This window comes from Centruroides vittatus, unplaced genomic scaffold (genome assembly GCF_030686945.1).
Source record: "Centruroides vittatus isolate TY-2023 unplaced genomic scaffold, ASM3068694v2 contig_3175, whole genome shotgun sequence".
NCBI classification, from domain to species: domain Eukaryota; kingdom Metazoa; phylum Arthropoda; class Arachnida; order Scorpiones; family Buthidae; genus Centruroides; species Centruroides vittatus.
This window is the reverse complement of record NW_027122041.1, coordinates 541,452-679,999: the sequence shown is the minus strand read 5'-3', so window position 1 is coordinate 679,999 and position 138,548 is coordinate 541,452. Positions and strand designations below refer to the sequence as shown.

Genomic DNA, 138,548 nt, shown 5'->3' with positions numbered 1-138,548 from the left:
TCGGTGATAGAAAAATTATCATGCCATGCTCCTTCTGGAGGTTGACTAAGTAGTGAGGTGTTGTTGAGTATTTAGCAGATAATGAGGTATCTGAGATTTGGGTGTGTATTTTTTACAAAATGAGCAAAAATGGGCAATTATCTGGGGTCTCCACTAACAGGCCTCAAATCAATCTTTTATAAGAAAATATTTTCCTCAAAAAATTCTCCCAAAAAAAAAAAAATGTCTGAAGTCAACACTGTACTGTACATGGGGCCCACTAATTCAAATTCCCCTGGGCCTTGTGAAGCTATAATATGCCACTGTCAGTAACTTATTTCAATTTTTTAATTTTGTTTTATGATTCTTTCAAGTTATCAAAATTAATAAGATTTACATATTAAGATTACATATTAAAATTAATATAACTGTACAATATAAGATCATAGTACTTTTTAAAAGAAAACCATAAACTTAATGTATTTGACACATGTGATAATATACTGTATTATGATAGACTCACATTAGCATCATTACTTTTGGGACTGTAAGTGTTTACGTTAACCAATAGTTGACTTAAACCCATAGCATGTAATTTTTGTTCTCAAAGAAAGTTATACTCCATACCAATTGTTAAATTTCATTATATAGTTCATTTTAAGACTACAGTTTCTATTTTCTGATAATTTTTGTGAATGTTATTCACCATAATCCTGGAAATAATGTTATGTTAATAAATCATTTTGCTGATTCAGTAAAAACAATTTATAAACCTCAATCTTGTGCTTTATGGCTGATTAAGAATATAAAAAAGCATTGGAATTTATAATTCTCTTTTGCTTGATAGCCAAAAGAATACTTATTAGTTTAGGTTTTGGCATTTTAAAAACCAAATTCCTTAAAAATTAATGTAACTGCACAATATAAGATCATAGTACTTTTTATAATTTATGCATGTAAACCTTGAAAAATCCTGAAATTTTGAATACGTAAAACAGCTAAACTCTCTATCTTTTGTTCAAACTTTGTGAAAACGATAATAATAATTCTGACAGTTAAGTGAAGGGACATCACCATTAACTAATATTATTTAGTATAATGTGTATACTTTGAACTAGAAAAAAGATTAATTGTAGTCATTAACAGAGCCATAACTAGGGTATGGCCAATATGGCCCTCGCCATAGGTGCTGATTTAATAAAGGCATCAACGAGAAGGTTTCAGAATAATATGTATTCGAAATTAATAACACAAAAAAATTTTATATTTATATTTATATAGTATTTTGAATGTCATTAGATAATTTTTTACAATAGCATTTTTTTAGAATTAAATTATTATTTTTTTAATAATGAAAATTAAAAAGGCAGCCATTTTTATTCTTGGCCATAGGTGTCCAAAATCCTAGTTACGGCTCTGGTCATTAACTTGATTTTCCTATACCAGGGATGGAGAACCTGTGACATTTTGTGGTTTCTAAAGCTACCAGATAAAATATAGTGTAATAAAATTAAACTTGTTATGAAAATATATTTTTCTTTCTCTTTTCCAATAAAAAATGTAATTAAGTTTAGTTTATGTATATTATTGGTGCATGCATACTAAATTTATATAACTATGTAACCTGCAATATGTTGTATAGGTGCCTAAGTCTTTTTGATGTAGGATGATCCTTTTAGTTAAAAAAACATTCCTCATCTCTGCCCTGCAGTCAAGTATAAGTTTCTGCTGAGACATCAAAAATCTGATATTAACCAATAGTTAATGTTAATGATAGTCCACTGTGTTTAAATTAAGGGGGTTTCTTTTAAGTATGAAAGAAATTATGGCTATAGAAGGGAAACAGTAAAACATATTTTCCACACACAAGTTTTATAGCAATCAAACACATTTGGCAATTATTAATTTGACAATTAGGTATTTGTATATTATTATTTTGGATTAAAATGAACAACTTGAAGTTTATATTACCTTGCATATTACCTTTTATTACTTTTATTGTGTTCTAATAATTTAGTTCTTAACATGTGGCATAGCACCAATATAAACTAACTGTTTGTTATACAATAAAGATACTGATAAAGATTTTAACAGTTCTAAATATATCCACTGGACCATATCTGAAACTGTGATTCTTAATGCTGATAAGAAGTTACTTTGTGTTTGATAGACAAATATCTGATTAGACAGAGTAACTTAGAAATTTGCATTATTTGAAAAATAAATGATTTGGAGAATATTTTTAATACTGGATCAGAGTTAATGTATCTGGAAATATGGAATGCTGGACTTTTCTCAGAACCTTATAGAAAGTTATTAATTAATATCTTGTTACAAATAAAGATGTTTTACATACTGTATTGAACTGTACTTTCAGGGATTACCCAGTGGTAAAGAAACATTCTTATGATAGAGAGAATGACAACTAATAAAAAAGTTCTATATTCGAAGACTAGCAAGACAGAAAAGGATAAGGTGATTTTCAGTAAACTCCAAACTGAAAGGTAGGTAGTTTTATGACAACTTATCAAATCCAAGAAACTCATCTTGGTCATGTTATTTCCAGTTGTAATCTTAGCTTTTTAGCTGATTTTGAATATATAAAGTCTGTTCAAATTAATCAAATTCAGAATAATTATCTGGCCAACTGATTATCTAATTATTGAAACTGTCATTTTTCATAAGGCTTGACTACTCCAAGCACTTGGTGTATGAATAGTATAACCTTTCAGCATTTCCTTTGCCAAATTTTGTGTTGTCTGTCTGTATATGATCATCTGTAAATTTCTGAACATTTACACTTGTTGCACTTCTCTATTGATATGATAGATTCCTTACATATTTCTACAGTGTTGACCAATTTACCAAAACAATGGACATACAACACATGACTTGCCCTCTCTTTCTTGACATTATTCAAATCTGTCCTTACTTCCACCCCTGATTTTGTCTTATTTAGCCTGTACAGTGTGAATTATTCCAAGATCAACTGTAGAACAGCAGTACAAAGCATCTGACTTGCACGTTTTCCAGATGGGACTCAAATCACTTTGCTTCGAAAATGCTTTGCATCATCCAGGCTTGGCAATTTGCAGTGTGTAGTTGTGTTGTCACATAGAACAGAGTACACATTGTTCTTACATGTTCTTGTTGATTTTGCAATGATTAAGGGTCTCATCTTCTCCATACAGTGGATATCAATAAGTGATTATTCTTCATCTTCATCACATCATTTGTAAGTTAAAAGGGATGAAAGTGTAATATATTGTGAAATCATTTCTTACTTGAGGCATTGCAACAAAACATGGGAGTTAATTGCTATTTAGAATTTTTGCTTCCTCTGCAGTCACCCAAAATGGTCAGAGTCCAATGCTGCAGAAAGTGCTTATGTCATCAGGATTGGAAATGCCATCTGTGCTGTATTTGAATATTGCATCTTGCCTGTAGGCCATGTACATGCTATGTGCAATAAAATGTGAATTTTTTCTCTGCATATAGCTTTTGAGATAATTTCATAATCATAATTTGAGATACTTTTACAAATTCCCATAAAAAGAAGGAACTGCTCATGAGACCGTGGTGTGCTTGGACATCTTGAAACCAGATGAAAATAACTTTCTATACATCCTCAAACTGTGTGCTATGCATTTTCTTCTTGCTGGCCCCAACATTGCATCTTTTTAAATTTTTTTTAATGTTGGATGATCTTTTAAAATCATTGACAGAATGAAAAAGGTGATGCCAAACTCCCTTGCAACATCTACTTTTTTTACTCAGGATCAACTTCTTGTAGGAAAAGCAGATTTTCGAACAATGAAAATTGGTTGTATTTTTTTCCCCCTTTAGCATATTTTACTTTATTGTCTAACAAAATACTCTCAGTGACTGCAGTGACCATAACTGCATTTAAGTAGCATAGTAAAGTACTGTACATTATCCATTTAATACTAAAGTAGTGTAAGAGTTCATCGAATATAAAACTCTTCTTTGTTTCCTCCTTCTTGTAACTTCCAAGTATCATCCCTGTAGTAATCTTCTGGTGTTGTGAAATTTCTGTCCTGTGGTCTGAGAAGTCCTGTTACTGATGACATCCATTCTTTTATACTTTGTTCTTCTGGGTACTTCCAGAATATTCTAATATGGGTAACAAAGAATCCAGTCCACCCATCACACCAGCCTTGACTTAAGGCATCTTCTATGCCCCTTTTGTACAGTCATCTATGGAACTTCATAATTCTTTTTAAAACTATATTGTTTCATTTTAAACAAGTATAAAAAATATTTTTTGGATCTGTTGTACCATACTGAACAATAATGAAAAAAGGAAAGGTTCCAAAAAATGCAATAAATATTAAATTTAGTTTGTTGTCATAGCAATCACAATCACATTAAATTACAAATACTATAAATTACAAGTATTAATTCTTACAGATATAGTGAAATATAAAAATTTAAACAGAGTGATTCTTTATTTATTTAAAATATAATTTTACAATAATTCATAATTAATAATCTGTTTTTACAGTGATCTCTATTACATTAAATATGATAAAGAAAATTTAAACCTAAGTTTATTGTGGTTAATTAAAATAGGGATGATTAGTCCAAAATAAAATAAAGACTAAATCAAACTCTGAATGTCAGTTTGTACAAAATTTAAAATTACTTTTATATACGGCACCATTTTAAAGTAATTTACTGACCATTTATAGAAGAAAATAGTATGCTTTTTGCCATAATGGAAATGTTTGTTAAAGGATTGCAGTGACAAAGTTCAATATCAACATTTTCTAAAGGACTATTTCCCATCATCAGTTACAGATATCATAGAGTAGAAATATGAAATAAATTTTATCTGTGGAGCAAATAACCTGAACAATTAAAAAAAAAAAAATTATTTAAAATTGTAGATTCTAAAATATGAATAAACATAGTAGTGATTTAAAATAAATGTAATCACTTCAACCACTTACCATTGAGTTGATTATCCATGAAGTAATTGTCATACATAGATGATACATAGCTGTTCTAGTGGTATGTCAGAAGCCTACATGATGTCAAAGAACTCCTGGTTATAACTGCTCACAATCAGTTAAAGCTATTAAACATGTCAAAAATAAAAATGTCAGAATCATCAATGTATTCCAGAGTTACAGAGTTACATTGTTCCATCCAGAGTTACAGAGAAAAGTTGAAAAAAAAACAGCTATTTTTAATATGAAAGTAAGAGAATAAAAATTTTAGTTAAGCTTCATTTTCATCAATTTATATACATATTAATAAGAATTAAACCATTTGCTAAGAGAACTAAAACAATTTCTTTAAAAGAAATGGTTTGTTTAAAATTGTTGCATTTTCTAAAATTTAACATTGTGTTAAGCATAAATAAGAGTTAATTGTAGTTTAGAACTTCTGTTTATATAATTGGCATTCTAGATATTAATGCAAGTAAATTAAGTGTTATGGTGTGATTTAATTTGTGTAAAGCTGTGGATTCAAATATTGTATGTTGTTAACTTGTATACTTTAAGAATGAGCAATCGTATTAAATTGCCTCAATTGGAGATAATACTTAATAAGGAGGTATTACAAAAATTAGTTTTGTTTCATTAATTATTTCGGTAAATGTACAAACTGTAATAAATTAGTGATTTTTGTCGATTAACTTAAATTTTTATTTCTAACCACATTCATTATACTTGGAATAGATACACGAATGTATTAAAATAGATTTGTGGTCAGTATATATTTCTACTCAACAAATTCATTTGGATTTTCACAATTGTAAATTGCAAAATCAACAGCAAACTAAATTGATATGCATTTATACAAACATCACAGATAAAATATAGGCCTACAGTCAAGAGAAATCTTTATAGGTTAAAGCTTTATTTGTGTAGGCCTATATAAAATTGATTAGTTCTTAAAATGGGGAAGAAATTGTTTTTCATCACAATAATACGAGATAAAATTCAATTATATTTACTATACAATCACACAAAAAATTATAAATAATACATAGCATAACAACATATCATATATATATATAAAATCAGAATTCTCAATAAAATATATTTAAATTAATATTATACAAGGAATGAAAAGGTATATAAAATCAGTATAATAAAGAAACTATTGTTATTATGTTGGGTTAAGTGAGATATACTCGGTTAACACCGGTGGCTGTGTACTATGCCGGACCAAAGTCAAGGCATAGTAACCAAAACAGAAATTAAAGAAGTGTATCAGTGTGTGTGTCTGTATTCAGGAATTTTCTCACAATATGTCATGTATTCAATATAGTGGCCTTCTGTAGTGTGATGTATATGTTTCTATTCAATTGTAATGTGCCCAGGCTTTTGTGTAGTGTGTGTGGTATGACACCTGTAGAGGAGAGAACAACAGGTACAATAAGCACCCTATCCATCCTCCACAGATGCCTTATTTCCTGGGCGAGTTCTGTGTACTTGCTAATTTTTTCAGTGCATGCATTTTGTATATTGTGAGTGTTTGGAATGGATATGTCTATAATGTATGTGATTTTATTGTGTTTGTCAATGAGTGTGATGTCTGGTCTGTTGTGGTAAATTGTTTTATCTGTGATTATGGCTCTGTCGTAGTACATTTTGTGCGTGTTGTTTTCCAAAACTGTCTGTGGAATGTATTTGTAGTATGGCTCGTGGATGTCTACTAATTTGTGTTTCTTTACAAGCTCTTGGTGTATTATATTTGCTACTTGATTATGTCTGTGTAGATAATCTGTCTGTGCCAAGAGCTTGCAACCAGAAGTGATGTGTTGTATAGTTTCTGGCATGATGTGACATTTTCTGCATGTGTCATTTGTGAGTGTTGTATCTTTGAGTATGTGTTTTCTGTAGTTTTTAGTATTTTATTATTATTATTATTATTATTATTGTTGTTGTTAAATTTCCAAAAAAGTAATAAATTTAGTATGGAATTGATAAAGAAAGGTGGTTTTGATTTGGAATTAATCAATATCAATATTAAATACTTGTACACGTAAAACTGTTTAAGTGTATCTACTATTTGACTAATTGAAATAACAAGCTAAAAATGAATTTTTTAAAATAAATCCTGTTATCAATATATAGAAATTATAAATTCATTTTAAATTCTCATTGATAATTTTAGAACAAATTACATTAAGATTTAAACTCTGTGCTTATGTTTTTATTAAATGTTTATAATTTATCTCCATATCAAATAAATATAATTTATCTCCATATCAAATAAATATAATTTGAAGGACTAATTTATTCCAAATATTTTTATAAGACATGAAAAAAATCTTATTCTCATCTGATTTGTATATGCTATGGAGAGAAGGTTTTAGTGGAGGAAATCTTACAAATTTAAGTTTCCAATAGACTGTTTTTGTGGTATGTTAAACTTATTTTTCAATTTAAAAAATCTGTATCATTGAAAATTAATACATAAATTGTAAAATTTTGATTTTAATTAATAAATTATTTTCTTTCTAGTGTGTTTACCCCTGTCCGGCAGGACTGGGTAACCCGATCAACCTCCTTTCTGATAGGGATAGGGGCTTGTAATTTTTGCCCTTAAATTATTTTTTCTAATTAAAATTGGAATTTGTATTATTTTGAATGCATCAATGAATATCATTACATTTCAAGCATCATTTTACAATAATAAACTCATAGACTGAGCAATAAAGATTCTAACTTTTATATACCATTTTACTGCATCAATGTATCATGACAAATTAGAATGAAAATAAAAATGCCTTACCTTTCTGTTTTGCTTCTTGTTAATTGTTCTGAGCACAAAATGTCTCGATGTCTCTGGAAAATAGATTATAACATTTGAGAATGATACTTCTTCCTAGAATAATATAAAAATTTAATTATTAAGAATAGAAAAGATCCAGATGATTCATTAATGGGTGTACTATAGATTACTATCTATGGAATTTTGGGACTTTGAGTATATCTGAACTGAGGGGACCGAAACGAGTTCAACGGTACCCTACTTTTGGGGTATCTATAGTATCCCCATTGATTAATTAATTAATTAAAATAATTTTCTAATTCAGGATCTTTATTGTGTCATTGAAAAGAATACAAGACAATATCCAAGCGAATATTATTTATAATCTGATAAATTAATTTAATTCGATGCTAAATGGAAACAACCTTAAATATCTTTCATCGAAATTTAAATCTAAATTTAAATCTAAAACCAGAAAAATAACTCGCAATTTCCAGGAAACTTTCTATTTCAAGATGGCGGCGGAAATGGAACGAATTCGAATCAGTCGAACGTTACAATTGCGTCACGCGTTACGTCATAAGTTCTACGTCAGAATAATAGCGAGGTTGAGGCCGAAGTTTTAAACGCAAAAACGTGTACGTCGGACGTTCGGCGCCGCTTTCCTGTAAGCCTAGAAGTTTGACAATGGGGTTTGGAAAGTCAGTGGAATCATGCTCGACATTCCAAACGCTATTGTCAAACTTCTAGGCTTACAGGAAAGCGGCGCCGAACGTCCGACATATACGTTTTCGCGTTTAAAACTTCGGCTTCAACCTCGCTATTAACTGATTGCAAATGTTTTGTTTAAAATGCTAAAATAGTCCCTTTTTTGTAAAATATCGCTAAGAAATTTGTAATAAATAAAATTATAAAAACGTATCCCATATCCTTACATGTAGTAAATCTAGGTTTAAAGCGTATATAATTTAAGTTATTCAATTTTGATAAATCATTAATCGATAAATACAGTATTAAGTTATTTAAGTTACGCAAGCTTTCGTTATTAAAATTCGTACGAAAAATGTCAAAATGGAGGGAAAAATAACTCGCAAATTCCGGAAAACGTTGTTCCAAGATGGTGCCAGTAATACGAAATGGAACGAATTCGAATCAGTCGAACGATAGAATTGCGTCACGCGTTACGTCACGAGTTCTACGTCATAGATGTAATATTTCTAGTGTTTTAATTGCAATTTTTAAAGAAAAGCTTCTTTTTAACAATTTTTTTATGTCAGATTTGGCAAAATAATTGTTAAATGTAAAACTTTGTTAAAAAGAAAATTTATTCAGATAAACGTAATAAAATCACGTAGATGGTACCCAATAAAAATAATCTCTAATAAAATACGTGTCAATATTTGTTTTCTCGATTCTAATGCGCATTTCTTTTCGCGGACTTTTTTGATTTCAAAATTAGGATGCGCATTGTAGCGAGCAGAAAGTCGACTTAAATTCTTCCTTGTTGGCTGTTTGTTCCTCACTCCGCTCGGCAATTCGCATGTATTACGTCGTCATAGACCCTCCCACTAATTCGGTTTTTGTTTTGAAGCTGTTTGATGGGCTTCTGAATTATAGCAATAGGAGTGAACAATGTCCAGCAGACAGGTCCTGTACTTGTACAGTACATGGATTTGCCTGTGAAAATGTGAAGTTGGAATTCAAAAATATGAAGGACAAGTAAATTCTGTTCTGAAATTTTAAAAATGCTGTATTTAGTTAATATATCTTAAAATAATTGTTTTCGTGAATATTAACAGCTCATTCAGTAGTAAATAAAAATATTATGTACTGTATTTGACAGATTTTTACGAATGGAAAGACACAGAGGAGTTGAGAACCAACTAAAGTTAACTGTGTCATACTGTCTAAAAAATCATGGAATTTATAAATTGTACTGTGCGTCTCTGGCACATGGGATTATGACTACACTCAATTCAGAAATGTACTATAAAAAGAAAACATTCAATAACAGATTGTGTATATAAAAATGTTGAAAATGTATAATTTTCAAAAATTTTTTTTTCTTAGCTAACATTCAAATAAATCATTGCAGATCTGTTAAATGAGGCTACAAAAAGTTCACTAATATTTTACTGACGATAATTCGTTGATGAATTTAAACTACCGATTCAAAAGACTTTACTCAAATTACGCAAGATACACAACTCTTGGGATTCGCCAGGGTTGGTTTTTTAAAAATCTTGTGAAAACCAAATAAGGATGTCTATGGAGAAAATTGAGTTTTGTTTTGTGGAACATTTCAAAGATAAACGTTAATTGTAAAACAAAATATTGCAAATTTTCTAATATAAAACGTTTAAATTATTTGTAAAAAACAATGAATAATTTTATTAAATAATACAAAAGAAAACAAAAATTTCGAGTAAGAGACTGAAAATTCAGCAGAAAAATCTTGAGATTAAAAGAATTTAAGAAGGAAAGTTTACATATTCTGTAGAATAACTCTTATAATATACTGTATAATTTTAAATATTTTGATAAAAATAATGAACAATAGTCATCTTTTAAAGCTACAATATACACATTGAATATTAGACAAAAGACAAATCTTCCGTTCGAGAAACGAACAATAGCAAATTTTGTTCGTAATAAATTAATATTGACCGTAATGTATTTACACCGATTGCGTTCCATCACGCGATTCAGTGACGTCGTAGAATTTTGCTTGTCGAGCTTCTGGACGTTACAAAGTGGCGACATCTCGTGGTAAAAAACAGAACTACGGCTACGGAATCGTTCCGTAACTAGATGCCAGTTTTAAAACTGCGTGTGTGGCGCCATCTGTTATGATATTTTATTATTAAAAACATTTTAAATTTTCAATTATTATAAAATGGAAGAAAGCTTAATTTTGAAAATACGGAAAGATTTTATTTTTAAAATGTTGTAAATGCTAATCACGAGTAAAATCATCATTATGTCCTACTCTACACGAGATATGACAGATGACCCTCTTTATCTCCCCACTTCGTGAATCTTTAACCACCAAAATTTACTAGCATGAATTCCCCTAATAAACAAATCTCCGTGCAAAATTTCAGAAATTTTCGACGAAAAGCACATTAAGTTTCAAAGAGAGTGAACAAAATTGCGCTTCCCACACACACTATCATCCAGAACCCCTGAATTTTTTTGCATTTCTCAACGTTTCGAGGTCCTCTGAGTACAAAAATATTTGGAAAATCTCGGGGATTCATCCCTCTGTTATACATAACAGAGCCGCGGAAATAATAATACATTTGTATAAAAAATTATTTTTTAACACAGAAGTTTTAAATTCTAAAAATTCATAACAGGGAGCTATTGTTTAATTCTTTGAATGAGAAATGATGCATAAAAAACAAACATAATACCAAAAACAACTTTTTATTCTACACGTAATATACAAGGTCTGTCCCAAAGTTAGTGTACTGATTTTTTATTTAATGACTGTGCAGCTTAACACATCACTAATTGGTATTCTCACATTGCTAAATATCTTAGCAGCATGTCTAGACCTATTTCAGGTTGATCAGTTAAGTCAAACATGCACGATCTCTGTGTAAGATACTGTTTTAACACATCGTTACGTTTGAAATGGAGAAAAATCTAGAACAACGTTATGCTAACAAGTTTTGTGTGAAACTCAAGAAATATGCAACCGAGCATTTGCAGATTTAACCGAAGCTTATGGAGATGCCACTTTATTGAGAAACATGGTGTTTAGATGGCACAAAGATCCAGGGTAAAGACGGTAGATCTTTGTGCCATCTAAACACCATGATGCTTATCGTTTTTTCCGATAGCCGCGAAATTATGCACAAAGAATTTTTACCTTCAGGACAGACATTAATCAGGCCTTCTACAAAGATGTCTTGGAACGACTTCGAAAACGGGTCAAGCAAGTCCGCAGGGTCATTGCAGAAGATTGTGTGCTGCACCATGGTAATGTGCCTGTTCACACAGAGCTATGAATTCGAGAGATTTTGGCCAAGAAAAAATTCCCACCAAGAGTCTCCCTACGGCCCGGACCTAGCTCCGTGCGACTTCTACCTATTCCCTAAGACAAAATCCAAGTAAAGGTCATCATTTCGGGAGAGTGGAAAACATCAAAAAAGTTGAATCGACGAACTACCGGTATATAACACACCGTTGCGGAAAACGACTTTAAGTACTACTACGACTAGTGGAAAAACTTTGGCATCACTGTGTGACCGCGCAAGGGTCGTACTTTGAAGGAGATTGTTTGTAGTTTGATGTAATTCTTGTATACTTTCAAATAAAAATCAGTACATTTTTATTTGAAAAAGACCTTGTACATATTTACCTGCGCGGATTTACATCGTAAGTAGAAAAAATGGTTTTCCAACCTTTTTCAGAAAGACGATTCCCTAACAATCCTTTTCTTCGTCGCAATCTTCCACAAAAGAAATTTTTTTAAAAATATACGCCGTGAAATAAACAGTCATTTTTTAAAATTTATAATTTACTCTTCTAAGACATTGCATGTATTCGTGGTTTACTTGGTTTTTAGATATGTTAGGCGTATACTGCTCATTTTTTGTACTAAATTAGTATATTTGTAATTTTTAAAATCTTCCATTGATATACGATTCCCAAAATATTCATAGTGGCTTCTCGTCGTCACTGTTGGTCCTTCATTTTGAGGATCACGATCAGCAGATTAAGAATAACTAACATAGCAAATGATGCGTTTAAGTCCCAATAACGACGACCGAATGGCCGAATTAGTTAAGGCGTCAGCACACAGCTTTGAGAAAACTTCGGTCGAAAAACCTCAGGAAGTTTTCTTGGGATGTCTGTGTTGGACTCCATCTCTTACCATCCGATCTCTCCGTTGTGGGCCTAACCGAACCCACAATAGGCATAAAAAAGGGCCTTGTTAGTACACAAAGGGCGGAAGAGTTATTAAAAAAGTCCCATGAAAATGTGAATTGTTACACGGTTGTTCATTTTCATGTAAAAGGTGATCATAAAGCTGTCCTATCCAAAGTGCTCCGTAGCTGTAAAAATTAGCTGTAAAAATTTTGTATACAGTGTATGCAAAGGATGTGGTAAAGAATTTCAAAAAATAAAAATTTTGTGGAAACTTCTGCTAAGGGCCGTTTTACAGGAAAATAAACAAAGCAAAACACAGTAAATAACGTAAACCAACTTTAAAGTGGCATTTGTTATTTTAAACATTACGAATAAAGTCAGTGAAAACAATGACATTTATGGCACTCCAAGCAAATGAAGCAATCTGCATTTTTTTGTATCGCCTTCAAATTTTACATCTGAATAATGGCACACATTGAGCATCATAACTTATATCAGTAAAGAGCCTCTGCAGAAGTCATGTCCCTTGCGGAACGAATAAATGCGGCTTTCATTGTGTTTTTATTGTTTTGTTTCGTGTAATTTCCTTAAGCTATCCTCTAGCGGAAGTTTTTGAAATATTTGTATTTTTTGCAAAATCCTTTCCACAGCCTATGCACAGTCTTTATACAAATTTTGGTGTCGATCTGCTTATTAGTTACAACTACATATGCTCTGAATGGGAAAACTTTAATTATGGCTGCCTTGTGATTTAATAATGTATTTGTCATTGAAAAAAATATATGTAATCCAAGAAAATTTCTATAAAATTTGAAATTTTAATTTCTATTTTTATAAAAATGTATTAATTTTTTTAGTCCTTTTTAATTTTATTTTATGAAGATGACTCTGAAAGTTTTGCAACACATGAATACTACAGTATAAGGTCTGTAATAAAATATTTTTTATGTTCAGAGTACTCTCCTCTGGCTAATGCACTTATGTAGTTGCTCTTTCCAAAGATTAAAAGTATGACACTCATTTTCTGAAATGCTATCAAAATACTTTGTCACGAAAGCTTCGATTTTATCTTTCGTGTTAAATTTGCGACCCCTCGAATGCTTTTTCGAGATTAAAAAGTACCAGAAGACATATTAAACATTCTCTATATTCACTAAATTTGGCAATGATTCTGACATTAGTAGCTTGAAAGAAATCAACAGTCTGCTTGGCAGTGTGTGATGAAGCATTATCATGATGCAAAATTAGACCTCAAATTTTCAGTGACTCCAGAATTCTAGGAAGACAAACTGTAGCGTACCAATTAGCTGTTATTGTCTTCTGTTTTTCAAGCTTAATTGCTTTCACTAGACCAGTGCTATGGAACAAAATATCAAACACAATTTTTTTATTGCTCTCTAGATCATATTTATGGTTCTTTATCCAGCTTTCTTGAAGTGTGGGACAGTCATAAAATTCTATGTATATCTCATCACCTGTGATAATATTGGAAATAATCTGGTGTCCACCTTCGTTCAACATCTCCAGAGTTTTATTATAGATTCTGACATGATCTGACTTTTGGAAATCTGTCAACTGATACGGTATTTATCGAGACACTACTTTTTCAAACCATAACTCCTGATAAGGACGACGCCAGCCAATGGGCCGGGGGGCAAGATGATGTAAATTGATAAAGGATATGAATTGTATGTAGGTAAAATAAAAACGATTCATAAAGTTTTAATTATTTACTATGTACCGGAAAAGAAATATCTTAATTAAAACATTTTTTTTTAACTTAGAAGAAGCCTAAGATTATTTTAATTAAAACTTAGCATTTAAATATTTTTTTTCGAATTTCTAGGGGAGGGCAGCTGCCCCCTGCTCCCTGGCGACGCCCATGACTTCTGACGCAGAATATCTGCAATTGCAGAGGCTCCAATCGGCAGTATCTCCTGTATCATTTCAAAGATACGTCTTTGATCTTCTACAATCACACATTGGACAGAGGTTACATTTTTAAGAGTCGCTGCTGTTCATGGTCACCCTCCATGTGGTTCATCGTAGAAGGAAGTATGACCCCTCTTTTTGTACCACCTGAACACAATAGTAAAAGATGAAGCATCATCCCCAAAAGCCAATTTCAATCATTTATAACAGTTTTTTTCATTCAGTCCAACACAAAAATCATAGTAAATCATTGCATTATGTGCTTCGGTAGAAAATTTCTAATAGTAACAATAGAATGAGGTTTGTCTCCTTTAGATTAAGTGAAATTGATGAAATTTCTTTATGCATAATGTGTCATATGTAGTTTATTATTAAAAAAATAAACACTTTAATTCATAATGGATGGTTTTCTTGTATTGCAAAACTTTCAGAGTAATCCCCGTATTAACAAGAAATTAAAAGCTACTCATTGTAAAATAATATGTTTGTTAATATAATTAAAATCGAAATTAATTAATTACAAAGTGTATTTTATCTTTAACAGAAAAATCAAGAAAATGCCTTTTTTCAATTTATTAATTCTAATATTAAATAGAGCGATATATAATCTAATATATATTTAGTATTATTACATATCTTGTGCATTTTCATTAATATTTTTTCTAAAATTTTATGAATTAATATTTATTTTGTATGAGGCGAATCGTTTTCTTATATTAGAGTTTTTATAAATGAACTTAAAAATATTTAAAATTAAAAACATTTTATAAAAAAGAAAAATTAAATAGAAATTAAATAAAAATAAAAATTAAACTAAATATAAAATAAAATTAAACTAAATATAAAATAAAATTAAAATGAATTAGTCCAATATTTAAAAATGTTTATTTTTTTTTCCAGGAAAAATACATAGGCAATACAAAATTGTCAATACATTTTCTTTATCCAATGCCAAATCCATAACAAATATTCTCAAATATACCTTTATTATATATTTTTTAGTATTTCATTTTTTAAATATATTTTTTACACAGCCATTTTAATAATAATAATATTCCAGAATTGATGAATGAATAAAAATTCTGTAAAATACTCTAAGATAAACATTTTAAGTTTGTCAAATTTCTTAATAAAGATCATTTATAAAATATCACATCTTCGAGTATAATAATATATATATAGATATATATATATATTTAATGCACTTTGGGTATTTTATTTTATTGTTTTAAATTAATTCTTTATAATTTTTGATTTTTTAAAGATTAGATTTTAAAAATTGGGCGTTTATTTCAATTTTTCTTGTTTATTATTAATTTTTTATGTTTAAAATATATATATATATATATTTATAAAAAAACGTAAAACACAATGAATTAAAATAATAATAATAATAATAATAATAATAACAATAAAATAAAATTTTCTAGGAATAAACTAAATTGTTAATTTACAAAAATGACAGCATTTATTATAATTAATTTATAAAAATTATAAAAATAAATTAAAACTTAAATTAAAAACTTTAATTAAATTTTTTAAAAGATGTGCTTTAATAAAAGGTTCTCTTTATATAATTTCTCTATTCTTCCAGTTACTGTTTTAGTTAATGCATATACTGTAGCATAATTTCAAACACAATCACTAGATATTGCATCATAATTGCAATCAGACGCCATACTACTCTAAACTTATTTAACTATATCATGACGTCTTATGATTTATTATCTATATAGTTTTTTTTTATTTTTTTTTTAATCATTACATTCTTAGAATGTAGAACAGGAGGTTATATAGATAAATCAGTTCCCACAAGTTTAAATATTTTGTATATTTTGACAATAATTATTCCGTAACAAATAAGAAAAAATAATATATATATATATATATGTATATATATTAAGAAACAATGTATATATGTATATATAATTTCATTATTCACTTCCATCACCAGTTCTTAAACGTCTCTGTTTGATAATATCAGGTGAAACAGTTCTTAAATCGTATGCCAAACCTAACCATTTCATACAGTCAATAAACACTGTAGTAAAATTGATTTTCGATCCTAATTCGCTTGCAGAATAATCCCAAGGGAAAGTATGATGATAATTATGAAAACCCTCACCTAATGCCCATAAGGTGACTATTCTATTTTGTCTAGGATTAATTGATTTATCGTAAGGACGATTTCCCCACATGTGTGCTGCGCTATTCACCAACCATGTTGCATTCAGCGAGACGCAATACCTTAATAAAGTAGCCACAAAATATGAATTCCAATATGTTTCACCCCAACACCATACGGGTAACAATGTTGGTATAACGAAACACAACATAACTACTAGACGGGTATAATGCCTGAAAAAATAAATATACAATAATTTAATTATGTGAAATATTATTTATATAGAAATTAATGCTTTGTTTAAAGTAAAATCTGTTAAGCCAGAATACTATCTAAAAATTAAATAGTGAAATAAGAAATAGTTTAAGATAAATAGCATTTATTACTATTAAAAAATAACTATAAATTATATTTATCTATATTCTAATATATGTAAGAGTAGGCTATATATAACGAGCAATTATTTATTGTGACATCGTCACAATGCCAGGCTGCAATGTTCTCCACCTCAAATTAGTACTGTAGTATCTTGCTCCTGTACATAATACTTTTATGTTAGCAATGGAGTCGTGCCGATCACCTATCTAACTCCTTTCAGGGGAAATTTTTTGAATTGAAATAACATAACTTTCGGTTTTCATCGAAAGTTCATGTATAATTAAACGGGGCCTACTGCTACGATATTTTCTATATCTTATCTTGACTTTCATGTATCTTACACCATTCTTGAGATTAAGGAAAGACATACGAACGGACGGACGGACGACAGTAGTTATAGGTCTACAGTTTTTTTCAAATTGCAGCCCAATTAAAAATTAAATAAACAATCTTATATTGCTCTTCTAATCGAGATAAATGTAGACTAATGAAATTGAAAAATTTCAATTTACCTTCTTTGGAATCGTACTATAGGATCTGCCCATATATCATTTAAATCGATAGTTTTTCCTTTTTCTATAACATCTGGATGCTTTCTTACTAATAACCATCCGATGTGAGAGAAAAAGAATCCTCTTTTAGCATTGTGTGGATCGGCATCTGTTTCTGAAAATTTATGATGAACCCTGTGATCTCTCACCCATTCATATATGTCATTCTACAAAATATATTTTGAAAATTATTTGAATTAAATAATATAAAATTTGAAATTACAATAAAAATTGCTAATATTAATTGCAATTCTTAATATTATCAATTACTGTTAAATATCAAGAAAGTATTTAATTAGAAAATTATTATAATAAATGAAATTTTTCGTATTTTTTATAATCAAATATATTTAAAATCATAAGTTTAAAACCACAAAGAAAAATTTAATATAATGACATACATCACAATTAAAGTTTCGATAACATAATTACCCGATTTTAATTATCCATCTTGGTGAATTAATGGAGTTATTTAAATAATTTGGAAATAATTAAGTTAATAAATTTATTAACGTTGAAAGATATTTTATTAATCAGTTATAATATTAGAATTAAATTAAATACGCTTCTAGCCCAAAGTTAACTATACATTAAACGGTTATCCTATAATTAAAAGGGCTTATCGCATTAAGACGAGAAGGAATGCAATCACTAAATAGCCAAACTCAAAATATTCAAATATAGCATTGGTTAATATATTCGGAATAAATTTCCGGTACTCAGACTCTTCATCAGCCCGTTGAGGGTTAGACATATAGTTTTAAACACAATAAATAACTAAAGTAACAAGCACAGTTACTGACTGAAATTATTACAAATAATACAGTACACAGTGTATAAAATTACCCCACAAATTAATTAAATAAAATACCAAAATTAAAACTAATAAAAATAGTACAATACAATGGTAAATGTCGATGTCTGTAGTCCGTCAGGAACTGACAAATTATGCTATTACGATCTTTAATTATGTAAAACATAATATTGTCGCTATCAATAATAAATTATTTATTAGTTATATTTTTAATTATAGCCGTAACTAATAGACTAACCATTTAATGTATAAAATTACTACAAATAAAACAAAATTACGAATGCACAGTTAATGTTTCACTGTTGATCAAATATCCGATCAAGTTGATCTGATTTTCGCGGATTAAACGTGATCGGTGATCATAGAAGCAAAAATGGAGTCGGATAGTGTTGTCATGCTGTTCTTGGAGTATTTAGAAGCTGTATATGTGAAATCAGGTTTCTCTTTGCGACGAATAGCTTATAAAGTGACTTTCTAGCAAACAAATAGATCGTAAAAGAGGAATCGGCTGTATATCGAGGATATATTCGTCTAAAAATGAGTTTTACAAACTCAACTAATCAAATTAGAAAATAAAAATAAGCGCAGTTTTAGCAATTTTTCAATTACTACAGCAATAAATGGAAAAATGAATTCTCAGTTAATGACATAATTTCTATATTTTCACATCACAATAGCAGAAGAAATAAATAGGATAATTAATTTAAATGACATTTTATCGATACTTTTCAAGGCAGGCACACAAAACGATCTTCGTTTGAGCATAAAAATTAGTAAGTAACTTATAAAAAAGAATCTTTAACACTTAACTTATCCATAAACCTTAACGAATTTCGAATTAAAAATGAATAATTTAATTAGACTCGCGTTTCCGTCATTTTCACTTTAACATTATTTACATGTGGAATCATGAAAAAGTCAGCTAAAATGAATGCACCAGTCACGATGTCGATACATATTTCTCGATCAAATTTTTGATCTACGATCACTTGAACTTGTTTTGATGATTCTTGGATCAAATGCAACCCGACCCAAGTACATGAAGAGTTTATTATTTATTGCTAAATTTTTGCAATCTGATTTTAATGGTCAAATTATCATCTTTATTTTCAAAAATATTTCTTTGATAATTTTTACTTTATGATTCAACTTACAAAAAATATTTGTTATCAGTAAATTGAACATTTTTAATTCTTCCTTATGTTGTCTGCAGTATCTTCAAATTCTAATGTTGAATAATCTTCTATTTCTAATGTCTAAATGAATACATCTGGTAAGAGGCTATATCTCTAACTGCAATTGAATCTATCCTTTATTTATTATAATCTATTTACGGAAAACATTTGCAATAAATTACACTTTGGCCTATTTAGTTAGTTCTCATGTACAGTACTACCGTTATATTCCAGTTATTTTAGGGGTTATCACACAAAGAGAGATGAGACCATTACTTTATTGTAAAACTATCAAGTATAATATACATCATTCAACTCCGACGTCTAAAATGCATTTCGGCACTTTTTGCTGTGCCCTTTATGAAATATAACTGAAGAGGGCACAGTAAAAAGTGCCGAAATGCATTTTAGATGTCGGAGTTGAATGATGTATATTATACTTGATAGTTTTACAATAAAATAATGGTCTCATGTCTTTTTGTGTTGTCCTAAAATAACTGGAATTTAACAGTATATGAGATCTAATTAATAGAAAAAGGGGAAAAGAAGCTTGTCGGTAGACATACAGTACTTAGGCCTATATTTGGAGTTTCACAGTTATGCAACTTCGTAAAATGGAATTAAATTCCCTTCAAGCACTACTACTTTTCTAAAATTCACACCGCTTATATAGATATATCACATGCTTATTTAAAATCTAAGAAGTTGATATAAAATTTCTGGATATACTGTTTATTAATCTTTTTTCTGTTTACAGACAAGTGTTATTAATCGTATTGCGTCCAGGCCTGAATCCAATATATTCTTTATAAAACATATTTTAATTAGCATGATAATATGTTTGTCTAATTTTTATCATTCACACCTCGTATTATTATTGAAAATTTTAGTATTGATTCTGCTAGTTATTCTTCCCCATTCACAATAATTTTTGCATTTATATTATTAAATTCCTGAGAATTTTAATAACTTTTAAATAGAATTTAATCTCTTTTTTGGAAATTTTTCCTCATCCGATTTCTGTTTGATAGTTGTGTCATCTGCAATTTGTTAAATATTTCTTTGAAGTGTTTCTTGTATCTGTTTTATGATTCTGATTTTATTTTCAGTCAGTATTTCTTCTTTATTTTTAAAAATTATCATTATAAATAAAGGACTATTAAGTACAATTAACATTTGTTTGCATAATTCACTAACGATTTTTTTTAATATACTGTTAAACGTCATGTGATGACACTTTTATCAATTTCTAAATCTAGGATAAACCTACAGCTTCTTCAATTATTTATTTAGCCACTACGTATCCTTACATGCCATTGTTTCCTTTACTGATTTTATAACAGCATTCCTGCAGATTCTTTCATTGCGGAAATATTTGTCCTGGCCTCACATTTAGAGGCCCAAAGATAGGCATATTTGTTAAAAATTATTCATTTTATTGTGTGCGTATTTTGTGTGCATCAAGAGAAAAAAACATTTATTTTTGTCAAAATCTTTTATTTAAAAAATAACGGAACTGAAAAATTTCATTGTTTGATTGTTATTATATTGGAAACCTCAAAAAGTAAGTGACCTGACCTCTCTTGACCTCTGAGAGGCCCTGTATCTTTCAGTCAATTCCAAAGCGTTTCTGCGGTAATAGTTTCCTTTGGTTAGTGTTAGCGCTACTTTTTAAATCTTTCTTATATAATATATGAGTAATTTCCACTATTTTATTCACGTTTAGTTTTCCTTCTGCCTTCATTTTAATTCTCAGATAAGAGATAACAAATTTATAATCTACAAAATCTGCTGCAAATTTTCTACAGGATATAGCTTAATTTTAATTTCTGGTTGATGATTATGTAAATTATCATGTTTTTTATTTGCCAATCAGATGATATTCATGCGCTTTTGCTCTATGATTTATTCCATATTCTACATTCTAGTTAGTAATTTTACTAGAAAATTATTTTTTTACACTTTTGTAAAAGTAATATTCCGTTTATAGAAAACTAGAATTTGACTTTTTTGTTAAATATAATATCGATTAAAAAGTTTTAATAATTTATATAACTTTTTACTAAGATATTTAATTGAAATACTAATTATAATAAATTCAATTTAATCTTTCTTCGACCGTTGAGACTTTCTTTTACCTTGCGAGCAAAATAGGTCTTTTTCCATGTGAATCATGAGCTTCAAGACCGAATCCACGATGCAAATATGTCTGCCCATCCTTACGGAGACTGTTGATGATATTAGATCGGGTCTAGCTTATCACTGTTAAGGAATATCAGCGGAAATTTTTGAAGATTTGGTCTGAATGTGAATCATCTACTAGAGCGGCAGACTAATGACTATCTCCTGTCATCTGACTGTCAATTTAATTTAATTGGTTACATTAAACTTGATTGTAATTCATGATCTCATAATAATGTCCAATAATAAACAACATGTTTACTTCCCTTCATTCTTAGAAATACCAGACTGTTTTTCAAAATTTTCAACTTTTCGCCTTGCGAGCACTAAATGCCTTTTTTCCATGTACATCATGGATACGGTTTAACTTTCCAAATGTCTTCTTCGTTTCATATGTTTATTAAATGTTAAAGAGGATCGGGTGGCGTCCACCAGTGGCCAAGCGGTTCTGTTCCCTGCACACTAGGCGTTCGGTCGTGGGTTCGCGCCTCTTCCGGGAGTTTTCCGGGTTTTTCTCCACGTCTGTAACGCCTGAATAGGGGCCAGTTTACCCTTAATTAAAAGACTTCCCGGGAGGCATTATTCCCCGCTTGATGACCATCGTAAACGTATGTAAATACAATTACATGACACTTTACCACGGGGCGATATAGCCTAGAAGCTTACCTAATTAGCTGATCCGCTATGAGGTTCGGTTCAATTCTTTTGTTGGTGCTTATGTATTAAAGTTAAACTTGTCTGAAACGAACTTTTGTTGTTAGAAAAAAAAGGTCGCATGCCAGAAAATTTTACAGTTTCATACGATTATCAAATTAATGAATTATTCTCTTTTGATTTATTTAATATGGCAGATAATCAATAATACCTGCTCAGGTATTACTTACAAATAATTTTTTAAACTGACATCGCTTTTTTCTCAATCTTTGATGGCGTGTTTTTTTCAACGACGAGTCTATAATTTTACAGCTATGGCATTAATCATTACAATCATAATACTTTTCGTCCGTAAAATATTATTATTTTGAGATTCGTAGCTATTCTTCGTAAATTAATTCATATTCATATTTCTTAAAATTTAAGAATATTTCAATCATTTCTATTTCATTACAAATGAATTTCATATGCCAAATTTCCATTTTTCTATTGCAACTACTTTCAAGAAATCCTAAAAGTAAAACGAAGACATAACAAATTTAGCATTTGGTATTTTTTACTTCAAGTTTAAATAATACATTTTATAAGACCCACTTCTTTATATTTTACTGCTTTTCACATTGTATTTGAAATATAAAATAGGCATTAATTTACTTATTAATGCATCTGAAACAGTCTAGGTTCGGATTGAACGGCCAGATGTTACGATGTGGGAGACCCAGAACCGAATCGAATCCATACCATAAATCTGATTGACTCCCATAATGTTAAGTTTAGATCAGGCGTCACTCTTTTCCTCATTCATGCTAGAGACCTTTATTATAGGTTACACCACGCCCACAGTGGGCGAAAATTAAGACCAATTTCATAGTGTATAAGGTATTAATGACTTAAAAAATTGAGGAATTAAAAAATAATCACAATCGCATAAGGCTTATAGCCAGTATTTTGATTAATAATTTGGATTAATAGATAAATAATATAAATATACGTCTTACGACCACCAATTTAAAAGTGATAAGTGAATCGGAAAAAAATAAACTGTCTAAAATAAATATTACGCAGTCATTTAAAATTAATCTTTCCTAGTCAGTAGGTCGGCAATCTACAGAAAAAGGCCCGAGTGCAAATAACTTTTTGGGCCCCAAAAATATGTTCAATGATAAAAAAAAACTTAACATATTTTTCATCAAAAAATAGCAAGTAAAATAAAATAAAAAATAAACAAATTGTATTCCGGGAGACTTATTATTTTTGTAAAATTTATATTCAATACTCCGCACTCCTCGACGTTTAACCACCGAAATTTAATACCCCCAATCCCCCTAATAAACAAATCTCCCCGCAAAATTTCAGAAATTTTCGACAAAAAGCATAGGAGTTATTAAGCTTCAAACAGGGGGAACAAAATTGTGCCCTAACACAAACGCACACACTAACACATAGAGAAAAAGAAAAATCCGAATTTTTTCCATTTTTCGACGTTTCGAGGTGTCCGGACTCCAAAAATCTAAAAACCCGGGGGTCATTTTTTTGCCGGATCGCCATACTTTCAAAACTGGATGTCACTTTACTTAGTAAGTTCCAAAATGATGCTTAGCATAACATAATGTTTGTTGAAAGTAACCTGCGAGCAACATAACGCTTTATACAACACGCAGCAATTTCAAATTAATATTAATATATAGCAGTATATCCCGTATTGTTTGAGATTTACAACGGCAATCAGCTGTTGTAAAAAGCAGGCGTGTGAATAAAAAATGAAAGTATAAGCAACTGATACCGGAATGATAATGTTACTAAAAGAATAACTCTTTAAAAGCGGCACAAATTACGGTAACTACTGTAAAGGAATGTCTGGCTAATCACGGTCGCAACAGTAATCAAGTTATTTAACGGTCGAAACTGTAAATTGATAGTAATTTTTACAACTGTTATTTTATGATTAACCTGTATAATTGCCAGTCATATGCCTGTAAATTTACGCCAAAGTGTCTAACAGTGAAGAAAATAAAGCTCAGAACAGAATGATTTGTTACATAAAATATTATTACAAATCGAAAACTTATCCGACAGGAAAGGAAAGACGTTTCTGGAACTGGTTACTTAACATACTGCGAATAAAGCCTAGTTTTCCGGCTTAACAGCCGAAAAGCTTAAAATTAATGTTGTAACTTGTCAGATCGGAACTTGAGTTACGGTCTTGTTTTTTTTTTTTTTTTTTTTTTTTTTATCAAGAAGATTGAAGTTTCTATTTCTGGAAAGTATCCTTGACAATACAACATTGCCGTTTTTTCCCTCACTTTCTACAACAGTTGATTTTAATGAAAAGTATCTCTTTACAAATCAAAAAATTTTGAAGAAGGATTACTCTGGCCCCTACGGTTGCGTTTCGTTTTAAACAGGCTTTAATGCATTTAATTTATTTTTCTTTAGTTAATTTAGCTAAAAACAAATGCCGAAAAATACGTTTCTATCTTAATTTTCAATGAAGACATCTACGTAAATATAATATTAAATTGCATGCTTCAGTCCTTCTGTTTACCATTATTATTTATTTCATTACAATTATCATTTTAGGACTATAACGTCTTTCTGATTTTTATTGTAAAAATAGTTAAGTACTGTATTTTAATATTAAATAAAAACTAAAATTTAAAATTCTGTCTCCACGTATGATAAGCCGCAAAAGACGTTAAAGGATAATTGTATCAAAATAATTAATAATGTAAATATAATACTATGTATATTCATAACGTATGTATACTGAATATATATATTCAGCCAGCAATACAACATAAAGCTTCATTTATAGAAAGGCTCCTCCACCTTGATGTAGATTATATTCATCTCACATTTAACGTCGGATATTAAAATGTCTATTCGTTGCTTGTATGCGCAAATTTCTCTTGTGGTTTGTATATATTCTTAGAAACATATTTAGGATTTTTCCCTAAATATGACACTTTTGTTAGCATTAAATAAACATCAAACAAATTAACACATTAATTTAAAATTATCATCATCGAAATTATAAAAAATATACAAGGATAACGAAAAGATGTCTCTCTTAAATATATTTTTAAATAAATATAAAAAGTATTATATTAAAAATATACCTGAAATGCTATAGTTTCCCAAATAGCTAGGACTAATCTCAATGGCCATTTTGCTTTGTATGCACGATGTGACCATAGACGATGAGCTCCAGCAGTAACTCCCATAGCACTCATAGCGTATAATAAATAAGCTTAAAATATAATAATATAAAAGTATATTAATCATTATAAAGTAAAATAAGATTTAAGTTATTATAAATGTGTACTGTTTTAATGTGAAAAACAATAGAAAAGAAAGAATTTGCTAAATAATTTCATACTTTCAGTTAATTTTTAGTTTAAAATATAAAAAATTAATTAATGATTTTGTTGGTTGAAATAATTATTATATTATCTTATAGAAGTCTAAACGAAATGTCTGCTATTTCTATGTATTCAGTTTACTATAGAATGGATCGAGATATACTGGATGAGATGGCGAAAAAAATCAAAAATTAATCATCCAAAACACAAATTTAATATAAAAATGACAAAAATGATATCTTAATACTATAATATGGGCAATTCTCTAATTTTACAAATCGATTTAATATTGATTTAAGCTGAAACGGCATATTCCTGTACACGTGTAATAGGGGCGAGTATTAAATGTCTTTTCTCATACGACTTCTTAAACAAGTTCTTAAGTATTAAATAGCAGTAAACTGTGCTTTTATTGATAATTAGTTTTAAATAAAACTGTAAAGAAAATTTAATCTCCTAAGGAAGTGACGTTCATGGCCATCACCCGAGTTCTGTTGTTGAAATTACAAGTTTAAAACTAATAAAATATTTTAAAATTTTATTGTAGTAATTAGTTTTATTCCTATTAATTGATCTGCTTTGATTATTTTATTTTTCAAATATTATTTTTCGGTGAGTGCTGTCAAAATCATGGGTTTAGGTTCTTAAAAATTATTGTAATCAATAGAAAAACAAAATTGTCAATTTAGATTTTTTATATTTTAGCATAAATTTCAATTAGGAATAGGAAATTAGTATCATAAATCAGAATATTTAAAGAAAAATTATCTCAACTAATACATAATTAAACCCTTAAATCACCCTAAACGTTATTAAAAAATTGTTAAATATTTTATAAGAATATTTTCCTTTTTTACATCCAAGAAATAAGATATAAAAAAAATATATAAAGGCTATGACTTCAATAATCTCTTCCATGCTGTGTAGAATACATAGGAAATGTGCTGTACAGTACACTCCTTTATATAAATATTATATAATTTTAATAAAAAATAACATAAAATATTTATTTTAATATAATTTGTATAAATAAAGTTATAAATAGTTATAAATGATACAATTGAAGCTTCGACCCTGTCATGTTTGATGAATGGCTGAACTAAATATGTATATTGTTAAAAATAAAAAAATAAAATAAAATACTATGACGATCAATGAATAATGTCTTTATTTAAAAATTAATACTATTAAACACTTATTTTCATTCCTAATAAGTAAAATAATTCACTACACATATATACGTGTAAATATTTGCATAATTGTATTCAATGTCATTGAATTATATGTCATTCATATACATATACAGCTCATGTTATTATTTAATTATATAAAAATAACTGTATAATTTATGAGCATTTATATATATATAATAAAACATTTTATTCTTTATAAAAGTAGAATGTAGTGGTGCTTGAAAGATTCTTTTCTTTTCAATGAAGTGTCAATGCACCTTAGAAAAGAATGTCGTGTACATTGTCAGTGCTGCTGCTTTCGTTTAACTTGGTTGATTTTTAGTAATCATTATTTAAGCCCGGAAACAATCTTTTAATGACCTTTCTAATACCTTTTTTTATAACACAAAAACGAAATAAATTAAACAAAAATTCCACCCCAAAGTATATAATAATCTCCCTAAAATCTGTAACAAACAAACAAACAAAAAAAAAAAAAAAAAAAATACACACAACTTCAAAGTAAGCGTCATATATGGAGGAAAAATAATATACCTCGTTATTATATATATATATATGTATATTCATGTATATTATTTATTCTAAATTGGAAGAAGGATATATCCTGTAGAGGCTCATTATGTCTAAATCGTATGATATAAAATGTTATTTCCTTAGTGATCTATGTCAACGTTGCGTCCACAAAAGAAGACATCCGCAGAGGAGATCACATGATACTGCGGCAGTGACGTCATGGAAGTTTAACCTAACGCAGTGTCTATGTGACGTATGGTTGTCAACAAAACTGTCAAATAATTTTTTGAAAATCACAATGTTAACAATATTATCACCCTAATTAACTATCATGTTATTTTACTTTATAAAATGAGAAATATTTTAAAGAATTAATCGGTGTTATAATATACAAGAGACGAAAGGTTACATTTTCTCACCCTAAACAGTTCCAGCTTTATTTATCCAATTCATTAAGAAATTTAATTTTTATTAAATAATATGAATTTTTAAAAAAATTTTAAGCAAAATTTTAAATATAAATTAATAATTATATACAGAAATAAACAAAAAATAAGTGTAATAAATTACATTATTTATTATTAGAACATAATGAGAATGTTAAATACTATAATGATTATTTTATACATTTAATGAATCTTAATATATATTTTTATTGCCTTATTATATTACATTTACAGTTTTTACTCTCTTAAAAATCTTTGTTTCTTTAAAAATATAATGTAATATTTACTTATTATACTGAATTATATCATTACTTATTTTATATAATTATCTATAACATAAAAAACATTTTCCTATTTAAAAAAATGTAATTTCTGTAATTATTTTATACATACCTCAATACACGACATTTAGTCCTTAACATTTATTTTATTACGAATTAATAATAAAAATTAAATATACAGTAATATTTAAATTACTTTCATTACATTTTAGTAATTTTTTCGGTAAAAAGTATTTATTTTTAAGCTAAATATTTAAGTTTTAAACCCGTTTCTGTTCGTTTTGTATCGTGAATAAACATATTTTTTAAACTTTTTTAATATTTTAAAATATTTAAAATACTATTAATACAATATATGACATATTAAATTGTATTTTATATATTTAAAAATTAATTATAATATTGAATTTAATTATTAAACGTACCAAACAACGTCGTTTGCCACATAGCAGATGTGAAAATTAAGTATATTCCATAAAGAGCACTTAGATGAAGGAGGAGGAATAATATGACATTTCGCCAGACAATTTCACGCTTTTTTTCCTTTTCCGGGTCAAGCATTGTTGCCGGTGTTTGGATCGAAGCAGAGGTAATGGAAGGAGACACGTTCTCCATGAAGTAATCTTTGTAAAATCTAAAAAATATATTACTTAATAAAGACATTACTATGTGAAAATACATTGCTAACGATCTAACATACCAATATATTTAAGCTAGAAATTTATGTTAGGAGATGAAGGTATGATGAAGACTTACCCTATCGAGGATAACTCAGTACTGCAGTCAGTGCCACAATGACCAAGATGCCCGACTAATGTTATGGAAGCGACGACGATCACGCCATGACCTTACAAAATAACCTTGAAAAATGTTGCTATGGTTACTGAATAATACAAGGGGGATTGGTTCGAAATTTCTCTCGCCACACTCTTGGTAAAACTCTATGTTCATAATTAATTTGTATTGTTTATTTTAAAAATTACAAAATTTTTATTTTGTTATAAAAAAGAATTTTTTTTACGTTATGAAAAATATAATAAGTTTAATATAAAGATTTGTACTGATTTTTTTTTAAATTAATTGATATTAAGCTGAGATTATACAATAATTATTTTATTCTATTTTATTTGTTAAAAATCGATATGTTGTGATTTTATTGAGTTTTTTAATGTTAATGAAGACATTTAATGCTGTTCAATTTATTAATATCTAATATTTATTAAATAAAATAATTAATGCTGTTTAATATCGCTGCTATAATAAATTTATACGCAAAAAAATGAAAAAAAAATTATTATTATTATTATTTATTGTGAATATTTCGATATTTTTACAGGTTATTTTTGTTCATTTTAGGACTTTTTAGCCGTCTTTGAGGCATTTTAGTCGTGTATTTTGTGTGTAGTTATGTTATACAACTCTACGCCGTGCCATGATTGTCATCCTTTAATTGGCCATAAATTTATATTAATATCTCAAGGAAAGTTGGAAGCAATTTGCTAAGTAAGAAGAGAAAACTATTACCTTAATCTTATTATTTTAAATATTATAAAATTATTTCGGTTAGATGATACAATAAAGAAAGAACTATCGTAAAAAAAAATTAGAATTATTTTGTATTGTACCTTTACTGGTGATTTTTGCCAGTTTAAAAAATACTTAAATTAATTATTTAAAATATAATAATATAATTATAATTAATTGAAAAAATATAATTAATTGAATTGAACTTATTAATTCTGTCCTGCAATGTAAAGTGCTGTAAATAAAATTAAACGTCTGTTTTAATACATTTATTCTTATTCTTGAACGTTTAATTCCCATTTAATTGAGTAAGAAAGAACAGATCGGTTCAAACCAATAGTATTTTTTTTATAATACAACATATGCAATTTTGATAAATTAATTTAAAAATGCCCCAAATTTGTATATCATAAAGCGCAAGAGTCTCAAGCAAAAAAATTAAAGAGTCTTGTGTAAATAAAGGTGAGAAAATTTAATAGAACTGTGAAATTTTAAAATGTTTGACAAAAGTAGGCGAGACGAAAACAATATCCAAATAGAAAATTTCTTTAATTATTTCCATGTGATTATTGTCAATAAAAAATTTGTCTGTTTTCCTTATAAGTGGATTATAAGGAAAACAGAATGGTTATATACCATTACCAATATAAGAATTTTTGAATTGTCGCGGTTAATTTAAAGTCCATTTTCTTGCTATTATTCGTATAACTTGTTTGATTTCCTTTTCATATTAATAGAATTTTTAGCTGAAATAACGTCATCATCAACGTATTGCAACAGGTGTATATTTAAAAATTGCAGCCTGGCATTGTGACATGTCACAATAAGTATTTGCTCGTTTACTATTACTCGTTTAATTAAATTTTAGATTCTAATGACATTCTATTTGAATGGAAACTAATAAAATTAAAAGTTATTTATAAAATAACGACAAAACGAGCAATTATTTATTGCGACATCGTCAGAATGCCGGGCTACAATTTTCAATCATACTTTTAATTTATTCAATTTAAAATTTATGATCTCCATCTCAAATTAGTAGTGGCTTGCTTCTGTTCATCATACTTTTCCTTTAACAATAGAGTCGTCCTGTCATCTAACACCTTTCAGGAAAAACTTTTGATTTGAAATAACTGTTTGCATCAGAAGTTCATATATATATATATATATATATATAGTTAATCGGGATCTTTGCTTCTATGGTTTCCATATCTGGTCTTGATGTTCGTCTATCTAACTTCATTCTCAAGATTAAAGACAGACAACAGACAGACGGATGACAGTGGAAATTTATAGGTCTACAATTTTTTCAAATTTCAATCTAATAACGATGCATTTTTTGGTCCTGCATATTTTATAAAGGATGAAAGTCATCAATCTTCGGAACAGAGTTCATTTCGGGTTTGTTTGTTGCAGTTATCTCAATAGTATAACAATTTCAACAACCTGTGAGTGTAAAATCAGTGAATAGAGGTACTGAGACTCTAAAATATAGAGTCTGACAAGCTTAGAAACTCTACTTGAATATAAATCCGAGTAAAAGTTGTACCACTCGTCCAAAGAAGTGTCATTCCTTAGTCAACTCTGCTGACTAAAGAATGACAATGCAGAAAAGCCAAGTGTACCGCGTTTTAGACAACTGTGACGAGAAAGTACAGAAGTAAACTCTTTTCTTAAATTTACGTTTCAATTGTAGTTAAAACTGTATTTAAATCAGACACTGTATTTGATTGACAAAATCCTCTAACACACAACAGTTTGTTGTTTCGTAGAATGGAGGATCTCGTCAAACCATTGCCCTTCTGATTATCAGTCAATATATTACACTTATATATTTTTAACTGTCGGACGAAATGTTTTAAATAGGAAGTTAAGGATTTATAAAACGTAGAAGGATTAATCAATATGATGAGCACTATCGAAAACAAGCCCGCATATTTTACCACAATACGTGAATTAACGTCGCTTGTAATTAGAGTTTATCATATATGACCAAACATACTCTAAAAGTTCGGATGTCCTAACTTAAATATATAGGCCGTTTCATCTGTTGTGTTTATATATATAAGCACTTAATATATGTATGTATTAGGATTAGTAAAACATTTAAATTTCTTAAAAATTTAAAATTACGCATTATAACTGCAATGAACTCTGGAAACAATTAGTTCAAAACAGCCAAACTTCTTCAACAGCATCAACAAATCTCCTGAAGAATGTCCGTAAACTTTAGTACGAATAGCATCTCAATAAATGATCCAATTATCAGAAGTTAAATTTGTTAAATATACGTTGGCACCAAATCTCAACACAGCCAAATGAAAGCAAATCCAGATTTTAAAATAGCCAGTTGTCTATTTATCAGACAGATCTTAAATATATTCCAAACCACCAAAACTGCCAAAAAGGGTTTTTTTACAAGTATTGAAACCAAATATGTGTGGCATATTTTCTTTCTGGGGTGACATCCCGAGAAAAGACAAACTCAGATTAATCCGTTGTACAAAAAACGGGGGTTCAATAAGTATTTGGTTAAGCAAAGAAAATGTAATTTTTTATTATCTATTGATAAAATATCATCTCTTAAAAACATTTTTGCATCTGGTTTAACAGTTTTTACGTAAAAAGTTAATAAAGTTAAATAAAGTTTGACTAAAGCCAGATAAAATAAAACTTGAATTCCATTTTTGGATTATTGAATTACTAAGAGAATTTTCATTCACTTTTAAATGCAGGATTACGGAATTTATAGAATTATTTTTATAAAGCATAGCCGGTAATCCCAACAATAAAGAAAAACATTTTTATGTAATTTAATAAATATCTATGGGGCAATCGAGAACATGAAGCTAGACAGAAAAAATAAAATTTTGCGGAAGAAAAAGTGGTATTTTTCCTATTTTTTTCTAAAATTTATTAAGAATCAGACTGCGACACCTTATTAGACTGTATAACACAATAAATGTTTGAGGTATTCTTTTTTAGTCAGCAATTCGAGTCTTCAGTTTATTGTTTTCCTCTTCTGATTGTTAATGTAATAACTATTTACTGTTGTAACCAGCTGTTACTGCGGTTAAGTTATTATAATTAAGACTCTAACGGGAACAAACGGTTGGCAATAAATTCGACTTTGTCGGATAAATTAGAAAAAGAGGTTTTCAAAAAATTTCTCAATGATGAAAAGTCATTATCAGCTTGAATATCTTTCAATTTCTGTGGCATATGTTTCTGGCAAGGAAAAATTCTAGACGTTTTACCTTGGCATATGGTTTACGTGGCGAAAGTTTACGTCTACCCAAATCTTGAAAATCATCTTAAAAGGCGGAGTCCTGGCAATCATTTCTTAGCCTTGACTTAAGGGTGAATAATAAAATAGTAAGACAAATATACAGTAAATTATTGATTTAAAATCATTGCTAAATAATAACAATAATTTCCAGCAAGATAGAAGTAATTTTAGAGAAAAATTGTCACCAGTAGCCATGAAACTCAGTAGTGCTCTCAAAAATAATAATTATAATTTTAATGTTTTACATTTAAAAAACATTTCTTTAAATTTATTATAAGAGATTGTTTCAAATCCACATACAGTAGATTATATTAATTGATTCATTTGATTTTCTGCATGAAGAATATTACAGCAAAGAGCCTTTTCAAACGAGTATCAATTCTATAGGAAGAACATCACCATAATTTTCCAGAATTAATCTATACAGAAAGAGAATTGTATAAGAGTATTTTTCTTTCGTAAAATTATCAATACTCTATTTGAAATTAACATTATTTAATGAGTTCAATTATAGTTCAAATTTATATCGATACCTATCAATACATCAGAATCTTGAATCTAGACCCGAATGATTCATAAAGTTTCCAATTGTATTTGTATTCTAAACTCATATCAGCAGAATTTTAAATAGAATAGGTGTTAAAATATATTATTGCATTAGTTTAATTTAGAACACCTATATAGGCATCATTGTCAAGAATAAACTATATAAATATCCACCCTTTAAGCTAAAAAATATACAGATAACACGAGTATAGAATTTTGAAAGATCGCCTTCATAAGTGATTTTACAGTTATCATAAAACTCACCATATCGATATAATTCAAATAAAACAGCTTTTTCAGAATATTTACATGGAATTTATTTACAACACTAGAAAATCCTAGTTTTCACTACAAAAACGCAAAGATAATGTCGAATATAGAACTCTGAGGCTCTGTACACAATCGACTTGTTGAACACTTTTTATCGTTGACCAGTAACAATTGAAAAACGAAACATTTGCGCCGCCTCTCTCTGTGTGTTTGTGTACTTAGAATAAAGAATATTTTCCAGGAAAAGCAATATATGTTTGAGCAATTTTGCATTATGAATGTTGTAGAGACGGATGTTATTAATGCCCGTAGAACAAGAATGTACGAAATGAGCTTCAGTGTGGAAATGACTAATTTGCCAACCATTTTTAAATAATTTCCGTAAAATAGACTTTTTCCTTTTGTTTTTTTTTTTTTTTTTTCCTCCTTATTGTTACCGCCCTGTGGGTACTAAGAATGTAATAGTGCGGGCAAAAATATAGAAAAATTCTAATTTGATTATGTAATAGATATTAAATAAATTTTAAAGTTTTATAACTTAAATCTATAATTATTTAAAGCAGCAAATATGTCGTAAATGAAAAATACATGTATACGAGTATGTACCGTACACGAGTTTCCGAAGTAGAATCTTCATATATATATATATATATATATATATATATTGATTGCATATATTATGAAATTAATCAAATTTATTATAGCTAATATATCGATTAAAGCTAAATTGAATAAACGAACGATATACTATACAAGTATTCAAAATAATAAGATAGATAAATACAAAATTAGCTAAGTATAGCTGCATTTAACGAAGAAACATTCTAAGGAAAATAATATCAAGTTTACTAGGACGTCGCACGACTTTGTCGTATTGCGATAGAATTGAGGCGGAGCCGAAAAGAAAGAAGCGATCCCTGCACTTGTTAGGCACAGAAGATGTAATCCTTGTGTTGATATTTGCTTGTTGACACGGAGATGCGATCCAAGAACCAAGCAATCGCCATCGATTGTTTTGTTCTTATGTTTTATTCGTTTCTTATGTCTATTTTCTGGTAAGTGTACGCAATGCTGTTTTTATTTTTGACCCCTACGCCTAAATTTTTTAGGCGCACTCAGTTGCGTTATAAAACACGGACATTGTCTCTTTAATACCTCTGTACATCGAAAACGAAGTCATGGACTCCCATTTTTACTTTCTCTGCTGTTATATATAACAGAGAGATAGTATGGCGATCGGTCAAAAAATGACTCCAAGATTTTTACATTTTTGGACTGGGCACGTTAAAACGTCGAAAAATGCAAAAAAAAAAAGTCCTATAATTTTCTGTGTGGATGGATGTTAGTGTGTGTGCGGGGGGGCATGATTTTGTTCACCCTGTTTGAAGCTTAATAATTCCTGTAGGCTTACTTTTTGACGAAAAGTATTAGAGAGATCGATGATATTAAATTTTGATGGTTAAAAGACGAAGACGACAGGGTGGAAATATAAAGTCGTTTTTCAAGTACGGTCGAACTTAATGGCGATTTTCCTAGTTATTAGAATTTATACTTTTTTATATATATAAAACCCATCCCTACCTTCAAATTTATACTTTTTGCCATTTTATAATAATTAAAAATATAAAAAAGTTTTTTTAATGAATTTCAGGCGTCACACACGCAGTTTTAAATGTCGCCGTGAAAGATAAGCAACACGTTGCTAGATTTTTTACATTTAAATAAACCCACATCACATTTCTGGATTTCTAGTCTCAATTAATGGAAAGTGGCAAAGCTTAATCAAAATCGATCGAAAAGATTTCGAGAACGATCACAAATCTGTAAGCTTGAAGAAGCTTCGCTAACGTTCCACATCAAATATTAAATATTTCGGTTGTTTCGAGGAATTCTGAGTTACTTTTTCTAAAATCTATCTGGTGACCTCTGAGATTCTCACCGGATATGTGCTATTTACCTGCAATTTATGTATAATATTATTATTAATTATAAATTAACGAAAATATAAAACGAAAAACAAATACGCAGGAAAAATAATTTTCGAAGAATATAAATAAACTAGCAGGTAGGCCCGGCGTTGCTCGGGCAAAAGTAACGATAGCGAAGATTAAGATTATTACATTATAGTCACAAAAAAAGAGTAATTTCATCAACGAACTAAATTTTTCTAAAGAAAGGTCGAATTTGAAAATCGAATGTTCTAATATTGTTCGATTTTCACGACGTGTTCTGATTATATCGTTCGATTTTCATCGAATGTTCTAAAGAAGAAAGGTCAAGAAAAACCGAACTAATCTGTTTAAATTTGAAAATCGAATATGTTCCAACATATTACTCTTTTCTTTTTCCTTTTTTTTTTTTTTTTTTTTTCCAGCGCCCGTAAATCTTGCACATCGCTTTCTCTTGTTCTCCATTGCTACTTAACACTTCCATTGTTACTTAACACTTTGGTACTTAAATCTGGTACCCTAACTGTGCACCAAATTTCAACTTTCAACTCCTAACCGTTTTAGCGAATATTAAGATTATTACGTTATAGTCAACCTTATCCGTTTTCACAGAATGCAAGAATTGGGTCCTCCTTGTTTCCAGACTAATTACAGAATTTTTAGATAGGTCTAAAAATATGTTCGATTTCCCGCAAAAACGAAAAAAACTGCATTTGCGCCTTGCACGTCGCTTTCTCTTAACATTTCCATTGTTACGTAACACTTCCATCGTTGATGGAAGTGTTAAGACTTAATCCTGTCCCTCACCCCCGTGGGGAGGAATTTCGAAAAATCCCTTCTTAGTGTGCGTTCTCGTGACGTACCCAAACTATGTACCAAATTTCAACTTTTAACTCCTAACCGTTTGTGCTCTTAACATTTCCATTGTTACGTAACACTTTCATTGTTGACTCTTCCATTCTTAACATTTCTATTGTTGACACTTACATTGTTACTTAACATTTCCATTGTTGATGGAAGTGTTAAGACTTAATCCTGTCCCTCTTCCCCGTGGAGAGGAATTTCGAAAAATCCCTTTTTAGTGTGCATTTTCGTGACGTACCCTAACTGTGTACCAAATTTCAACTTTCAACTCCTAACCGTTTGGGCTCTGCGCTGATTATTATTATTATTATTATTATTATCAACTCGTCTCGATTATATATATAGATTATTAATTATTAATCTGTATTTTTAGCCATGTATTCCGCTTGCTTAATTAATAAATTACATCTGTTACATGACATTTTGCATATTGTACAGAAATATGTAAATCTCGGTTAATTCGAAATTCAATAATTTTTCATCCCACATGATTTGAGAAAGTCAGAAATCACCAGAATTCTGTCAAAAGGAAAACATTTTCAAAATTTCAGTAAGCTATTGTGATGTTTTCCTACTTTCAAATGACATTTGAAAATAAATGGCTATTACGAAAGCACATTGAAATTCTCACAATGGTCGATATTAAATTTAATTGTTTAATTAATAAATTGTTTTTTTTCAGAATAACCAATACTTTCTGTATTTTAATACTTTTCCTTCAAAATGTTAATGTGTTTATTTTAAATACAAGGATTTCTGAGAATTTTCAATGGCTCGCAGTTGCAAACCCCCCTTTTCTTATTATTCCATCTTACTTAATTTTAGTTTTACTCTGTTCTTTCGATATCTCTTCTTTCCCTTGCAATTGTCATCCTGGTAGTTTTTTAAAATGATTGTTATTTTCTAATGTGTGCGTATCAATTTGCATATTTTTCCGTATAACAATTTTGATTAATATTGTTAAATAATATTATTAATATCGAATTATTCGTAATGCAATAACAAGATCTCTGTTTTTTACTGTGTTGAATTACTTTAATGCTTTTGTAAGAAAGAATTTACGTATCTTTATATTCATTCTCTTAAGCGCTAGGTTTCTCAATAATTATGAAATAATAATTTTATTCCATTTGATTATTGAAATCTTTCTTTCTCTTTTTAATGTTTTATCACATATTCATTTCCTATTTAAAAAATCTATTCTTATAAAAGATATTTTCAATTTCAGGAAAAAAAACTACTCCGATTAATAGAAAATCATACCACATAAATTCCTATCAACGGAAAAATAGAAGGTGTTCACTTGAAAAACGATATTTCCAGCATTGTACGAGTATGCATAGTCTATGGTTTAGTAGTTGTACCATGATGTTTACAAGAAAATAATTTGTTCAAAAAAAGGGGAAAGGTTTACATTGCATGTAAGTTCTGCAGAGAAATGTAAATTTTTTTCAAACATAACAACAAAATGTAAATTAAAAATGCGATTTTCACAAATTACGTTACGACACACAATGCCGATTTCGCCGTGCGACTCATATAAGAGCCAACATCATCCCGTCTGCTAATTGATAGAGTATAATGATAGTGTTTTATACTCACGAACACTACTGGGGTGTACTATAGATTACCACCTATGGAATTTTAGTACTTTGATTATATATTTGAACTCAGGGGACCGAGCCGAGATCAACGGTACCCTATTTTTGGACCGGAGACGAAAAATAAAAAAGTTATCATACTTTTTAAGTTACCATACTTTTTTAATGCTCTCATGAAGACGGCACCATAGTTGCTAGTACTGCCATCTTGCGGTAAAGTCTGCAAACCATGACGTCAGACTACGGTCATCTCCAGTAGGGTTAAACACGCGATACGAGAGCGGAGAGAGCGACGCGACTTCCGATCATCGCGCGATCGCGCGATCGTTAATGTTACTTATGGCAGCGAACATGGCGGCCGTTCCCACTGTTCGTGCTCCCGCCTGACCTCCCGGAGGGGAGCCGCCGGCAGGCCGTCATGTGCTAAACGTCGCTAGTCATTGATTCACGGTAGTTCTTGAACAAAGTAAAACAAAGGGGGAAAGTCTACTAAAGGCAATTTTAACGGCAAGCGACGCGACTCCCGATCGCGATAGCGAAGCCAATTAGCGGAGAGAGCGACGCGACTCCCTATCATCGCGCGATCGCTGGAAAAAAGTATGATAACTTTATTATTTTTCGTCTCCGGTCCAAAAGTAGGGTATCGTTGAACTCGTCTCGGTCTCCTGAGTTCAGATATATACTCAAAGACCCGAAATTCCATAAGTGGTAATCTATAGTATCCCCCACTACTGTAAAAGTGTGTAAATCGTTTCTTCATACATTATGAAGAAACGATACGAAATGTACGAGCAGCAGCATTAGTTTCCACGAGCGCTTTCCAACTGCATCAAGACCAAGATGTTTTTATCGTATATTACAGCAAAATAAAACTAATTGGTTTTGTATTAATTTTAGCAATGTATGTTGGTCAACACCAACATACATTGCATTCCTTACAGTCAAAGATTCTTTGCGCCTGATATTAAATCTTAAAATGGTTTAGTTTTATTCGTACAAGGCAACGCGAAACATGAGCTCTCTGTCGAGGGGGTAATACCTCCCGATGGGTCTTTTATGGGAAACTGGTCCTTATTTTCAAGGTGTTATTAACGTGAAGAATATCCGGAAATCTCCCCTTGGCCAGCCCATTGGCCAGGCGCGAAACCTGAAACCAAAATCAATTAGTAATTTTATTCACTCGGCCACTGGTAGGCCTTAAAATTATTTCTTTCCACTATCTTGGGAGAGACAGAAAAAATTTAAATATTGCCACGGAATTACCAGGTAACGTAAACATTTTTTTGTTTTGAACGAATTAATTTATTTGATTGTAAACATCGCAGTGGAACTAATGTACCATAGACTATGCGTATACTAATGCAATGCTAAAAAGAGCTCTTTTTGTCTGGATAAATGTTAAAAGACCATGTATATTTTTTCCTTTGACAGGAAACTAGAATGGTAGGATTCTGTCTGGTAGGATTTCATAACTGACCTCACTGAAATGATAATATGACCTAATGACAATGGGTTGTTTCAAGGACAAGATTGATTTTCTCCGCAAACATTTATTATCTTACAGGAAAACTTCTTATGAAATTGGCATATAATCTCTTGCAAAAAATAAATCTAAGATAACACCTAGTTTTTTTCTAAAAAGTAATATTCATTCTCTTTCCATTTTATAAAGATATTTGATGATCTTAGACATTCTTGAAGCTATACATCTGATTTGTTTATCTGTACGTTATTAGTACATTGTATTAAAAACAGTATAACAAGGAAATATAAAAGGAAAGTAATCAATTTGAGCAGCCTAAGAGAACAAGTCAAACAATCTAATCGTGCTCAAGTTCGGACCGCGTTCAGCGGGAGTGTTCAAATTTCGTGGGAGCTAGAGTTTAAACTAGTGGGAAACTTGTCGAAGACTTGGTAACAGTACCGATAGTAGTTGATGAACTTGTTTCAGATTGTTGGAGGTTTCGAGTTAGCGAACGGCCAAATAACGGGGATAATGCTGTAATAATAATCTATATTTTTGTAGATTTTGACTAAATTATAAATGATCGTCTTTAATTCTTTAATTTAAGACAGATTTATCGTTGGAACATTACTAAATCAACTTCAAGACGGAGAATTTACCACTTATTGCAGATGTATAAATGGCTTTACAATATAAAAGAGATACTTTTTATAGTTATTTTCCAGAGCAAAAACTACTCTGTAAATATATTGTATATAGGCTTATATTTTAATTACATACGATACATATACTTTTCGTTATATTCACATCCCTAACGCAAATTTGATGTTTTCGTAATCCATCGTATTCTTCACTACATGATTACCAGGTTAAGATACAGTATAGCCACCGGCATGTACAGTACCCCTGAATAGCGCACACTTTTAAATAACGGACAAACTTCTCGGTCCCGACAATGTTCGCAATTCGCAGATTATACTGTATAACAGAGGGCAAGTTATGGCAATCTGTCAAAAAAGACTTTCCTTAGATATATATATATATATTTTTTTTTTCTTTTTTACAGTTTTAGACTCAAGAAGCCTTATAAAGTCTAGAAATGCAGAAAATTTCGGCTTTTTTCCATATATATGGATGTTAGTGTGTGTGTGTTTGGAGGGTACAATTTTGTTTACCCACTTTATAGCTTAATAACTCCTGTACTTTTTGTCGAAAATATCTGCTGTATTGCAGTGAGGTTTGTGTATAAGAGGGATTTATGCTATATGATTTCGATGGTTAGAGGTCGAGGGGATGGGGAAGGGGTCGTGTGTCATATGTCGTGTGGGGATCGGATTTAATGAAGGCCCACCAGTGGTCGAGTAGAAAAAACCACTGAACACTGATAGTGGGTTTGCACCTGGTCAACTGGCTGGCTACGTGGAGTTTTCCGGGTTTTCTTCACGTTAGTAACATCTAAATGGGGACCAGTTTTTCATGAAAGTCCTCTCGGGAGGTATCCCCTCGATAGATCGCTCGGATGTCGCGTTGCGGTAATCAACTAAATTTAAACTCAATGAAGATTTTACTCAATATTAGCATTTAAATTTTTTTTTTTTATAAAAGTCATCTCTACCCTCAGAATTAAGAGTTTTGCTATTTTATAACAATTAATAATATAAAAAGTTTTTAAAATAAAATAACGTAGTAGATGATGCCTTGCGCAATTTTAAATGTTTTTGTGTGTAAAGTTAGGCAACCAGTTGCTGGATTTTTAGTAATAGCATATTATTACAGGATAATTTTGAATATAGCAATATTCAAGATTACGTCAAGCTATTTGTAATATCCTTTTATGTTTGTAATAGGATATTACAAATTTTATTTGTAGTAAACCAGGAAAATAATCTTATTTATAATAAAATATTACTTATCTGTAGTAGGATTTTATCATGCAAAGTAGAGATTAATCTGTTTAGTTCGCCGATGTCATTCTTGCTGACACAAAGACAGAATACATTACATGAGCAGTTTAATATGAAAGTGAAGCAAGTCCATTTTTTGTGATCAAAGTCCAGTCCAAATTTTGTGATATTCGGGCATTTCCAGTTCAACTCGAACAGTGTACATACAGTAATGTAAAAGTCATTTAAAATTCTCGATTTATTACGAGGAAAACCAATTCTTTTTGTAAAAGAAATTAGCCAATTATGTCAGAAAAATATAAGGATATATTGTTTCAATATTGTGTTATGAATGCTAAATATTTTGAGTTTAATTTAATTTAAAATATAAATAAAAAGCAATAAAAATTATTAACAAAAATATATATAGATGTTTTAATGTTTTACTTATATTATTCATTAAGTGAATAAATATTTAAATAAAATATCATATTATTTTGTTGTTATTATTAAAAATAAGGCTGATTAAAGTGAAACATTAGCCACTTAATTAAAGCATATAATAATTCATTAACTTTGAAAGTGAGATAAGTCCATTTGTGTTTAACAAAATCTTCAATTTATCCAGCCACCATCGATAAACACTATTGGATAATAACTTTAAATTATCTAACATCAAAAATATATATAAGTGCTTACCAATTTTTTAAATCTGTTGAAACACAAACCCTTAAATATCTCGAACCACGCTATTAGTTTTATTATGTTATAAATGGCACAATATGTCCCAAATGTTGGTGAACTCAACTTAGGTTTAATTAAGCCTACATAACTTAGTGGTCCATAGAATTTTTTCAGACATTTTACTGGTTTTTGGAGTAAAAATAGTTGAGAAACGCTGATCTACGATATAGGACCGATGATAGTCCGTATTGGGAAAGAACAGAATTGTATAGACAAAATATAGCAATTTTTAGCCAATTTTCAACTCTAGCGCTTCCTTATTCGTACATCATTTATCTATTTATTTTGAATAAACATAAAAACAACTCTTATAGTAAATAAAAAGTTTTCCAATGAAATTAATGAATGACAGAAAGCATGAGTCAGATTTTAAAAAAACTCGCATTATATCATCTTCTAAACTTCTCTTTTACGTATATTCATATGAATACTTCATTTCATCGGTTATACAGTATATTTCACTCTTTAAACACTATTCATATTTTAATTTTACTTATATCTGTCTTAATTTTATGCTTAATTGTTCAATCAATAATTACAGCATCTATTGAAGTATAAAAAATCATACATTATTTCCATTTAAATAACAGAACAAAAATATGACTGGTTCACTAGTTGATTCATGTATTTATTCAAATTTTTAATTGTTGTAGTGAATACAAAAATATAGAATGAAGCGGGTGGAGAAATTCAAATTCCATTTCCGTAGCTAGGAATAAAACATTGGTGGTTAGAGGGGCAAGTCTTTTACAGTCTCCGTATGAAATAAAGTAATAGTAGCCTAAGTTTACGTGATGAAAGCGAAAGCATATATTATATCCACTGCATATGAACACTATTAACCTAAGGGGGCTTAGCCAACTCATTATTCCTCGTAGTTATGGGTCTGAGAAATTTTGTACGATTTACACAATACGGAAGAAACTATAAAACTAAAATACAACGTATATAAGGGATCATACAAATATTATGCCAGCAGTTTACGGCCGAGGGAATTCGTTTGTATCTGATATTGCTGACGATGGGGGGGATGGTGTGTCTTTGATGACTGCGAGGCTTTGGTCAGGTCCGAATGTCTCCTAAAATTCGCATTAAAATATTTTTTTGAAAGAGAAAAAAAGGAAATAAAAATATATTTGTTTGGAAAACGCGACGAAAACATATAAAAAATATAAGAATGTAAGTCCTAAGATCAACCTTCACCGATTGAGATCGAATTAAACCCATTTGATCTCTCCCACGATCTGAGTTGAGATCTCGTTACGCAACGAGTGATCAACGACTTAGAAAGCGAGAACAATAAAAAGCGGTCAGGGGCAAAAAATAATAAAAACCCCAAATACAGTATCAAGGACGCGACGGCTTCTTGTCCCGAAAATTCAAAGTGTCGGATCATTTCTTATGTGTGTGTATGTCTTGTGCCTATCTTCGTCTCCGATTCCCCTTCCTCGGATTGATCCCATCTTTCGCCCCGGGACTGTCGAAATATCGGAGAATCTCTCACTCGCGAACCAGGGATACACACGCCTTCATTTAGGACTATCTTGGAAGGAGCAAAAAACCCAGAGACCATCACCGACTTTAAACTTCTAGGATCGCGGAAATCTTGTAAGTTTCTTTTCTATCAAATAAACGGTTTCTTATAAACGTCAGTCTGTCTCAGTGCCACTCGCACCGACCTCTGTCCCTCCTGGTCATCGCGCCTCTATCGGAAGCCTCACGGCAATCTAAAAGGTTTAAAGCACAAAATATACATGTATGATAAAATTAACCCTAACCACCAACTAAAATAACAAAACCACATAGAAAATACAAAAATTCTACAAAAACACTAAAAGCTTCATAGAACAATCCACAAAAACAAAGCCAATAAAAGTAGATGTATATGGACTAAGTGATTAATACAACGATCTTCCGACATGCACTAGCCAATCAGCACTCGCGTCTGAGTTGCGTTTAGTATCAAATTTTAAATTCATGCAACCGATAGTTAATCTTGTGCATTTTAATTGTACTTTTGTCTCTTAAAATAGTGCTTTCTTCTTTGAAAAAGTAACAATTATGGAGCAATCATTAAGTGATATGAATGACCACTTCAACAACCGATTAAATGAGTTAATAGCAGCAAAAGGTCAAAACAGTCAAATTTTACAAAATCGGCATATTTGACAATGATACAAAAAGCGAGAGTCCAAAATCAAAGTGAATTCGAGGTTACCAGAAGAATATCTACATTTATGTAGATATGACATTGTATTTATCGGAGAGATAGAAAAAATTAATTGTGCGTATAAAAGAAGGTAATTTGATTACATATTATGTTCACACTGAAGAAATATTTCAGATATTGCATGATGTCCATATTGCTATTGATCATGACGGCAGAAACCGTATGAAAAAAGAATTATGTACGAAATATAAAAATATTACAAGGGATATGCGATATGATCATAATTACCTGAACTTATGTGAAATTTGTCTGAAAAAACATTCCTAAGGCTTGGTAGTTAAACCAATTATAAGTAATGAAATGAACTCGAGATGTCAGGTCGACCTTATAAATATGCCGTGCAAGCCGATGAGCAATATAAATTTATACTCGTACCATGACCACCTGACTAAATTCATTCAACTAAGACCATTAAAAACCAAAAGGGCTGGAGATCCTACGTAAGAAGATCGAAAATTGTAAAAATGTCTATGTTCCTTTAGACATTTTTACAATTTTCGGTGCATTGAGTATTCTACAAAGCGATAACAGCAGAGAATTCGCCAATGTAGTATGTGACCTGAGTTAAAACTGGTACATGGAAAGCCAAAATACTCACAAAGTGAAGATTCAGTAGAAAGATGTAATCAAGACGTAAAAAAATATGCTTAGTTCTTCGTTGGAGACTAACAACACTAACAAATGGTCGGAAGGATTACGTTTTGTACAGTTGATGAAAATTCGAGCGCATCATACTGGTATTAATTGCAGCTCCAATGAGATCATGTTTGTAGCAAACTTAAAAGTTGGACTAAAGAATTTTATACCTGACGAATCATTGATCAACATCAATACAGAAACTCTTTTTAAAACTAACAACAATGAATTTTTTATATAACAAAAATGACATTCCAGAAGTTTCCTTTAAGTTGAACTTTTGATTGAAGTATAAATTTGTTAATAATACTTTTCGTTAACATTAATTTAATTAATACAATTAATAATACTTACTTTTAAAAGATCTCATGTAGTTTTTAAAATACTTTGAATAATTCACAAAAAAATTCTTAACGAAAAAAGTGGAGATTTAAAAAGAAAAAAAAAAACAAATCAACTTGCTCAAAGAGTACGTAGCTGTATTCATAATGTCCAGTCGACTTAATAAATTAGTCAATATTTATTAGACTGCACAGCCATTTTATTCATTATTCATAATGGCTGGGGCCAGGCCGCAGAGAGGATTATTAAGTGTAGGAACAAGACTAATACGACTTCCTCACCTACATATGGACACATAAACCAATACATAATTGTACAGTACATTTATTAATTACATTCAAACATACTTGTAAATATATTAAAAAGGGGACAGGTACTTCTGTAAAAAATAATAAAAACAATAATACACATTAGTATATAAATAATAATGAAACAATATACATAAGCATTCATCTGGCCGTCTGTATTGATACTTTAAACACTTTATAATGCCAACAGGATATTAATGCAAGAAGAGTGATTATTTTTCCTTCAGCAATTTAATTTACTTTTCCTTCAGAGATAATTGTTATTGCTACATTATTATCGCCTACAAATGCTGGCTGTGTTGCGGTATTTAAAAAGTTTTTATTACTGATATTTTATAGTGAAATTAGTATTCCTTCAAAACATGTCAATAAAAAATAAACATATTCATTTTCTCACTAATGAAGTGCCATAAACCATTAAAATAATGATATTGCAAAGCATAATATACCTTGCATCATTCATTTAATATCGATAATGTAAATAATGGACCGGGTTTGCGCCTCATCAACGAAGTGCCGGGCTGGCTACATGAAGTTTTCCGAATTTCCTTCGCGTGACTAACGTCTAAATAGAGTTTCTCATAGAAAGTCTCTCCTGTAGGCATCCGTTTTCGGCAAATCGTCCATGCGTTGCGTTATCTTACTCCATCAAACCAAACAAATATACTTGGAAGCTGCGTACAGCTGGTTTTGCGACACTTATAACAAAGTAATTAGTAATGCATTTCTTATTGCCTGGCCTCTTTGTTTCCTATCTTAATCCTTGTGAGATTTGGTTGTGAGACAGCGTGGTTTATCGAGAGAGTGCTGAGAATTTGGTAGCCTTGAAAGCTGGAACATCGTTCATGTAAGAAACATCCCATAGGGTCATTACGATCGGCCGTTGTATACATTGTTTATCATATTCATGTTTTACACCTTCAGAATTGAGATTTTATAGAACAGTATCTTCTGCATTGCTAAGATACATAGGATACGTATAGAATTAGTGTATTGTACTGTAAATAAAATGTTTCTTACTTACTGCGCCAAAACATTACTGTGATGAGTTAGTAGAGTAGAACTTTCTTTTTACGAAAGTGTCTTCTGCGAGTTCTGAAATGTTATCATACTAGATTTTGTTGCATTTGGACTGCTAAATATCTCTATAGAAAGTATTGAACAAAGTTTAATTTCTATGACCCGGTAGTTTTTTACTGAAAAATTTAAAAAACAAAAAAAAGACTCTGTTCAATACGCAAATTACAGTTCATGAACACTATAATCACAAGTTTAACTGAAATACACAACACAAAACATGGTTAAATAATTTTGGGCTACCTTGTATGTACAGTACAGATAGGTTTACAATGGGAACTTTGCGTTATAGATATTAATTTAATGAATATAAAAATATTAATAATTTATTATAAAACTTTTAAAATGTACACTTTTAAATGATAGTCTACATATATTACGTAATAAAATTATTAATAGGCCCAATGAAAAATTATATTTCGGAATGTATCTTATAAAATGAAAGAATATATCCTATTCGTTCATTTTGAAAACTTAATGATATTAAATATTAAACAATGATTAATTAAATTCATAAGTTGACGTACTTATTCAAAAATATAACTTACTGATAATCAATATTAATTAAATTAATATTGATCAAATTATTTAATTATTAATTATCAATATTAATTAAATAATATAAGGTGCATTATGCTTTATAATATCAGTATTTTAAAGTTAATGGCAGTACATTGGAGAAAGAATAAATATGTTTACTTTTTATTGATATGTTTTGAAGAAATACTAATTTCACTATAAAATATCAGTAATAATGTTTTATAAATACCGCAACAGCGCTAACATTCTTAGGCGATAACAATGTGCGAATGACAATAACAATTAACTCTAAAGGAAAAGTAAGTTTAGTTACTCAAGGAAAAATAATCATTCCTCATACGTAATATCCCTTTGGGATTATAAACTGTTTAAAGTATCAAAACAAACGGCCAGATGAATAAGCGGTTAAGGCGGAAAAAAGTAAAGAACAAACCCAAAATTAATTATTTACAATAGTTCCGTGAATTCGTATATTTTGATCACTATTAAAGTTCCTTTGAATTCAGTTTAGATGACATAAACGATTGGCAACGTTGTTATTTATAGCTTACTTGTCCATTAAAGATATTCCCCGCTGGTAGAGAACCTCACCACCAGGGCCACTTCTCACACGCTTGATCGTGTAATACGATAAATCCATATAAATATATAAGCGTTAACACTTGGACCGTTGTAGCTTAAAATTTTGCATTTTTAACGTAATGTTTGGTTCCATTTTTTTGTCTTTTTATAACAGATACTTAATTAACAATGACAAACGGCTCCCGCATGCACTGCACATCCTGAACGCCCTGTGGAGTTCAGGATGTGCAATTTCGCGAACACTTTACTTCAACATATTCATGAGAAAGCAATTTCCAATAAATATTTTTCTTATGTAATATAATAACACTTTAAAAACGAAAAAAGCTGGTAGGTGCTTCTGTATGACTTTCCTGCATTCAAATAGGAAGTTGAGAGAAAAATTGTGTGGACGCCATCTGTTATGAGATTTTATTATAAAAGAATTTGTTATATTAGTTGTTATAAATGACAAAAACCTTACTTTGGGATAGGGATGAATTTTTTTAAAAATTATAAATGCTAATAAGATATAATTTTTTCAATAAGTCTGAACCCGCTCGATATATGACATTCTACCCTATATAAAAGTACAGTATTCCTGTCAAATTTCAAAGGGAAGAATTGGATAACACAAAGTGGTTTGATTAAAAGGTGTTCTAGCTGTGTAGCTCAATGCTTGCTTCTATTTAAACTAGTCTATTATGAAATACATCATCTTACCCAGTTATATTCATTGGTTCAACACACAGCTGCTAACTGTTTCATTTTCAGGGAAAAAAACTGCTTTTTGGTTGCTTTTTTTAAAATAAAACTTCCGTTGACTTATAGTTTAACTTTCCCGGATGTTATGTATACATAAGAAGGGAAAGTATTAGAAACGTGTCAAATTTAACCCGTCCGAATTTTTTGCAAATCTCTGCGTTTTGAGACTCTGATCCAAAAAAGTTAACAAAAAGAGAAAAAAATCCTGCGTGCGCGCGCATGCGTGTTGGCGTCTATTTCGTTTAATATATCAGAATGAGATTATGAAGAAGAAACAAAATTTTATATGGTAGTTTTTGTGTAAGAGACATTGATGCTATTACATTTTGGCAGGTAAAGATCAAGGAGTAAGGAGATCGTTGCAGCAGTGCCTCTAGCTGTTTGAGCGCCCGTGTGCAATACCGATTATGCCGCCCTTGTTTAACTACGACTACTTACGCTGAGCTTGTCAGCAATACCAATTTGCCGCCCCCTGGACGTGCCGCCCGCGTGCGGTGCACGCCTTGCACGCCTTGCACGCCGCTTGCGGCGGGCCTGGATCGTGGTTATGTGTCATGTTTTAAGAGAGCTTGGACTTAATGAAGGTTTTAATCGTTATTGACATTTACAATTAATTTTTCAAAGCTTGCGTCTATATCCTGAAAATTAAACGTTTTGCATTTTATAACATTTAATAGTATAAAAAGTTATTATGATAAAATCTCATAACAGATGGCGCCACACACAATTTATTTATTAACAGTATGCTTAATAATATAAAAGTTACTTTTAAAATAAAATCACTTAACAGCCGGGAAAATGAAGCAACTCGTTGCTGGATTTTTTGTAATTGTTCAGATCATCGACAAAAAGTAACTTTTAAAAGAAATACCAAATTAAGTATTGTTTAAGCTATCTTTTCACATTCGATTGATGTATCATATAAACTTAATTTTTTGTGTTGCAAAGTTCCTCAAATTAGTTGTCAATTTGATTAAACAATATACCAACGGGAATTGATAAAATATCTTTTTTTTTCCATACATACTCTATCTGTTGCTAGTTTATATTAACGTTTTTAAATCAGATGTAGGTTGCCTAAGAAACAGGAATTGACAATCTTGATCAGAAACGAGTATGGAAGGAGCCATTTGCGGTTATCAGAAACATGGGTTATCTGAAAACTTTCCAAAGAATCTAATCTTTCACAAACGAACTCAACTTCTGCTTGGAGCATTTTTCTGTCCACGTAGTTGATTTTTTCATAAGTCGTACTTTTGTAGCCTTTTCTTCTAAATCTATCATACATTTCTATTAGTTTAACAGTTTCACTTACACTATCATGTTTATTCTTGTCCAATCCTAATCACTTGAAGCATCCATCGAATTATTTTCATTTCTGTCACATTCATTCTCTTTTCCGAACATTTCTTTATGTACCAATGTTCAGCTCCCATATGTCATTGCAGATCTGATCCCAATCTTAGGGACCGTTCAAATATTAGTGCATATCAGCCAAAATATGCGCATTTTGATCCTTATCCCCCATCATTACCAGTCATCCGAAATCAAGGTATTAAATCGCCCCAGGCCAAAGTTAAAACCATTTGCAAATACACCAACTATTTTTAGGCAATTTTGATTGACTACAGAGAAAAATAAACGATGGTAAAGACTTCATCCATCGTTCACTATTCACTACCCATCATCAGATTTAAACGAATCCCCCTCACCCATAGTTTTTAAATTTTCTTTATTTCATTTTTTCAATGATGATGTGTATTTTGAAATGCATATCATCATTGGAAAAATTAAGTAAAGTTGTTGTGTCAGGTCATGCGCTGGTTCTATCTCTTAAAATAATAAATAAAGAAAAATACGTAAAATAAAAGTTCTTAATTGTGCGCTAAGTCTGCCAGATTTTAATGAAGTCTCGAGGCATCTCGCTAACTCTCATTCTGGGAAGCGTTACTGTGTTTTGTTTGTTTTTATTGAGGCAACCCAATACGTGGGCGATCTGCCGAGGAAAACTGTCTCCTGGGAGGACTTGTATGGGAATCTGGCCCCTATGTAGATGTTATTAACGTGAAAAATCCATCCCGGAAAACCCCACGTGGACAAAACAACCCGTTGGCAAGAGCGCGAATCTATGACCAACTATCAATATTGGATGGTTTTATCCACTCGGCAACTGGTGGGCAATGCAATACTGTGCCTCATTTCTTTATTTGCACTAAACATTGGGACTCGCATCAGTCTTGTCCAGAGTTCTCGTTTATAACACAACGTATCCATATGATGTCTATGCTTATTTTTCTTTTATTTATGCTAATTGTTTTGCAAACAAGGCTCCAAAATTTTAGGGCAGTGATGCTGATAATCATAGGCAACCACATAAGGGGCAAGCGGGGCATTTATATGGTGTCCCATAGGTCGAGGTTGTAAGGTTACATACAACCTTATATCTTCGACCCATGGGACATTTTGAAACAAAACTGTATTCTGTAAACTACTTGTAAAAAAAACAAAAAATTAAATAATTAAATAAAATTTTATTGATATATTGATGTAATTTTTTGTCTCCTAGCTTTGCTCCAGGAAAATTTTCTGCGGATGCCAAAGAAAATCCGTAAACGGTCTTCTTTAAAGAGAAAACATTAAAATTTTATATATAGAAGAAAGAAAAAGTCGGCTTCAGGAAATTTTTAAAGTTATTATTATGATTTCCGTATTATGCTATTTATTAGTAATATAAAGCAGTGTTTACTTGCCTTATTGATAGAACAAATCTGTATAAGTATGTAGTGAACACTATATACTGTACTTAACATATACTTATACACACCTATAATGCATACATACACATATCATATACCTAATAATTAATAAGGTTTGTTATTTTACAAAAAGTTGCGCTCACGCCAGAGGTCTTGGAACATATTGCTCGAGTATGGCGAGGTACAGTACCTGTATTTAAAAATATTAGATTGTGGTGCCATCTCTTAACATCATTTTAAAATAGAATTATCTTCTATTATTTTAATAACTAAACTCTTTATTCATTTATAAAATTTAAAAATAATTCTAAAAATGAATTAATAAATTGTTATTTTCAGTTGTAAAGCTTTATTTTAAATAATTATGTTATATTTATTAAATTTATTTACAGGGATATCCTCTTTTTGTAATCTAATCAGATTTAATAAGGTGAATCATACTTCACTTCCTTTTCTTTATTATTTTAAACCTAGTTTTAATTGTAATTAAGAGCAAAAACGAAACTGAATTAAAATTAAATTAAACTATTATTTACTAAATTGAAATTCAAAAGCTTTATTTTATTTACAAATTTTATATTTTTCTATCAAATTTATTTGAAAAATTAAAAATAATCAAATAAATTTCTAAATATATTTAAACTAAACGTTTTTATGGTGGTAAACTATAGGCTTTTTTACTGGTTTCTTTTGCGTACTTAATTATATTTTATATGCATTATTTTATAAGCTTTATATATTAAAGTACAAAATACATATATATAAAAAAAATATTTTATATTTGATACTCAATCGGTTTATCTTTATCGGTCTTTTAAGGATAAACAATCACTAGTTTGGATGAGGGAGCGATTAGGCCGCCATCTTTTGTTAAATTCAACAATTATAAATAAAGGCGAAATTTATTTAGCCTTGTTAGTTTGATATTTGAATTTAAAAATGTATAAGTTAAATGTTTATTAATTATACTTATTATTATTAATTAATTAATTTTATATTAGGATAAAGGCTATATTATTAGTCTGATAATATAAAATATATATATTTATATTCTAACATATTTTTAACAACTTCTGTTTAATTGTTATAATGGGGAGATCTTTATTTTTTTATGTGATATCGCTTTATATTCTATAAATAAATAAATAAAGAAATATTTTTATTATTTACCATTCATTATTGTTTACATTTAATTTAATTACATTTAAAATTATTTTATGCTGTTGTACAGTATTTAGTCTATTTTTGAATCTCATAATTGATTCGTTCATGTTATTGGAGTTTAGACTTTAGACAGGAAATAATATCTAAATCCTTAATCAATAAGTATAACGTATCACCAGATTTAAAATACAATCATATGATTCAAGCGATCAGATGATAAATTTTTCTAACAGTCATTGTTCATTTGTGAAGTTGTCAACCGTTCATACAGCAGTTTATAATGCTTTTGTACCTTATTTTCTTCCTATTTTTAAGTTTCGAAAGTTCTACTGGTGATTGCGGATATGAAGTAAGTTTAATATATTACAATTTTATCAATATAGGTTGGCTCAAAAAGTCGGTTAACCTTTGTAAAATCTAAATTGTTCTCGTATTCAAATGCTTTAATACTTTGTAAGTAATACGCACTCCATCACTTTCATAAACAAGTATAGGTAAAATATACAAAAAATAAACCGAGTTTTGTTCCAACCTGTATATAAATATTGACATTTTTTGTTTAAATTTTCGTACTTTACTTAAATATCTTTATAGTCCTGTCCTGCTGGTGACCCCGATATGCTAAACGTTCACATTATTTGTCATACTCATAATGATGTTGGTTGGTTAAAAACAGTTGATCAATATTATTATGGAGGTAATTTTTAATATTAATTCATTATTTATTTATTTTTAATATTAATTCATTATTTATTTATTTTTAATAAGTTTTAAATAATTTTTAATTAAGTTCGTTGTGAAAATAATATCAATTAGAAAATGAAAGTATTATTTTAATTAAATCTTATAAACAAGAAAATGAAAGTATTATTTTGTTTATGTTAATTAAATCTGATAAACAAGAATACTTTCATTTTCCAGTACTGTATATTCTAAAAGTTATGCATACACCATTATAAAAATAAATTTTGGTACAGAATACATATTTCTTAAAAATTGTACAAAATAGTACAATTCTGTACAGGTTTTGTATGAGAAGAAAATACATTGCTGTAAAACTCCATATTGAGCACAAAACATAAAACACTTAACTCACTTTCGGATCAAACTATTTATGTAAATTTTTAGAATAATTATTATAATCATATCATCATCATTATCATCATCAATCTTAGTTAGTATAAAGGGTTATAACCATAATATTAATATTTTAAAACTTCTATACGGTTTCATCTAAAAATAATGCCCAAATTTATGTAAAATTGTAAAAAAATTACCTTAGAAATAACACATTTTTATTCTTTTGTGAAAAAAAATATATTTTATTTTCGTTTCTTGTTCTTGATTTGATAAAACTGTAAGGAAAATCTCTTACAGTTTTATCAAATGGTTATAATAATTATGAAATAAATAAACATGAAATAAATCAAGGTTATTTAAATAATAATAATAATTTTATTTCCTTATAAACGAGTTTGAATAATATAATTACATTTGAAAATACTTTTTAAATAAAAATCTACGCAGTTATTTATTTTTATATCGAAATATAGACTACTTTTATAATAATATGTAACTATATTTAATTTATAAATATATACTATATGTTACGTCGAATTTTCATTTACCAGATGAATCTATTGTTGTTTTAAAATACAGGAGTTCGCCTACTTACGAATGTTCAACTTACGAACGTTTTGATCGTAGTATAAAATTTAAATTTAGCGCGAATTATGAAGTTCTCTTGCTGCTCGTAAGATGGCGTTGAAGTTGGTAACGTTGGGGTGACAGCGTTTATCGCTATTGTTTGCAATTTTTTTAAACTTTTGCGATTAAGCATCAAAACGTAATAGTGAATCTAGCAGTGAAGATAAATGCGAGAATTGCGGCTCTATTACCATGGAAACTAAAATGAGCATTATAAAACTAAGTGCGTTAGGTGGAAAATGACCGCATTTGAAACCTAAAAAGTAACCAGGGATAAACGAACGTAATGTATTCTATTAAATACTTTACATTAAAAGGTCAAACGCTAACAATAAGTGTTTATTATGCGTACAAATGTACTTTTTAGAATAGTTTTCGACCTACGAACATTTAGACTTACAACAAAACCTCGGGATCCTAACCTGTTCGTAAGTGGGGGAGCACTTATATAATATATCAAATACATATATATTTATACATGTTACAATAATTTAATATATAGTCAAAACTGTGTTATAACGTTTCCTAAATAGCGCTACCCTCATTAAGTCCCCTTATTATTAAAATATTAGACTATATAAAGAACCCTTAGGTGTCTATGAGTTAATAAATGTATGATTTTACATTGCAAACGCTATTATTATCACCAGCTCATGTAATTTAAAATTCTCAAACAGTGTATTACTCTTAATATATAGTATGTAATTTTTATTATTTGACTTACTTCAGTTTAGTGTTATACCCGATGTAATGAGAATTTTTGAGCGAACAAATTGATAGATCTAAATCGAAGTCAAGGTTTTTCCACAAACTTATTAGGTGCTAGATTAAGAAATCAGCAATTAAAGATCACGTAGGACTTGGAAATTACTGCAATCTAAAAATTCAAAATTAAATCGTTTTCTACGGTGATCTGGACCCAAAAAATGGTCTTTGCAAATAATATAGATGTATATAGAGTGGCCAAAAAACAATTAATCATTAAAAAGACTAAATTGCTATATTTTTCAAATACTGGGTGATCATAATTAAAGTATGGCACTTTTGTCTCGGCAAGCAATGAAAAAGCAGTTTCCTTTTCATAAGCACACATCTTGTAGTCGAGTTCTAGGTAAAAATATGTGGTTGTAATGTGTTCTTATCAGTTAGATGGCCATCACCTTGTTGGAACGACATTTTTTATGATGCTATTTTATGAAAGCTACGGCAATGCAGCAGTTATATTTCGGAAATTTCTCCATCTTAAGAATGTACGCCAAAGACAGCTTCATTTTTAGATCATTCTTGTTTGAAGAAACTAATCGCAATGTAGGCCTACCTGAAGCAAGCACTGTCATGGCCCAAAGTAGGGTCATGAGAAAGAGGTAGCTTGAGACATTCCTGGGCCCGGAGAAAACTTAAAAACCCATAGTTGTTTTTAATTGACGTCCAAGCGATTAATATATCAACCTACCGCTCTGGGAGTCCGGAAACGAATCTGGACGGGTAGGAAAATCCGTGAATTTTTCGGAGGTGGTCCGTCATGAATATGTAAGGCTCCATCCTTTACCAGATTTCTGACTTCCTCATCATCTGATTCCCGCATTGTGAGCCGAGCCAAACCCAAAATGAGCTTGCCAAAAAACCCTCTTAGAGTCCACAGGAAAAAGTCAAAATATATATGTCATATAATTTATCATTATTTTTTAATGATTTTACTTTAAAGAATATTAAAAACTGTTTGTTGCCAAAAACAATTATTAAAGTTATTAGGCCTACTCATTTTATTTCTAAAATAAAACACATATATTAATTCCACTTCCATAATCATCAGATATCAATTAACCTTTTTAATGAATAGTGAACCACGCCTTGAAGAATATTTTTTCTGGAACAGGAAGATTTCACATTCAACAGACGACCTTGTATTATATTAATAGATGATTTTATATGATAATTTGAACAATATTTGAGAGATATTTGTCTCGCTTATTGACAATAAGAGATAATGAGTCAAGTGTAGATATCAAAAATAATATAATATTAGTGTTATAAAAATAAATAGCTGGGATTTTTATAAAAAATTATTCTTTATTATCAAAACTTAAATCTTAATTTTGATTGATGATTTTGATATTAAGAAATTTATTATTAATTTAAGAAGAACGAAAGTTTTGTGTTTCGACTAATCAATACTTTTACTTGAGTTTATGATGTAAATTATATCAACATTATATTTTAAAATAATAATTAAAGGCAATTAAAATAAAATTATATGAAGTGATTTACTTTTTCAGAATTTTTTGAAACTCTTCCTCAGTCAGTATTTTTAAATGTAGAAGAATTTTCACTAGACCTCAAGCATGAGAGATTCCAACTTATATGTTTAGAATTATTAATTATTTTATGTTGAATTACTTTATAAAAATTTAAAATTTTAGTCACTTAATTGCCGTATTTTTATGGCATTTAAGAGGCAACTTTTATCTTTAAATAAGACTCAAAAATCGTCCTGAGTCTTATATTTCAAGTTGCAATCTTCCATAGGCAAATGAATATTTCACAAACGACCTTCATTAAGCTACAGGTAACCTCTACCTTGCCTAACTCTTAAATAGAAAATGTTATTGTTTAATTAAACAATATTATTTGCTATAGCTAAGCCGCTTTTCCGTGTATACATGTAGGATATTTTAATAGTAAAAAATTTTAATTGTAAATGACATTTTTTAAACTCCCCTTTTTTCTGAACAATACGAGGAATATGCAGTCTAATTTTACTTTTTTAATACCAGGACACATTAAAAATTTTGGGGTTGCGTGCCAAAAGCGCGGGATGGCTTAAATACACTAAATACTTATATTTTTCCTAAATATTCTATACTGGAATAAGGTGCGACTTACATGCAGTAAAATTTGGTAAACTTAATCAGTAATATAACAATTAAATATTTAATTAGAATTAATAATACTTAAATTTTAAAAACTTTTCTAAATTGGGCCTACTTAATATTTAGTGTTAACAACGATAAAGTATAGGAATTAAATATAAGGGACGAAATAATCGCTACTTCGAATTATTGAGTTTCGAATTAATCGAGATTTTCATATTTCTGTACGATATGCCAAATGTCATGTAATAAATGTAATTTATTAAGCAAATGGATTACTGCTATGTATACAGAATGCTGTTTTCGTTAATTAATAATTAATAATAATAATTAATAATAATAATAATAATAATAATAATAATATAAATAAACTGCAGATAAATAGCACGTATCGAGTGAGAATCTCACAGGTCGCTAGATAGTTTTATAAAAAGTAAAGCAGAATTCCTCAAAATGTAGCTCAAATTATTATTAAAGGGGCCCAAGAAGTAGTAGTCTAAGCAAAAAAAAAAAAAAAAGTCAAAAAGTAAGTCGTCCAAATGTAATAGTCTAGATCAGCGTTTCTCAAAGTGGGCGATAACGCACCCTTGTGGGCGGTGAGTAAATCTAGGAGGCGCTGGAGGCAGGGTACTGAACCAAGGTCTGTATAAGAAGGTCAGGACACGCTCCCGTGATTCTATGCGGCAGCGGCCATGTTGGGGCATATCGATAGAGATCACCACACGTGGTTCCTGCGTGAGTCGACTATTATTACGTATATACATACTCAAAACGTTAAACAATGGGTTATTCTGTGGCACCTAATTGTAAAAGTAAGTCTACCGACCTTCGATTGTTTAGATTTCCTGCAGATAAGCAGAGGAAAGCGAAATGGGTGCAGAACTGCAGACGGGATAAGTGGCAGCCAACTGAACATTCTAAACTATGTGAGGATAGTGTATATTATGTATTTTTCTATAGGTACTGTCTTTATAGCTTTATAGATGTATACGTGAGCTCACATTAAATTATTTGTTGTTCAGCTTCATTTCGAAGAATCTCAGTTTGAACTGTTAATCTCAACTTTTCTGTCAGTGAGATTACATATTTTTGCCAGAGATATGAACAGTACTTTGAATGTAAAAAAACTGTATGGAAGCAAAAGCTCATTTATGCGTAATTCTGCTGACTTCCGAAAATGGTGTTTTATTATATTTGTATCTTGTGTGTTTACAGAGAAAGAAGTTATATCTCAGATAAGCTCTGTTAAAAATATCATCAAATTGTGTTTAATATTATCCTTTTTGATTAGATTTTATGTAATTAGGAAAATATGACGTTTAAGCCTTTGTAAAGTAAAAAATGTTCATTAATTAAACGTTAGTCCAGTATTTATTTTTTAATGCATTAATATTGTATTGGTAAATGCTTTAAAATAAAATTTTGGATAACTTATGTTATTGCATTACTTTACGAAGTGCTTATATATGTAATTGTATCAATTTTAGCACCTATTTAATTAGTTTCATTCACGACAGCTAATGATGTGGATGATTGTTTCTTTTAAACTATTTGATCGAAAAGTTGCATAAAATTGGGGTTGCATAATCATCCGAAATTATTATTATAATTTTGACTGGAAATCACTGGATTTATGCAATTTTAGTTTAATTAATGTCGTATAAAACTGACTGCTCGTACAAGTTTGCTTAAAACATGCGACTCAAAATACCCCAAAATGGCGGCTCAAGAAGTAGGTCACGCGTGTCCTGACCTTCTTGTACAGACCTTGTACTGAACGGTGACAAAGGCAAAAGTTGGGGTCACTGACAGCCGTTCCCTTTCCTCTGTTAAACGGATAAGAGGAAACATTGCGTTTAATGGTTTCCAGATGTTGAGAACAATATACGGTAAGGGCACAAAGTGTGAGACTCATAGAAAAATTTTCCTAAGAATATTTCCAATCAGTTCTCACACAAGAGAAAATGGGTTAGGGGGCGTTGGGTATAACTTTATGGAACAAAGGAGGCGGTGGATCGAAAAAGTTTGGGAATCACTGATCTAGATAGTGCTCTATAAATATCTCAATCTGATACTTGTAGCCCAATCTTGCAAACCCAAAAACCACCGTATTTTATGAGATAAGAGAAAAAAAAAGAGTAGTCCATGGGTAAGATGACACCCGAAAATGTGTTACTGTAAAAGTAAAGTAATATTAGCTAAATTAGAGTTGTTCTTGATCTATTGTTCATTCATAGCATGGAGGCACTTCGACTAAACCAGGTCTGGCCAACCCGCACCCGTCACGTTAAATTGTGTGGTCCGTTAAGCGATATTATATATCTATTTCAACTTTTTTGTTTCTCGTTATATGTATACCAAAGCAATTAAATAAATGAAAATTTGCATGTGTCATTGTTATAATGCGCAAGTGCGAGTACGAACTCTTGGTATAACAATGAAATCTTATTCATTTTGTATTTGTTTTACTTTTTTAAAAGCATGTTTGCCTAAATTGTGGCCCACCGTAATGTTGCGCGTGATCAAAGTGGCCCGCGAAACAATTTGGGTTGGCCAGGCCTGATCTAAACGAACGAATTAACATACGCATATCACAATTCGGACAGAATTTTTACTTCGAATTTCAAAGTAGCCGTATTTCGAACTAACGGGATTTCGAACTATCCGAGATCGAATTAATGAGGATTTCCTGTATATAGAGTTTTCTCGATTAATTAAACCTAGAGGGATTGATTTTTAAATATACAGTACGTACTAGGGTTTTTCCAACGGGATCCCGGCTGTTTCTTAACCCGGGAAATTCTTCTCATCCCGGGAAATCCTGCAAATTTCTTAAAGGTTCACTTTTTTCTTATTCTGTGTTAAAGTTGAGGAAATTTTGCAAATAGAAAATATAATTAACCATAAACTGTCAGAATACATTTGTATTTATTAATTTTAAGCCTGCTTATTAGGTTTTTAAATTTTTACTTATGGCATGTCACAGATTGTCACTAATCAATATGTAGCCTATTTGTGACAGGACTCTGAAAATTCTTTACTTGTCAGAACCTGTAATATATGGAATAACTGTGCTTATGCTGTCTTAATTTTTAACCATCAGTAGCTTGAATAACTGCATTATGCCAAATTGTGCAAATTGGGCAAGGATACAAACGAGTACGAAGTATGCAAGTGTGACGTTTTTCTTCATAAACCCGATTATTAAAGCCAAACGAACTGCCGAATTATCGGGCTATAAGCTTTGATGCCGCTATAAAAGCAGCCGCGGTAGACAAATCAAGAATATTAGAGAGAAAAAGAAGTACTACAACGCATCTCGAAAACGAACTAGAAATCTTCCAGGTTACGGGTGAAAAACACATAACATCTGTCTTCTCTTAAATGCTTTAAAGACTATTCCACCCACATGAATTGAATCGTAAAGGGCATTCTCGGTAGCAGGGCTTTTCATTACTAAAATAAGAACTAGATCGAGTGATCGAAGTAGCGACCGACTTTGCTTTTTAAAATCTTATAAAAATTTACAATAATGTTTGTATTGTGTTTTATTTAAATAACGAAAATTACTTTGTAACTTAGAAGTTTGATCTAAGTTAATTTTTCTACGTAATTCAAAAGTAATTTTTAACATATATCTTACACAGCATTATTAATATGATTTTGGAGGTTGAAGAACGTATTAAATTACTTTAAAAAATGAAAAATAATTATATTATTCGATTTTAAGATTTATTTTATATCTCAAAAACAATTAATTATATCCCGGAACAAGCAAAAAACCGGGAAATAAGAAACCCTAGTACGTATCCATCGGGGTTTATTTGAGACCCTGGAGTCTTTCGAGGTCCGGGTTTATTATTACCTTGCAACAGGAAACGGTGGGTAAAAATTGAAAGAAAAATCTTAATTACTCATACATTTTTTGAACTATCAAAATTATTTATTGACTGTATTTATGGGTTACAACTGCAACATTTTAAATTATTATGGTTTTCATAGTTAAACCGAAAGGATTATTGAAAAAGATGGGTGATAAACCGAAATCGTATGACACGTTACGTGCCAGTTGATTCTCCCATCGTGTCATAGGTTCGCCATTCCTGTCCTACAGTGCAGTACTTCAACATGTTTCCCATGTTTTTCAACCCGGGTTTACTTTTAACATCATTATTCCCCGGGTTTTATTCTAAATTCCTGATTAGTCGAGGAAATATGGTATATATATATATATATATTCTTCCTTTAAAATCAATGAAAACGGAAATAAAGAAAGAGAAATATTTGATACAGTTATATGTAAAATATGTTAGCAACATATTCATCCTATTTATAAATAGGGTATTTAACTTAAATAACTACATGATACACCGGTAGAGTGATGAATTAGAAGTCAAATTGATAATGTCTTTCGTTAGAGTAACGTGTTTAATAACACTAAAACTAGTTACGGCAAACGTACGTTTTCTTGACTTCCTTTTTCTTTTTTAGTATTACGAATTTTTAATACGGAAGTATTACTTCCATGAAAAACTTTACGTCGCTATTTTGATTGATTTATATGCATTTTACTGTCCTGAATACGAATTAACTAGCCGTGAGGCAATTTTTCTCTTTTATAAAATTAAGATTAATTAGGAATAATAAAAAATTCTATTATTAATGAATCCAATATATTAATCTATATATATAATCGAGACGAGTTGATAATAATAATAATAATAATAATCAGCGCAGAGCCCAAACGGTTAGGAGTTGAAAGTTGAAATTTGGTACACAGTTAGGGTACGTCACGAAAACGCACACTAAGAAGGGATTTTTCGAAATTCTTCTCCACGGGGGAGAGGGACAGGATTAAAGCTTCTATATACATTATCGAGACGTGCCTAAACGGTTAGGAGTTAAAAGTTGAAATTTGGTACGCAGTTAGGGTATGTTAAGAAAACGCACACTAAGAAGGGATTTTTCGAAATTCTTCTCCACGGGGGAGAGGGACAGGATTAAAGCTTCTATATACATTATCGAGACGTGCCTAAACGGTTAGGAGTTAAAAGTTGAAATTTGGTACGCAGTTAGGGTATGTTAAGAAAACGCACACTAAGAAGGGATTTTTCGAAATTCTTCCCCACGGGGGAGGGGGACAGGATTAAGTCTTAACACTTCCATCAACAATGGAAGTGTTAAGTAACAATGGAAGTGTGAAGCAACAATGGAAGTGTGAAGTAATAATGGAAGTGTTAACAATGGAAGTGTTACGTAACAATGGAAATGTTAAGAGCCCAAACGGTTAAGAGTTGAAAGTTGAAATTTGGTACATAGTTACGGTACGTCACAAAAACGCACACTAAGAAGGGATTTTTCGAAATTTCTCCCCACGGGGAGAGGGACAGGATTAAGGCTTAACACTTCCATCAACAATGAAAGTGTTAAGTATCAATAGAAGTGTTAAGTAACAATGGAGAACAAGAGAAAGCGACGTGCAAGAATCACGGGCTCTGGAAGAAAAAAGAAAAAGAGTAATATGTTAGAACACATCCGATTTTCAAATTTAAACAGATTAGTTCGGTTTTTCTCGACTTTTCTTTTTTAGAACATTCGATGAAAATCGAACGATAAAATCAGAACACGTCGTGAAAATCGAACAATATTAGAACATTCGATTTTCAAATTCGACCTTTCTTTAGAAATACTCAGTTCGTTGATGAAATTACTTTTTTTCTTATGTGACTATAACGTAATAATCTTAATCTTCGCTATCATTACTTTTGCCCGAGCAATGCCGGGCCTATCTGCTAGTTTTTATTATAAAATGTATTTTATTTTAAAATTAGTCACGCGCAAAATTTGATTGAAAACATTATTTTATAAACGCACAATTACTTCAAATCTGACATTATCAATTTTTATGTCTACACGTTTATAACAAGTTTGACCAAACCTTGTCACGACAGAAGTCATAAATCGTCTATCACAAGATCCGAGTTCTCTATTTGAACGATATTTTATTAGACTATATAATTGAAAAACTACAGTTATCGCACTACTAGTTTTTGTTTCGTTTAACGACTTTACGAACGCCCCTTACTTTTCAGTTGCCTAAATTACACTTGCCTAAGTTGCAAGTTACTTTTACAATCCGTATGTATATTAAACTGTACAATAGTCAGAGAATTTATACAAATATTATTTATATATGTGTAAGTAGTTAGTATCAAGTTTATAAAAATCTATGCTAAGTTCTGTACGTATAACTGAGTCGTAGTTTGGCCATACTGAGTATATAATCAATTATATTCATGATTATCGAGAAATACGGATATGAATATGCAAATGATCTGATTTAATAATAAATAGGATCATTTGCAAATGATCCTATTTATTATTAAATCAGATCATTTGCAAATAGCTTGTACCGTTAAATAAAACAGCGCTAACCTAATTACCATATTACTGCAAATGTAAACCTAACAGAATATTTAAGCCAGTTGTTCTCAACCTGTGTTCTGCAAACTTAGTCCAAATGTTCAACGAAAAACAAAATATTTTATTGAAGTTTTTATTAATTTATTGTTTTGTGAGAATAGTAAACTTGAAATCGCTTATCGATTTTTGATTATATTGATGATAATGCTTCTCATACTTTTTATTAAAAGTACATAAATGGTGTTCTGCAGCCTCAGAAAGGTTGAGAACCAGTGATTTAACCATGTGCGCATTGCATTCGTGTTATGAAGTGATGCACTTCTGTTCATTGCGTTTTGTGCTGCGAAACATTTACTTATCATATTTGACAATCTATTCCGAGATTCATCTTTATATTTCGGAATTAATTAATAAGTAACAGTGCATTCTTTTTCATGCGCTACAACTTTTCAATTGACAATTTTGCCGCATTTTATTAGAGACTGAAATTATAATAACGCTATCTGATAGAAGGACTGGAAAGGTCAAAAATTCGCAACTTGCACCATCGTTTGGCGCATGACGAACATCGACAAAACATAAACAGTGATTATCCTATTAGTTTTTGAAATAACTGACCGAGGGAGACTTTTGATGTCACCCCGTATATAAATAAAATAAGTAAAAGAAGAAAAACTGATTTTTTAAATAAAAAGATATAAAAAGGAATAAATTTTTAAGTCTTCTGTATATTAGACATACCCATACAGGCAAGAGGACCCTTCTGATTGATCCTGGTCAGAAAGACCTTCAAAGGTATACTCTCTCTCTCGCTCTTTATTTCATCTTATTATTATTATTTTCTTTTTGTGTGTGACCTGAGCCAGGGGGTTCTGGATATACAGGTGTTTTCTCAGGCTATTGTTTCACAGAACAAGATAATATATCTTTTGTGTTCTGTGTATGCGAGACTTAGCAAGATGGCCTGCTGAGTCTCTTCTATTTGAGTCTACGATAAAATATACATGAATAATAGATTAATAGTTCCACAACGAAATTAAAGAACATATAATATTTACATCGTTTTCTATTTATATCAGAATCAGTTAAAGTTAAAACATATATTGTAATTATCAGTAATTTTTAAATATTAACTAAACTTGTAAAGGAAGTATAAGTTATTTAAAATCATATTGATATAATTCTTGAAGTATTTTCGTAAAAAGACTTACCTCTTAAAATCTTTTCACTTAATATTCGTGATATTATTTATCGAATTTGCAATTTATATGCTACGTTTTAAAAGAAATTTGATAAATTTAAACAGGATCTATGTACAGTATTTGTATTTGTCGACCTATATCGATAGAAAATTTTTTTTTTTTTTTTTTTTTTTTTTTTTGTTGTTGTTCAAAAATATCTAGGAAACACTGTCATATTATCAAGATTTTCTTTTCTTTAAATAAAATTTCAGGAAGTTAGAACTTAATAACATTTACATGCATTAATATAAAACAGAATATAATATAAAAATATGTATTATAGGGTCATATATTGAGATTTTCACAATTTTATTACAATTAACATTATAGTATTGTATTAAATTAGAAATAATTTTCTTAATTCAGGATATGCCTCAAATATATGATGAAAATGTGATATATATATATATAAATTATTTAGTTAGATAATTGAGTATATTATCAAGGCATGATTTTTATACTATCAAACAAACATTATTTAATATTGCACCATAAATGAACAAAAAATAACTAACTTGTGTTAACCTAATTTATCGTTTATTACACGAGTATATTACATTAGTTAACTTCCTAGATCAACAAATTATATTTAAATTAAAGATTAAAATTATAGTTAAACTTCGCTTTGTGGCTTTCCCAAAGTTCTTCTATAAAACTGTATCAGTTTTAATATAAACCAAAATTGGTGACCATTGGCAATTTCGCTTAAGTGGCCAAGAGTTCCAAAGTGCTATTTATCTTCTTTTAAGTGACGAACAGAATAGGAAAACCCAACGTTTCTAAACTCAACTTAAAGCATTTTAAACGAAATTGAGGTTTGTTGCTTTAGTTTGGAACAGGTCACCGAATTCCCTCTCACAGATGACATTCAAATAAAATTATCTTTATTTACACTCAACAAATTAAATTTATCTCCAAAATTTAGTAAGAAAAACACTTTAATTTCGATCAGTTTGTTCAATAATTGTACACGAAATCTGACTGTATTTTTTAAAAATACAGTCAGATTTCGTAATTATTATTGTGTAAATTAGCGATAATCGTCTACGTCATCCACAGCACTCGACGAAGAAAATCACAGATAAATCTGATATAAAAACCGGTTCAATTACTTCTACCTGGCCACTTCTGCATAACTAATGACTTCTGTTTAATAATTTTTCTGAATTTTACTGTTAACATACAATATTTAAATACAACTTTTACTACACTTCATAAACATATTGATTTCGTTTATGAGTGTAAAAAATTGCATTTACTACTATACTGTACGATACTCGAATAAACCCTTCAGCTTGCATTCACTGCACATATACTGCAGTACATGTATGCAGTACATGTACAGTGAATGCAAGCTGTAGGGTTTATTCGAGTATCGTACACTGAAGTAAAGTTTTGAATTACTGTATATTGCAAAGTCTTGTGTAAATTTTTATTTATTTATTTTGTGTTTACTTTTATAATTTGTATTAAACTCTATGTACAGTTTTTCATAACTCAAATGATCACCTCATTAATGTGTCAAGAAATTCTATATTCCAAAGATAGCTTCATAAGTAAGATGTTACTGTATAGTTTAAACTTTATCTGACTAAACTAGAATATAATTAACACATTTTATAAATAGTTTTTCGTAAAATACAATGCGAACCGAGTTTAGTATACTTTAAAGGATACTTTAAAGTTACCTGTCTCAAAAGTATTCATTAAATCTCCGTTCTAATGTACTTACGAATTAGTAAATTTTTTTAGAAGCAATTTCAATATCTGATTTAAGATTTTGAATATGATTTTTAAATATTTATTATTTTAACACGAATATTTAAAGTATTTCAATATCTGATTTAAGATTTTGAATATGATTTTTAAATATTTATTATTTTAACATGAATATTTAAAGTATTTCTTTTTGTGTGTGACCTGAGCCAGGGGGTTTGTATTAAATAGTAGTGTTCGTTTATAATATTAATGTATATAAGTATTCTTTACACATAAAGAATAAGTCTAAATATAAATATAAATGTATGTATTTATGTATATATATATAGAAACAAGTAGTTTCAACAGTTGTTTTATACACATAATATATAAAGAATTGTTTAAACTACTTGTTTCAAAGTGTACTGTTTATTTAAATAGGAAATTTATTGACATTTCTGATTAAAAATATTACAATGATTCATTAAAATTGCAACAAGACATTTTGATTTTTGGTTTATTTTATTTCACTTTTATTATGAACTACATTTATCTATTGATAACATCTAGTTTTAGCATTTTATTATATAGTTTTACAATAGTGTCAAATGAATACAGTGACAAGAATAAGAACTAAATTTACTTGTTAAAAAATGAAAAATTGACAACTTAGTTAATTTTTAAAATTCTTTTAAATAGTATTTATAAACAGTAGTTTAATTTTATTTCGATTTTATTCACTTTATCTTTATTTTATTTAATTGCAAGAAGCTGTTTTAATAGGTAGAATTTTAAAACGGATTTAGTTGTTTCTGGAGTGTAAATAAACTTAATTTAATATAAAATTGTAAGAAATTTCTTTGATAATAATATATTCATGTTAATCCAAAAAGGAAAAACATTTCTTTGTCTGCTAGAAGAATGTGTTAAGATGTTATTCTTAATTCACTAGATTGTGGGTTCGGATTACATTGTACTTTCGAATGTTTCTGTCTGATTAATTTTAATTGATTTAGACCTTTATACACTAATTTCTATTAAATATTCTTTGTAATTTTATGTTAGTAGTTCTTGTCGTTTGTAGTTTAACAAGGGGAAAATGCCAACATTCTGTTAAAATGTAATTAAATTTTAAAAAAATTCTGTTACAGTTTAAATAATTAATTAGATTCGAACATATTTATACTCATGTGAAAAAATTAACTCACTTAGTAATATTGATTACGGTTATATAATTATTTTACTGCTCATAGAAAGTGTAGAAAATGTTATCAAATCATGAAGTGTATATTTCTTAAACAGGATATCACATTATTCGTCTGATTATAACGTCACTTAATAATTTTCTGTAACAGATAATATACAAGGATAAATGAAAAAAAAGGTTACAACAGCTATAAATCTAACACGCGATAAAGAAGGTGGGTAAATTTATACTTACGAGGAAAATAGATGGAATGGAACTTCTTTCATCACTAACCCAAAAAGTTCAAGGTTACCGTGAGCTGGGGAAGTCATGGTTACCATTTTCTAGGATCGTCGGGCATTATGGTCATTGACTTCTTAGAGCCAAGATACACAATCACTGCTGATCGGTATTGTGACACCCTTAGAAAATTTTCTGAATCCATCCGACGGAAATGTCCAGTGTTGTTGATTGAAGGAGTCATTCTCCTGCACGATAATATCACTATTCTTCGCAGACAACAATTGCTTCAAAAATTCAAATGGGAACTGTGGAAATATCCACCTGAAGTTCGGATTTGTCCCCCAATGATTTTATCTGTTTACTCTTCTCAAAGAACATTTATCTGGTAGCCGATTCCATTGTGACTATGACGTTAAAGCACTACAAAAAATATGGCTGCAACAGCTGAAACATGATTCTTTTAACTTGGAATGGAAAAGTTGGTCATACGATCAGATAAATGTCTGAATCAACAAAATGATTCTGTCGAAAAATAGTTTATGTATACAGTAAAACCTGTCTATGGCGACCATTCACGGTTCCTTCAAAAAGGGATCTTTTAGACAGGTGGTCGTCCAATACCGGTGTTGCTGTAATACCGTATTTCCGTACGTATTTTGCGCACTTTTTAGCCATTTCCACTAAACAAAACTCGAGGTGAGCAAAAATAAGCGAATTTTTTCAACGATAGAGCTATCTATATTGGTATTGTATTTTATTCTATCGGATAACTCGATGTACAGAAGTCGTCATGATTTTATAAGACAGATTTAATACCAATATTTTAAAGATTAATACAATGCTCGCATTTTCTCGATTATAGGCTAATGCACTCTTTCTTTCTTCCGATTTAATAAATTCAACTCGGTTCTTTTCGTTCGCTCCTCAATTACGTGTATTACGTCGTCGATATACAAGCGCGTTGTATCTCTCCATCACTTTGGTTGGTTTTCGTCAGTTTAATCTTATTTAAACTTTAAAAATACTGTATTTTTTAAATATTTAATATTTTCTTAAGTACGATAAGAAAAATTATTAATTAATAATAAAACGATTTTATTATTTTTTCTCATAATACGATTTCATTACATCAATTACAATCGCGGAATCGAAAAAGGAAGGTTGCCTGTAAAACTGATTAATGCGTTTATTGTTTTTTGAATATTTTGCGTGCAAAAATTACTTGAATATTACTTTTTTAAAAATATCGTGGAAATAAGGTAGGCCGTCAACGGTAAAATAAATTTCGTTTTCCCACAGTTAAACTTTGCCATGCCCGCGGTCGCGTTACACAGGTGGTCGTTTAATACGGATAACTTATACGAAGACTCTATGTATAAAGTATTCCGTGCCAAAAATTTTTGCTCGTTTTGACAGGTGCCCGTCGAATGCAGGTGGTCGCCTAAGTAGTTTTCACTGTATATAAATAACGTCTTATATTCACTTGTTATCTGAGATATGTTTCTTATTTATAACCTTTTTTATCAACTCACGTAAAATGGTTTTACACAGCTAATTCCGCAGCAAAATTAATTTTTCATCATATGATCTGATAGAAATTCTCATCATAAGTTTTTACATTAGAGTAAACAAGTTTGCTAATGGGTAACTAATGGATCTACCTTGGTAGCTCCATTCCACTAATTCAACCTGTTCCACACATCACAGTAGAATTTTTTCTTAATGTAACTACTTCAAGGACAATATTTGTGCAAAATAGTACAGGTACAGGATTGAGTAAATAATTGTTTTTATCACGATTGACATTTACACTACTTGGAATTAGCTATTGTCTTGATATTCTTCGAACTAGCAGAGGTACTCTTACTGTAGGTACAGTACATTAACTGAAGAGTAGTTATTCCTCTATGAAAACTTTTTGAGAGAAATCGTTCGATAATGTATATTCAAATAAATTATTAAAAATTTTTTATCAGGTGAATAATTTATACACACTGTATTTTATCGTTAATAATTAGATACTTCTAAATAACATATTCTACAAATATGTATTTATAAATGTACAAAATGTTTGTGAGAAATATGAAAATAAATGAAACTAATACTCTTCAGTTGTTTTTACTAATCTTTAAAATCAATTCTTAAGGGTGATATTTCTTAATTTTTTAAAAAGAATTTAAGTAGTAAGATTAATCTAAAATTATTTTATGTAGGCCAATCATTTATTTTACTTATATTTTTACAGAATTTTTTTTTAGTTTTATTATTTTATAGATAATTTGTTCGTAAGTTATTCGATAAGTACTTCGGAAAATAATGTAGGAAAAATGTTGGAAATTTTCAGCGTAACTTTCCTAAAATTTCCTTAAAATTTCCAATAGTTTTCTAAAACAATTTTCTAAGATATTATGGTCACGAGTAAATGCTCAGTTTGTTGGAAGGAATAAAAATTATAACATAAAAACAAGTTTTTACAAGAAAAAAGACAGGTAAAGTTTTAAAATTTCTTATCAATGAATTTCTTATAAAAAAATTATGAATTTTATCAATAGAAAGACCCATTTTTGTCTTTGCTATCATAAAAAGCTGCAAGAGATCTTGCTCAAATTTTCCAGCAATCGAAGAGGAGTCCAATGACTTTCGATTATTCTAGGACACGATACCACAAGCTTAAAAGGAGTAATTTTGTTCACTTATGATAAAAATCCCTGTTTAATGAGCAATTATTTATTGTGACATTGTCACAATGCCGGGCTGCAATTTCTAATCATATTTTTAATTTATTTAATTTAAAATATATTCTCTCCACCTCAAATTCTTATCTTACCCATTTGTGCCGACTTTGTATGACTTTTCCTTTAAGACAAGTCATACAAAGTCGGACAAAGGAGAGGAGAAGAGTTGAACTTCAATGCACGTCTGATTTATTTCATTAAATTTTATACAGTTTATGCATTTTATTATTCATAAAATGATAAAGGTTGTAAGGAAAGTTCAGTTTTGTTGGACGTTCGAAGTGGGGAAGGGGTAACGGAAACTTAGACAAACTGGGACAATGGGGGTAGGGGAGAAAAAATTTCAAGTAAAATGCCGACATAATTTATGGACAGCCCCTAATATACAAACCTCCCTGTAAAATTTCAGAAATTTTCAACAAAAGACTCAGGAGTTATTAATCTTCAAAGTGGATAAAAAATAAAGTTTCACCACACACACACTAACATACATACAGGAAAAACCTCAACTTTTTTTTGATCGAACACCATGCTTTCCTTCTGTTATACATACTGTATAAGAACCGGTAAAATAACTTAATAGTCTATCTTGCTCTGTATTTTTTTTAAGATTGTGTAAATAATTATTAATCAAGATATTTTGATTACTCAAAATATCTTGCTTAATCGGTGGGGCAGTGCCCCTACTGTTACTTAAATAGTAGGGACTTCGGTTCTTACCGCTTTTGGCACTCAACTCCTGCGTTTCGCTTTTTTGTGCTTTTTTGTGCACGAAATTCCTCTCTAGTTTTTAAAACCTTATACAGGAGCAACAGGATTTGAATTATTAGAAATTTACGGTAGTTGTATTTTTACACGTGTTTATTACACCTCATCTTGAAAACAATACAGATGGAAATGTACCTGTTTGCGAAACATAATTTTTGTAAATAAATTTGCTGGTTAATTCATCGAAATTGTACATTTTTTTACCCTTTGAGAGTAAATTCTCTTGGCGACTTTTAAATCTCCTCGTGTTTATCCATTTTTTTTAAAACTGTATTTCTATTATTTTTTAATTCTTGAATTTACCAATCACTATAATTTATTTTACATGTAAGCCTACTGTACATTTTTGTATTTACTTTTACTTTGCCGGCAGCATAACAGTATGACAATCGGTCAAAAAATGACTCGCCAAGATTTTTATATTTTTGGACTTAAGATCTTGAAATCTCGAAAGATGGTAAAAAAAATGAAAATAATAATAGTAATTCGAGGGTTTCTGTATATACGGATGTTAGTGTGAGTGTTTGAGCGTGGGGGGCACGACTTTGTTCACTCTCTTTGAAGCTTAATAACTCCTATGCCTTTTCCCAAAATTTTCTGAAATCTTGCAAGGAAATTTATATATCAGATCCATTGATGCTGTTAAATGTTGGCGGTTAAAGGTGGTGGGGCGTTAGAGGGATATACCATTATCTAGAGTGGGGTCGGATTTAACGAGATGAAGATTTTTAACAGTTATTACTTTTTTGTATTACGCAACTTTTCTTTGCATTCATTTTTAAGAAATATGTCTAAATTTATGTTAATTTAACTTCAAATAGAAAGTTATTGTATTTTCCTTACAAATAATACTGTGAAATTTGGTTTTTACATAGTACTTGACAGCTGTTGGACGCAGTTTTGTCAACAAAATCCTAGGCTAGGTCGAAGGGATGCTTGCCACTGAGTGCCTTTTGAGCCTACGATTGTTATTATTATTATTATCATTATCATCATAATCATCATTAAACGAGAAAACAAAACTAGTTATTTCAGAGGGGAAGGAAAAAAGTCACCCCTTTCTGGACCCTTTTGACCTTCAGTCCCTATGAGATTGAATGGGGGTTAATCCAGCCTTCGTTGTCTTCGTTTTAATCTGTTTTCTTCAAAGTATCGTCATTTTGGTGAATCTTGAACACAACAGATTACCAGGAAAAGTGATTCGAATAAAATATAATTATTCTTAACTTTAAAAGTTATCTTCTCTTGCGGTTTCTTATTGTTTTTATTTTTATTTTTTTTTTCTCATCTTGTAACACTTTGATAGATTAATGTGAAGGGAAATACCTAAACGTGATAATATAAAATTAGTTTGAAAACTATTTTAAACCTAAATAAATGAATTTTTAATATTTATAGGTCCTGTCAAATTTTTTTTTCTTTTTGTTTTTGTAGTAAAAATGTTTAAGTTTTGGGAATTTTTCTGGGGGGATTTTACCGATTTACTCAACTGTGTTTTAATACATACTCAAAATAGATATTTTCTAAGATATCCAGATAAATATCATTTAATTTGCTATCTCCTGACAATGCACGCTTCATACACACATTAACCTTTTAAATATCGTCGCATTAAAAAGTGTTATAGTGAGGTGTCTGTGTATAGGGTTAAGAGTGAACAATGAAACAACTTACTAGCAGAAAGATACTTTATTGTGGAGCCTTCGTTGTTTTCGTTTTAATCTGTTTTCTTCAAAGTATCGTCATTTTGGTAAATCTTGAACACAACAGATTACCAGGAAAAGTGATTCGAATAAAATATAATTATGCTTAACTTTAAAAGTTATCTTCTCTTGCGGTTTCTTATTGTTAAAATTTCGGAGACGACCTTCCTTTTGAGGCTATTGCCTCCGCAAAGGTCGTCTCCGAAATTTTTGTGAATTGTTCAAGGACTGTTGGTGGTGTGAACGGTGGAAAAAAGGGACAAAACGCAGAGTTTTTTTTTTTTTTGTAAAAGCCCTATTTATGTTTTTATATTTATTAAATGTAAATAACTCCGGCCACGTACCTGTATTGGTTTTTTACTTAAAGTGTAATATTATGATTGTGGCATTAGCACTAGAGGACGACTTTTTATGTGAAAAAACACATAAAAACAAAATAAATAAGTTTGAATTAGAGTTAGCAGCATTTGTAGCTTGTCATGCAAGTGTATCTAGTGTTGATCATTTAGGTGAGATGATTAAACAAGAAACTTCATCCTCGTCAAAAGCAATTGATTTGCAATTATATAGAACAAAATGCATGGCTCTTATTAAGAGTGTTAATTCCTGCTATATTTGCAGACCCAAGTTGAAGAAATAATTAATAGCAAATTTTCCCTTATTATAGATGAATCTACAGATATTGCTTGTGCAAAATATTTATGTCTTTGTATTAGATACTATAGTGAAAGAAAAAATAAAGTTGTTTCCAATTTTCTTGGATTAATTCCTGTAACAACAACAACAGCTGAAGCACTTCATGATATTGTCACTATATCACTAAAAAGATTTTTTGGTGATATAGGTATTGATATTAAGAATTGGCATGCTCTTGTAACAGATGGGGCTTCTAATCTTTGTGGAGTTAATAAATCATTATACACTTGATGAAACAAGATAATCCAGACCTTATTCTTGTTAAATGTATCTGTCATTCATTGCATTTAGCTTGTTCACACGCATCTTAAGAGTTGCCTACTAATATTAGTTATTTAATGAGAGAGACCTATAACTGGTTCTGTAGATCAGCTCTTCGAAATGAGAAATACATGGAAATATACAGACTTATACATGATTTCGATGATCCTCTGAAAATAATACCATTATCAGGGGTACGTTGGCTAGCTAGAAATAGATGTGTAGGAAGGATTCTCAATCAGTGCGATGCTTTAAAACTACATTTTCAGATGGCTTCATCTAGTTCTGATAGGTATTATGCCAGGGAATTATGTAAAATGTACACTGATGAAACCAATAGACTTTATTTCACCTTTTTGAAGCCTGTCTTAAGCGAATTTGAAAAAAAAAATTAATTTGATCTTTCAAAAAGAAATGGCAGATCATTTTAGAATACTTGATGAATTATGCAGCTTTACATTATCAATACTAAGAAGAGTTTTGTTTCCTGAATTTGTAAAACTTGGCGTAGATTTAAATGATGATTCTCATTATCTGTCTAATGAAAAAATTGATTTTGGCTATGAATTTTCAAACTTTTTGGTAAATAAAGTAACATCAAATGAAATTTCTTATGAACAAGCATTTATAGTTAAAGAAAGATGTTTTTAAAAAGAGCCTGTAAAGAAATTCTTACTCGCATACCTAAAAACATTAAATTACTTTAAAAAATCAGAGTTTTATCTCCTAGTATTTGCTTAAGTCCTACTCGTCCTCCATTTCCAACTCTCTCCATAGCTCTGGCTGATCAATCCAAAATTGAAGAAATAGAGAGGCAATGGCAGCATCTATTGACAGTAGACTGAACAAGTATTTTTCCAGGTAACGTTCCAACTGATACATCAGAGTTTTGGTGCAAAGTCTCAACTATTAAAAATGCTGTAAGAGATCTTACATTTTTCGAAATATCGAAGTTTGCATTGTGTTTATGTTCCTTGCAAATTAGTAATGCCAAGTGGAAAGAGTTTTCTCTATGGTGACCTCAGTCAAAACCAAATTGAGAAACAGAATGAGCTTGAATCTTCTAGCATCAATTTTGAGGATAAAATGTTTCTTCAAAAATGAAAACATATGCTGCTTTAACTTTAATTCAACCAATACCATGCTAAATTTTGACTCAAAAATTTATGAAAAAGAAGCGAGTGAAATATATGACGACGATTTTTTAAATTCATTAAACTTTTAATTTTTAAAGGTCAGTGCACTTTTTTAATATAAAATTTGAATAATTTTGTTTTATTTTATGTTATTACTGCAATAGGCTACTTTTTACTTTAACGGGCTACTTTTTAAGATTGGCTGGGCTACTTTCTTTGAAAACATTTGGCATCACTGTGCGGATGAACTATTCTTTTTCCTAACCGGGACTTGGATCAGACGTACAGAGGCTTGTTTGGAGTGGGGAGTGAAGTAGGAAGGAAGGACACGACCCGGTTTGGACGACTGGTTGCAAATCACTCGAGAAGCAATCGGATCGCATCGTAGTAAGTTATACGTTATGATAAATTATCATTGTCATTAGACTGTGTTTGGGGCGTATAACCTGATAAGATTAATATTATCGTTCTCTGAGCTCATCAGTTAACCACGTGGCCGAGTCTGTTGAGAGTGGATTCTTGGACCCCTAAAAAGAGAATTTGTTATCATACTAGGGAGATTCTGCGAGTGACCTTCATCTGTAAATTATATTGTAAATTAATTATTATTTAGATCACACGATTGGCTCCTCGTAAAGGATCTATTAATTGTCGCGAGTGTTGTTAGTTGTATCTGGTAGTAGTAGTGTAAGTTCTGATGTATTTGTCTATTATTAAACCTTTGTTAATCGAAAGTCAAGGTGTTGTCCTCACGCATACATTTTACCCAACTTATTGTCTGGAGTACTTTCGATACTTCTTAGACACTACAGTTGATATCTAATAACAAATACACATAAAAACAAAGACAACAATTACATACAATTAAACATACATTAAACTAATACAATATACATTATAGCAAAAAAGTATAAAAGTTCTTCGAAAAAACTTATTTTCAAAAAACTTTTACAATAATTAACGATGCTACCAGTACATTGTTTCAAAACATTTCTTTTTCCGAAGTTGGAAAGAATTTATAGTTAATAACTTTTATGTAATTGTTATCTTTGTTTTTATATGTATTTGTTAGTAGATATCAACTGTCCTACGAATAAAAATAAATAAATAAAGTACGCATGATATGTATAAATATGTTTGTTAATTACAAAATCGTTCATTTAACTCGTATTGGTAATATATATATATATATATATGAATCACCCAGCTATCATGTACCCGGCTGACGCCTCGACTGATCCGGCCGTTTACATTATGGCTCATTCAAGCTCTGGGTCTCTAAATTTTTGATTCTGGGTTCCCAAAATTTATTTTGCTCGAGATCCGTAAAACGTGCCACTGGTTATATTAATTAAATAATATGAGAAACAAATAAAACTTCTATGGTTTTGCTACAGCTATTATTTCTCCATAAAATTATACATTTACAAAGAAATAAATTAAGCTAATATCAATAAAAGTAGCCATATTAGAAACTAACTTATAAGAAAATTTTTAATTACTAGTTTAAATCAATGATTATTTTTACTTTTGTTGTTTTATAGTGCATTATGTAATGTAAATATATGAGATTAATAATGAAAAATGATAATGATTATGTAATGTTTTTGTATGGTTTTCTATTTAAAATTTTAAGATATGAAATACCATATCATATAAAATTATACTTTTTAAAATACGTTTGCTATATAATAAGATCTCGTTTTCTTAAAATAATAAGATCGTGTTTCTTCGTTATATAATAAGATCTCGAGCTAAGGACAATCAATAAATCAATCACTGTAATTTGCCAGCAGTTAAAAATTACTCGAGTAAACAGACTATGTAGTTTTAATTATGCTCTATATTCGAGTAGATAAACAGATAGAACTTTACTAAATAAACAAATAGCGTAGTCTAATGTACAAAAGTACTTAATTAATATAGCTGTTTATCTTTAATAAATCAATCTATTTTTTGTAGTTAAATATTATTTATGGTTTCAGTACAGCATCCACACCATATATATGTTAGGTGCTGCATGGTCGAAATAGCCTCTTATAACCAATACCAGATTAGCCCAGGCCGAGAGCCCGAGCGGTTATGGTGGCAGTCCACCGTTCTGAGAACCCGGGATTGAATCCGGAGGAGTAGAAAAATCCCAGAAAATTTTCGGAGGATGGTACCACTCCATTCTGGATCTGGCCGAACCCAACATAAGCTTGCTTAAAACGTCCTTGTGGAGCCAACAAGGTGGAAAGAGTTTTGAAAAGATTATAAAAGAACTATAACAGATTAGCCCAACAGCTCCCATGATATCGATTGAATTTTAGTTAACTCGGGACATTGCGTTGTGTATTTTTGATTAGAAGGTCCAAACATGCAAACTACGATGCAAATTTTTGCAATTAACATGTATTCACGGAACAAAAAGAGAGTCTGTTTCAGGTTTACAAAGAAAACACTATTATAGTCTATTACATAAATTTTGTAGCAAAAGAAACGAAACCCGAGAAACATTAAAATTAATAATCAGAATGTAGACAAAAAATTAGCTCGTAGTTCTATCAATAGTTATTCTGTTAACATATTCCGGTAGTGGAAAAAACCGACTTATCCACTCTTTTCAGTCAACGATGTCTTCCTTGGAAATGAGAAGTATAGTGAATGATGGTCTACGCTAGAATACGAGATGTCCTGAAATTCTTTCCTTGGAAACATGAATCCGTCGATCCCCCAATAATATTTTAAGTGGTGCCGGATTCCCTTTCCAAAGATGAAGAATAAAAATGATTTTATCCTTTCACTTTAGGGTGGTCCGTCACTTTAAACGTTATTGCAAGACCTAACCGCTTGGAGTTGGTGTCCATGCTTGAAAGTGTGCGGGAGACCGAACTACTTTCAGCGCTCGAGATAGGAGTTGATTTGGTAGCTAAGCTGATTTACCGTCAGTTTTGTGTCTTTTGGTCTTCTCCTGGATCTTTGTTTTTTGGATATTTGTGTACTTGGTCTTGTTTTTGTTCTGTTTCTACATTTGGTGATCCGCATCTCAGTTAAGTGATACAGATTTTTTCAATTGCCTTTTATGGGCAAAGATTGGGTTTTTTTTTTTTTTTGGTTTATTCTATCTAATTCTAATGCAGCTTTTTCTTATCGAGACTGCTACTTTTGTTAGTTAAAAAGTTAGATTTGTTTTTAGATTACTTTTGGATAAAGCGATTGAACACGAACCGATTTCCAGCTTTTTAAAATAATTATTAATAAATAATTTAGTTAATTAACTTTTGTATTATTCTGTAGATAACTTTTAATAAGACAAAAAATTTTACTATAAATTGAAAAACCAATAATTTGTTCTCATAAAACTTGCTTGTTTCGAGTAACTTTTGATGTTATATCGAATAATTTAAATATTTTTAACGGTATTTTGTAGGAATTATTTTAATCTCATCATATATTCGTAAAAGTTCTTTAATACTTGATTTATTAATAAACTGAATTTAACTGTTTCCATTAAACTCCCTGATATTTTTGACTGTTATAACATTCGACGTGTTAAAAGACGTGGGTTCGATTCCTAATATTTTATACTGCAAAAATTATAGATTAACAACTTATTATCACATAAAAAAATCAATAAATGTAAGTAATAAAAATTCAATTTCTAATCGAAACTAAAAATGATTTTATACTAAATATACAGGAAGGTCTAAAAGACAGTTAATCGTATTCTGTGTTGTTTATGCTTATGAATGGAACATTCTGATGAAAAACAAAATTAAATATTATTGTCTTGAATAAATATATCAGTGGGTTTTATAATGGTTAACTACTTGTAATTATAAATTATAATGTAATGGAATTATATGGAATTATATATATGGAATAACTTAAAAAGGGATTTTTAAGGGAAGCAACACGCGTTATATTTACAATATAAACACAATATAAAATTTATTTTTATGAATTTTATTCCATCTCTTTAAATATTGATAAAAATTCCTGTTTGGTAAGTTTTAATTTCCTTAAAAATCTATATTAAATATTTGATTATTTTAACAAATAAACTCGTGTTCTCTCAAACATTTCTTAAATCTTAAAGAATATTTAATAAACAAATGACACCCTAAGAACAAACGTAATATTTAAATAACTCTACCTTAAGGAAGAAATTAAATAGAAGAAAATATATTTTGAATTAGATAGGAACCGATCTGTCGTCGTAAATCAGTACATTTCTATGCTGAATAGGAACCGAACCTATGTCCTAAAATCCAATTTGATTACTGTACTATATACATGTTGAATAGAATTAGTACAGAACCTTCATTTTAGTAGTCACATTTTATATACTGAACATTATCTTATTTTATCTACAGATATATTTCGTACCAAACTTGCCTCTTAAAAGCCATATTTCATCTAGTAAATAGAAATGAAATTCACATTTAAGAAGCCATTTTTCTTATACCGTATATGAACGGTACCCATGTTGTATATATACGAGTTTGATTTGTATTCAGCCTATGAAATGCTAACAAAACATAAGATTAAATTTTTTTTTCTAACTTATGTGATAAAGTGTAATAAAACTGACAAATAAATATTAAAATATAAAATTCTAAGCATTTAAGAATTATTTACAATTGTAGCTAAGACGGATATACAGAGAGCAGGTGTGCAGTATATATTGGACTCAGTAGTAGATTCTTTGCTGAAGAAACCTGAGAGAAAGTTCATTTATGTAGAAACTGCATTTTTTTGGCGTTGGTGGAAAGAACAAGACGACCATGTTCGTAATTCAATGCGAAAATTGATTATGAGTGGTAAAGTATTAATTTTTTCAGTTATTCAATGAGTTCGTAAGCTCGAAATGTAATAATTTATAATTTTAATTCCCTTGTAAGATCTACAAACATCTGTAACTTTATTTTACTCTTATAAGCCAAGCACTTCCTTAATATCTGAGTTCTATTTTTCCATACATTATGAATGATATCACGTTTAATATAGTTAATACGTCTCTTCAGGTCAACTAGAATTTATTAGTGGTGGATGGTGCATGAATGATGAAGGAGCAGCACACTATAATGCCATCATTGATCAGATGACATTGGGTTTCAAAAGACTTAAAGGAGCATTTGGAAATTGTGGAATACCACATATTGGATGGCAAATTGATCCATTTGGCCACTCAGCTGAACAAGCATCGTTATTTGCTCAAGTGAGATTTTCATAAATAGATTGTTGAAATCTTTTAAAATCAATATAAAATGTCTAATAAATTCAATTTTGTAGATGGGTTTTGATGGATATTTTCTAGGACGAATTGATTTTCAAGATAAAATGAGGAGAGAGAGCATGAAACAAATGGAATTTATATGGAAAGCTAGTCAAAATATAGGTAAAATATTTTTAATTTCTTACATAAATTTAATAAATCGTTTTAATTTAAATTTTAATAAAATTTAGGTAAAGAAGGTACAATTTTCACAAGTATCCTCCCAAATACTTACAGCCCACCGGCAGGTTTCTGTTTCGATATATTATGTAATGATCAACCCATTATGGTAATAATATTATCATTAATTTCATAAATTTATAAAATAAAATTTAATTTAGTATGTGAAAATATTCATTTTTATAAAATATTTTCCAGGACGATCCTAGAATGGAAGACTACAATGTTAATGAAAGAGTGGAAGAATTTATCAAAATTATAATGAATGAAGTAGAGATTATATAAAATACTATACATTATTTAATAATATAATTAAGTTTCTAAAATAATATATACTTTTTACATTAATTCAGGCTAAAAATTATCGAACAAATCATATTATCATGACTATGGGCAATGATTTTAATTATCAATATGCAGAATCTTGGTTTAAGAATTTGGATAAACTTATGTATTATGTTAATCAGCAAGTAAGAAGATTATTTTAATAACTATTTTTTTATAAATTAGTTTTTAAAATAAATGTTTGATATTTTCAGCAAAAACATGGAAGAAAAATAAATGTTTTCTATTCGACTCCATCTTGTTATTTAAAAGCTGTACAGAAGAAAAATGAAACATGGAAAATCAAAACTGATGACTTTTTTCCTTATGCAAGTGATCCTCACGCATTCTGGACTGGATATTTTACTAGTAGACCTTCAGTTAAAGGATACTTTCGATTAGCTAATAATATTCTTCAAGTAAATATTTAATAATTTTTTTAAATAACTAATTATTTCTGTCTAAATTTGCATAGAATATTTCTACTTGAAAAAATCACATGTTATTCTGAGTACTTTTGTGAAAACTACACGTGTAGGATCAAAATTTACTAAGATATGAATTTTTAAGCTTGTAGGCCTGACCCAACCCACTATGCTTATGCAAAAGACCCTATTAGTACCCAGAAGGCGAAAAGAGTAAATAAAAATTGAGTTTAAAAATGTATAAACTTAGTTTAAACTATAAAATATTTTTACTCTCATCTTGCATATTTAATGTTTTCAAAAATATTACTGTTAATTTATTATATTATAATCTAAATTTTATATTTTAAAACTTAAAAAATATATTTAATATATAATATTTATTAATAATATTGCATGCTAAGTACTTTTGATTAGTATAAAATATAAATATATTTTAATTAGGTTGGAAAACAATTGTTTGCAAATGCTGGATTAACTCAGGAAGAACATTTGGAATTAACTAAATTAAGTAAGATATATTTCATTTTAATTTTTGATGAATATAATATATAATATAATAAATATAAGTAATAAAATAAATAACAATTTTAAATTTCCAGGTGAGGCTTTGGGTGTTGCACAGCATCATGATGCTATCAGGTAAAAGAACGTTGATAAATTAAATTTAAAATTTAATTTAATAAGTAGAATTGAACAATATTATCACAATTTTCTGGAATTTTATAAAATAGTGGGACTGCTAAACAAGCTGTTACTGACGATTATGTGAAGCAAGTTGCACAGGGGATAGACAGTTGTCAGGTGAAAAAACATTATATTGCTTCACTCTATTGATCTTGACTAGTAAATATTTGGTATAATGGTGCGTTTATAATATATATAATTTTTTAGAGCGTTATCAATAAAGCCTACAAGAAAATAATGCCTATTAGTAGTGCACCTGCACCTGATCAAATTTTCTGTAATTATCTGAATATAAGTGAATGTGCTGTAACTGAAAACAGCAATTTGGTAATATATTTTAAAAATATATTAGAGTTAGTATTTTACTTTTATATTTAAATTTATTCGTTTTCATTTTTAAGATTGCTGTGACTATATATAACCCAATTGCTAAGAATATAAGTAATTATGTACGTCTTCCTGTGAAATTAAGCGGTTATCAAGTAACGGACTTTCAAGATCACTCTGTTGATTCGCAGGTATTAAAATATATTTTTATTTAATTATTTATTTATTTTTCATGAATAAAATCACATATTTTCATATTTTTATAGCTGATTCCCATATCAAAAAATGTCATCAATATTCCAGGAAGGAAAAGTAATGCTACTCACGAGTTGGTGTTTAAAGTAAATCTACCTCCTCTTGGCTATTCGACATATTTTGTTAATAAAACAAACAGTACGATACTTAAATTTAATAAATTATTTTTTTTTAAATGTTATATTTATATTCTTCATGAACATACAATTAATTTTATTCAGATGCTACATTATTAAGAAGACAACTTTCTAAAAAGTATTACTCGAATGGAGGTCAGATTGTACTGAAGAATAATGTAAATTATTATAATTTTTAAAAAATATATGTGTATTTTTTATAAAAATGCAATAAATTTATTTAATTTTTTATTTTTTTAAGCATTTCGCATTATATTTTTCTAAGCAAGGTGGTTTAAAATATGCAATTACTAAAGAAGGCATTCATTTACCTATAAATCAGTCATATTATTGGTATCGTGCCATGAATGGAAATAATTCTAAAATTAATTTCCGTGCTTCAGGAGCTTATATTTTTAGACCCAATGGAACTGAACCATATATTTTTAATGAAACTTCATCTGCTCATGCATATTTGGTATTTATTTAATTTATGATATAAATAAAGTTTTTATAGTATTTAAGTTCTGGTAAAGTATGGAATAGCTTTAAACACAAAGAAATTTAATGTATTTGGATTTTCATAGGGTCCTATAGTTAAAGAAATTCATCAGACGTTTAGTTCGTGGATAACTCAAGTAATTCGAATCTACAAAGATGAAGAATATGTTGAATTTGATTGGGTTATTGGCCCAATTCCTGTTAAGCAAGTAGCTTTTAATTGTCATTATTTAATAAAGTCTTACTTACTTTATTTAAATTTTTTTCTTGGTATTATCTCTTATTTTTCTCAACAAAAAGTATGTTTCTATATTAATGCATCTTAATTTTATAATTAATGTGTTTATCTTTATTAATTTATAAATTTAATTTAATTTCCTACAGTGATAGTATTGGAAAAGAAGTAATAACAAGATTTCACTCTGATCTGAACTCAACCGCATTTTATACAGATGCAAATGGAAGAGAAATTAAAGAAAGAATGTGAGAAAATTATGCTTTATCTTATATATTTATTTTTTACGGAATTTATAAAATATAAAAACTAAAATTGTATTTTTAACAGCTTGAATTATAGACCTACATGGAACTTAAATCTATCTGAACCAGTTTCTGGAAACTATTATCCTATAAATAGTAGAATATACATACAAGTATTCATATAATTTTTATGTAATATTTAATACTAATAAATTTATAATTTTGTTTATACATAAATCGCATTTTTTAAAATATATTTTAAGGACAAAAGTAAAAATATCCAGCTGACAATTTTGAACGATCGTTCTCAAGGAGGAAGTAGTTTAAAGAGTGGTTCCGTTGAATTAATGGTAAGAAAATTAAATTAAAGATGTGTGTTTACACACTTAAACTCTTTTTTTATTTGTAAATATTATATTTTTTTATGTAGATTCATCGACGTTTGTTACACGACGATGCGTTTGGAGTCGGAGAGGCATTGAACGAATTAGGTGTTGATGGACGTGGTTTAGTTGTAAAAGGAAAACACTATTTAATTCTTTCCGATATCAATTCTGCTGCTTCTAAACATAGGGCATTAGCAGAAAAATTGTTTATGGCTCCTTTGCTATCATTTGCAACAATTAAATCTCAGTCAGTTGCAAAATACATGTCTAATTTCCATTCACAGGTATATTAACTACTTCTTTAGTTTTTCTCATGTCTTATATGGAGTTGCTATTATATATTAATCGTGTTTATTCCTTTTTTTTTTATTTTGGTCACTTCTTTTCCTTCAGATCAACTTCTGTACGGTTCATCTATCTTCTCCTTGGCTTACCTCTATTTCTTTTCCACTTAATTAATGCCTTTGTCATCCTATTTACATAGTTATTATCGTCTTTTATATTATAGCCATACATTATTTTTAAATTTTAATTTGAAATAATTTATGTTTTATAGGCTTCTTTTCTATCCAAACCGCTCCCTCCGAATGTACATTTATTAACTTTAGAGCCGTGGAATGGTAAAATTTTACTCAGATTAGAACACATGTTTGAAAGCTTTGAAGACCCTAAAAATATGTCAAAATCTGTAAATGTTTCATTGACTGTAAGTATTTTTCGTTATTTTATTTATTATCTGAATTTTAAATGCCTCTGAATTTATAATTACATCTTCAATACATATAGTGACCCAAAACTGAATTGAAACGGCTAAGTTATTGATACAATTTCTTCACTTGAAGAAACGGAGTCATGAGTAATAACATAAAACTGGTTAACTGATTTTGATCCGCCCTATACATACACATTTTTTCAATTTTCATAAATTTAGCAATTCAAATACCGTATATGGTCTCCTTCAATGTTTGTAAATTAATCTTCAGTTTCTCCATAAACAGCATTGTAAATGATATTATCTCCAAATCGTGAGATTTAAACTAGCAATCAAACTTCGTATCTCTTACTTACTATATATAATTCTTGGAATTATCCCAAGAGGATCTTTAATCACACTGATGCCATTTGGGATTAGTGTGATTACAGTACAGACATTTTCGATCATTGCCAATATCCTCTCACTCCATCCTGATTTATGATTACAAGCAGAGGCAGAGAATATAAAGGAACGGATCAAGCTTGTATTGATGTGAGCATCTGGCGCATTTCTGTGACAATTCAAGTTGAAGTGTTGCTTGAATATATGCTGTATAGGAACTAGAGAACTGTTATTTTTGAAATAAGTCTCTACCACAAAGCAACCGACCACGAACCATTGTTTTGTGGTCGGTTACATGTCGAAAAAATGGCAGCTTGATAATGACATAAAAAGAGTAGACAAGACAAATATTTACAAGACTTTCTTACTATATTTATACACAACTGTGTATAAATAAATATATATATATATATATTTATGATTATATAATTATATATTTTCGTAAATGTAAATAAACAAAACTACACACATTTAAAGTAATAAGGAAGGTATTTTAAGTCAATTTTTGCAAAATATAGGTTGATCGCTACCTTTTATTTAAAATATACAGGGAAGAAAGAAATTCACTTAACCCCACTGCTACAGAATGTAGAATGTACACAAAGTTAATTCACTCATATCAGGAACACATTAAACCGAAGGAAAAACTGATCGATGTGTGTTACATGCACGGCTGCTATATTAAATTAATTCCGAAACTGTAAATCGGAAGAAGGTCATGTGACACATAATTTAGGGTCAGAGTTTCACAAGGAATTGATTTCCGAGAGATTTTATTGACCTACCTCGAACGGTTACAGAGTTATATACTTTACATGATGTGCTCAATGTACTGTACATTCTATATTCTGTAGCAGGAGTGTTAAGCGACTTACTTTCCCATCCTGTATTTTACTACAGACACACATACACACATACAGTATGGAAACTGTATGTTCTTTCTGTAATACTGTAACAAGCTCTCTGACAAAAAGCTTGAAATATTTTCCTCTCTACAAATCTGGCAATACTGATTATATTACGTTTTATAAATAAAAATCATTCGAAAGTAGATGTATAAAAGTCCTAGCCTACATCCCGAGAACATACACAGTCGAAAACTCATTAGAATATTGCAAATATGAAATATAAGAAATATAGCAAGCACGGTTGCCTTGAATAGACGCGATTGAGTATTGTACTTAGATACTTTTCTGTGGCTAGCCACTGTTATGATTTCAAACTAAACTGTGTGAAAGGGGCTTAAAATGAATGATATTTATTGTATTTTAAACAAGAATATAATATTTTTCATGCAGAAGATAGGCTTGCTAAAGCAGAAAAAGTAATAAATAATTTATATTGCGTATATTATGTACGAAATTAATTTTCCTTAATATTACACAATATTAAACAGAAAATAGTATTGAATAAATTAAATGTTGATAGGTTGTTTATTTCAAACAGTTTTCCTTGATTATTCAGAATTTTATATACTGGTAGTCCCCGAGTTAAGGTGTCAGTCTACGCTCTGGGAGACCCGGAATCGAATCCGATAGAACAATTTTCCCAGGAATTATTTTAGGGGCAGTTTATTTTAAATATGTGAAACCCCTTCCTTCATCACCCAGTAATCCCCATTGTGGGCCCGTCCGAACCCACTATGCATATAAAAAAGAACCTTCTCAGATTTTTGCACTTCACAGATAACGGTACTCACTGTGTCATAAAATGATGATAAACAAAAGAGGCAGAGAAAAAATGAAAGAAAATCAATAAATTTAAGGAAATTATTTTATTCAACATTTTATTTGCTCAAAAGTGCGGCCGCCAACAGTGACACCATCGATATAGTGACCGCCGTAGGTTGGCCCTCTAGCGCTTCACTATTTGAGTTCTGAGCATGCACTGTAGGGTGATTTGTGCTTGTCTAGTTGTGTTCTATCACCCCATAACGTTTGTACCATGAGTTTTGATACACCTGTATATTAATTAATAATTTTATTTAAATTTATAGTAATGTTTAGCACTGTAATTTGATAAATTATTGATCAAGTTTATATTATTAAATAATTATATAAATTATTATATTTATACTTAAATAATATGTAGGCCTATATAAAAATATATTGCGATGTATTTATTGCGATGTATAAACTATTTTAGAGATAATGAACTATTTAGGAAATTTTTTAAGATTAATAAAAATAATAATAATAATAATCAAAATACATTAATGAGTAAAACGTATGCTTAATGTGAACAAAGCGTAATACAGCATCTTTTCACTCGGTTCGCTTTAGAACTGAACCCTCCGTATATAAATTACAAACAATCTAAAACATCTTTTTTATTAGTACAATCCTGATATCGGTAATGTAATATCACATTTCACTTATTACTCTTGGAATTAAATCACACACTTGAACCAGTTTTTTATGAACAGTTTTTGATAATTGCTCGTTTTTACAGCTTAATTTACGGAAGAGATTTTTAATCTGATATTGTTTCATTAATTATATTGTGTTGCGTGCACAAATCTTTAACCATAAGATTGTTTCCTTATTTTTTTATTAAATAAGTAAGAACTGATAACTTTTATCTATTTTTTTTGCTAGATTTGTGATACAGAGATATTTTTAGCTTTCAAGTTATTTTATTTATATCTATCTTTTCGTGTATAGTTTCCACTTTACCTATAAGATAAAATATATAGCTTATGGACTCCTTAGCTTACTTAGAAAAAATACAAAATATTATTGAAAATAGTGATATAAGTTTTTTTTTTAATATTAAAACAATGAGAGATCCTTCTAAAATGGGTTGTGGCTTTCCGATCAAAAAAGGTTCTCCACCTTCGATTTCGAATCAAGGAAGTACCCAAGAGTAAATTTCAGGGGGAAACGATTTTTAATTTATATAATAAAATGAACAATATAATTTAGGTTTTAGCGACGTAGTATATTTGTACTTAGAGTTTTAAAAATAGCCAGGAGTTTATGACGCCCGAGGAAAAACACGCATTTGACGTACCTTATCCTCTACATAAAATGAAAAACAAAAAATTTGTTTTGAAATGCCATACCAATTAGAAATGAGGAAAAATGTTAAATCTTTTTAAATTTTAATTTTATTTAAAATATTTTTATGTCACACTACGACGATAGTTTTACTGTTCGCGAAAATTTATGAAAATTTTTCGCGATTACCAGAAAAATGCCCGGTTTGCCCATGCGTTAGCGCCGGCTTCGGGTGTAGCTGGTTTATAATTAAAGTTCTGTTACTAAGTATTTTGAGAAATAATAATTTATAACTTGTTTTTGTCACTTGAAACATGTTGTCGACTCCGCCTTTTACTTTAATATAATAACTACTATTTTCAGTTTGTTTTGAACCATTTGCATCAGTCCACGACCAGTGACGGTCTACAGAAAAATATTTGACCGTACTGAAGCCGGTGCAGTTGATTACGGGTGATATTTAACTAGTAATCTTGAGTTACTACACGTACTCTGTTACATACAGTAACTCTAGATAAGCATATACAAGCTTAATAAGTAAGCATAATTCATAGTCATATATAACTACTTGGTCCACATAAAATTATCCATAATTTTACCGATCCGAAATGAGAAGAAGGTTAAAAAACGCTGATTTACAACATTGATAAAATGTATTAGTGACAACACGATAACAGTTTTCATTTTTTGGGGAAGGAGAATCAAATAGTCACCTTGTCTTCACTAAATCCAAATACAGATGATATTGGCTCATTCGAATGTCAAAATCCCCAATCGATCAAAGGTTTAGCTATGAAAAAATTAGCAATAGCAATGTTTCTTCCGTGTTCTTATATTGATAACACTCCTGCAGCTGTTTAAGTCATTCTAAAAATAAAATAAAATTTATACCCAGTTTCGGACTCATAGTTTCTCGTCAGTCTAAACAGCAAGCGTAGATTACTATAAATGGATTTTCCGTCATCAACACATTACTTGATAAACTTGCTCTCAACAGACTCGTTAAACAAAGACCATATAACTCTATTTATATCATCAATAAAACATAAAAATATAACACAAAATTAATGGTATACAATAGTAATTAAAAGGCAGCTGAATAAAAAGTTTAATGAATTTTTTTTTATTCTTGAGTTATTTTTACTTAGCTGTGCATAAGGATTCTTGTGCATAGTTAAGTAAAAATTTCCACTTCAATTGTTTCGGTTAATCGACGATCTATTGTATAAGCATATCGTCGGCCAAATGGCCGTTGCAGTTAAAGCCTCAGTCTGTTTGCTCTGGGAGGCCTAAAATCGAATTGTCCCGAATATATCGAATTCCGTCTCCCATTATCCGGTCGCCCTCATTGTCGGCTTGGCCGACAATGAGGGCGACTGGATATGATTGTCCTGGAAGGGGAAAACAGATTTCTTAGCAAAAAAAGTCCAAACAAAAAAACAAAAAAAAAATGCCCCCCAACCCGAGTTATGGTCAGTTAATTTTGAAATTAAAAATTACTAAATGCACATAGTGATGTGCCGAATATCAGTTCACACGGGCCGTTCCACGGCAGTTGACGTCTGAATCAAGACTTATAAGCTTAAAATTTTACGTAATAGGCCGCATTTACCGTAAATCGGACGTCTGTTTGCTTGAGGTGTATCATGACGACTTGGGCTGAATTAAAGTATGATTAGTTTTTCAAAACTTAATACAACAGACAGAGCTTGTATTTTGTTCATTAATTTACTTTTCTCTGAAATATAACTTACATTAAAATAAGGAAAGGCCATCGAGCAACACCCCAGTGGACTGACCTGCAAATATCGACGTTCTATTCTGTATATATTATTTTCTAGTAAATATTAAAGATATTTATATTTATAAGCCTATTAATTGTATTTCAGAATCTGTTCAAGAATTTTAATTTGATTTCTATGCAAGAAATGACACTTGGTGCTAATAATTATAAAAATAATTCAAGTTCAATGCATTGGAATATACTAGATTCATTTAAAAAGCATCCTGAGAAAGAAGGTAAATTATTATTTAATTTTATTTAATTTGAATAATAATTTAAATTATAATAAAATTATTTTTATATTATTTTTTAGGTTATAAGTGGAAAAATAATTGTAAAGCATTTAATATTGTCCTCAATCCAATGCAGATACGTACATTTGAATTAACAATTTCAAGATAATTTGGCATCTCAACAACCTTTCATTTAACTTTTATTAATTGTTTATAAATAAATAACTTCCAAATAAAATATAATGCTTGTTTCAATTATAAATTGTTATTAATCATTATTGAAAATTGTAATTGAAATTTAAAATTATAAGCTATATTTTTGTAAATGATTATAATAATTATCCAACCTGTCGATTACGACCTACTGAATATGCACAAATTGTTTCTTGAACAATGACAAGCTTTTGTATGAATTAAAGGGTCATAAATTAAAGAAACAGTTGAGAAACATTGTCGTAGACAATATTTAAGTTTATACAATTCTAATTGAACTATAAATCATAAATTGTTCAAGTTAGAAAGTTGCTTTTTATCACAAGAGGTTTACTGTCAGATTTTTTACAAAAGTTTTGTTCGTAGTTCGTATAATTTAACCTAAATGCTTTCAGGTTGTAACATTTAATAAATTTTAAAAAATAAAGTGATCTTATGGAATTAGGAGATGAATCTATATTGAATTTTTTTCTATATTAATTATTAATTATATATTAATTATAATATTAGAGCTTTCAAAATGTATTCCTGATTTTATTTTCATATAAAATTTCCTATAATTAAAGCTTTAATTATAAATAATTCTTGCATTATAATTAAAATGTTAAAAGTAAAAAAACTAATGCCATGTTTATTATTATTTAAGCATTTTATTTTTACTAAAAAATTTCACTGAAATTGAATAAAACTTTTCCTGACATTCATATAACATTCAAAACAATTGTTTCATTTTTCCTTGTTGTAATTATTTCATTTTCTTTTATTTCTATTAAATTACTTATAAACTTTTCTATAGAATTTATATATTGCATAACTGTAATAAATATTTAAATTTGTTAAGAAAATGTAGGCATGTATTATCCATAAAGGTTTTTATTCGGCTTTAAATTCATAAAATAATTATCGTACTTCTTATCAGATGATCGAGTTTCAATTTAAAATTAATTACCTATATTACTTAATTTTATTTAAAAAATTATTTATATTTTTTAAAATAAAGTTATATATTTTATAGTTAATTATGTAATTCAAATATATACAGTAAAACCTGTCTATGGAGACCACCCATGGTTCCTTCAAAAAGTGGTCTTTTAGACAGGTGGTCGTCCAATACTGGTGATGCTGTAATACGGTATTTCCGTACGTATTTTGCGCACATTTTAGCCATTTCTACTAAGCAAAATTCGAGGTGAGCAAAAATAAGCGAATTTTTTCAACGATAGAGCTATATTGGTACTGTATTTTATTCTTGTCGGATAACTCGATTTACAGGAGTCGTCGTCGTCGTGATTTTGTTAGACAGATCTAATACAAATATTTTAAAGATTAATAATACAATACTCGCATTTTCTCGATTATAATGCACACTTTCTTTTTTCCGACTTAATTGATTCAACTCGGTTCTTTTCGTTCGCTCCTCAGTTACGTGTATTACCTATCTCTCCATCACTTTGGTTTCGGTTTTCATTAGTTTAATCTTATTTTAACTTTAAAAATACTGTATTTTAATATTTAATATTTTCTTAAGTACAATAAGAAAAATTATTAATTAATAATAAAACAATTTTATTATTTTTTCTCATAATACGATTTCATTACATTCCGCGAGAATCGAAAAAGGAAGGTTGCCTGTAAAACTGATATTTGCATTAATGCGTTTATTGTTTTTTGAATATTTTGCGTGCGAAAATTACTTGGCTATTGTTTTTCTAAAAATATCGCGGAAATAAGGTAGGTTGATACAGAAACTATTTATCGCACAGGTACTGTATATGAGCGTTAAAAAAAGTAAATTATTTAAATTTTATCAAATGATGAGATCAGCCGATTAATTGTATCGTGTACAATATTTTATACCCCTAAGGAAAAGGGTGTGGTCTACTGTAGATCTACAGTAAAATAAATTTCGTTTTTCCACAGTTAAACTTCGCCGCTAATTGCCTTTGTGGTAAACCATTTTCACTTTCTCTGATAACTTTAACGCGATCTTCTAAAGGAGGATACACACATGCGGCGCGGCAAGGAAAAGCGGCAGAATGACGTCACTTATTTTGCCGCAGAGGTCTATTTCGTGCCGCGAAAGTTGGTCGAATTCTATCTTTCGCGGCGGTCGCCGCCAAGACGCATTTCTATCAGCCAATAATAATTCGTCTGGCAGTCACGTGAGAAAATACAATCACGTAGTGTTTTAATGGCGGAAAGTTTGACGTGGTTAACCGAGATAACTAACATCAGAATAAAGAGGAAAGAATAATAAATTTAACACAAATTCTACACAAATACAGTAATTATATATTATTTAATTCAAAGAACAAAACAACCAAATCTTACTCAAAATAGTATTCTTTATCGAGAGATATTAATCGAAGAATAAGCCTATTTTGTACATCAGTTCTTTATCGATCCAACAAAATATCTCGGCAAGGTTCTTGCCAATATGATATCTCTAATCCAAAATCTTCATTAGAATCTTCGACGAAATCTAGTTAAATGAAACGAGCCGTACAAAACAAACTTCGTAAATATGTGGATAGCAACAGTGTCGCTATCGTTCGCCATCTTGAATACTGAACGCATGCGCCGAAATGTAAACGGATATCCGCTTGTGTGGTTGTGCTGCCGCGCGGCGAAGACGCGTTTGCGACACCGCTTTTCCTTGCCACGCCGCATGTGTGCATCCTCCTTAACGAGAGCACTTTGTTCGAAATTGTCCGAAAAACAAATCTGAAATGAATTTCCTTTGTTGCTAGACTAATTCATTAACACCTGCACCTAATTTCAAGGGTGGGAGAAGTGCCCGAAGTGGGTTCGAACAAGAGTTTTGACCAGATATATTCGCGGAAGTGATCGCTTATTACAGTTGTTGTATGTTGTTTCGGACCAAAAATCGATTCGCGTTACACAGGTGGTCGTTTAATACAGGTAACTTATACAAAGACTCTATGTATAAACTATTCCGTGCCAGAAATTTTTGCTTGTTTTGACAGGTGCCCGTCGAATACAGGTAGTCGCCTAAGCAGTTTTCACTGTATATTATAAAACAAATGTCAATGGATGCATAACATGACTATTATACATAACAATGGAAAGTATTGGAATCGTGCCAAATTTTGCCCTCTGAATTAACACTAGGAGGGTAAAATTAGACAAATCTTTACGTTTTGAAACCTCCTGAACCCAAAAAGTAAAAAGAAACGCAAAAAGTTCCGTAAATATGTACATATGTGTGCGTGAGTGTCTTTGTATTTATTTTGTTTAATATACCAGGATGGGGTTATGATTAAGAAGCGAAATTTGGTATGGTAGCTTGTGTATAAGGGGCATTGATACTATTAAATTTTGGTAGTTAAAGTCAAGGAGGTAAGGAGATCGGGTTCACGAGTCATATCTCGAAGGGGTCGTACTTAAGAAGATTTTACTCGTAATTAGCATTTACAATTTTTTAAAAATGAAACTCACCTCTATTCTCAAAATTAAAGCTTTTTGCACTCTGATAATAATTAATAATATAAAAAGTTTTTTATAATGAAATATAATAACAGATGGCGCCACACACAATTTTATTTAATATGATCAAAGAAACTCAAAAGTAGATAAAGCAGATAGAGCAATATCCGAATCCAATCGTGGGTTGCTTACTGAATCCATGAAATGAGTGCATACCATACTATTTCCAGTTAGTATGCGGAAACTATCAAGCAATAAAGCAGGATAGAGCAAAATTAAGGAACTTTGTCAAGGTCGCCATGTATTTTCCCAGCAGCTCCATCCAACTGCTACACCTTGTCTCTCCGTACCTTATTGCTACCCTTAGCAATAGTAGTAGCAGCAAGCAAAAAAACCTTGTCGTTTACTGCTTCCGGAAGTGATAAACCTTTAAGATGGCAAGACATGGTTTCTGTATTCTGTTCTGTGGGAATAAATATCCTTGCACATTTTCTGTCACAAAGGGTTCCAAAAGTGAATAAAGTTTAATTTAAAATTATCTCCGAGTGAAAACTTGCCTAATGAAAGTACCTTGCGTATAATTCTCCCCAATGTAAAGATTTAGACTCTACTGCATAAATATTTCCAGGTGCTGACATTCTGCTGAAACTAGATAACTCGGTTGATGTGAAAAACAAGAAAGTTGTAAATATATCGGTTGTGTAGCTTGGAACCTACAAACTACTCTGTCTAGCGCAATCACAGAATGTAGAGAAATGTAACAGTAATATTATTGTCAAAGAAGTGTTTGCATATCTTAAACTTTTAATTTAAATGTTGAGTTAGACAATTTAGTTTGACAGTCAACACTCCGTATACAAATGTTACTGCTTTGAAACTCATGCCAGTGCAACTTATTCCACACGACATGCTGGGCACGTGTTACACATTTAGTCGCTGAAGGAGTACACATTAATTAAGAACAGCATCATGAATGTTTCATCTCAGGGATGAAGGCAGTTCTAATAAAGACGGAAAATAGAAGGCATTCGTTGCAGATAGCTCTATCTGCCAAGAACCACTTATCGGCAGTGCCACCTGTATCAGTTATTACTCGATGGGAAACGTGACTAGAAGTAGTTTCGTACTATCATATGAGGTGGGATGCTTTAGTGACATAAATTAGAGAAAATTGGAATATAGAAGAAGCTGCATTGCAAAAACTCTGAAAGTTACTTGATCATTCTGAACTTGAAGAACAGTTATACGCAGTTGCAAGCCAAGCTGAAGCCTTATGCAACTTGATCAAGAAACTAGAGTCACAGTCATATCAGTTCCTACATCCAGTGTTGTAGGAAGTGATATTTGGCGAATTCTTGGAGGCATTCGAAAACTGTTGGTATCACTCGGTATAGATTCGAAGCTCCAACTTTATCTAGATGGCAAACATCCAGCATGGCAGTTATAAAAAAAGCTTGAAGTCCTAGATCCAAATCATAATCAAGCAATGAACAGTATAACTTCTCATTTATGCAGATTCTCTAAGAAAGAGGTACCGAAGGAAGAGATAGCACACTACAAAGCTTTGGTCAATAATGAAAACAGAGCAGTGTGCAATCATAATAAATTTCTGGAAGCACTCTATCAGGAGAATGCCGATTTTGAGTCAGCTGGCATTAAAAGCTCTGTCAGTTCCTGCTGGCAGTAAAGATATGGAGAGAAGTTTTTCTGCCACAAACCTTACGCCGAATAAATTATCATTTACCAAGGAAAATTTGGACATTCATATTTGAATCACGTTCAACTTGACTGATCCAGACGAAGATATGCAGTAAAAGTAGCATTGAGAATTCTGTAAACCAATAAAAATTGTAAAGAAAATTTTTTGCGATGAAAGCAAGTGTAATTAAAAATAAATAAATAAATTCGGCAGAATAAAACAGAAAATTTCTGTTATAAGCATAATATAGCAGAATCTTTATTTTTTTAAAAGCAAATATTTTAAAATAAAGCAGATTGTGGATTGCCTTAATTATAGTTAATATTGTAAAAGCTACTTTTTAAATAATTTCGCTTAACAGCCAGGAAAGTTACGCAACTCCTGGCTGTTGCTAGCTGTTTTAAAAAGAACTAAAAAATTATTTAGGGAAATTTTCTATTCTTCCTTTTACATAGTGGTAAGTTTTAATGACTGCATTCAAACAATGAATTGCTTTTATATTTTCCTTAAAATAAAAATTTATATTATTTGTACTTAAGCAGTTTTAAGAAGAAATTTTAATAAAATAAACATTCAATAAAGATTTTCATATTAACATTTGTAATTAAAAGATAATTACTTTATCTGATTTTAAGTTAATTGATAACTAATTAATTTTCATTATTATCATTTGCTTTATGTCTAATTTAATTTTAAAATGAATTTAAATATATATAATTTTTAATTATTAATATTTAAAATTTAATTAATAAGTTCAAAAATTGTACTAAAAATTATTTTGTTTAAAGAAAAGAACAATTTTATAAAGGATAAATGATAAATGCTGAATTGTAAACAGAGTCTTACATAATATTAATGGTTTTATTATTGTATTTCTAACATATTTTATGATCCAAAAACATTTTAAAATAATTGAAAATATTTATTTTTGATTTAAAAACTTTAAAAAATTCTTTATTTAATATGTATATCTTAAAAATCTGAAAACCAGCACCAATTTATTTATACTGATCTACAGTTAAAAGATAATTTATATATAAAAAATACATAAATCAAGGTCAAAATTTATTAACATTTATATTTATTTGTTGCATAGATTATTGCTTTTCGAATACGATATCATTTTACATACCGTAGCCTTTCCAAGGCCGGATTTTACATATATATTAATAAGTTACAGCTTAAGGTCTCATGATACGAAGTTACACAATTTGGGGTCTTGTAATACGAGTTTACACAGTTTAGAGAATGAGTTAATGGCGTACATTTTAGGGCCTCAAGCTTGTAAATTTATTAGTTAATAGAGGAGTGAGTACTTCTTATATGTTTCAGCTTAAATCCGGCTCTGGTCCTCTTTCTTTATGTGGCACTTTTATAAGGCATAGCCAATATTCACTCTCCATTTCATTATTTTACATATCCACATTATTATTCTTTAATATTATTATTATCATTATTTTTTTCTAAATATTGACAATCAATCACAATAATTAAGAAAATAAAAATCAATATTAAAAACATTGTGGACTAGTTTATTTATTTAAAATTTTGTTTAAATATTGATTTGATAACAGTTATCAGTATTTTCATACTATTATGACTTTACCAAATATTATATATTATTGAACTAAAATATATAATAACGATAAAATAATAGATGTTAGAATATTAATATTCATATTGATCATATTCAAAATTATAAACTTAATAAATTTTTTTAAAATATTTTTTACTTATATTTGTAAAATATAACAACATTAACGTATTGAATAAACAGTGTGCAGTTGTCAAATATATTTTTCCTATATAAATTTTAAGGTCGATTGCATAAACGTCTGGTAAAATTGCGATAGTGTTTATCATTAATTCGGTATGGATAAAATTTTTATATGCACATTTACCTTGTGAACAAAATATCACACTTATTACGAAATACGATCCTTAGAACTTTCATTCATATGGAATTATTGATAAATCACTTCAATTAATCATTCTCGGAAGTTTAACAGCCGTTAATATATCTTGCAACCGTAGTTAATAGTAAATTTCCGCTTATTCATATTTTTCGCCTGTTCTTTCAACTCTTTGTTTAATCATTTCTGAAGGAACTGTTTTAAGGTCATAAGCTAATCCTAACCAAGCCATGGTATCTATGAACATTGTAGAAATATTAAACCTCCATCCTAATTCGCTTGTGCTGTAATCCCATGGAAATGTGTGATGATAATTGTGAAATCCTTCTCCAAGCGCTCCTATGGCTACGAAGTTATTTTCTCTGGCCGATATATATTTATCGTATGGTTTATTTCCCCACATGTGAGCTGCACTGTTTACTAACCAAGTCATATGAAGAGCCACAATATATCTCGTCACAAAAGTGAACCAAAAGGAGTAATACGCTGATTCGCCCCAAAACCAATAAGGTACAAATGTTGGTATTAATAAATTGAAGAGTATCACCAATTGTGCATAGTACCTGTAACAATTTATTTTAAATATAATAAATATTTGAATATGTGCCGATTTATCGTATTTAATAATACTAACCTTCTTTGGAATTTAACTACAGGATCATCTTTTAAATCACTTAAATCAATAGTTTTTCCTTTTGCTATAACGTCTGGATGTTTCCGAACTAAAAGCCATCCGATATGAGAAAAAAAGAAACCTCGTTCTACATTATGAGGATCTGCAGTCGTTTCAGAATATTTATGATGGACTCGATGATCTCGTGACCATTCATATATGTCATTCTATAAAAAATATATTTATAATGAAATAACGTATAATGTATATTAATCATTTAATCATATCAATACTTTGTTTAATCTTGGATTATAATAATATAATTCTCTAATGTTATAACAGAGTTCTAATAGTGATTCCCTGACTACTAAATAGTGTATCCATCTTTGTTTAAGTCAGTGGTTGCCAAATTTTTTTGATTCTAAGCGCCCTTGCTAAATGCAGAATTTTCCAAGGCGCCCTATGTCAAATTCCAACAAGTACATTAAATTCGAACATTATAAACATTTTATAACATTTCGTAAGAAAGCCGCAGCGCCCTAGGGCGCCACGGCGCACACTTTGGGAACCGCTGGTTTAAGTTAATTACTGAATATATTACAAGACGGAAACTCAGATGAACATTTTATAGAATATGATTCGTATTTTTCACAATCTTTTTTAAATGTCACGAATAATTAATTTAAAATATGTAATTCATCATGAACAGAGCTTATTCCTTATCATGTATGACATTCACTACGATGTCATTATTTCCAGCTGAGATTTGTTCGACTGATCGGTAACGTTGTTTTAAGAAAACGGAACCTATTTCTTGCGTAAGTTATTTATAATTATTTAACGGATGAACAAGAATTTAGATCGTATGAAGTCAGGCAATTGTAAATTTTAATTATAATGAATTTAAATGATTTTATTAAAGACATTTTAATGTGACTGAGGCGTGTGAACTTCGTGAATATATTTAAACTGGTCATTTATCTATTATATTTGTAAAATTTAATTATTGTAAAAATAAATATAGAATTTACAATTAATTTTAATTTAGAAAATACAATAAAAATCTATCTAAAACTAAATGCAACAATACTGGCCAGAATCTTCTGCTTTAACAGGTTTTTGTTTTATAGAAGTCTGTGTTTTTATTAATTTAAGAAAAAAGAAAAGTTTAAAAATATGTTACAATTCATATTTAGAACTGCTATCAGAATAAGTGTTTTATGTTTCAAAGACATGCTGAAACCCTGGAAAATGTAAGTGGATCACAGAGAAAAAATATATTTAAAAACCCATAGCCTGGAATCTGTTTTAATATTTTTAATGCCAATAAATTTTACTTTAATCAAGATAGGTAATTAGTGTTACACTTCCTGTTTTCGATTAGTCAGGTTTTTGGGAAATATAAAAAGTTGTCTCGTTCTAAGATTTTTTTTTTAGATAAGTTTTTATTTTGTTAATACTTGCATTTTTCATGAATTATCGGTATAAGTAGGCAAAATAAGCTTTCATGCCCAAATGATAAATATCTATATACAGTCCTGTTCGCGGTTGTTGCTCTCCCGGATCGATTCCGGGTCCCCAGTGTGAAAGGCTAAAGCCTTAACCCTCTCGGCCATCAAACTGAAAATTTGTTAAATTTTTATAACTTAAAATAAAAAAATTGATTCTGAATCAAGAATATAAGTTATGTAAAATTAAATATATGTTAAGGTCGTTCACATAACAGAATAGACATATGAGAGGTAGATTCTTAAAGATAAGAATGGAATGAAAATGAATCATCAAACGTCTTAGAATAAAATAAATAATAACAAATTTTATATTTTTATATTAGTTTTATAAGAAATAAATATAAGCCATTTTTTAAATTACTTACTTCTGTAGCAATACAGTTACAAATGCAAAGAAATATTCTAAGTGGCAATTTTGCCTTATATGATCTGTGGCACCATAAACGATGAGCACCAGCAGTTATCCCCAAACCAGAAAGGAATCCAATAAAGCAGCCTAAAAATAATACACATTTAATTAATTATAAGATATAGAATTGTAATTCTTTGTAATAAATTTAATATTAGTTTATAAAAAGTATTGATTAAATCTTTACATTCTTTACTGAATTTTTTATATCACGACTGAATTTTTTATATCACATTCAATAATATATAATATATTATTTAAAAAATTTAAAATTTTTAAATATTAATTGTTGATAAAATCTCTTTACATTGTCAGACGATCTATTTACAGACAACCAACTATTCATGAAGTTATCAACATTATCAATCACTTGTTAGATTCGCAGTAGGCTGTCTTACTTAAAAAATAATTTTCGGTCAACTTCTCACAAATATTAAATATAAAATTTAATTAATTGTAAACTTACAGAAAAGCCATGTTTGCCATTTAACAAAAACTAAACTTAAATATGCCCCGTATACGGCACCAATGTGTAAGAAAACGAAGATTGCCACATTTCTCCATACTATTTGTAAAGGTGGATATTCGGATTTAATACTTTTCTTTTCTTGTGATACTGTTTCTGTAACAGTAGATAACGTAGTACTTGGTCTAGGTGCCATTTCACCTATAATTAGAAGTTTATAATCAATTTTTACATCAAATTTATAAATATATTGTAATAAAAATAGTATGGTCAAAAAAAAAAAAAAAATAATGCTCACTTAAACGGATATAAAACTTTTAAATATATTTTTAAATAAAACATATTGATGATTTAAATCATAAATAATTTCACTTTATCTTTTAATTGTTAAATTATTTTAAGAAAAGCTAAAATTATAATTATATAAGGACATTTTCTAATAAGCAGGAAAAATGCAGATTTTAATGTCACTGTTTCCTTTTATATAAATTTTTACAAAGAAGTAAGAAGAAAAACATAAAAAAAAATATGTGTTCCTGAAAATAAATCGGGAGGTGTTTTCTTCTATCTCCGGGTCAAATACAGCTACAGGCTTTCTACCTACTTAAACACACCAATCAACTTTGTAAGGAAGTATAAAGCATTGGAGAAACTATTGACCTACTCTTAAATTCATTTTAAGAATTCGAAATATTAAAAAATAATATTTAGAATATTTTTATAAAAATACGTTTATTAAAATATTAAAATTAACTATAACAATTTTCTTATAACTTTTAATACTTCATAATTAAATATAAAATAAATTGATAAAAGTTAGTTTAAAATTTTGTCAATTTATTAAATTATATTATCATTACTTTTAATTTAATATTTACAATATACAATAATTTTAAAATAATTTTTTTCTTCTCAATATATTGAGTATGGGCAAGATCAAAGATATTAATTTTGTATGTTCAACAACTAATTTGATATATATTATAATTTATATAAAATAATTAAAGTTTATATATTAATTTAATGTTTATATTTATAAAAAATATATAAAGGAACAACACCGGAGTGAAAATAAATTAAAACCAACAACTGTAGTGCCTTTGACCGGTGTGCTTCTCTCCTCTTTCTCCAACCAACGAGGTTCGAAAACGTTTGCGTTTTACAGAGAAAGAGGAGAGAAGCACACCGGTCAAAGGCACTACAGTTGTTGGTTTATATTTATTTTAAAAATCCTCTACATTTTAAAGTATTTAAATATAATAAAATTTCCTATAAATTAAAAAATTAAATTAATTTCCTTCTAACCACAAACGGAAATTGGTATGATAACAAATTTCCAGAAATTTATTTATTCATAAAATTCCCATATAATTAATTATATCTTTTAAAAATTTTCCTGTATAAATATAGAATTAATTTGTTTCAAAATAAGTATCAAACGATTTTTATATAAGAAAACTTGAAGAGAACTATTCATTTCCATTAATACGTTAAAATTGTTTTAGTGGAAAAACTATAAATCAGAATTTTACTGTTTTTTTAAATTAAATTAAATTAATTTTAACCATTATTTTAATTATAAATAACCATTATAAATAAAATAATGGTTAAAATTATTAAAAAATAAAGTAATTTTTAAAAATAATTTTTATTGGTTTATTATTTTAATTAATTAATAAAAAACGATTTGTTCTTAACAACATTTGTGTCTAAAGCAATTATTTTTGTGAGCTTACATAAAATAAATTTTAAATTATTTTTAAATTTATCATAATGCTATTAATAAGTCATGGTATTGTTTAACTATAATTAACTTACAAATTACCATTAATTATTAAAACTTGAAAAAGCTTTACAATTTTACAAAATAAATCTACTGTTTCTATTTTAAATCATGTTACTATTAATAAAAGAATAAAATTATTTTAAATTTAATATAAAATAATTATTTTTTAGATAAATATTTTAACGTATAAACCGAAAAAATAGTAAATAAAAATAAAAATGTATAAAAAAATAGTTAAACGATTAGATTAAACCACGAAAAACTAAAATAAATTAATGAATTTTCTAAGGATAACTTCCGTATTACATACATCAAGTCAGGTAAAAGTAGTTCCGTATAGTCTGAATCTTTTGAAGGGAGGAAAAATTATTTTCATGCACGCGAAAAGCGCATATTTGTAGAAAGATATGTATAAGATATACACAATATGCATATGATACACGCACAAAGCATCATACAGCATTTATTTAGATATAATCGTAGCATAGTACTATATAGAAATCTACCCTATATATTCCTATAGGATGCCAACTGATTAATTCCATCCCAATTTAAAAAATCATCAATCGTATCGCAAAGCGTAAATTATAAACAATTATTTTTGTTTATAATTTAATAAACGATCCCTTAATTGTAGCAATTATATCTATAAATTTAAATGAACAGATGATATGTATTATTAATGAGGTGAATAGTTATATTTTAAAGTGATTTTATCCGGTAAAAACCCTTAAAATAACTAAAACCAACCTCAAAATAAGCGCTGAAACTTATAAGTAAAAATTTAAAATATTTATAAAAATTTAAAATAAATATAAATAAATTTTAGCAAATATTTTTAAAAAATGAAAGCAAAATTTAGGATATTTACCTAGTAAAAAATATAAAAATATTTACAAGCTCTCTGACACTTCCAGGCTTATTTATCCCTTTGAGTGCCTCTGTTGCGTTTTGCCTCTTTATGAAACATTTTCACTTTTAGTTTTACCGCTAGAGGCGCTTTGTTTATTATCCTATTGGTTAAAAGAATGATGACGCATCTAAACCGTTAGTAATCAGATGACACATTTTTACCAATAAAAATAATTACAACTTTTTTAAAAAGGAAGGAATTATATATTTTTAATTTGATTTTTTTCTGTGAGTCCTTGAATTTTCGCAACACATTAGGAAATTTTTAAAGTTAAAATTCACTTTAAAACTTTGGTAAAAAAAATAAAATGTACTTATTTACTCACTTGCGAAAGTCGTTATTTAAATTTTTAAATAAAAATTAAATAATTTTTAGAACTTATTTCACGTATTTAATGTTTATTAATTACGTTGTATAAAATATCGGATATGAATTTAATAGGTAAATAAATATTAAATAGAAAAAACTACTAATTTATTAAATTAAATTAAGGGAAATTTTGTGTAAAATAATAAATTTAATTATATTTTCAACAAATTTACAGTTTGTTTCGTGACTTTTTCAACGTTAAGGTGAATGATCTGAATTTCAAATTTAAATATTTAAAGCACGAAATGATATAATTAGAAAGAATCAATAAAATTTTTAAGTATTTAATATTTTATAATATTTAAAACCTGCTATTTTTGCTATTATATATATATACACATAAAGAGCCAGAAGACCAGATATAGTTGTAATGTTCCTAATCTATAACATATAAGAGGCTTTCATCCTATTGTAAAATGGTAATACATATAAAAATCTTAAGCTGTAACTTGCTTAACTTTTGTAAAAATTCTGCTTTGTGTATATACAGCATATATGAATAATAAAAGAACATTTACTACAAAAATTCATATATATATATATATATATATATATATATATAAAGGATTATAATTTTCACTATAGGAAAATGAAAAGGAATTAATTAAATTGAGTGTTTGATTATAATGGATAGCTTCTACAAGTAAGTTTATATTTCTTAAATTATTGATTTAATATTGTTGAATTTTCAACAAGAATGGGGAAAAAGGAATATATTAGAATTAATCAATAATTTTTTTAGCGAACGTAACTGTAAAATTACGTTGCTATAATGCTTAGAAAAATTATTCTATACATAAAAATCGATAAATAGAATTTTTTAAAATACAGTTATTATTCAAATGTATATATATATAATGATACAAAATTGCTATAGCATATAAAATATTGCTTTATAAGAGTTTAACTTCTCAATAGTATATAATAATTTTACGAATAAAAATATAATAACTTTTTATTGATTTAAATCTCCCTGATCAATTTCTTTATATCCTTCGACGGTAATTTTTCCATATTTTAAGAATTAAGAGCTAAATAGATTCACTATGATAGATTGTATGAAAAAATCTCTAAATTTATAAAAATAATTGTTTCAAATTTTGTTATTAAACTATTTTTATTCATTTAATTATTCTCATGTAGGTCAGAAACTGAATTTTGTGATGAAATGTATAACTTAAGTATGATATGGACTACTCTTTGAAGAAATGAGTAACTTACATTCAATGGTCAAAGTAGATTTCTTAATTGGTCGATAATATAGTAAAGGTACTAGTTTAACTCGTACGCGTACATTAAAATTTATTCTAAATCATTCTAAGAATTAAATTTTATTACTAAGGTATTAACTCATATAAGCTGCAAACTATAACATTAAAGTAATTATTTTATACTAAAATTTCAAAAAAGCCATTATATAAAATTAAATAATATTGATTTAAATTTTTATATCCTTTCTAAATTTTTTATATAATAATATTGATTGATGTACACTCCTCATCCTTATATTATTCAATTTTATGTATTTTAAAATTCATGTTTTAAATCGATTTTTTTTTATTTTTAAAAATTGTAAATTTAAAAATTTTTTAAATCCTTTTTAACCTGGTTTATTCAAAAATTAATTCTAAATTAACAAACGAGCTTAATAGATGCCATCATTTTATATAGCTTATACTATTTATCTTCTAGAAACGACACCATTACAACCCACACAGATATGATTTTAGAGACGGAATTCTACGGTTCACCATTAAGTTATCGTACCAGTGTTAATGTACTACACTTCAATTTATCTCCTGTTAATTATATGTACAAGAAATTTCACAAAAACGTACGAATCGAAATAGTTTTTGGCCTTACCTTTCACTGTCGATTCAGTTTCCTCCAACTGACACAAACGTGGTGAACCCAGACTGCTCTGTGATCGATCGCAATTCAGTCTCTTGGTATTTCTAACGTTATCGTTTCTTTTCTTTCTTTATCATGTTCTGGAACGTGTTCCGAAATAATTTTTTATCATAATTCCAGTAAAAAAAAAATTCCACAAAACTTCACTTCCATATATAATCATAATACAATGTTGATTTCTATAATTAACCTCTGTATAATCATTATAGAAACAGTTTAACAAGTAAGTACTACAAGCGATATCTTATAACGCTTATAATATATTTAATAAGTAATTTTTGAAATAATTTATGTACAAAAAAACAAAAAAATTACTCCGAATATTCCTACATATACATCATTAAGATGTTATTTTTCTGATTGTAAAGTGGCATTCCTTCGTACGTTTAAAAATAGAAAGGAATATAATAATAAAGTTATACTAAACACGAATGATAATATTCACATTTCCAATGCCCTAATTCGCCTTCAAAATTTTCCTCAACCTTTTCCTCGTAGTCAGCAGGTGAAAGAACTTCTCTTGTAGATTGACCCAATATAGGTTTTCATTGTAAAGCGAAACTTTCCCTTTCGATTGTACTAGAATGAATGATAACTTTTTCATTATTTTCTAGCCCATAAACAGCTACATTAAGCTACTTATATCATATTATGTTTCTAAGATAATATCATATATTTTAAATTTAATGATTCATGTATTTTTTATAGGATGAGACGAGTTATTACTTTATATTCTATTAATTTTCCGTTTATTTTTTGTTGTAAATATTATAATAAATAATTTTAATGTAAAATAATTAGTTAACAATAATTTTAAAGGATTGAATAATAAAATAAAATTGTTTTAAAAGTCTTGAATTTCAATCGTTTATTTTTCTGTAAGTTTAATTCGTCTAATTTATAATTGTATATACATATTTTTTAAAGTTGTATATCAGTTGTTTTTATTTAAAAAATAGCAAAACTCTGTAAAATTGGTTTTATTATTATTTTTTTAGTATTATCGCAGTTACAAGTATTAATTTAAAAATATTTTAATCACATTATAGGATCTAATCATTACAGCACAGTCTACATATACTACACATACACATAGTACAGTACAGTAACATACAAGATACCATAGTAAGAAATCAATGTGGATATGAATATTACAGTTATAGTATGAATATAAAAATATTTTAAAATTTAAATGAAAACATCAAAGGAATTTATCCTTAATATATTACATTGAATTAACAGTATTTGTAATTTAATAATAAAAAAATAATTTAAATATGTTAATAAAACTAAATATCAAATTTAAAAATCATAAAATTTATTTTTATATTAATTAATTTAAGTTTTTCTTATTTAAAAATTACGTAATGAACCACATCTGGTCTTTTACACTTAGACTGTTTACATTCCAAATAACTGTCATCTTTCTTGAGGTAATAAGAAGACTTTAAGATATTAGTCATGTATTTATTATATAATCAATGTACATTTCGAAATATGTAAAGTTTAAAGACTATTTTGGGCTTAAATTTTTTTTAAGATAATGCCGCATTTTAAATTATTATAGTAGCATTAATCCATCAGAAACTTTCATTTGAAAATTTTATTGAAATTCACGAAAAGGTATAAACATGGAGTCTTAAGTTGCTTATATTAGAAACAATAATATCAATAAACTTTGAAACTATGAATGTTTATAATTAAAGTAACTGATGTAATTTTTAGTAAATACTATCCTCGAATACTAATTGTTTTGCTTTATTAATATAATTAATAAAGTATTCGACATTTGAGTATTCGAATATTCAAATGTATCGGTGTCTGGTTAATATTCGAATTCGAGAAAAGTGTTATTCTACATCTCTAATTATTCTTGAACTTTGGCAGATATGATAAATATGGTATTACGTTTCGAAAGTAGTAATAGATGTGTTTTATTTTGTGAGAATATTTTCCAGATATATTTGTAATATATAAAATTGAAAATTGTACCCTCATAAATTATTGAGGAATATGTTAGACTAATTTTTCTCGACTGTATGTATATTTACAGATATATATTTACAAATATATATACCTGTTTAAACTAGATATTTATAATATAATAATTTAATTATTCAATCTTCTAATTAGTCCTTTACAGTTCTTGAAATTTTTTTCTAGTTCTGTCAATCTTTATCCTGTTTTACGATTTCAGAATATTTTAACTAAAGTATTTTATAAATTTGTGAAATGAACTATTGTCTTGATTGTTTGCCTTACATTTTACTTTCTAATATTCTTCGCACAATTTCACTATTCATATATAACGTAGAATATGTTCTACCCAAGATCATTTTTATATGTATATAAAATACAGATACAAAAACGTCTTCATTTCTTCCCTTTCCAACACCATGAACTAACAGTCTTTCTTAGCAAAGACGACCTTTAATTGTAGGCTACGACTCTGCTACGATATACAAAACAGTTTAAAATGTTTACAGATGATAAGCTACAAAAATCTTGTAAAAGTTGTATACATAATTAAGCATTTTTTATGTTGTTTATAAATGTATTTTTTTCAATACTTTAAAAAAAATAAATTTATTTGTGTTTTTCTATAACCAAGTTAAGTAATTTTAACACCTCTTTCATCTTTCCTAATGTCCAGATTTTTTACTACATGCAATATTATTAATCATATGTATGTTTTTAATACACTTTCTTATATTCTAAACTAATATTTTAGAAATTATTATCCTGGAATTATCTCATAAAGTCTTGGTATTGCAGTTCTTGTCTAATATCTTGTAGGCTTATCTCTAATGATTTGTCCTAAATAGCAAAACCCGTCGACCTACGGTTTTCCGTCGATAAATACAGTACTTTCAATATGTAGCGTTTTTTTTCATAATTATGACTTAATCATCTTCAAACTTCATACAATTAATTCTCTCTCCATTAAAGCAGATTCTCATTTTAAAGTATCCTGTAGTCTCTTCAGGATAACGGAAACAAAGATGACGACGGAATTACTACAGGAATTTTTAGTACTATTCTATACATTACTACGGAATTTTTAGTACTATTCTATACATTACTACAGAATTTTTAACACTATGTTATTAAAATGCTTGGGAAACAGTAGACATAAAGTTCGTCCCACTTCTATTTTTCTATCCACTGATAATGTTAGTCCTTTTGTCAAAAAATTGTATTTTCATTGTCATAAAATTCCATAATAATTTGATGATTATCTTCTTAATCGCCATCTTTTTAAGTAGATATGGCGAATATCACTTTTCTCGAATTCGAATATTAACTAGATTGAAAATACTCCGAATACTTAGTGAATTTAATTACCTTGTATAACTTATTTGGTAAAATACTTATTAATATATTGAAATAAATAAAATAAGTTAATAAACTAAAACAAAAAGTAACAAGAAATACAATTTACTAAATTTTAAGAAATGAAATTTTAATCTTTTAATTTTGACTTTGAGTTTTAAAGTAGCTTCTTTAGGCAGGCTACTTTTATCTCAAATACAATAAACTAACAAATTATTGTTCTCATTATCACTTACTGCAAATTTTTATTTAAAAACAAGAATTCGAAAACTTCAGAATCTACTTTCCTTCTTGTCCCAAATCAAACTAGAGATGCTGAAAAGACGCTGTCAGTATGCAATGGCGAATACAAGGATATAGGCCTACCATTGACACAAAAAACTAAAATTTCGTTATTATAACTTCAAAACAATTATTCATGGCAAATATGGTTTATGGGACCATCCATAAAACAATCATCTTGCACATATAAAAGGTACAGTACTTATAATTATTCAAATATTTTTCTATTTTTCAGTTAGCACCCACTTCCTTCGGATACTTTTGGATTCGCCACTGTGACTATATGTATGGTGCAATATTGAAGGTATTCGTAGTACTCAAATGTAATTTTTATCAACGTAATATTTGAGTTTCCTGTGTAGATTCGTCCATCTCTATTTTCAAGCAATAAAAACAATTTCAATTACTTGAAAACTATATTGGTTTTCATTCACATATTTTTAAATTTTCCTATTAGTTTTTATTACACGCGATGTTAAACTTATTGTTTTTTATTCGTATTTTTTACTGTATATCTGTAATTAATATTTATAAAATTACTTAAATTAATATACTAATATGTATAATGCAGTTTCAGTTTCTTTAATTAATTCTATTGTACTTTTATTTATTCCTGGAGATTTGCTATTAGGAATTGTATCCAAAGCATTATTAAATTTGACCCTTTTAATGTAGCTCAATTCTTCCATTTCTGTCAGTTGTTTTTTCTTTATTCTACCATGAATAAAATATATCTACTTTCTTTATATAGCCGTTCGAGAAATTCTCTCCAGCTTTTCTTTTTCTTTTTTGTATCTTTAATAACACTTACAACTGATCCTGTTCAAACGAAAATATTATTGAGTATGCTCTTAGATGTTATTTCTTGTTTTTTATATAAAATTTTAATACTGAACTAGATCCGTTTTTCCTGTCTTTTTTTATTCATAGTTTGTTCTTTGCCGTTTTTACACTTCCTGTTTCATTCTTTAATTTTTTTCTGGTATTTTTTCATCTTTAATATTTACATCTTGCCATTCTTAGCTATTCTATCTAGTTTTGTACAAGGTAAGAAAATTAATTGTGTAGTAATTGTAGTGAGTAAAGTCGATGCTATTCATGCTTTTTGATTATTTTTTCAAATTGAATCTTATATTATTTGTAGTGTTTCCGTTATGATTCTCTTGTTGTTCAGTCATTTTTTCAATGTTTATCATTGTATTTCCTAATTATTTATTAGTTTCCTTTATATTTCTGTGAAATTCTAGTACAGTCTGTGATCTTTTTAATTCTTCAAGTTTCATCGTAATTCTGTTTATGTCTTATTACTTTATTCCAGCGTAAATGATATACCATTTCAAATAGATTAGGGACTCAATGATATCTTGATCATTCATGTATATTATTTTTAAAAATAAAAATACTTGTATGAAAATTAATAAAATACAACATCACTTGGACTATTTCTAAATCAATATAACATAATTTTCTAACGTTATAATACTTTCAGTGCAGCGAATTCATAGCAGTGAATTCATAAATTCTAAAAACAGCCTATTGATTCAGTATCCATCTCTTAATTCGATTTGTCATGTATTAAAGAATAAAAACACAGATATTCATGAAAACTTTATTTTATATAAATTATTTTCATTCGGAATTTATTTCATATTTTACAATTTATTAATAGAAACACAAAATAATTAAATAAAGTAAGGTAAGCATGCGATTCTATCAATACAATAAGGCATTTAGTATACTATACAGAGAATTTAATTAATTGACATTCATATTTAATTTTTCTTGATTAAAATTAATAATTCATAGATATCTGATTACACATTTTTATATATTTTAATAAAAATAACAATATTTCCTTATCCAGTAATTATTATTTTGTCCTTAATGTCCTTTATGTAAGCCTACTATTATGAACGTGTTTATTTTTATTTAATTTATTCTATAAAATAGCAAGCTTTATGCGTTATAATTACAAAAAATAAAGAATAAATTTCATGTAAAACTTTTAAAACTTAATATATTCATTCATGTTATACTTACTTTCAGATATAAATTAAGAAACAAATATAAATTTAACATAATGTCAATCGAAACATCTCAACCGCTTTTTTTACATCTTATTTTATTTTTGTACATTGTGTAAAATTATGAACAAATAAATAAAATATTGAAATTATTTATTTGTTTATAATAATTATTATTATTTTTAAAGGAAAACGACGAATTAAGAAAATCGCCATTTCCCCCTCCCCTCTTTTCTCTTTTTTGATCTTTTACACACGCCTCTCTCTCTCCCTTTCTATTTATTTCTTCTCTATCTATTTATTTATTTATCTAACTCTTAATCTTTCCTATCTCTCTTCTTTATCTTTCTCCTTCTCACTCTTTCCTCTCTTTTCACTCCTCTATTTCCCTATCTTCTCTTTTCTTACCTTTTTTTTCTTTGAAAATTAATCTAAAAGTCACAAATATCATTTTAGAAACATTTCTAAATTTGAATAAAAATTGAAAAAATAATAATTTTAGAAGCAAAAATAACTTATTAATGTTTCGACCTGAATTTCGAATAGTTCCAATAATAAACAATATTTATAAATTTTGTTTCAGTGAGAAAAAAACTGAGACTTTTGAGTTTTACTTTTCAAAAATTTTAAAGTTAAATTTTTCTTTAAACAACTTTAAACTTTATTTTTTAAATTAATGAAAGAAAAAATGAAACATTCATTTTCCAAAAAGTAAAAACTGAAAAATTTTGTAGTTTTAAAATAAGCACAAAAATAAAAACATTAAATTTTTAAAAAAATACAAAACTTGATTTTTCCAAAAGACAAAATAAAGCACCAATTTTTCATACAAGACAAAGAGAAAATAATACAACTAAATACAAATTATTGTTTTATAAAAGAATTAACAACTACGTTTCAATATTTTACTTTCAAATAAAACAATTAAAATATTCCATAAAAAATAAAAGGAAATACTTTTAATAAAAATAAATAAAAGTAAATAAAAAAATAAAAATAATGACTTTTCATTATTCTATTTCCTTACACCGTTTCTTACATAATATTAAATATTTTGTAATAAATTATCACTCGTTTAGAATGTTTCTATTTTTAAAATTTTCCCGTTTTAACAATATATAATTGTTTATAACCCCCTTTTGATTTGGAAAAAAGTTATAAAAATATTTCTGACGATGAAAATATAGTACTTAAAGATTCATTTCCGTTTAAAATAGCATTATTTAAACAAATTATTATATGTAAATAATTTATAACTTTAAAACTGTCAGAAACTTAAATAATTAGTATAAAATTTTATAAATACTTTATGTGGAATGTTAAATGTGTAAATGAATTTTTAATAAATTTAACACCATTATACTTTATGTAGATATTAACTTGGGGTTTAATTTAATTTAACACCCCTAGGCATGAGGCAATTTTTTCTGGGAGGAGAATTTCTTTTTTTAATTGAACTTTTTAAATTGTTGGTTTTTTCTACTTTTTAATCTTTTCAATGATGACTGAGACCAGTCCAAAGTAAGATCTTAATTAAACTTTATTAATATCAAATTTAAATGTATCAATATAATTATGCATTTTTTCTAGTTGTAAATCCCTAACTTAGACTTAATTTCATGTTGATGAATGATACAGTTTAATTTTCTGTTTTAATCGCTTAAGTTGTATGTGAAATTATGCGAGAACGTGGGATGACTCTGGCATTTTAAATAGGAAAAACGTAAATTTTTCTTTGGAATGCAAGAATGCACTTTAAGAATTCACGTGTTGCGGAGAGTGGAAAGGTATATCTTTCTTTTAATATTTATAAGTAATTAGATTAAAACAGATAAAATAATAATAAGTTATTTTATTTATACTTTATAAAGTTGTAATTATCTTTATTCTAATTACAATTTAAAATTATAAAACTATTTTTTTCTTTTTATAATTTGCTTGTTATGGTTTTTGCAATTTGAAGTTTTGATTCGAATATAAAATTAATTAAAAGCATTATGAATTTAGAAATCTAATAAATTAAATATACTTAACTTCAAAATTTTCCGATTTATGCTTTTATTTTAACATACGTAAATCAAAGGGGTAAAATCAATGGAATCGATAATGTACCTAAAAAATCTTTTGAAAAAATCTTTCGAGTGCTTAGTTTTGCTTAGGCACTCGAAATCGGATATAAAAGAGTAGTTTTACTTGAATTTTAACCTGAAAATAATTTTTATTTTTAGAGTTTACAAAAGATTTTTTTTTAATACGTAAATAACTTTAATTATATTTTTGAAAGTTTACGAATTTTTATGTTTACCTTTAATATTGGTAGGTCTTCTCCTGTATATGTAAATAGAGCGACCATCTTGCCTTTGACCCTGTTGTGCGGGCCACTGCTCCCAAACAGAATCTTAGCCTAGTTATGACAAATGTTATATTTTGCACAAATTATATTAATATTTTAATAATTCATGATGTGATGATGGGATTTCATTATGTAATGTGTTTCATTATGAAATGAAATTGCTTTTCTCGATAAACAACGAATAAAAAGTGACAACTTCCTTTACTTCTATTGCCGACATATAAGTCGGTTTGAAAGTAAATTGGACAATTTTTAATCATTTAAAATCATTTAACTTTTACGATTTTTATTTCACATATATGTATATCAACAGTTACATTATATAGGTATGGAATATCTAATATAATCACTAATGTATGTGGTTATAATAGAAGATTACGTATCTTTAAGGTAACTTTGGTATGTATAAGTTTAGTAAAGGCGTAGTATGTATATATATATATATATATATATATCTTTTAGTTGTGTATAGTGTCTCAGTCATTCCCAAATTAATTATAGGACTAGTTCACTTTATTAGTAACATCTTACGTATATACTAGTGTATATGGTCATAACAGGAAGAATCCTACATTATATTAGAAACAATCTTGAATATAAGCGGAAAATAAAACATTTAGAGCTACATATAATGTTATAAGTTGAAACTGATACTTTATTTGTATATGTTACCGGCAAAACCCGATTTTACGCCAAACTAGTTTTGCCTAGGCCAAACTAGTTTGGCGTAAGCGTGTCAGGCCAAACTAGTTTAGAACTATTATTCAAGTATATTAATAGTTAAAATAAAATTAAAAGGCAATCAATTAGATGAACAATATTTATTCAAACATAGTCTACGTAATTATAAAAAACGGAGTTAATGTTACCCTAGGTATCGAAGGTGGCGGCTCGTCTCCGATTCCAGCGATCAGAAGACAGGGAACAGTGTGGACGCACGTTCTGACCTAACCTAACCTATTCTAATAGTTATGGTAATATATTAGAATAGGTTAGGTTAGGTTAGAACGTGCGTCCCCACTGTTCCCTGTCTTCTGATTGCTGGAATCGGAGACGAGCCGCCATCTTCGATACCTAGGGTAACATTAACCAAAAACGGTATTGATTAGAAGCCACACAACACTCGTACAAAGCTATAAAGTAAAAATAAGCTAATCAGTACTTATCAGTTTGTATTTTTTTATTAAGCCATGCACTTTTAAAGGTAATTAACTTTCGAAAATATTTTCAAAAATTCAAACGAAATAATAAAAATAACTTTTAAAATCAAACTAAAATTAAAAATAAACTTATTTGTGTTTTATGATGAACTTAAATTAATCATTAATATATTTAACCATTCATGTACTTGAATAATAATTCTAAACTAGTTTGACCTGAAACGCTTACGCCAAACTAGTTTGGCCTAGGCAAAACTAGTTTGGCGTAAAATCGGGTTTTGCCGGTAACATATATATGAGAAGCGATCAAACCTTATCATGATATGAGCCAGATATCATCTAAACAGAAATATGCGAGAGCCGCATCCTCTACTGAAACGGTATTTTATATTGTATATATTTAAAATACAATATTTATATTGTTTTATAGTAATATTGCTGATACTTTACCTAGTCGGTCATAAGTACAGTGTCAGTAACTCCTTCGACTTTACCCTTAGCTTTCAGTTAACTGTTCAAAGTTGCGAGTTACGCTTACAATCAGCCTCTAAAAAATTCTATTTTTAAATTACTTTTATACTTATTATTAAGGTATTTCTTTAAATTTTAACAACTTTAATAAAGTTTTAATAGATTTAAAAATCTTTTTTGTTCTTATTTTTTCAGCTTTGCGAACTATATAGGCCTACAGTAAAATCTCTCTTACACGGTAACTTGCCTAAAAGAAAATGGAAAATAAACCTAGAAACGGAACTATTTCCTATGAAAAATAATATTTTATGTCGTAAATCTTTTGAATGCAGAAACAAAATATTTTTAGAAACTAATTACGCAACATAACCTGAGTAAATAAGAATTTTTTGCCTTGACAGATGAATTCTAAATCTTAATTAATGCTGTAACTTACTGACTCGAAGTACTGTACATTAAACATAATCTAGTCTATAATGTTATATTCTACGTATTTATATTTAATCTTTCCTTGTGTGTAAATAACGAAAGATAAAAATATCGATAAAAATCTTTAATTCCTAATACATTGCAATAAAAAATTAATAAAATTTGAGCATTTATTCAGAATTAGTACATAATTACATTGAATAAATTTGCTCATTTATTTATAATTTTATACTTTAATATGTAAGAGATATTTGAATTATGTTATTTATTATTTAATAAAAGAATTTTTTAGTTTCATTTTTTATTAATTAAAATTTTATTGTTTTTTAGTCAACAATTGATTGCTTTCTCCATTACTTTAGATTAAAAATGTAAGAAAGTATTTTTTTCCGACGTTTCTACGTATAGAAACAATACGAATTGCTATTTTGTGTGATATAGAGCGTGTCTATTGTTTCGAAAATTATATATTTTAAAGTACAACAAATATAGTTTTATTAACATTAGTTAAATGCCATATGGAAAATAATATAAGCTAAAATAATTTTGAAATAAAGAACTGAATGAATGTCGAAATATATCGAGAAAGAAACGTCTATAAATAAAAATTATTTTCAAAAAATAATAATTTTAAATAGGACCGAATTGTTCTTGGAGTATTCCAGAACAGTTCAAATATTATTCATGCCTTTTCTATAATCTGTATTGATGAAATTTATTTTAAATTATTGGAAAATATGAAAATATTTCACTAATTAATTATAAATACATTTAACAAGTTATAAAACATAATGATCGACTCTTAAACTGGAGTAATATTTGTCTAAACATATAAAATAGTCATCATTTTTATTTTCTATTTTTTAGTTAAAAACTAAGCATGTATTATAGTATCTTTACTATTGTTATTTTTATATCCATAATTGTTAAACTAATGGACTAATAATGTGTCCTTAATCTTGTTTGAACTAGAATTTATTTTTATTATTTTTTGTTGAAAGTAATAATAAATAAAAATATTAATTATAAATGCATTCTAGTTACGCCACAAATATTTTTTCATTAACAAGCTCTTACTATTAAGAACACTGGCGTAGCCAAGAGGAGCAACGAAGCTGAAACCCGGAAATAGACTAATAATAATAATAATAATAATAATAATAATAATAATTTATTTTTTAATCAATTTTTTATGGAAATATTATATGATACAATGTTTTTTGTTTTAACATTTGAGTTAATTAAGCATAAGAGTATATTATTAGCTTCTACAAAATTTAACTCTTGGCTACGTTACTGATTAAGAATTATTAAATGAAACTTCTGCTAAATAAGCATATTCAAATAATTTCATTTATATATATGAATAAATATTAATCAGACCGGTGATGACATACGATACATACTTGTCACTGACCAAAATAATAATAAAAAAACCCTCAAATATAGATCTTAGTAGCCAAAAGGAAAACATTATGTTGCATCGTAGGACTGTCTGACCCAAGCCAAGATACTCTAGATTTCAGAGTTTTTCCTTCTTATAAGAAGGAAAAACTCTGAAATCTATCATTTTTATAAGAACCCTAACATTACTGACTGAGGTTAAAAGTGGACATTTCATGACATATGGACGGCTTATGAAAGAAGCACAAACTACTACTTTTAACAGAAATTGCCACGAGAAAATTAGAAAGAGTTTTAAAGATTAACTTGAAAGCTTGAGACGTTAGAAGAGACCTGAACAACATTAATGAATTGGAAGGTTAGGAACAAGAACATTGTACCAAAAATAAATAAATATTGTATGATGCATAAATAAGCTTAATAATTTAAAAAGCTAGTAATAATTAATAATGATTTTAAAATAAATTTTTAATATATTTTACAACAAATAATAGTAAATAATTAAAGTGATTATTCTTAACAGTAGTTTCACTCTTCATTTAAGTAAATTTGAGACATATTGAACCAAAAATTTAATAAAAGTTTTAAATTATAATTATTCTTAAATAAATATATATTAATAAAAATGCATATTGGAGAAAATTTTTTTATTTAAAAAAGTATAATTAATGCTGTATTTATTCTCCCAACTAATTAATTACTCTAAATCTAATTCATAATTTTCAAAGTTTACCAAAGAAATGTATTCATTTGTAAAAATTTATATTTTAAGTATGCTTATGCGCTGTTCTAGTCTCATTGTTAGTTCTAGATTTATTTTGTAGGACTAGTTTTTAAACATTTCACTGATTAAAATATTTATGGCAGGAAAATATCACAAAAAAGTAAAAATGCATAAAAGTGATTGCAAATGAAATGAATCATACGACATAAAACTGAAAAACTTTTATAGTATTATAAAATGGGATAACTTTAAAAACTAAAACCATTAGAATAAATAGGATAATTCCACTGTTTAATTTTCTAAATCAAATAAGACGAATCTTTCGCTTTACAACTGCTCGCTCTGCGATACATCTGTCATGACTAATATAAACTTCTGTAATAATCTATAAAATTCTGCATATCCTAATGTACGATAGCACTTTAAGCGATAAAATAGAATTTACATATTAAACTTATGAGAACTATAAGACTTGCTTTACGACAGTTTTAAAGAAACCTGTTTTGGTCGTAAAGCGGGGGTTTTACTGCACTACTTGTTAGTGTAATATATTATTGTAAAGTTGAGATATTTTTAATTTTTAAAATTATTCATTTTAGCGTAATTATTAAATTTTTTGAATAATTATTTAAAATATAATATATTAAGTATATCATTGATTTCGGAATCAAATACGTTCACTTCCTAGTACAACGAAACAAGGTCACTAACTAATAATAAGAAAAATTGGGAAATACGTGTGTAACGTATTTGTTAACTGAATGAATTTATTTTAAATCCGTGTAGAATGTCTTCACCTCGAGAATTCTTGAAGATTTCTTTTTAAACCAAACGGGAATTTCACTTTATTTACGTAAATATTTTACGTAAATAATAATTTAAAATCCAAGAAAGTATTCGACGAATCGAAGAATCAGTTCATTTAAATTATAAATTTCATAATTTATAATTTATTGTTATGTTATAAATTTTTTTATTAATTATTTCTATGTAGAAAGAATCTCGAGTGAAATATTTTGAATTGTTTTTTAAACATTTGATATACAGGATGGCCAAAAAATTACTTAACCATTATAAGGATTAAATTATAATTAATTAACTTAATAATAACTAATACTATAATAATATTAATTATTAATAATAATTAATAACTAAGTTGCAATTAGTTAATTAAAAGAGCAATTCATTTAATTTATTATTTGTTATTATCACTCAATGTGTAAAAAAGTGAGTTGTTCTAAACTAAATTTAAGACTTCCAGTCACAAGTAGATTAGGAACAAACAAAACACTTCTGGGTCACCATGTATATAACTTCGTAGAATTAAATGAAGTTCAACCAACAAGCATATATGAAGACTGAAAAATCGATAACTATTTTAAAGATCAAATTGCTATTAATTCATTAAATTCACTAAAGAGTACACTTAATTTAATTTTCTTTATTTATTATTTTCGTCTTATTTCATATTTTTGTATTTATATATTTAATTTTTAATTTCTATAATAATTTTAAACATTTTTAAACGGGATTACTCTTGATTCATTTTTATTAGGACAATTTGTTTTTGTTGCGGCCTGTTTTAGATAGGTTTACTGTATTTGATTAATATTCAGCTTATTTAAATCAAATTCTGTGTTTCTTGTATTATAATAAAATCTTTTCTTTTTTTTACATTATTAATCTCTGGTTTATTACTTAAATTAAATATTTTCTAGAAACTTATTTTAAAAGAAAACAACCAATATAACCTATTTTTTGAGCATTGTTTTATTTTTAATGTAAATTTTATATAAAATCTCGTTTTTATATAAATTTAATATAAACTTTTTAAGTAAATACTTAAAACTTTTCTTAATATTTTAAAATTTAATCCTTTTTATAAAATATATGCTTTAGATAATTACTGTTAAAAAATTAAGTAATCAATAACTTCAGTTTAAAATCGAATATGTAGTGAGCTTTTGAAGTAATTATATTTTTTATCAAGAAACTAGTTAGAAAAATCATGTTATTTTGTGTAATTTATCTAATTGTTATGTGTAATATGTCAGTAAATATGTTTAATTTAAGTTACATTATATACTCATGTAATGATCACGTGGTCTGATGCCACATGTAGTCGTAGATAAAATATACATGAGGATACGTAGTACTTGCGGTTTTGTGACATCACTGTATCTTTTACTAGCTCATTTACATTTTAAAGCTTTATTTATTCTGTACTTTTGAAAAAATAGATATTTTTGATAAGAAAAAGATTGCTGTTTTGTATGACTCATAATCAAAAACTGAAATTATGGTCTAATTAAAAACAAGGTAAATCTCCAAAGCATGAGAATAATAGCTTACATATAAAACATATATTTCTTTTAATCTCAACTATTTCATACAATTATATTTTTAGAATTTTCAATATTTTTTCTAAGAAATCTGGGTTCAAGTCTATTATATCAACTTCGTCGAAGTTATTATCACAAGATTGTTTTACAATTTTTTGTGGTTTGAATTAAAGATACACAATTCAAAATTATCTTCATTCACCTAAGTATTAACCTATATATTCAAATTAATATGACCCAAGGATTCAAAATTTTAGCTATTATTTACGTCAAAGCTTACCTTGTATGTTGTATCTTGTCTGTAACTGGTTTAACCAATACAGATTATAAATTTAAGAATTTTTAAAAATTTATACAATAAATATGAGTAATATATTTTAAATGTTGTTTAAGTTGTTTGGAGTTAAATTCTACATTAAAGATATAACATTTTTTAGCTAATTTAAAGCGAAAGATTTGATTTTATCCTGTCACTAGATGACTTACGATTGTGAAGTATTGTACAGTATCCATTAAAAGAAATTACAATTTTCTATGCTTGCACGAGAAAGTCGGTTGATATTCTCGTGTTTTATCTTCCTCCCTGGTAAAATTCAACATAAATGACATAAATGGTGAAACCGATTAGGAAAATGTCTTTTCCGCTTATTTTATTTATAACTTGTTAATATTTGTATGTCAAATTTTAAAAATAAAGCCGATTTGCTTAATAATTTATGTTTATTATTTCTTATTATATATTTGTATGGCCGTAAAACTTTTACATAAAAATTGGAAAACACAATTTATTCATTTTTACTGCATAGGATAGATTTTTTATTATTTATTTTATTTTATTTTTTATTTTTTTAAGGGGAGAGAAATAAACCTTCAAAACTTCCGTACGCACAGCCTTGTATATCACCCTTTATTATTCTAAATAGTGAACGTATTCAATGATAAAATTCCATTGATTTTAGCATATATAAGGTGCTCCAAAAGTCAGTTAGCCGTTTTAAAGTAAAAGTACTTTATTGTGGTTTATACTAAGTTAAAAATAAATCTAAATGAGACTCCTGTTCAATTCTAAAATAGGATAAGCCTTTTCAAGAAACCCTCCTGTCCAAATAAAATCCTCCTGTTCAAATTTTTTTTCCGTTTTTGTTCAATATATTATGTTTACATTATTCCAATACATTGCCAAAAAGTTTCAGTTATTATATTTTTGCTTGTCCTTCTGGAAAAGTCAATTTTTCAAATTTTCAATTTGTAAATTACTTGATAAGCAGACAATTTAAACTCAAGCAATTGTTTTACTATTATAAAGTTCTAATTTAATAGTCTTTATTACGATTCTATCAATTCTGTACTATCTACACTAATATTCCCACCACGTCACAACTGTGACTTGTAGCGTATTCATTTGTATGGAAATGAAATAACTGAACCGTGGAAAATAATATGCAACTGTTCCAAACTAGTTTAAAGAATTTTATCTTCATTAACCTCAGCAGAATAATTAAAAATAAATCAACGAATACCTTTTAGGTTGCTGGGATTCGCTTTTATTTAGCAAACGTTTTCAACCTAGTCTAATAGGCCATATTCAGGCTAACGATCTTTCTTGGAACATATTTTACCGTTAAATATCGTTTCAAAATAGAACACAAAAAAGAATAACTACGTTTAAATACAGCATTTGAATATAAAGACAAAAAACCTAAAAGATAATATAAATAATGAATACAGTAAAATGTAAAATAAATAACTCAAAAATATACAAAAAATATAGTAGAAATGAGGCAATTATAACCTTCTAACAAACTTATTCTGTACAATGTATTTCCACGCCGTTACTAAGCTGTCGGCATTTCTGCATTAATGACCTTATCTTTCAACCTGCTTTTGTATATTTCAATTTTTTCAGCGTTCTATGCCAATGTAGGGAAGTGTACAGACTTAATGATGTTTGCCTCTTCCCATTTTATCACTGAGCCTTCAGTCTGTGCCATCCTGGAGAGTATCGTGTTATCATATCCCTTTCTTACATTATATTGATGTTCTTTAAGTCCAATTTTTAAGTTCCTTGTGGTGACACCGATGTAATCCTTGTCTATCCCCAACTGCATGTTTTCATACGGTACCCTGTACACACCTGCCATTTCTTTCGTTTCTAATCTTTCCTTATCGTTTCTTAAAATTCGATACATAGTTGGGGTTCTTTTTACAATCATATTAGACCCTTTACGTTTTGCGATTTCTTTCACACCTTTTTATTATTACATGAATTCTTTAATTTTACATTTCGTGTTCTATGAGTTTAAATGATTTTCTGGTGTTATTATTAAATCTTAATAAAAAGTTAACCTAAGACAACATAGACTACCAAGAAATTTAAAGTTCAATTAATTTGGTTTTATCCTATGACATGAAATAGAAGATTGAAAAACAAATTGTAGCAAATTTACATCTTGCAGCATCTTGTTGAAAGAAAACCTGGAAAAATTTAACATTAATAATTTGATTTTTCTAAATAAAAGACATTATAATAAATTTACCCATTTAGATTTGAAATCAGCCAATCTCAAAAATAAAATAAAATATTAAGGATTTTTGAAAAAAATACTTATACTACTTATTTATTTAATAACACATCAATAGAATAACTAGTATTTACATAAGATTAGAATCTCATTATTTAGACTTTCCGAAAATTTATTTAATAAAGTTTCCGATACAGTAATACTTTGACATAGAAATACGAAAAGATTTAAATAAATGCATAGATGTATGTTAATAAGTATTCAAAATTTATTTAAATTAATAAAGAGTGAGGACCTGACTCCACGGAACTCCGGCCACGTCACTACGTTATTATATCTTTATATGGACAAATCAAAGTATGCTGTTCAAAAGAACCTTGCCACTAGAATTGTATTAGAAAAAAAATGTGAATTTTACTGTATCTAAAATCTTTACAATAATTATTATTTGAAAACTAAGTCTTATCGATCATCAATATTTTCTTCAATAATTAGAAAGTTATATTCAATTAACAAAATTTTATAGGGATTTACTCGTACAATGAATAATTCATTTCATGATTAAACACCGTACGAATATAAACCATATCAAGATAATAATATATGTCGTAAAATTAATAAAATATTTTAATTATTTATCAGATAACGCTACAAATTAGAAAATACAGCATAAATGACAATGATGTGACTTTATAATTTATTTATAAATTGTTTATTATCCTACTTTAAAGCATAATTAACAATAAATGAATTAGATACCATTACATGCTGAACACATATCATTGACGAAGTTTGTAGTACTATAATATTTAATAAATATAATATTTATAATATTCTCATAAAAACGACTTTCATCCATTATTTGTAAATAATCTTTTTAAAAGTTCGTTTTAAACATGTTTATTCGCGAAATATTTTGTTTAGCAAAATGTAATAAAGTTAGTTATTAAACACGTTTTAACAGTATATCATTTCCGTCGATTCGTAATTAGAATGTTCAACATTGAACTTACAACATTGATCCAATTCAAATTGCAAATTATATTATTTTAAAATTTCTTAACTTATATAAATTTCACATTGAATAATTTGTTTAATAATAAAAGCACGTATGTGCTTTTATTATTAAACAAATTATTCAATATATTTCACTTATATGTGCTAAAATAATAAAATAGCTAAAAAGCATTAATAATCTTATTGTATATTTTACTTATTTGGACAAACTGCAATTTGAAAAATTAAGAAAGTTTTCTTATTAATGTATTCAGTCTAAAGATAATTATAAAATATTTATTCTGAATTTCTTATTTATTCAACTAATATACAATCAAATTTCGATTTAGAGTTACTATTGGTTTGTCTCATAAATTCTCATTAAATCAAATTTGGATATAAATTGATGCATCTCAAACAATAAGAATTACATATAGAAATCAGATTTTTAATATACAAATTTAAGTTGCAATATGGAAATCAAGTGATTTGATATAACGATAAACAGATCCTGAAGGTCTTTGTATTTCATATTTATGGGGGAAATCCATTCAAAATTATTCAAATAGAGCTTTATGAAAGTGACACTATTTAGGAGAACGCTACATCGACGTTTGATTGTGTGTGATAGAAAGTGTGGTATACAGGATACACAAACAATTGTATAATTTCAGTAGATTTTTTAATCTTTTTTATAACTTATTATCATTTTCAAGCAATGAATTTAAATTAGTTTTTCACATCTGTATAATATATGGTTCAGTATCTATTCTAGACATACATAGCCTAAGCTTAGCTTAGGGCCTCGTTTTAGGAACTTCAGATCTGCATAAACATATGCTATTTTCTATTAAGAGATAGAATGCAGAGTATTCTTTCTTCTTGGTAGAAAACAATGTAAATTCATAAAGCAGTTGATAACGGAAATATTGTGAAGGACACTTGGCGTTTGGCTCAGTGTAACACATGATATTTTTGTGCCATTAAACTTAAATCACAACAAATAAACTAAGGAAGAACGTTAATTAAAAAGTCGAGAAATAAAGAAAAAAAATCAGTTTTTTTTCCCTGTATGTATGGATGTTTGTGAGTGTATGTGGGGGACAGGATTTTGTTTACCCTCTTCGAAGCTTAATAATTCCTGTGTGTTTTATAAAAATTTCAGAAATTTTGCAGGGAGGTTTAGTTATTAGAGATATTGATGCTATTAAATTTTGGTCAGTAAAGGTCGAGGGGGTGGGAGATAAAGAGGGTCGTGTGTATCTTTAGTAGGATCAGACTTAATGACTTTATAAAGCACATTCCTAACCTAAAAATTAAGCTTTTTGTCATTTTATAATAGTTAAAAATATAAAAAGTTTTTAAAATAAAATATTATAACAGATGGCGCCACCAAATTTTTCCGGCAAAGTTAAGCAACTCGTTTCTGGATTTTTAATTTACTTATACAGTATTTTATAAATACTTAAACAGATAGTTATTTATTATCCGTTTACAAATATTGAAAGGTGATGAAATGAGTTTGTAGGGATTTTACTCATTTCATGTAAACTATACTTAAAACAATAACGTTTTTATTATAAGTTGAACTAAATTTCATTTGTATAGCAATTTATACAGAACTTCATGATCGTCTACAAGAGGGTGGGAAGGAACGTATTGGAAACTTTTAATGTCAGAAAGGCCCATGGCCTTCTAATTCCAGAATTTAAGAATCCATAATGGATAGTCCTATAATAGGAGTTCTTATGTTCAAGTCTATAAAAATGAGTGTAAAATTTACAGTTGTTAATATTATTTTATTTTAAAAAATAAATAAATTCGTAACTTACTTTAACAATAGAATTATAAGCAATATATAAAATACGAAAAAACAAGAAAAGAAGAAACTTTATAAGAAAATCAAGAATTTTGTAAGTTATATTGCAAGTTTTCAGTGTGAATCTTAAGATCTGTGCATAAAATAATATAAAATAATAACAAAATTTTAATTATATTTTTTCAATAAATTTCATTCAGTTGTAATTAAATAAAATTTTAGAAATTATACAATAATGTATTGAAATTCATTTTGTTTTCAATATTTGTTTTCAATATTTATTTTATTACGTAATGAAAGACAATGTTTGTTATTTGGGTGGTCTTACATGTCTTAAGAATGCTTCAAGGCATGTAAGATCTCCCAAAGAACAAACAACAGAGAATATAACGAATATATAATATAATATAATTTTAAATATATTTTTAATATATAATATAGATTTATAGATATACTGTATTTTAATAGATTTTCGATGTATAATAAATTAAAATTAAACTTTAGGCTTATTTTTTCTATTTACTTGAGTTTACATATGTGATGTGTTTTTGACTCTGATATATAAGAAAAAATGCTTTATTTTATTGTTAAAAAAGAAATTTTTTTTATTTATTTTATAAATTACCTTTCAATATTATATACTCTAATAATGGGCAATTAACAAAACTATATTATATTAAAATGGATTTTCTTGTATATTTATATAATTTTTAAAATTTGATTTGATTAAAATTAATATATTTATTGAAGAAAACATAAGGGTAATTAAAATTTTATTATTTGGTAAAAATTATTCCATTATTTCGGTTAAATGTGTCACAATTAAAAATACAATAAACTTATTTTAAGTTAAATATCAAAAATATATTTACTGTAAAATGGGTTTTTCTGTGCACATACAAAATTTAAAAAGGAAAATTGTTTACTTACTCAAACTAAAAATGATATTTATTATTTTATTAATTTGTATCATTGCTTGCTTGTTGTATGTAAAAATAGAACTACTTGAATATGCAAGTTGCCATTTATGGCATACAAGTAGACCTACATGATATAAATTATTTATTAAACTATGTAATAATACTGTAGTTACATATTAATAGATACTAAAGTATTATGTTAAATATGTACTTTACGTATTTAAATGTTAAGGAATTAATTAGTACTTTTGTAATAAATAACAATATTTAATTAGCACTAATTAATAAACAGTAATTATAATAAGTATTTTGCGTAGTGTGATACCACATATTAATATGTTAAATATGCAAAGATTATGTAAAATGTGTTCGTATAATTAAAATATTGGGCTATGCCGGAAAGAGTCTGTTGTGTTTAATATCCATTAAGATTTGGAACAGAGAATGAAGGTCAAAATATAAGAGAAGCAAAGTTTTGAATTGTTAATGAGGGCGTGACATTTGTTTTGTCACACCAGAAAATTTTAAAGGCGTTTTATGTTTAACTTCCTGGATTTTATAAATTTACAAATGTAAAATTTATGGGCAAAATAAAGAAAAAAACTGTTGTCAATCTATTTATTTTTAAGTTTCAGTTTGTGGCATATTCACAAAATATTAATAATTTAATTATAAAATTAAATATAGATTATATAATCACTACTGATATGATCAAGTGATAACAACACTGATTGCATGATAGAGTAATATTTTAAGAATTGTATTTGTTTGAAATATTTTATTATGCTAATAGTATTTATTATATAAAATATAATTGTTCTACATAAGATAATATTTAATTATTTTTGTTTATTACTTTAAACTTAAACCATAAAATTTTATGTTTATATATATACGTAAATTTTTATGGTTTAAATGAGTAATTTTTAAAATTATTAATATTTTTATATTTACAAATTAATGTTAATAGCAATATATACAGTATATATTTTACAATTTCTCATGTCTTCTTTAAATTTATTATATTTTATTAATAAGCTTTAGTATTTATGTGTTATTTGCATTATTATTTAAGATTAATATATATTAATTCTTTGAAAATATTTAAAAAAATTCTTTAAAACAATTCTTAATAATAAAAATGATAATAAAACAATCTTTACAACTTTATTTATTTAAACAGCGAAGAAAAAGTACAATCATTTAAGTTAATTAATATTAAGTTTAATATAATATTAAGTTATAAATTAATATTAAGTTAATTAAAGTTAATAATCATGTAATACTATATAAACTCAGGTAGAGACTCCATGGGGTCATTTGAATTCAGAGGAACTCAAAATTTCGGTTTTTATGTTAGAAAAAAGATCATTAATTATATACATTAAGACTAATTTTAATAAATATTCAAAATACATTTTTTATTTGTTTTATCAATTTAAACAAATATTTTTATGGATTTTTGTCAGATAGACATTCTAGTTTTATGATTGGCCCGTGTCTCATCATGTTCCTCTCAGAATTGTTACCGTAATAATATTATTTATAATAAATATTGCGTATTTAAAATTTATAAATATGTCTATATTTATACGTTTTATTAATTTTATAAATAATTATATTGTCAATAATATTGTCAAATTAATATTGTCAAAAATTGACAATTTTGAAAAAATTGTCAATTTTTCACAATGATTCATAGATAAATTATAATTATTTCAAACATAAATATTCAATATTTTAAAAAGATTTAAAAGAAATAAACAAAATATTTAGTACAAGTAAAGATTAACTATTTTTATACAGTTTTTGAAATAATAATTGGAATAAGTAATAAATGAGTTATCTTTTAGTTGTTGCATTATTTATATTTGTTTAAAATATAAAGGTCATATGAATATAAATGTCAATATTTTAAGAACAAACTGGGACAAAATTTAACTGTTATAATTTTAAATAAATAATGAAAATGTATTAAAATGCATCTATTTATATTTGACACTAAAATGTAAAATTAAATATTATTTGAAATGCATTAAGGATATTCATATAGATCACGAATATTTACTGAACATGCTTCGAGACAGCCGCATTTAAAAAGTCAATAGCTGTAAGATCCTATATGTCGCCTCATAATGTAATACTATGATGTTAATTCTATCATGACAATGTTGCATCTTTATTGCTGTCAGTCAGATTAAGTTTATTACAGCTTGGACATAACTCAATCCATTGTAAACAATTTTTATTATTTTTGAAAAAGTATAATGATGTTTCTAAGCTTTCATTCAGTATTTTTACATGGTCAGATACATAATATATATATATAAATACGTATATACGTATTTATAACCTTCGAAAGCCGCTTTGACCATACCATGTTAATAATGTATACAAGATTTTCATTTAAATCTGCAGGAAGAAGATATATTAATGTTTGTTTTAAATGATTCTCCAATATCACGATATCTTATTTATAAATTATCTGATTAATAACCACACAAAATTAAGCTTTTCAGTTGATTAACAGCATTTATCTATCTTCTCTAATCAATCTTTAAGATATTGTCGCTTTCAATCGAATTGTTTTTCATATGTTTATTAATTGAAATGTACAGTACATAAATATATTGTAAAATTTATTTTGTTGTCTGATATAATTTGTCTTGAACAGTTTCATTGTTAAAATTGTTTTGATTACAACATTAGCGACAAATTTTAGAAAAAGCGTCTCTTGAGAAACGTTATTTCTCTCACGTTGTGCTTATTTTGAATATATTTTTTATTAACTATTACTTTTTCATAATGCTAACAATTAAATCTAAATATATTTTTCTAGTTCTTTTTATAAACGATTCAAGTGAAATAGAAGTTGCGTGACAACTTTAATTGTATAAATAGGCCATGGCTTCTGAAATTTTTAACATTGATGTTCCACACGGATACGCACGTGAAGATTTTAGTTGCATTTTGATAATATTGCATATCGTCACATCATCATCATCTCACGTACAATTTTATTTAACAATAGGTATTTTCTTCTATGTAGAAAAGCGATGTCTTTCTTAATTTGCATTTTTTCTTAACTTCTACACGTTACACTTACAAAACACATTCTACACTTCAATGATTGACTGAAGAATTGCAAAATCATTTACTTATACAATGATAATACAATTTGCAACTCTCTTCAACCACGACAGAATACGTTGTCCCTCTTTTATATTTTAAATTAATAGAGAGATTTTTCAATTAAATATTGCCCTTCATCAGTCGTCTACTTTAAATCAAGAGCGAATATAAGTTATAAAAATTATTTCAATTTTAATATTTTGAATTTAAAATTTGATGAACATAAAAATAAATTCATATTGGAGCTAATTTGTTAAATATTCTTGGCTCATTTTATATTAAACTCATCGCTTATATTTTATCAGCTTATAAAATTAGTCTTTTAAGGTATAGAATATATATTCTTATAATCATAATTGACTTTATAAAGAAATATTTTAGAAGGTTTTAAAGATTTCTTTAAAGTATTTAATAATAAATATATTATTACAGAATATTTTTATATATTTTAAATGAATGAATTTATTAATAATTAACTAGATCCTTTAAAATATTAATAAGTACTGCAATAATTTATTGCATTTTATAATTTAGAATTATTTGATAAAAATTTCTTCATTTCCTTAAAAATCATTATTTTAAATTGAAGCATATAATTATTACAATATCACATAATATAATTGAAATAAAGAAAATGTTATCGAATATAATTTTACTATATTATATACAAAAATATGAAGAGATAAATTACATTTATATTCTATTTTTATAAAAATATTAAAAAGAAATTTCTGTCAAGCAAATCTAACGTAGTTTATCAATTGTTGACTAGCTTCTTTTCTTCTAATTTCCTATTACAGAAGATAACTCAATGTAAACAAATTTTATTGATAGTAAAATTATACGTGGTATGATCCAAAAGTTCGGGGCATGCAGTAATCTATGACAACAAAAGCATGTATTTGAAGTTACAGCGTATGAAATGGATTCTACCAAACCACCTCTACGTGTTCAGGTTAATTTCACCCATGTCATGTGATTAAACCGCGAGCGCTGCTATTTTTTTTCCGGAGATAGTTACCTTTGTCCTGCGACGTAATCAAACTATCTCCGGAAAAAACAGCAGCGCTCGCTGTTTAATCACATGACATGGGTGAAATTAACCTGAACACGTAGAGGTGGTTTGGTAGAATCCATTTCATACGCTGTAACTTCAAATACATGCTTTTGTTGTCATAGATTACTGCATTCCCCGAACTTTTGGATCGTACCACGTATAATTGTTCTTTATAAGATATTTTAAATATTATTTCTTTTAATATTTTTAAATAATATTTTATTTATTAAATATTTTATAATTAAGAATTTTTTCTAAAGTAATATTAAATCATTTTATAATAATATATATGTTGCAGTCAAAACCAGTTTTTAGTTAGGATGCGTTTTAACTACTTGAAACTAGATTATACTGGATGTCTGTTACATCTAGAATTTTCTAGTTATAACTACAATTTACTGCTGTACATGTTTGGATTTTAGATAAAACTAGTTTTAACTTTGAACGTTAGTTAAAACTGATTTTAGCTACATAAATATGTTTGGGGGAAATAAATAAAGTGATGATTGGGATTAAAACATTTGTATTATTTAATACAATATTTATTGAAAATATTGGTCACACATTTGTGTTATTAACATTAATTAAAGCGATACGAAATTAGTCATACACTATAGGAACATTTTTGAAGAAAATCACAGAGCCATGTCGGCAAAATTAACACTAAAGCAACACCAGTAATATTAGTTAAAGTCATACAAAAATAATCCTTCAATAATTGAACATAAATATAACAGAGAGAGAAAGTATGACAATCAGTCAAAAAATTACCCCCTCCCCAGATTTTTACATTTTTGGACTTGGGAACCTGAAACATCGAGAAATGCAAAAAAAAAAAAAAAAAAAAAAAAAAATTCAGAGGTTTTTATTTTCCTGGCTGTTATGTATATGTTGCAATCAAAACCAGTTTTTAGTTAGGACGCATTTTAACTAGTTGAAACTAGTTTATACTGGATGTCTTTGTTATAACTAGAATTTACTGCTAGTCAAAAATGAATTTGAGTGAAAACTAGTTTTAACTAGACAAAACGGGTTTTAACAAAGACATCCAGTATAAACTAGTTTCAACTAGTTAAAACGCGTCCTAACTAAAAAGTGGTTTTGACTGCAACATATATAAATAAAATGAACTTATTAGTATAATTATTTCTAATGATCTTATTTTATTTATATCTTTATATACTGTACTTTTTACAATAATTAGAATTTGTTATTAATTTAGAACTGTTAGAGAAGTGTCAATCAATTTTCATTTTTATCTTATTTACATAAATTATATGGTTGAAGGCACTAATTTAATGTTTGATGACTATAACTGACTTAATTGTGTTTATTATGAAAAAGACAGAAAATTAATGTCGTAATATGTAAAAAATTAATGTAATATTTATCATGTCTTTAACATTATAAAAATATTCATTCAAAATATTTGTTTAAAATATAAAATTTTATAAGATATTTTATAACGTAAGAAATTTATTGATAGTATAAAGTTTTTATTCTGAGGATTATCTCATTATTAAAAGATTTAAATTATTTTAAATTATAAATATCTCTGAATCTGCTTTTTTAAAAAAAGAACATTATTATAATACTTAAAGGTGTCGTTATATTTATATCAATAAAATTTTAAAACTTTATAAATTTTCTTAAAATTAAATTAAAATAACGTAATTAAATGTACAGTACAACAAACTTTTCAGCAATTTATTATTTGATTATATTATATATTTACACAAATCTAAATAAAATAACTATGAATTAAACAAAATAATTTGTTTAATTTGACTAGCATCACTTTATTTTAAGGTGATACTATAGTATTTCTCACAAAAATTAAAACTACAGATTAATCGTCTCTCGTATCCGTGGAGAGGTTTCAGACTAGATATAAACACCCGTAGATGCTCAAGTCCTTTATATAAAAATGGCGCAAAATCTGTATTTAATCCACGCACACCTTCCTGTATACTTTAAATTATCTCTAGATTACTTAAAATACCCAATTCAATGCAAATGCTATGTAAATATTTGTTATACTGTATTGGTTAGAGAATAATAACAATAAAAAAGTACATGTTCAGTACAGATGAAACCATTGTAGGCCTGAGTACATAGTATACGTCAGCAACAACGTAATATTTTCTTTCTTTCCACACTTACTGATTGTTTTCATTTAACGACCTGAAACAGTAACACAGAATTAAAGACAGAATATTTAAAATACAAGAAAATTCAAGTTTTTGCCTTTTGGAACTTTCTGTTTTTGTTTTTTTTTTTTCAGACTATTTCGATTCGTGGATACGACGGACTGACTTGTGAGCAATACCTTTAAAGTAACATTTCATTTTTTAAATAAATTATTTTGAATAAAAATTGCAAATAAAATATGATAAATGTAAACAAAAAATAATGACATTATTTTAGTAAAATCTATTTTATTTAAAGTATACTGAGTTCAAAAATGTAAAAGTATTAGGGGGGGGGTTATTTTTGACCGTACTTTTCCTCTGTTATACATAATAACCGGGAAAGTAAAAAACAATTATAAATTATTTTTCATTTTCTACTTTTAAGAAAATTTAAATAATTAATTATAAATTGGTTTTGCAGATATTTTAATAAAATAAAAATTAGAATTAAAATAAATAATTACTGACAATTTTTTAATATTAAAATAAAATTTAAAGATTTTAAAGAAATTTTATATAACTATTTATTTACAGAATTAAATATCTATTAATTTTTTATTTTTAAAGTTTCATTTTAACAATTTTTTAAAATATTTTATATTTACATTTCGTAATTTTATAATAGTAAATTTAAACTAATGATTTTACCATTAAATTATATAATAATCATTATATGACACATTACCTTTAAAAACGATAATTTTTTTATTTCAAGTTGCTTTAAAGCACGCTATAAGCGTTATTGAAATGTATTATATAAAATTAATGATAAACAGTGTAAAGGTAATTCAAAAAATAGAACATTATGCTAATGATTTATGTTTGAATCAGAACCATTCATTATCATAACATTTCAAGGTTAAAATTATAAAATATTGCAATAATTTAGAAATTTCTCATTATAATAAATTTTAATAATAATAAACAATTAAAGAATGTGATTTGTGTTATAGGAAATAACGATAATTTAATAACGAAATAATAATAATTTTTTGTATTCTGTTTTAAATTATCATCTATTACTATTTTTATTTACATTTTATTGAAGTAATCATCACTAATTGGTTTTATTCGCCTGAAGTTGATATTTAGTTTAGATATTTAGTTGTTGCTATTACTACAGTTATCTTTTCTCCTATTACAAAAATTAATTACTGTAGATAATATTTGAATGCTCTTCTAAAGGACATTCAAGGACGATTTTCAAAGTTCATTTAACATGAGATTTTAAACCAATCACTTAATTTGTAGGAGAAAAATAATTATAGTAGAGAGAATTAACTAAATATCCAGACTGAAATCCGATACTAGATTTAGTTATTTTTTCCTATTTCAAGTATTTTTCTTCCATAAATTAATTGGTTTATTTCAAATTCTATTTTGATGATACTTTGAAGGTAATCTGATCAATTTGAAGATTCACTGTGGAAGTTTTTCCGGAGAACTAAATTGATTAATTAATAGGAAAAAAAAATAATTGCTGTATAAGAAATTGATTAAATATATTTAAAATTTTATTAATATTTAAATTTTTAAATTTCAATTAATTCTTTACTGGGCTGCAATTTAAAAAAAAAAAAAAAAAATTGTAGACCTATAAATTCCTAGTCGTTCGTTCGTTCGTTCGTCCGTCCGTCTGTCTGTCTTTCCTTAATATCGAGAAGAGAGATATATAGCTGAAAGTTGAAACCAGATATGGAAAGCTTACGGACAGCAAGTCCGGCTAACTGTATACAAACATTCAAAGAAAACCGGAAGTCACGATATTTTAATTCAAACTTCCTCTGAAAAGAATTACCGTATTTTACGGACTATAAGACGCACTTTTTTCTTCGAAAAATTGCCTCCAAAATTCAGGTGCGTCTTATAGTCCGTAAAATACGGTAGATAGATGACCGGCATGACTCTATTCTAACAGGAAAAGTATGATGTACAGGGGCAAGATACTACTAATTTGGGGTAGAGAGCCCATATTTTAATTTAAATTAAAAGTGTGGTCAAAAATTGCAGAATTATGACGATGTCACAATAAATATTTGCTCGTTTTATTATTTTTTTCAAATAAATTATAAACTATTAGCCGACCCAGAAGAAATTACTTAGAATAAATCCAAATTCAGTATAAATTAGAACAATTATGGCAATATTCCTAGTATTAAATTAGTCAATATAGTTTCTTCCAAATTAATGTCAAAAATATTTTTTTTGTTTTAGAAATATTTTTAGAAGATAACTCAACCGTATACTATTTTTATGCTATCGTAACAACATACTAACACTGTTATTAATTAGCCACTATACTTAACCAATAACAGCAGCTGGAACATAATTACAGTTATTTTATACAACTACTACTAAAATTTGAAACAATTTAATTATGGTGTCATTACTTATTAGACCTTAAAGTTTGATATTTTTACGTCAGTTACATTAAATTTTTATAGGAAAATTCAATAGAATCTATATATTAATAGAAAGCACAAATTATAAGGCTAGCTATTGGTTTGTAAGTATATAAAAATAAATATATATTATTCTGTTTTTGAAAATTATTATTGTTATCTACTATTAATTCTGCAATATTTATATCTTTATCGTATAAATTAGTGTGCTACTTTTTCATCGCAATAAAATAATGCAATACTTTTATACAATTACATTTCTTAAAACAATTGAAAAGTAATTTATTAGTGCTATTTGAATTATAAAGAAAATGGAAGAGTTCGTCTTATACAACGAATAATCACCTTTTACAAACAGTGGAGTAGGGTGAAAGTCTTTTTCCTCATGCTGATTCACTCTTTATAGTAGTTAAGATCTCTCATAACAGGAGAAATTAAGTTTACAATAAAATCTATATACAGTTTAAAATTATAAATAATTATACATTTCTGAATTGAAGAATTTAATTATCTTGACTCTATACTAAAAAAAACTAAAATTTATATACAGGAATAACTTGAAGACAAACACAACAGTGATTTGGAATTCTCTTACAGAAATAAAATGAAGCATAAGCGAAGTCTATCCTCCTTTACACGTTCCAAATTACATTTTGTTTTTCAGTTATGTATATTTTTAATTAAATAAAATCTGTGACAAGTATTTATTTTATAATAAAAATAACTCAATAATGAGTTTTAGCGTCAAATTTGTAATAAAGAATGATTGGATATGTATTTAAAAAATCATAATTCAGGTAGATTTTAATTAAATTTTTGTGTAAAGATTGATAATCTTTCTAACTCTCCGTTTTCTGCTATAAAATATTTGATTAAAATGTCATTGCAGAAAGCAAAGTAACTTATGAATGATATAGAATTTATCGAACCAATGCATTTCCAAGAATAAGAGTAGAGCCAATGTACTGAATCTTGAATGTGTATCACTCCGATGTCATAGCTAAGCGACGAGTCTATAGCGGTGATAAAAAAGAAAATAAAACAGTTTTAACGTAATTTCATACATATACAGTATATACACAGAACTATTACCATCGCGTATTTAGTCTAAATCAGTTTCATTTTTATTCTGGAAAAGACTATAAAGACTATAAATATACTACATTATATTGTTTTAAAATGGGAAAAGAATACGTTTATAATAAAAATATTTTAGTTTGAATCTAATCACATGAAAATTTGTTAGCGGGTGGAAAATATTTACTTAAGCATATCGCTGCAAGTTAGAAAAATCAAGACTTATTACTTCATGTAAGTGATGACACCTACATGAATAATTAACAGGCAAAAAATAGAGATAGGCATGTGTTTACTTTAGGCGTTAGATAGTTTACTTTAGGAGGATGTTATAAAAACGATTCCAGTTTTCAAAAATTATAATTATGTTAGATTGAAAAATATGACTAACACAGCGAAATTCACAGAAAAAATTTGTCCTAATTTACCAAATTTGAAAAGGTATTCTTACTTCAGTGACGCACAATAAGAAGACAAAGCTAACTAATTGTGCACGCGCGTTTAGAGAAGAGTGGAATGACCTGTAAATGAAAGCCTCTATCTCGGAAACCACAAAACATTTAGATGTAATATTTTGCATATTGTAGTTTAAGTCCCTAAGCTGTCTTAATGTGGAGTTTTAACAAAATTGGAGAAAGTCAAGCTTGAAGGTTGACACAATTAACGTAGAAAGAGCTAGTATATCAATGATAACATAATTATTATCAATTTTGTAAAAATAGAACTTAATTCAAGTTTTTTAAAGCTCTTCCTGTCGTAACCGTAACACTTTTTCATACCTATCATGGATTTGACTAGTACCTCAATCAGACGACCAAGTAATAAAGAATATCTGGATCAACTCATTCATGTAAGCTACCGAGTCTAGTCAGATTAGACCAGGGTCTTCTGAATACAGGCTTGCCCCTTTACTATCTTTTCCATGTTGCAATCTTTACGAAAATAATTCCAGGAAAAAAAATTACCAAGAAGAAATCATGACCTTTATGAACATTATTAGAAATGAAAATCCTTATCAAAAACTGAATATAAATATTTTTATTTGATCGAATATGATTCCTTGTTTAGAATAAGATATAGAAATAATATAAAGTGGTAAAAAATAAATATATACAAAATTTTACGAATAACGAACAAAGAGCAAGCTTATAAAATATGATATAAAAAGATAGATTTACAAAAACTTAAAAATTTTAAATATATTTAATTAATTTACTCCGCAATTGCTAAATTTTCTCCGCAAATATTGCAATTGCTTTCTCCAGTTTAAAGTTCCACTTTAAATGTATCATACTTTGAAGTACTTCAAACATTACATTGATTTTTGAATAGATTATTCAGTTAATTTATGGAAGAAAAACAATTGTAACTAAATATCTAAAATAAAATTCGATTTTTGAATAAATAAAATCAGTTTTGATGGAATGAATTACGTTTAGTGATTGCTTCCATAAGAATAAAATTGGAAAATATAGACAAAAATAAATAAATGTTTTATTGTAAACTTGAAACAACAATTTCGTGCTATTCGATCGAACAAGCCATTATAAGTTCGCAAGAATGATGGTTCCTTTTGTCTGTACGAAAAATGTTTTACTTTTGATATTTTTTGTGATTTAAAAAAATATTTTTTTCCGATTTTTGAAAATAGAAATAATCAATAAAAATGCTTTCCATTTTCTATTTATTTATTTTCATGTTATTTCATATAATATAAAATACGTCAGATTATTTAATTGTCTGTTTAGTAATTTTTCCTTAGACGTAATGTAATTATAGTAACAGTTTCGAAACCTTCGATTTAATGAACATTTCTCACGCAAAGTTAATTCGTTGTAGTCAACACTTTATTTTTGAATTTACTCTGTAATATTTATCTCCTTTTTTATATAAAAAATAATAAAGTCAATGTGACATAATTTAAAATAATTTTAAATGATCATTAAATGTCATTAAAAAGAATTTTTCAAGTAATGATGTTTAAAATGCTTACATAAGTAATAATTAGACGTTTGTCGTGATTAAAAATAATAAAATACATTACAAAAAACACAAATTTAGAAATGAAAAAATTAAATTTGAACTTTAATTCATTTGTTTTTTTTTCAATTTGAACTTTAATAATTAAATAATTTTTTTCAAATAAATTTATTTAAAATTTTTTAATTTGAATTTTGTATTAAATGTTATAAATAATTTTTAAATTTTT

At 28.2% G+C, this 138,548-nt stretch overlaps 3 protein-coding genes and 1 long non-coding RNA gene across 5 annotated transcripts; 2 read left to right on the top strand and 2 right to left on the bottom strand.

The window, feature by feature from the left end:
- Nucleotides 1-16,169: 16,169 nt before the first annotated feature.
- Nucleotides 16,170-29,052, bottom strand: LOC136973451 (acyl-CoA Delta-9 desaturase-like). Its single transcript, XM_067268180.1, has 5 exons — nt 28,974-29,052; nt 28,643-28,851; nt 25,542-25,672; nt 17,560-17,765; nt 16,170-16,902 (listed from the first exon to the last, which is right to left on the bottom strand). Exons 2-5 carry the CDS (start codon nt 28,830-28,832, stop codon nt 16,479-16,481), a joined length of 951 nt encoding a protein of 316 aa, XP_067124281.1. The 5' UTR covers nt 28,833-28,851; nt 28,974-29,052; the 3' UTR covers nt 16,170-16,478.
- A 23,852-nt stretch (nt 29,053-52,904) lies between these two features.
- On the top strand, nt 52,905-90,670 carry LManII (Lysosomal alpha-mannosidase II). The gene is made up of 25 exons (XM_067268187.1): nt 52,905-53,080; nt 53,326-53,428; nt 80,030-80,203; nt 80,408-80,601; nt 80,676-80,781; nt 80,850-80,947; nt 81,037-81,108; nt 81,192-81,308; nt 81,378-81,581; nt 82,032-82,098; nt 82,190-82,229; nt 82,322-82,391; nt 82,482-82,601; nt 82,676-82,792; nt 82,868-82,994; nt 83,078-83,151; nt 83,235-83,450; nt 83,560-83,678; nt 83,858-83,956; nt 84,039-84,126; nt 84,217-84,303; nt 84,384-84,623; nt 84,896-85,045; nt 90,324-90,453; nt 90,531-90,670. Exons 1-25 carry the CDS (start codon nt 53,012-53,014, stop codon nt 90,617-90,619), a joined length of 2,970 nt encoding a protein of 989 aa, XP_067124288.1. The 5' UTR covers nt 52,905-53,011; the 3' UTR covers nt 90,620-90,670.
- A 6,197-nt stretch (nt 90,671-96,867) lies between these two features.
- LOC136973453 (acyl-CoA Delta-9 desaturase-like) lies at nt 96,868-105,740 on the bottom strand. Of its 2 annotated transcripts, none has more exons than XM_067268186.1 (5): nt 105,653-105,740; nt 100,722-100,922; nt 100,212-100,342; nt 98,357-98,562; nt 96,868-98,285 (listed from the first exon to the last, which is right to left on the bottom strand). In XM_067268186.1, exons 2-5 carry the CDS (start codon nt 100,915-100,917, stop codon nt 97,862-97,864), a joined length of 957 nt encoding a protein of 318 aa, XP_067124287.1. In that variant the 5' UTR covers nt 100,918-100,922; nt 105,653-105,740; the 3' UTR covers nt 96,868-97,861. The 2 variants fall into 2 exon arrangements, with proteins under 2 accessions (XP_067124287.1, XP_067124286.1); XM_067268185.1 differs by lacking the exon at nt 105,653-105,740 and adding an exon at nt 103,379-103,474.
- Nucleotides 103,621-115,711, top strand: LOC136973455 (uncharacterized). The gene is made up of 3 exons (XR_010880496.1): nt 103,621-103,713; nt 104,933-105,058; nt 115,519-115,711. It is a non-coding gene; the product is annotated as an uncharacterized lncRNA (long non-coding RNA).
- Nucleotides 115,712-138,548: the final 22,837 nt, after the last annotated feature.

Excerpts from the sequence above, each read along its gene's own strand:
- LOC136973451 (XM_067268180.1), bottom strand. The coding sequence starts at position 28,832 with ATGGAGAACGTGTCTCCTTCCATTACCTCTGCTTCGATCCAAACACCG. Across the intron at positions 17,766-25,541 it reads GGGAAACTATAGCATTTCAG|AATGACATATATGAATGGGT; the intron begins GTATATTTTTAA and ends TATATTTTGTAG. Across the intron at positions 16,903-17,559 it reads ATAGTACGATTCCAAAGAAG|GCATTATACCCGTCTAGTAG; the intron begins GTAAATTGAAAT and ends TTATTTTTTCAG.
- LManII (XM_067268187.1), top strand. The coding sequence starts at position 53,012 with ATGCTTTTGTACCTTATTTTCTTCCTATTTTTAAGTTTCGAAAGTTCT. Across the intron at positions 83,451-83,559 it reads CATCTGCTCATGCATATTTG|GGTCCTATAGTTAAAGAAAT; the intron begins GTATTTATTTAA and ends GGATTTTCATAG. Across the intron at positions 84,624-84,895 it reads TGTCTAATTTCCATTCACAG|GCTTCTTTTCTATCCAAACC; the intron begins GTATATTAACTA and ends TATGTTTTATAG.
- LOC136973453 (XM_067268186.1), bottom strand. The coding sequence starts at position 100,917 with ATGGCACCTAGACCAAGTACTACGTTATCTACTGTTACAGAAACAGTA. Across the intron at positions 98,563-100,211 it reads GTAACTGTATTGCTACAGAA|AATGACATATATGAATGGTC; the intron begins GTAAGTAATTTA and ends TATTTTTTATAG. Across the intron at positions 98,286-98,356 it reads GTAGTTAAATTCCAAAGAAG|GTACTATGCACAATTGGTGA; the intron begins GTTAGTATTATT and ends AAATTGTTACAG.